The sequence below is a fragment of the Helicoverpa armigera genome, chromosome 4, assembly GCF_030705265.1.
Source record: "Helicoverpa armigera isolate CAAS_96S chromosome 4, ASM3070526v1, whole genome shotgun sequence".
Classification (NCBI taxonomy): Eukaryota; Metazoa; Arthropoda; class Insecta; order Lepidoptera; family Noctuidae; genus Helicoverpa; species Helicoverpa armigera.
Window position 1 is genome coordinate 12,226,116 of NC_087123.1, and position 101,641 is coordinate 12,327,756.

Genomic DNA, 101,641 nt, shown 5'->3' on the forward strand with positions numbered 1-101,641 from the left:
TACACATTCTAAACACTTTTGTTCATATTTTTTGTTCAAAATTGTGAAATGAGTATCAGCAAAACAAACACCATGTATACCCGGTGTTAGCAGACGCCAGCAGTAAGACGGATGGGTCGCGTAACAGCTATGAGTATGAGCTACATTTGAATACGCGGTGCCCTCAGAGCACTGACTTGCTCCTTATGACCTGAACTTCTGGAGTTTGGATAAGGATAGTTTGGTTTTAGAAGCTGGTCCTTCTGTACAGTTAAATTATCTGGTCAATGGTATAAAAGAGGAACGGTGTAGTATATTCCTTGATAACATTTAAAAAATCCTTAAAATGAAAGCAGCTGAAAACCCCGTAAAAGAAACTACATTATTCATGGAAAGTTCTGTTGTTTTAAGTTGTTTGTGTTACTAGTTTGGAGCAATAGATCAATGCGTTTGACCTGCCAACCTCTCGACCGTAGGTCAAATCCAGACAAATAAAACCCAAAACTACCAACAGATGGATATAAATGACTAGACAACTATAAGAACCGTTCAAAACATTAGACGGTCATGCATAATCAATGCAAAAGCAATATTTTCCACTCAAATAGCTACACAGAATACGAAAAATAATAAATATGTATTTTGCTGAACGCATTTACAAGATTACAATATTAGCGAGCACGTCCTCACGCTGCGAACGCGTCATTACAAATGATAAATAGTCGGCACACTTCGATAATCAAATTCTAATTTCGAATCTGTTCAACCCTCGGGAGTATTTTTTCGAAGCAAGGGAAAGGCGGCAGGCAGCCTGTTTTGTATTGTGAGAAGATTGTGACTTTATTAACCGTGAACGAATGGTCTCTTTAACCGATTCACCACGGAGGCCACGTGACCCGGAACCGATTATGGTTCCGTACCCGATTTGTATGTATTTGTATGTAAATTGGTGCGTGGGGTGAAGAGATAACCGGGCGTGCTTGATAGGGATCTGTATTATTGAATTAAGTGTTGGCGTTTAGTGATTGTTGGGATGATTGTGTCATTGAAGGATTTTTTGTTTTGTTTATTGTGTAAGGAAAACGAGCTGTTTTATGAAGGACATCGTTGTGTTTCCCATTTTAGTTCACACAGCATTGGGTATCGTGTAACTTAAATTAGATCTACATTGTCAGCCAGGTTTGACGTAAGTGGGTCTTTCACATCTAGATGCATAAAAGAAGAAAAGCATGCAGTGTTAGATTGGATGATGGATAGAGTTGGATTTCTAATTCGTTAAGAGAATTCAATACAATTCAATAGTTACAATTCAATTGTTTGAATATAAAAATGTTTGCCCTGAAGATAATATAATGAAAAATAGAATTTACCCAAAACTAAAACTTCTCCCTTCTATTATTTTCAACTTTCATGTTTCCTAACATTAGCAATTTAAAATACTATCAGATTATTCACAGCACAGTACCAGGCGATCATAACTAAGAGGAACAATGCAGAGAGCTTCCTACGCAGACATAGGGTGAGCAACAACGCAAGAACATACGGAAAACATTGGACACGCTCGCCGAACCCAAGATATGGCTCTGGTGTAATTGTTGGGGTCATATTGTAATGTAAGATGGTGGCTTTGATAAAGAGTTGATTTAGTAAGTGAAATTATAACAATAAGTTTGAAATCATAGCGATGGAAGCAAGCAACAAAAATGTAGGTACTATTGCTTTAGACCTCTAGTTGAACTTCCATAACCAAACTTACATATTAAGATGGCTCAAAATCCTCACCTGCCCTGCCTGTTTCCAAATTATGTTGGAGTCGGCTGACTACTAAATAGCTACTAAACTAACTACTATAAGCCAGTACTAAAATTTCATTTGCATCTGCTGTGGTAAAGTCAGCTGCAGCGGTTAGACTGGATGACTGGAAGCCCCAAGAGTTGGGATAAGGCTCAGCAGAAGATGATGATAATGGTGCCGAGTTACCAAACAATGAACTCCTTTTTACTATCACTATTTATGATATTCCACTTCCTTTACCCAAAGCACGTTTTATCACCAAGATCACCCTAACTACAGAATTTTTCGACCCAAAACATTCGAGGCCCACCTTAACTATCACCGTACCTTTACCACAAGACAAAGCCTTATCGTAAATAAGAGGAACTAACGCACTTCCTTATCCGCTGTGACAAACAAACTAACAATACATGTGAATATTTTTGGGACCTTCCGTTGTACTTCATTGTACACAACCCTTTATGTAAGGTTTTGTTTGAAAACTGTTTGGTTCGTGTTTTACTGTGTGTGTCTCGTGGAACAATAATTTTCTGATGTGGTGTAGTTTTTTGATCATAAAGGGAAGTATAATCAGATTTTTGTATCAGTATGTCCACTCCTTAATATGCTTATATTTAGGGTTTTGTAAGTAAGGCTGCTCTTTGTGTAATGACATCATACAGTATAATAATATTTTCTGACTTTTCATTATCAACTGCACTTTCGAGTTTACAATACAAATATACAAATTAAATTGTACCTATACAAATGTACATATCAAACAATGTTTAAGGTTATTCTAACCTAACAGACAGACATGTGTTGCTGGGGAGTTTGTTGCGCCACTTCTTCTTCCCAGCAAAAACACATAGGAAGTGGTGAAGGGTGGGCGTTTTGGGGGCTGTCTTTTGTAAATTTATTTTTTTGACGTTCGAAAAGTGCTGTTTTGCAGCCAAGTTTGAATAAATGACTTTTGATTTGATTTGAATGAAAAGACAACATAGGAAAATGTACCTACACAGTATTTGCAATATTAGCCTCAAATGTTTGTTTCACTTAATAACTACCTACTTTATGAACATAAAAGAAATAGAAAACTATTGCAATTACTACTTACCAAACTTACATAACACTGAAAGCTACTGTCTCTCCTTCAGCCAAAACAAATACCCTAGCTACTACAAAATTAAATTCCATTATTTAATATAACATAGTAGAAAATAAATTAGAATATAAAGCAGAGACTGTTTTCACTGAATTAGCAGATGGTTGCTCGAAGCGGATACTGTTCAAAATAAAGCTGATTTATAACGCCTTATTTACATTTTGTTGGGACTATGTCTTGGAATATGGAGGCAGGAATATCTTTAGATAGTTGTGGTATATTATGTTGTTTAAATTTAATATCTTTTACTTAATATTTTAGTATTTTGATGCGTTTTTCAAGTTCTAAATAAGAAAAGGTTGACTTTGTACGCAAAAATGTACAAAAATAAATCTGATTCCAAATAAATTCTTTCTACACTGGTAAATACCTAGTTGAAGTTTACAGTTTGGTTTGTTCTTCCAAATGCTAATATATGTACCTGAGTCAAAAGTACCTGAAAAGTACTTTCGGTGCTGCGGATATAAAAATACACAATAACCACCTGCAATTACAACAAAATGACTGAATAATTTTCATACATTTACAGGCAATTTATAAATAATCGTTCCTGTAACAGCAAAACAATAAAGTTGGTAGCGAAATAGCGAACGGTTGACAAAACACCGCATCTATTTAGCATATGAATTAAATACAGTGAAATATGGTTTAAATTAATATGGATATATGCCGTCGCGCAGAGCTGTTACTGGTTGCTTCGTTTCGTTTGGTACTTTAGTGTAAATGTTGTGTCGAACCACGCTTTTACTATTTGAAAAACTATAGTTGAAAAATCACTTACTGAAAATTGGGTTTAAGCTTAAAGTATTATCTCTTAGAAATATTTTATTTGATAAAACTCCCTTATCTGATACTCGGTCATTGCTTATGGGTGAAAACAAGTGAGAATTAATACGTCATCTTACTCGTATGTGCATAGATAGAAAATCGGAAAAATCGTCCAACCAGTAACAGGCGCGATGGCCAGAGTATCTACTGTAATAATTTCAGCCAGAGAGAAATCTAACCAATGAAGGTCTGTAAAAATGTACAGCAATTAATTCACGAATTAGTTGTATCTTTTTAGTCTCAATAGATTCTTCATTACCGTGAATTAGTTATCAATAATTGAGATGACGAGAAACCAACATACAAATGCGGCAAAATCTAGTTACAGTTGTTACGTAGCTCAAAAGAAAATGCTGCTCATGAACTTCTGTGTTAAAACGGATTATTATTTGAATTTTTAAACAAAATGTATATTTAACAGGTACAAATCACAAAGGTCTTGTATGGAACTAAACTGAAAGTAAGTCGAAAGTAATAAGCGGGCTCCCGCGACAATATTCACTGAATACATTATATTTTGTCTTGCTGTACTCTCGGTACTTAGGTAACTATAGTTATTTGTTTAATGATGAGACGTTATGTTGTCAGTTCTGAAAATTCAGAGTCAGAACATAGTCAGTCAGTTCGCGAAAACTCTTAAGGAAGTAATATCTGAATTGCTGAATAGTATGCAAATACTATTTCAGGATTTACAATGGTGCATGCTTACTTCAGATTTACACTCAACCTATTCACTATTTTTACACTCAAACAATGTGTACTAAGAATGTTTTTATTAATTATAATAGGTTGAAAACTATCACAGGTACTTATAACAGGTATCTGTGGAGATCTAAGGGGGCCTATGTTCAGCAGTGGACGTTCTATGGCTGAGATGATGATGATGATGAGGTTGAAAACGTGATTTGTGCATTACATTGTCAAGCCTATCATTGCTCATATCGTGATCTTATTATGAGTTGTAACACAATCTCATGAAAGTTTTCGCCAAACGTTAAAACCAATTTCAACCTGAAAGAAAACTACTTTGAAAATAAATTGTAAGTTAAAATCAAACAATCTTCCAAATAGTGCGGAGTGTGAATGAGCTACAAATTCGGCGGCTCCTATAAAATTGAATTTAGTGTGATCCATTAAGGTTCGATTCGGGATCGTAAATCGGTTATCACATTAGCTTGATGTATGGAGTGACGCGGTGGACTTATATGAGATCTTAAGGCGATGTTGGACTTCTTCTTGGTACATTTAAAGATTAATAAATTCCATACTCACAGAAACAGCTAACTTAGGGTAGACTGGGTACAGTTGTGCCAATTTTCGTTTGATCACCAATAATTTTGTTATTTGACTAATTAGCTCGCAAAAAAGGAACTTGTATCGCAATTTGTACATTCGTGTACGTAAAAACACTAATATAATGTTCCTTAATACAATGTATTACTCATAAGATCAATTAAAAAAAAAATGGGAAAGTGTCACAACCGGCCACATACCAAGGGCGGTTGTGACATGCATAAACATATATCAAAATGGTCTATAATATCTTTTATTGTAGAAATGTTTAACATAATAAGCTTACAAACATAGTTTTAACAATCAACAAAACAACATTTGCTCTTTTAAAACTTTTAGCCGTAGAAAGGCTTGTAGCCTGAGTTACACGTAAGAAATCCCATGTTTCACTTCTTCATCGGCATCTTTATATTTTCTGATATCACACTGCACTCTGTCGGCCTTCCACAAACGTATTCTGGACATCTAAAAGCAAAAAATAATAATTTGAGATTTATTATATGTATAGATATTCGTCACAACCGTACCCAAAAAAATTGTCACAACCGTACCCAACGCATCATTTTGAAAACAAAAAATCGCCATGATTTTGGCAAATACTTTACGTAAAAAGAAATCACTTGTAATTAAATATTAATGTTCAACTTTTAAATAAAAAAATAACAAGATAATCTATCTGTACAAAAATAGCAGTAATTAGGAAAAGAAATCGACCAAAATTACTTACTTTTGATTGTTGAAAAGCAATGTGGGCTCCTGCTCACGTCAACGTCGTGCGCCGGCTAACGCAATATTGGGGAACGTGTTTAGGTGTGTAAGCCGCGTCTTTCTCCCTTACACCCTCCCCCCGTATTACGTATAGTTTCGTTACAATTGCGACTGTCACTACCGTACCCTGGCACAACTGTACCCAGTTTACCCTACTTGCATTTTCTTTGTGTAAGTATAATTTTTTAAGTACATCTTCATGATAATACGCACTATCTCATGAAGCGAACTTGGTAAATAGTAGGATGTAGCTATGATAAAATTAACAAAAGAAAGAGTGTGATTTTTTGTTAGTCACCTATAGAATGACATTCTACTTTTATTGTTTCATGGTAGGTAGTAAGTTTTTTACACATAAAAAGAAAACACAATTTTCTCAAGACCGTCACTCTCACACTGGGCCTTAAACAAAAATATGATTACTAGTTGTCAAACGTTCGCGATGTCGTCTGATCAGTGATATATAGATTACGGAGAATGTGCTCAACTTGATTGTGTGTTTGATGGAGAACTCCGCACTGCTAATATATAGCTTTCGCTAAATAATTGCCTAGTTTTTTAAGACATTCTTCTTAGTGAAGAAGTTTTGTTAGGACAGAGCGTTTGGGGAATTATGTTGTTTGTGCTTTGCTTTTGTCTTTATTTATCAGCTTTTGGCAGTTTTATATGTATAGTAACTAACACTTTAAAGGGATCTACTATAATTATGACGGCAAAGCTTGCATTATACTTGCGATTGGTAACCAAGGTGTCAACTAAAAGAATCTTGTTATTAATTGGCCCCTATTCCAAACCTATACAAATATCTCTTTTAAAATGTTGAATATTTTATCAACATAAATAAACCTATCTCTTTTTATACATACTGCAAAATCCCATACATAAACTCATATACAAAAGCTAGTGTAAAAACAAATACATTCAAGTGTTGTGTGGCCATAAAACCAGCGGGCCGTCACGATAGCAACGTAAAATATTGACAACCGCCACGCAAATATTGCTAGCATGAAATAAAATGCCGATATGCCGGCGAGTACCTACGTCTTTGTTCACTCGGATTTTATGTGTTTTGTTTAACCATTGCTTTGGTTGGCAAAAATCTTTTGGTTTATTTAAGATGCGTAAAGGAAGATATGTATATAGTTTTTATGTAGTAACTGAAAATGTATTTACATAAATAGAATAAAGTTGAAACCCTTTTTATGCACTTAAATATTTGAAGTAAATAAAATGTCTCATTGAAGCCTTTTACGAAGTAGGTGGTACCTACTGTCGACGGATAGAAAAGAGTCCATATTAAAATGCTTTTCACATTGTAAGTAGCTAAAAAAAAACAAAAACCAATAAACTCTGTAAAATAAACAAAAGCCAACCATTAATCTTATACAAAAAGGTGCAATACATAACTGAAAGCTTTTTTCAGTTGTCACCGGACGGGCCGAGCGAACGGCGGAAACTGCCGAATCGCTGCGATGAGGTTACCAATTGACGACTGCTGTCCTTATCTAATTCGTAGTGTGTGAGAGGGATGGAAAGAGTTTTAAAGCAGAAATTGAGAGAGGCATCGTTGACGATGGGCCTCAGGAAACAATACTCGATTCGGTGAATTAATGACAAACAGGGGTGTGTAGGATGGTATAATTGGTGATTTTAATCTTTGTGCGGATATAGGTTTCGTGTAGGTAATTAATAAAAAGATTTTCATATGCTATATGATACACCAAATTTTCATGATGTGATGGGATAGATCATAGTTGAATAATTCATTATAAGTCTGACAATTGAACAGATCATCTAATATGTTTATTCATGTTTTTGTCGCGAAAACCTACAATGCTTCAAAATTACTTGAGATTAATTTTCCTGCTCGCCTCGGGCCACAGAAGTCTACAAAGTGTTTTATTCATAAACAACCTTTTGTAAAGTGAACTATAACATATATTTTCTTCATCTTCTCCCTAAGCTAAGTAAGCCTATTCCCGAGCATATTGACTTCGGCTTCCATTATAACTAGATGTAGTTATTGCCAGTACTTTTATTTTGCGGAAAATTGATTTTGAGTTTGTAAAAACCCATGTTAATAAAATGACCATTTCCAAATCCGTGTTGAGTACCCCTGCAGCGCAATATTTCAGTAAAACAATGGTTGTGTTGTACAAAGCGAACGATGCGTCGCTCGTTCGGATCAACCTGCGGATATTACCTGTAACGACTGTAATACTAGCTATAGTCTAGTGGTTTGATTTGAGGAATACATTATTTGTTTTAGAATGTAACGTAATTTTCAATACGTATTAGACTTATATGTGACAAAATATTTATCTACCTAAGTAAATGTTAGCTATGTTACAAGTAAAAGTATGTCCAACAATCTTCGTTCACAAACAAATCTCGCGAGTTTTGTAATGCCATATGTAATACATACCTCAAATGTAGGTACTGAAACTGAAAATACGTGTTATATATACTTTTTTTGCTATCTAAGAAGAAACGCAAAAGCCAAAAATCCAAACTCGTTTAAAACTGTTTTCTGCTATACTGGAAATATATATTGTTAGATATGAATCCTCCTTGCTACCAACCTGGCCTGACCGGGCTGGTATAGAAGAAGAAATTATGAAGGATGGAAGCATGACGGACGTTGAAGATGTCACATCGTGATCTTATAATTAATTATCAATATTGTATTTGCTATTCAAAGTTGGCTTCTGCTAAATCCTTTGTAAGAAATAAACCTTACCAGGTTAAATGTTTATAGACCTGTGTTATTCATTTTCAAGTACCACTTCTGATCTGACCTCTAAGATCAGAAGTGGGATCGCCACGCGTTCTTTACCCTTTGCCATCTGAATCCAATAATGATTTATTTTATTCATGAAATTTCACGTCAACTGTAAGTAAGTCTTATTTCTTACATTCGAGGGCATTCTCGTGAAAAACGACGAAACAGTTATAATCTCACGAATCGCGCCGCGACAATATGAATGCTCCTCATGCGCTGGGTGCAATATCCTACAACATACTAGTACTCAGAAGCCCAGGATATGCGGATGAATTGGTCACGCAATAAGTCTTGGATAAAAATTGCGAGAAGAAAAGTGACAGCCACTGTAGCTTGTTTGTAAAACAAAAAGCGATCGGATCCTGGAAACACTGAAGACTGTCCACCAGCTGGAACTCTATCAGAGCGATATTACGGAGATTCCTTACAATAGCAGATTAGTGCTTTAGTGTTAACCCCTTGGATTTCTTTTCAAACATTTCGATTTCTTACACAGAATATCGAATATCGAAGGAAGTGACCATGAACAGCCATGTTGAAGTTACAAGTTACACATTTATGACCATCTATCCGATGTTTAGATTATGAATGGTGCGGATAGTGCATCTACCTCTAAAACTCAGGAATAGATCTTGTTGTAGTATGAGGTATAAATAAGCCTAGCGTTAAGAAAGAAGTGTTGTACATCATAACGCTACTTTTCATCACGTCGGCAGACAACTATATAAAAGTGAAGCCTTATGTAGATTACCAACTCTTAAAACTATTTGAATGTTCAGTGTGATATATGATTTGTTACACTAAAAATAATTTTGAAGAGTAATTGCACAATGAAGATTTTGTGTTCAGTTAGCTGAGAGAATAGTATCGACGTGGAGTTCTTCATTCTTCGATAAATCATAAAGAAATAGTGGAAATTGACATACATTTTAAAATAACAAGTCTTGAGCGGTTGCTATGGTGACATGTCATGTTGTATTTACATGATTGCATTATAATTAATTGACTTATTATTCTGTTTCATGTGATAATTCGTTTTGTGGCGAGAATAATACTACATGCTGGGAACACGCATCCTGTTTTTCGAATAAAACAGCTCTTCAAGCTATCGCGAGGCCGCTCATATGCTTCGTGTGGAAGGAGCAGTAGGGCTGACCACGGTCCTAGCAAATATCCACCTCATTCTCTTCGTGTCCACGAGCACTGCCAGCCGATAGCTAGCACATAGTGTGACTCTTTGCGGTTATTATACGCGCAAAGGCTTAGCGCGACCAAACATGAGTCATGCATGATGTTTGTTTGCAGAGATATTACAAGAAGCATGGAGTGATAATGCCTGGTGAGATCAATCCAGTTCTTATGTATCTTATCTGTTATAAATAATTAAGAAATTCAGTCATACGCAACTATGGTAAATCCTCGTATTGGTTTGCAGTGCGCGACGACTCGGGTTCGATTCTCGAAATGCGCCTGAAATACTCGATTTTAATACAAAACCTACATATGTTTTGAAGTTTGCAAAAGTGTTTGCATAACAATGAAAACTGAAATAATGATGGCTAAATAGTAGAAGCAAAGAAATACATCTTCTACCTATCTGCTTTTGAAATGTTTTGGCTTATCACATTTAACTAAATGTTCTTACTTGCTTACAAGCTAGACTAGACAGAGCTCAATGAATTTGCTTCATATACTACCCCATTAATGACACTTTCTACTAAAAACAGAAATATCAGTTTGCTGCTACCATGGTATAACTACGTTGTTTAAGCCAATTGCTTACCAGTTTTGAGCAATAGCTTACCTATTAGATATGACGTACACTGACTTATAGCTCAGGCATGGAAGGCAGCGTTAATGTAAGATATGTTTAGTGGAAGGTATTAATTGAAATGAGTACTCCTAGTAATGGCAATGATTCTTAACAATCTGGAAGCCTGACTAACAATTAGGTACAGCTCGCTTTCTTATTAAAATGATTATGTTCACTTATATTCCTTGCTAATAATGCATGAAAGTTCGTCAAGTAAATGTTTAAACACTCAGATGCCTGAATCTAGCCCAAAGCCTACTTCCTTAACCTTCTAACTACAGATATCGGAGATAAACTGAAACCAGAAAACAACGAGATTTACTACGTGAGAAGCACATAATTTGACGACGTATGTGCTGAAGTTTCACACTTCTTGCGCTTGCTTTATTGCTGCATGCTGTGCGGAGTGCCGCCGGTCAGCACATCGCGCGACATTGCTCGAATGATGAGAGCGAGTGGACAGTATGCCTGGTATATCATGCATTCAGGCGATCAGGTGATCTGTTTTATTTTTCATGTGGTTCTCAAGTTGAGTGCGCATTCGCCTCATTGATCTGGCAGACGCATAGCACGACTGCTGTGCAGTTTCGGGTTCGATCCCCGGGTCGGCGAATTTGTTTTTTTTGTTAAAGATTAATTGGATATAATTTATTTAAGAACATCGATTTTTAAATTTATGGTCAGAAGTGACCGAACGAAAAGATGTTCCTTGGTATTATTTCTGTTACAGTGCATTTACACGAGGACGTGTAAAGCGCAGGATGGCCGTGTCGGCGCGGCCCACAGCGCGGCCCAATATTGCTGGCTAGTTCCTTGTTTGTGGTCATCATGGTGTCGTAAGATGGCAACGTCAATTGAATCACCATCGTGACCTTTGCCATTTATAAAAGATGATTAACACTGCATACGTGTCAATTTCAACCGTTGATGACTTATGTTTGCTTAAAAGTATTGTACTGTAAAAAAAAAAGAAGTAGCATGAGCTAAACGTAACCATAACGTAATGTCTGTTGTATTATGAGCTTTGTTGGCACGTGATTAGTAATGATGATATTTCGGAGATTGACTTTATCACTATTTTGATTTTGTGTGTCAAAGTTATAATTTAGTCATGGATTTATTTCTTTCAAAACTTAGATCCTTCAAATGAATGGTCAGCAGTGGCCGAGCGAAATGTATACTGTGCTTGAATGTTTGTTCACAGAATTGTACACGAAGACGTGTAATGAGCAGGAGAGAGGCACACGAGGCTGCGTTGCAGTGAGCAATGTTTTTGTGCCAATGCAGCTGCTGATAGCAGAGTACCAGTGCTGCTGATAGCAACGTACCAGTGCTGCTGATAACAACGTCCCAGTGCTGCTGGCTGTGCTGCGGCGTGCTAATGTTGCTGCCTGTATCGGAGCGTGCCAATGTTGCTGCCTGCGTTCATCATCAGCCTATTAGCAGTCCACTGCTGGACATAGGCCTCTCCAAGTGCACGCCACTGAGATCGATTTGCGGCTGCTCGCATCCAGCTCCTGCCAGCCGCCTTGCGCAAGTCATCACTCCACCGTGCCTGAGGACGTCCTACACTACGTTTGCCGAGGCGTGGTCTCCATTCTAGAACGCGTTTACCCCAACGGTTATCGGTTCTTTGGCTAATATGGCCAACCCAACTGAATTCTCTTATTCACCTCGTCCTCAAAGTTGTTTCTACCTAACTGCAATGTCTGCCCGAGGTATACATATTCCCGAACAACTTCGAGAACTGCTGCCTGCGTTGCAGTGTGCCAATGTTGCTGGCTGTTTGTGTCTTGGTGCCTCTTACAAAAGTTTATTAGAACGCCACTACGTCCGCTGTGGCGATGGAAGTGGACACCTCCTCAGCTTTCTTTGATAGCTGCGAGACAATTTGACAAAGATAAGGACTTTGAAGACGTTCGAATGTACATGAGTCTATGTGTGCGTGTCGTGAAAGGATGTATGAATATTGATGTGAAAAAGTGTTAATCTAATTGAAGGATGCATGAATATTGATGTGAAAAAGTGTTAATCTAATTGGCCTACTTTCAATGACTGATTTTGACCTTGACTGTTATTTTAACTTAAAAATGGACTTTTCTTTGATTTTGACCTTGAAATACCCTACTATACCGTACGAGATTACGGCTCTTTTGTTTTCTATACTGGTGGTGCTAGTTGTCTAGACCACTTTGAGAACGTATGAATGTACGGGTCTCTCTTTATACCGTGGCGGTGTTACTTTGGAGGCCGCTGAGAGAACATACGACGGTATGGGTCTCTGTTCCACGTCTTCATAGTATGCTACCTATAGCTTAAACGCGTGCCTATGCTATGAGCGTGTGTAATGACAAGCAAACTGGGAGCCTCTGTCATCGAGAACATGCGACGGCATGGGTCTCTGTTTCTGAGTGGGACTATTTTTTAGACCACTGGGAGAACATACGACGGTATGTGTCTCTGTTTCACGTTGTCATAGTAAGCAACCTAGAGCTTAAATGCGTGCCTATGCTATGAATGCGTAAAATGACATGCAAACTGGGAGCCTCTGTCACCTGGCGGTGTATGGCGAGTGATGGAAGTCCGGATTCTGTCATTCACGATGCACTTTTTTTTTATTCGTGTTTAGTCTGAAGCTGGTTACTACCATAACACTTTTCAATATGCCTTTGCCTGTGGGCGCTTGAGTGCACACTTGCGCCCATAGTATGATTTACATACAAGTAGAAGTAAATATGGAAACCTTTTTTTTGTTACCCTTCCTTTTCTCAACATATTACATGCTTCAGACTTATACACAAAAACGACTACTACGAGTAAATTACTTATACCTTGCTTAACATGTTTCAGATCATGAGCAATATCTCGCTGACTAGCTTATGGGGAGTTGACCTGATGCTGAAGAGGCGAATAATACTGCTGGCGAGGACGCCGCAGGGTCAGGAACGGCCGTGTTAGATATGAATCCTCCTTGCTACCAACCTGGCCTGACCGGGCTGGTATAGAAGAAGAAATTATGAAGGATGGAAGCATGACGGACGTTGAAGATGTCACATCGTGATCTTATAATTAATTATCAATATTGTATTTGCTATTCAAAGTTGGCTTCTGCTAAATCCTTTGTAAGAAATAAACCTTACCAGGTTAAATGTTTATAGACCTGTGTTATTCATTTTCAAGTACCACTTCTGATCTGACCTCTAAGAATATAATATCACGCAAAAAATCTTAGTAGATACTTACAATTTTGTATAGTCATCTATGTCCCAATTGGACATGTAAGGCATACCTGTACATATCGGACAAACCGCGGCTCAAAAGTGAAGCTACCTAATCCCCGGTGTGGTGATTATCGCGGGTCCGTTCCGACGCGTGTCCGGTGATCGGAATTAGAATGGGCCGCAGAACCGTTCCGATCATTACGCGTTCCGGACCGGCGGACGATGACGCCACTAATTGTGAATGGCTCCTTTTGTTTGCCGAACATTCCATTAGAATTATGTTTGGATATCAATTGCAAGGCTTTTGTGATTTTTATTGTTATGTTGTGATATAACTCATCTGGTGAATTTGCAAAAATCGGGAAACCAGGACAATTTAAATAGATAGGAAGCTAAATTACAAAAGTAGCCCCTGCAATTTTAATTAAACTCATGACATAGAAAAAGAAAAGCAGAGAAAGACTTCAGTAGAAATAATAATATCTATACTTCAGATCGCAATGTGTTCTTATTGCCTTTCAAAAGGTTTTCCTAATAACACTTTTTCAAACAAAAAAAGATCTTCAAATCTAACCTTTCTCAACCACTTACAATAACAAACATCTTTCCTCCACCATTTCCAAAAATGAACAGCCCAATGATAATTAAAAATCGTTGTAAATCCCAAAGTTAATCAACAGCGAGCAGAAAGTTCCCGAACGCTCTCATACCCCACAAATCACGAACAAAATTGTAACTAGATAAAAACATCATTGGTGAACAAAACTCTAACTTTGAGAGAGAACCACGCTAATAACTGCTGAGAGAGTTAATGACTTATGCCAGTGGAGTGTGAACGCACTTTAAATGTTTTTGGCTATTACTTCCCCTTAAATTTTCGGTTACGTTTGCAGTAGTTTTGGGGATGTAATTATTTTTGATCAGGTATGGATAATATTTTAGCGGCGTCATTAGTTTTACTACTCTACTACGTCTACGTGTTTTAGACGGTCGCCTCTACCTATATAGTCCATTATTTTTACTTGCGCCTAACTCAATCATCCTGAAAATTATGGAGCGAATAGCTGGTGAAGAAAATCGGATGCAAAATAACAATACTGTTGATATAACTGACATTGTCGGCACCTAATTCATAAACAACTTAACTAGGAATTTTATATCCTCGGAAGTGGCAGCCACAAAATAAAACCAACTTCCCCAATCAAAATAAGGATCAACAAAGCTACGAAGGAAACGACAGAACATTATGTACTTAAATCGGAACGAACTATCGCGGTAGGCGGCTCTGCAGCCATTATCTTATCGAACGCGCAACGAATCAGTGGGCACGCGAGTTACGACCATCGCCGAATGCCACCGAACTTTGGCGAGGGAAACGTTTCAAAATTCGAATCCTAAAAACTGTTGTTAAGGGGTATGATTTAAATGTTTGGGTCATTTTTATTTTATTTAAGAAACAAAAACTGGAATTAGGTGTTCCTTTGTAGAAATTCGTGACATTTAACTGCTGGACGCCATTTAAATGCTTCACTTTAGAAATCGTGTATTTTTTTCGCTTAACGTAGTTTCGCAGTTAATTTGCATTACAGTACTTTTAATAAGGCTATCGCGAACGCATCTGATAGCAAAGGATTCGTTGCGGGGAAAGCCTACTTTATTCTTTACATCCTGACATTCCTGTTGATACTCGGCGTAAGGATGACAACCTTTTGACTATTTGACTCACCAGCAGAGCTTATTGAGTCCCCTGGTTAAAGTTTTTACTAACACAATCATACCAATCACATACCTAACTACAGTATTCACTAAAGTCATAGTGGTCTATTGCTATTCCTACCTTTCCCTTAACCAGTTCACCTGGTAATCGTCACACAACAGCCTCCTGAACGAGTGTGTCGACGTGTTAAACCAGATATCGTAATGACTGCCACAAATGGCACGGAACGATTTCTTTTATTCTAATGTACGTCTGATTAGGACGAAGTCAGGTGAGAGGAAATGATATGTGGTGTTTAACGGGTGATGTTGGGAAAGGTGTAATTTTAAGGGGTAAAGTAACTGGAATTATTTTGTACATTACTTTTTGAATGATTTAAGGCTTATGATATAATAGGCCTTTGAACTTTAAGATTATAGCTATGTAATAGGTACTAGCTTCCACTAGCGGTTTCAATACACAACGTCCCGTAAGAACTTCTCCACAGACCCTCATTAAAGCCTGTTGCTCTCCTCGATAAATGAGCTAGCTATCTAACATTGAAAGAATTCTTCAAATTAATTAAGTAGTTTTTGAGTGTTTTGTGTTAAAACACATAAATTTTAAATTCAAAAGTTTAGTAAAGATTGGCCTATCCAAGAAAAAGTCCAAGGTCAATTGGCAGTATAAAAACCAGTGAAATGAAGCGTGTACCACGGCACCGCACTGAACGTGGTCTGTTTAATATTTATGAGTTTCGCAAAACGCATCATCGTGCGGTTTGTTTAATAGCGTTGTTTTTAAACGACTATTTGACGGGGAGAGAAACCCTTTAGGCTATAACTGGGGAGCAATAGGGCTGCTACAAAAGAGTTCCTCGTTTTTTGAGGTGATTTTGCTACAGTTAAAATTCGAGTGCGTTCTTAGACAACTAGTTGTTTTAACATGTGGGCATATTCGTAAATAAATAAAAGCACGTCTGTCGGTGCAGTAAATGACTTTAAAAAGAGAATTTGCAAAGACGTATGGACAGTTATTGTAATGTGAATTCGAACAAATTGCCAACGATGCCGATGAATCACAGATAAGATTTTTTTATTTCTATGCGACGAAAGTTTTATAAAAGAATGTTGTTTTTTATGCTGCTTTGAAATATATTAAAATTATGAACTTACCTCCTAATAAATGTGTTTCGTAGCAACCCTGTGAACAGTGTTTGCGGGCGCTAAACGGTAGCGTACCCGCTGAAACCGCGTTACACTGTCATCTTCCAACACAATCTTCTCTAACTGATTTATATAGCGATTGATATCCACACTTATTTTTAACACCTACCATCACCGATACAAGAAGTTCTAACAAAAATAGCGATCAAATAATTTAAAAGTAACGACCTAGAATATGATCGTGCACTGAATAGTTAAAGAGACTGTTCAAGCAATGAAACAATTTGTTACAAATCACAAATTAAAAAAGAAAACTTTGAATGTTTTTGCTAATCTGGTATAATTAACTTTAAGCGATTAAGAAGCGGTTAAAACACTAATAGAACCGCTGAAAAATGATAAGCAAAAGTTAAGTTTACCTGCCAGATTATTTTAGATAAGTATATAACATAGATACAAGTCCTTCGATTCTGAAACCACTATTTTACTATTATAAAATATACAAAAACCGAGTCTCCCAGTAGAGCACTTCCATTACACAGTATAACAGGTTAAATAACATCACAACAGTTGTCTAAGTTAAAACGGATCTGGTATTTGCATATTCCAATCTCGTAGAGCCTCGGGCTACGAGCCTCGTAGTCCCCGGCTACGCGCCTCGTAGCCGCCTACAAAAATGTGTAGCTCAAACTTACATAGCAATCAAATGGTTGGTTACGTTGTGACATATTTAGTCAGTTTTTTTGTGTAAAAATAGTGATAATTAAGTCTGTGAAAGGCATTTGTGTTAATTATAAATATATATGGAGAAGAGAATAGAACTTCAATGGGAATGTAAAATGAATCCCCAAAGGTTGGTAGGTTGGTGGGTTGTTCACGCGATTATCACAATTTTTTTTTATACGTTATGCAATGCAATGTACAAAGGCAGACTTAACGCCTTAGAGTGGTGGTGAAATAGAAGTGGTGCAACACTGTTTGAGATTTAGGGAAAGGAGAAAAAAAAACCATAAGACTATACACAAATAAACTATTTTTTTTTAATTTTTTTTTTTATGTATTACATTTAAAAGCATTATTCAGTATTATTTATTAGTCATGAATCTATCTGTTCTTATATCCATTTACACATAATGTCAATAACTGAAAGGTTCCTGAAAAGCCTGCCACATCCCACACAGCCTGCATACAATAAACCGCCTATGCCATCAACCCGCCCGCCGCTCGGGCGCCGCCCTAACTTTCCGTTTCAGACCATTAACGGAAGGGTTTGCCAATTAAACAGTTTTACATAGCTTTAGCTTGATTTTATTGTGGTTACATTTGCATGAAAATAAGCTCAAGTGGGTTACACTGTTCTGGATTTGTTTTCGCACGATTAGCGGGATAAGTGAGGTTTGTTTTAGATATTTTTTATCTGAAATAAAAAAAAATTGACAGGTTATCGTATAGCACAAATGATGTAGTTTCAATTGAGATTGTTTTGTATTGATCCATTGTCACATAAAGGCTTTTTAGAAATCCATTAAAATTACCTTACATTATGAGTCCATAATTTGGCCCGTTAAATCGGTATTTACGAACTTGCTTAAAAAATGGCAAAACATTATTGCATCTACTGAAAAAGAGTACCAAAATATGTAAACTTTAATGACAATGTTACTTAACATATTTCAGGAATTAATTCCACCACTACAGTACATGATTTTCCACAGGAGCATCAATCATAAACAATCAGATCCTGTACCGTAGTGTCAGTGGACTAAACGTCTTCTCCGGCTCAGGGGTGACTGTGAATCATATTTTGTTGCGTAATCAAATGCGGAGAACACCCTTCTTGTTGTACACACTATGCTGGATAAACGCGACGGCTAGGTTAGATATTTGAGGTAAAGTTCTTCTAGCATTTTAGGATATTTTTTTTGCGAACAGGTTAAAACTATTGAAATGCGAATCACCGCATGATTAAAAGGTATGTACAAATGCAGTTCGATTTAAATCTCGTGTTCTAGGACTGTGTGAAATCCTGAATCTAACTAGTTATTAGTAACTAGTATCAAAAAAATCAAAGAGTCTGTACTTTAGTCATCTGATGATTGATATCCCGATCTGAAGTGTATTTTGTGCTCATTAACTTACTGTTTATGTATGCAATAGATTCCCAAAATTCAACTAGCTTCTGACATTAGTCCTTACAAAAACCGCCTCGTTTTATACCCCAGTGCGTTCCCCCATTAGCGAATGACGATAGTAGCGCATCAATCATATCGCAGCCAATTCATTACCGCCACTTGGCGCAGATTGCCCGTAAGCATTGCTGTATGTACCACTGTCCGGTGTCATAGTCAACTTTTAGATATTTTTTGTACTGTAGAAATAACTATTAAATATTATATGGTAGCTAACAAGCAGAGAGTGTTGTGTCGTTTATTACCTGACCTGCAACAACTAAATCAAATGCGATACCAACTTAAAAGTACTTTTATATTAGCTTTACTAAAACTTCTCTTACTAGAAGAAAGGTTTCCCAAATTAATATAAAGTGAAGATGGCTGACCTCGAAGTCTGTTTATGTTGATTATGCACCAACATCACACAACGGAAATGTTTTTTAAGACATTTTCAACAGTGTGGTCAAAAACGATGGTCGAGTTCTTGGTACTTTATCTACAAAAAGCATAAGAAATCTCAGAAAAAATATCGTGACATGTCCAATATTTTGCTCCAAAAGCTGTCAGATCACAGCATGATGTATCATGTAGGTCCTGACGTACCACTGTGTTCATATTGTGACGACAACTTTGTCGGACGCATATGCGATGTCTCTGACGTCACAGCCCAATCTAGTAAAAGGTCGACATGGAGTTGTGAATGAAGAGATTTACTTAAAATCATTGTCTCCATCAAATCGTGAATGGTGAAATTGAGAAGCATCTATAGCAATGTCTAACTAGGACACCTTTTGATGCAGTCATGGCAGGAAAGAAAATTCAGCTCAACAAGCAAGATTCAAAGAGAACAACCTAATAAAAACTGAGCATTAGAAACTAAAATCAATCCTGTTTGCACAAAACACTGACGAAACGGAAAATAAATTCATAGATACTCCAAATGCCACATCCACGCTACATTCTTCGGTGGCCATCAAACCGTCTGACAGGTCCACTGCGTTCCGTTGTCCAATTTAATTATATTTGTCGGGTCGCCAGCCATTTTTAATATTTCCTCACATGTCCTGACGCATACGTACAGAGGAACGCTTGCCAAAAGTTGGTTGGACGACAGATTCCTCAAGAGTATTTTTGGTATTTTCTTTTGCCATATTGAATTGCTGATATAACCTTTTACTTTAAGTGAAAAAGAGGTAAAAAAACTGAACAAAGTTTGGCTATTACATACTTATTTTATCAATAGTGTCCATTGCATAGTACAATTTATTGCCAATCCTAAAAGTTTGGATTTAATTTAAACAAAGTTTTGTTAAATTCATGATCATAGGCCAGGCTTTGTGAAACCGGCTTTAAAAAATGCCATAATCTTTCTACATTCGAAGTTAGTTGGATTTCACTTTGTCAGAAAACTTTATCAGGTATAATTGTGTCTATGCTAGACGAGCAGACAAGAACTGTCTCTCACGTCGTCCAAGAAGCAAGTACCCCTTTTCTTCTGTCAGCAAGTAAATCACTAGTATACTAAACAATACGTTGACTACAATAGCTCCATTTAATCACGAAGTAGCTTATTGCAGTAACGTTATTACGGCGCCCTCTGCCCCACTGCCATGCAGTAAATTTCAATCAAAATGATAGTAACTGCCGGACCAACGGGCAGGACTATTATGGAATAGTAGTGCAATGACGGGACGATATCGTTTTAGTTTTTCAATTGCAACTTTGGGACTACTACTACCACTATGGAAAACAGTGTTACTTTTAGCAACTCTTCATCATCAATTTGACTGCGGCTTATATTGTAATAGGCCTATTTTTCTCTAAATAATACGTAAAAGCTACTAAAAATGTGTAAAATATGAATGGGTATGTAGAGTCGCTAAAATACTTTTGCCTAACAGAAGTAGAATTACAACCTAAAAGGAAGAAATGTGAAAGGTGTAAGGTGGTGTTGCAGAACAATTAATGCTACAATTCTATAAACTTAAGAGCGTGCTTATCAAGTTTTATTTATTACTATTTTACTAATCCGTCTAATTTACTTAGTTTAACTCCCAAAAATCTATTCTAAATACAACACGATTATAAGTAGCAGAATCGGCCGACGGACGGGCGGCGACGGGTAGATGAAATATGCGGCCCATGTCGAGCAGAGACTACACGACACGACACTTTAAAATATTAACACCGTATATAATATACGAATAAACGGATTATTTGTTTAGCTGTTTGAAAGATTGCTGCGAGCGGCGGTTTCCGTAGTCGAATGTTATCGGTTCAAAATAAGGCTTTCTGGTTAATATTAATATTTTAGATTTAGATTTTTAATCATTTTTTATGTTGATACTTGTTTTATGTTGATAGCTAGCAATTTAAAAACGGTCTATGGCTTAATTGTAGCTAACAAATAATTGGCCAAACTGAAAAAATGAAAGCATATATAGGGGAGGCATATAGGTAAAAATAAACCTTTCGAAAGCACGATGATATCTGCCAACATAGTTAACAAACATCTGAATGACAAACAAAATAACACAATAATACAGCAGTTTTGTCGCCCAGCTATAATGGCGAACAGTTTGTCGGTAGCGCTGTTGAAACATGGGCAATAACTTTAAGAGTTTTCGCTATAAAGTATGGTAGGCGACAATACGCCGTGTCGACGATGTAGGCAGCAGTTGACCTGACAACTTCGAGAGTAACCTTCGAAATAAGAAATTATTTCCTTGTATTCTATCACTATCACGGTGATTCCGTTGAAGTTTAAGATTGAAGTGTGTATGTGGATGACTTGGTGACAAGTTACATGAAAAATAGCTCACGTTTGCTGGCAACTTTACTGACAATTTTATTACTTTGAAATAATTTTGCATCGATTTATATGATCCTGCAAAGGCCTATTAAAAATACCGATGCCAAAAGGATCTTGATTATCCTCAAGTGTTATAGGGATTTAGTGCAAAATATCAATCTTACTCAAGTAAATGTAAAAGCAGAAATTTTTATTTTGCAAATATGGGAATATATAGGCGTTTAAATGGAGTACGATCTATTCGTTCATTTTTATTTTTTCGTTTCCTACATCGTTGTAGTTTTGGCAACAATATGCGAGAACAATCCGACGTGAAAGCCTGTCCGTATGCTCGAGTATGTACATAACGCGCATAAAACGCCCGTGTCCGAGGCATAACGCATTCCTTATAGCTAAGTAATTGAATGGCGCGATGGAAATAAACGACTTACTTATCCAAACAATAAGGGAGGAACTTCCTACTTTAGATTTGGAAAGATGAGTAAGTAAAAGGTGTTTTATAAACAGAAATACATAGATCAAGGCATTTATTATCATCGCGCTTAAGAAATTTTGCTTCATATACCTACACACATGCATTGGTTTACGATCTTAAATGGACCGGTTTATTCTAAGGTATACTTTGTTAGTGACTAGATAATTTTGTCAAAAAAAGAAATAAAATTAGTATCAAACCAGTCGTCAAGGGATTTAAGTGTTCTCTTACATTAAATAACTGTTTCATTCGACCTGCTCGAGAAAACGCAAATAAAACTCACTCCCAATACTTCTACAATGTAGGTAATACATACGCACAAAGTATATAAGGCACAAAATTCGCAATAAACAAGTGTACCTGTGCCACACATCCATAAAGCACGTGCCGATTCCACATCCGCTCCGCCCCCGCTTCCGGCAGGGGCCCGGGGCCCGCGCCCCGTATGTAAATGTTACGACTCGTAGATACCGACTTGTTTATGTGATTTAATACCGACTTCGTTTCAACGGCCACGACATGTTTATTGCCTTATAATAACTGTTGGTTTTAATTTTTATGTGGAAAGTTTTTGAGAAACAAACAAATAAGTGGTAAGGATTGTTATTGTAAGTTACGAATTTTATTTCTCACGCTTTAGAGGACCATTTATGGACGCTGTGTTCCCAAACTTTGCTTACTATGTATGATTACCTAGCTACCTCGTAGATCAGCAATCCTATAATACTAACCCTGAAAAAAACTATTCATCATCGTCAAGCAAACCCTTGTATGTCCCTGGAACTGACAAACTATTTTTCACCCCTACATTTTGTTATAGATAGTGTGACATGTGTGATAACTCTTGTAGTAATATTTTCACGATAGACCTATACAAATGACCACATTATCTAGAACCTACCTGTTTTCCTTGGCACAGGTTGTTCTTCCAGCAGGGCTCTGAAATATGTTATTATCATATTCAAGTCGCAAGGAATGAGATGTCCGTAGTATAGTTTTACGCCCCGACTCCGCCTTCCTATTACCTCGCCGCCCAAGGCTCTGTGGTAACTAGGACATATTACATGGATGTAGAAATGTAGGAATGGCTTATACAAGTGTCAGAAAATGTAGTATCTTTAGTGTGTAGAAAGCCAAACGATGCCAGATTAATCTTTAAGAGGAAACCACTCGAATGGTTCATATGCAGATTTTCAATTTCTCTCAGTTATCTTTTTCAACCAATAATCACTGCCATGATTGAGCTAGACACATATTGGACTCTAAAGTACCTACGGCATGAATGCAATAGTCTAACGCGCAAGAAATTCATGGTTCTTCAAGATGAAATAATAGATGACGAATGAATATAATGAATTATTTACTGCAAAACATTGACGTATCTAAACAAAGTTTCAAATAAAAAATATTGTTCCTCATCTAGTAACCCCAGTTCTTTGTAAGCCCGGTGTGCAAGATAAAAAATAGGAAGAGGTCCGGCGTAAAATATGTAACTTACATATTGGCAGCGAAGGAGCCGCCATATTGAGTGAGCGGTCCACTGATGGGCTAGCTACTCTATAACTTGATATACTTGGTCTTCTCTTGTGGAAAAGAAGACTTGTATAAAAATTGATATAAATATGAATTAATAGTATATCTATGTTTAGTAGACTTACTATTACGACGAGGAAAGGCATATCTATAGGAATGCTGAACTTGGCTTGAAAAAACATCTGTGAGAACGGAAGGCTAATGAATAATCTTAAAAGGATTTTCATTATTTGCCTTATTGTTGTATAACATATCACATCCTTCAAAACTGAATTCTACTAGCAGGAATTACACATCAAAAATAAAGGGTTAATTGTTGGAGGAGTTTCTTTGTAAATCTCGGCAGAATCTTAAAATTTGATTACAGACGAAATTCTTCTTAGAATATTACAACATTAAGGAAAAGAAAAAACTAAGTATAACCAAAAACATATTTCATACGAAGAAATATTCTTCACACTTTAAACAAAACACAATGAATATGAGACAGTAAATATAACAAAAGATTTTCCCAAAGGACTGGGGCAGCGGGCAGGGGTCACTACGGATCCAATTTATGCACAATCTTACCTTCCTTATGATATTGAATAGTTTTCTCTATACAAATAGGTTTGTTCAGATTTAGGGTTCAGTGTGATTTTGAAGCAAGAGGTGTAAGACAACTTCTACTCTTCATTTAGGTAGCGTATAGTTTGAGTATATGTTAGCTTATCATCAAACTGTAACCAGAATATTCGGCGAAAAACAGCGTGGTTACCTACACAGCTACCACCTACACAATTCCAGTCGTATTCACCCCAGATACCTATAAATTAAGGCAGCAAGGAATATGCATAATAATATATGTTATATGAGCTTCGTACGTACAAACAAACAGTTGTTCTAGCGAGTATAACGCAGGAAGTGTGGTACCGCACACAATGTCTTATGTTCACCCGAGTGGATGTGGCTGGATGTGCTAATATCGTAGGAATAGATGTGGTATATTGAGCACTTGAAGCCAAAGCATTAGCTACACGTAAACTGAAAGGTAGTATAGGTCTTTGTATTCTAGCTGTCCTACTACGGATCTGCTGGAACAGATTTCTATGGAAATAAGCAACACCACTGTCCTACTTTATTTTATTACTTCTTCTGTCATGTGAGTTTATTCTGTAAGTACATAAATGGGTTAACAATAGTTAAACAAATCTGAAATTGTCGTTAATCAAACACACACCTGGGGTTTTCTCCTCAGACGTGATGTAAGCGTAAGATAAGGTCGCGGGCCCTGAAATCGTTCAATTTGTCGAGTGCATTTAACAGCCCTATTCTCTAGGCGGTTTCTATCCTGATTCTTCTAAATGAAGAGATTCCCATCCTAATCTTTCGTATACCATATCTATTCTAATCAAATCCATGTGTGGCAGTAGTCCGCGCCCCACCGCCGCCACTCATACGAGAGTTATGCAGATTCGCTCGGTATTTATCGCAAAAGTTCAACAGATACGGGCCGACACCGCGAATCTGATTCCGTTTGTACTATCAGCCAGATTTATTGACTGTAATAATGTTATTGGACGTTTGTTTTCTGGCGTACTTTTTCGTGATAAACAATAGGTATTTGGCGTGTATCAGATTTTTGCTGAATTTAGATGTTGCTTATGTAAATTTGACAGATATCTGAGTAATGCGACATTTGGGTCTGTTTTTTTTGGGGGCTGGTGAAATGTTTTTGGTTAGGATAAAAATAGGACAGAAAACAAGTTACGAAACATTAAAATATTACCAGCAAACCCCATTAACGCTCTGAATTTTAAGTCTACGTTTCTCACTATGAAAACATCCCTCAAAAAAATTGCAGAGTTATCAGTGAGCGTGACATTCACATCGGGGAGCAAGTAGCTCAATCCTCTCTCGTATTCAGAAGGTGTTGCCAGTCATTACTCGCGGCAATATAGATGGTTAAGTGAGCATTTAATGTTTTATTAGCAAGATTCGCGGAGAACGCGCTGTTCCCTAGGGTTGGCTGCTGAGAAAATTGATTTTTCTGTGAGTTCAAATTGAAAATTTCGTTTGGCTCTAAATACCATGAAAGCATAAGAAATATTTGGCTTATTTTATCGTATCAGGAGAAAATTACTGAGTTTGAATAGATCAAAACTGCTGTAGCGATACATGGGCTACTAAAGTATATATCAAACCATCGTACAACGATGTTATCGCGAATGCAGATCACAGAAAGTAAATGTGATCCCATCTGTGTTAAATCTGCTAATTATTTCTGCTTAGAAAGACCTGACTTACTGACTAGTCTTCTAACAGTGTTCGTTTTCACAAAAGCCAGCCCTGTAACACAGAAGCGGTTTCCACTGTTATCTAGATCACGTAACGCGGATCGCGCTCGCGCCTTGCATATTCCTTGCCTTTAAACCTTATCGTTTTATATAAATTAATTGCGCGGAACAGAGATTTTGGTGGTTACAGCTCCTTGTACTGGCTGTGGAAGCTTTGAAAGCAGCGATTTTATGAGTGCAAGCTAAAAAAGTCAAACTCATAGATGTGTGATTTGACAGAAGCATAATGAGTAATCAGGAATTGAAAAACTCCTCTATCTAAGTACATAATTAGTAAACTACTAAGAAGAAAGTCTTCTCTATTTCTAAATAATATTTATAAATAACCTACCTGAAAATTGGTACATACCTACCTTTAACTACGATAATGGTATAATGCCAGCATCTGCCTATATTATTTGGACATGAATACAAGAGTCATGATCAATTCACTAAGAGTCATGGTTATGACTTCGTGGTATCGTTAGTCGCAATCGCTGGTTTCATAGCCACACACAATTTCTTAGTTATCTAGCTTGTTGGTTAATTGAAACCATTTTACGTTGATTTGGAGGCGCCATAAAATGTAATCTACTCTTTCGAATTCTAATATCGCGTTATAATGATTAAAGTTGGTAATGAATATTGTATAAATTATATTTTTTCTTGGAATAATCAAATTATACTTGTGCGAAACGCAAGATTTTTTGACCACATGTAGATATAATTTTATGATTGTAGCTAGGTAATTTTATATAGGTAGTCTTATTTCATGGCTCTCGCAGTCATTTCGGCGAATTGAATATCAATGTATTTTTGCTTCAATAAAAAGTAAATCTAGAAAATCAATCTAAAACTAAACTAAACAAGCCAACAAAACATAAATGGTGACGAAAAAATAATAAACAAAAAGCGATCAAAGTTAGTCACCCCATCCGAGGCAATATCGCGTTTATAGTTAGAGAACAGTCCCGCGGGGACATTATAACTAGCCAATGATTATTTTGTTTCGTTGTAAGGGGCCGATTCTGGTTACAGCATAGAAAAAAAATGTGTTCGTTTTTTAGGATGTGTGAAATTAAATAGTCTTCTAGTCTCTTTTCAGTGTATTTTAAAGTTTCTTTTTTATTTCAATGGGATTTGTAAAATTTTACAGAACAAAACATGAACTATTTTGATTAGTGTAGAACATTTAGATTTTAGATAATTGTTATGGTAGAAACGTACAGTAAGATGTTAAAAAAAAACTTGTGTAAACTTTTAAGACATTTTTTATTGACAACTAAGTTCAAAATTCGTTTAGAAACATCAATATATAGGTACAGAAAGTCACTCCATCGAAGCACAGAATAAGCGCCAATCTCGCCCTCCGCCCCTCTTAAGATGCTCATAAACATGTTTTTGTCGCAATAAAAATGATAAATCATCCGGTTTTTTATATGGTCAATCAGTAGATACAGTGTTTTCGCCATTGACAGATAAAATCTATGGACTCACAGTTTTTCTTTAATGGAGGAAAAACTCGACAGAGTAATAAGAAAAGTCCGATTATGATTGATAGTGTTATGATAAGGCGTAGATTTTTTATCGGTAAACAGCTTTTGTTGCACAAGAATTGGGAATATGAAAAATGAATTGCACGAAAAATAAATCGGGCTTAGGTACCAACTAACTTAATTAGACGTCAATGATTTTGAGCGTTGACTGAAAGAAGACCCAAATTAGTCCCAGAAAGTATTTTATATAGGTAATTGATCCATTTTCTAATTTTCAATGACAAAAGCACTGTACACAAAACAAGTTATGAAAATAAAATAAATTGAATATTTACCTTGTAACAAAATATCCCTCTATTTTCAATAAGCTCATGAAAAAGCTGTAACATTCTTTCAAGGTTAAAAAGATGTGTTTTTATAGCCTAGCCATCTCATTTGTAGTATGAATAGGGGCAATAATGTATTACATACGATGATTATAAATTATGTCGGGCCATTCTGCAAGCAAAGCTTACGTTATGCCTTATTGAGTATGCGACGAAAACAAACGATGAGTTATTGCAGAATACCACCGCAAATAAGCATTTTTTCTTTATTAATGTTACTTACAGTTAATGTATCCAAAGTGTGTTTTCGAAAGGTTTTCAGGGAAAGATTTTTGTATTTTTATTTAATAGGTACCATCATTGACACTTTTGGCCTTACTACAAAAACTTTAAACCCTTTCTTACGCTTGTCTAATAAAATTTTGGCTGCAAAATGAACCATATGTCAACGTCATAATTTGACATTTTTTTAGACAAGGCATAAACTGACGTTTAAAAGTTTTTGTGGTAAGACGGTTTTTGTCTTGAGGCTACATTATCCTTACTAATATTATAAATCGGAAAGTGAGTTTGTTTGTTTGTTTGTTTGTTCCGCTTTCACGCCGTAACTACTGAACCGATTGCTTTGAAATTTTGCAGACGTAAAGTTAGAAGTCCGGATTAAATAATAGGTTACTTTTTATCCCGAAAAAAATAGTTATTCCCGAGGGAAAACAAAAATATTGTTTGCTTGATGGATGGATTGTAGATGGCGCTGTGTGTCGTTTAAAACTTATAGTTGTGATTTATACCGCAATATAACCGAATTCCACGCGGGCGAAGCCGCGGGCGGAAAGCTAGTAAGGAAATAATTCTATATAAGTCGTATCGAAATTAACAGACATCTATTCTTTGGCGCAAATAAATATAAAATGTTTACAGCCTGTAAAACAAGCTAGTCTGTTTTTCGGCACCAAACAATAAAATATTATATTTTCGTCCCCCAACAAAAACTAGTTAAACAAAACGATACAATAAGTCTCCACAATAAACAGATAACAAAAATTAACTTTACAACTACTATACAGATATTCCGTTCCTTATTATTTATCCCCTGCAATGTTTTCCAGATTGAAACACAGTGCTGTGCTGTGTCACAACTTTAGTACAAAAATTTGAATAGAGACGAACTCTGTGTTTGAAAATCCATGGTGTGTGTTTGTGGGAACAGTTTACATTATGGTGTTGGAATCGGCGCCAAGTTTTGATGATCATGGTTTTATTAACCAATATTGGTTGACGGAATTTGGCGAGGCGAATTTGTACAGTGAAGGTTTTGTTAATCTTTCGTTTAGGAGAATTATTTAAACGGATGGTTTCCTGGCAATAACTTTGAGAGCCTCGTTAGCTGTCTAACCATTCCCTTAATATGCTCATGAAGCAAGTTGCAGGTGCCTACGTTTACCTATTTAACTATATCTTCTTATTTAATTTTGTAATAAAAACCGATTAGTTCTCAGCTAGCACACTGATGGAAATGTCCGAAAAAACAAATGCAAATGTAAATGAAGGAATCTGCGATTGAGAGCTAACGATATTCGGTGCAACCAGGCGTCATAAGGTTCCCCAGAGAGCGGCAGTTAGTCGCGGCGTCGCCTCTTGATTGGGATGCTCATAAACCGCTCCTCGCCAACTATGGCTAGGGAGATTGTTGAAACTTGTCGATGGAACAGAACTTTTAATTTTACTGTGGTGGACGTATGATTACAGTGAGACCAACGCACAAGAAGAAAATAATCCCGAAGTTTCCTGTAGCTTCTACCTATTTGTCAAAAAATATGAACATCTTAATGTAATTAGGCAGGAAAGTACCGTATGAAACCAAATATTTCTTGAATCTTCCCATCTAAGTGGAAAGATTTCCTCGCGCTGAAAAACGGATCTGTCAGATAAAAAGTACACAGTCTATTTCAAAAATATAACCCTTCTTGGCAGTCGGTTAAAAATACCAAATCCTGTTTGGAAGACTAGGTAGGTAGGTACCTATATTCTATGGTGGGTAAGTAAAAATTACGAAAAACTTACAGGCATCATCAGGGTACCTACTTAAAATGCGCGTAAGTAGGTAAGTAGGTGATGCCCGCAATCCCGTAGGTACTTCCTCTGAATCTACCTACTTATTAAGTACAAGAAGTTGCTTAACTTTATTAATGGAATCATCGACACGATTCGCTACACTATTCACAGCTTTGAAATCAACTGCGAGTCCAAAATTTTCTACATTTACACTTCACGACTTTTCACACTTAGATTCATACGCATTTTAATTTCGCATGTTTGCATGCATTTCTTTTGGGTTTCCCTTAAAATTCAAATTTTATTATTTAAGTAAGTAGGTATGTGTAGGTTCTAGTGACCTAGCGTAGGTAGGTACCTATTTTGTTGTTGGTATCTAAGTAAGTACCTACCTAGCATATTTCTAATAGAGTATTCACACTGAAAGAGCAGCGGCCGGCAGCGGCCGTAAGAGCACGGAAAATGTAAGAGCGCGGCGCGATGCGGCGCCGCGCGGCGCCGCGCGGCCCGCCGCGCTCACGCTCAATCCCTTGCAATTACGGCCGCTGCCGGCCGCTGCCGGCCGCTGCTCTTTCAGTGTGAATTGACCCTAAGGCCGCTGCCTCGAATTTTGCGGGCAGCGGGGCGGCAGCGGCGGCGGCGCGGGAGCGGCAGGATCTTACGCGTATAATCAAATGGACCGGCCCTCGAATACAGCGGCGCGGGAGCGGGCAACGAGCGGTGAGCTCCATTCAAAACGGTGACCGCCCGCGCCGCCGCCGCTGCCGCCCCGCTGCCCGCAAAATTCGAGGCAGCGGCCTAATAGAGATAGTAATAGTACTTAGATAGCTACCTATCTACATGCGTTTATCTATCATTGTATTAAAGCAATGGCAAACCTAGCTGCATCTAGTCAAGCTGGAAATAGGCCAAAAGATTATGATACTCGTACATATGATACCTAGAGGTACTCTCCAAAAGAGCTTTCAAGGCAAGAAAAAAATACAGGAATTTATTTGCCCAGGTAGGTAAGAGGAAATTAACACCAATTCAATTTTCTATTACCTACCTTTTAAGTGTTAAGTAATTGACGATAGAAAAATATTATTTAGGTAAATTCGTCCCGTGGCCGTGTCGTCCCCTGCGCTCTAAACACGGCAGAATCAAATTTCCAAACTGTGAATATTCGGAACAAACCTATGTGTTTTGTTTGACAACTTATTGGCGCAGAAACTGTTGTTATTCACATTATTTGTGACGCTTGTTTTTGTTCGCCTGTAAACGATTATGATCTTTTGTGTTGTTCGGCGGGAATAGGTAAACAAGTTCGCCTTGATTTAAAATGGGATGATAAAATATTTCAGCTTTGTTGATGGTGAATGTATAATGATTACCTAGGTATCAGAGGTATCTACCTATGTCACATCACGTGAATGAACTTTAGCAAATACGGAAGGGCTTCATAGAGACGGAATGTTTTAAACGCGGTTGCCTAGTTCTCAAAGAAATTATCTCTTCAAATACATACCTACAATTTCGCAGTTTCAATTCCAGATAGAACTAACACCTACGTACCATCTGGGAATATGGCATCTAGGGTTTTTTTCTTATTAAAGCTACCTATCTATCTTATTTTTCTTTCTAAGTCTATCTAAGTTGAACTAAGTTCTATCTTGGACTTGGGTGATTACCGCCCATATTCCCTCTCTACATGAGAAGAGGCCTGTGCTGTGCAATCGCACAATAGGAAGGAGAAAGGCTGAGATTCTTAACCTGTACTTCCGAAGAAACTAATGAGCATGAGTTGTTTATTAATGGACGTGGATAGGCAGATGGACCTGAAAGACAGGTACATATTAATAATAGGGGTTAAAGTATGAAATTGCCGATTTGTACTGAAAACCTAAATTGTATTTTTTTTAAATTTTTAACAAACTTATTTAATCAAAATAGTTGCCATTATTATCTATACATTGCGGTCATCTAATAAGAATGTCATTTATGCCTTTACGATAGAACTCTGAGGATCTAGACTGCACAAACAGTGTGAAAGAATTTTGTTCTGCCTCCTGGGAAGAAACTTCTTGTGACGTAGATAATTGTCCAAATCACAAAAAAAAATGGTCGTCCGTTAGAGCAAGGTCTGGCGAATATGGAGGAAGACGAATAGTTTCCAACTGCAGTTCCTGAAGAGTTAAAACGGTTTATTTTGCTGTATGAGGCCTCGCGTTGTCATGGAGCAATAGCGGTGAAGGTCGATTCATGAGTCGTGGCTGTTTTACTGCTAATTTTTTCAACATTATTCGGTGTTCGGCTGGGTATCTGGGTAGTTTGACTAGGATCGGCGTTCACCGTCTCTCTTAATTTCTCGTTAATCACCTGTCAGGCGGTCTTTCTCATGGCTCGTTCTTCAAGTCGAAGAAATCACCACGAAAGCGTTTAATCCAAAATCGCACGGCGCGTTCTTTAGCAGACACCTCTTCAAATGCAGCATTGATATTGCGGGCTGTTTCTGCCGTTCAATCCCGCGTCGGAACTCATATTCAAAAATTACTCAAATTTTCGCAGTATCCATCTTTCTTGTTTAAGTTGAATAACAAAAACAATGGAACATCGATAATCAAATGTTTCACATTTTTTAAAAGAAGAACATCACAGAAACCACGTGAAAAAAGTTCCATTCGAAAACCTCAAACCATGAAGACTCTATGGCAATTCAAAAACCTACTAGAATAAAACGGCAATTTCATACTTTAACCCCTAATATTTTGGACAATGTTGACGATCTGAAGGTTTGAATGCCCCTCAAATACTTAAAAAACAGGTCATTATAAAATTGCTGTTACAAACTGGCATAAAACAACTGTACAAAATATAATTATACTATCCAAATATACTCTGTGGTTCAAAGAATCATTTTTTTTATAACCACATTTAGTTTTAAAGTGTAATATTGTAAAATTATTTTGACGTCGTTTTCAGTTTCTACTAGCGCCATCTGTTCAGTGACATAAAACTTTTCATACTGGCGCCATCTGTGACTTGCCTAGTTTTAAATAATTCAACATTGGAACTTCTAAGGCGGCCGAAGTGAAATAAGTTGGACATAAATCCGTAGATGTCGCTGTAAGCAATTAATTCTGTAAAAGTAATGAAGAACTAAAAATTGCAAAATTCATTGCAACTTGAGCTTTTCACTACACATTGAAAAATATTTACAGGAGACATAACAAATAAAAGCAAGGATTATGTATCTAACATTTAATAAACTTTTCCAATATTCTAACATACTGACACATGAGTTCTACACAGTTATTTAAAATAACACACTTATTGACATTGCTTAGTTTATTTAAAGACTCTTTTATACTCAGCAGTTTATCTCTGACCATTGGCGCAACAATATCATTGAGGTTGTTATCATTGGAGCAAATGGCCGCAGAGTATATCAATCTACTCACATCTGTACTCTGATCGTAGTAGTACTTCACAACTAGTAGTAAACCATAAAAATTATAACTAAGTCCTTTGCTATCAATGTATAGATCTTTACTCAACCCGTGATTGTTTATAAAGGATAGCTGATCTTGGGATAACTTGATATTCTTTGTTTTTAAGAACAAAGTCACATCTTCAAAGGTAAAAGACACAAAATCCAAATCATTTGCTGGTAAGAAAAACCCATACTCTGTTATCAGTTTCAAATTATGGCTGTCCCCGTAACATATGAATACTTGTGTATAAGGATCAAAATCATTTTTGGTGTATATTGAAAATTGTACATCTGAAAATAAGTCTTCGCTTAAACTATTTATGTTAACATTCTCTATATTCTTGCTCACCAATAACTTGGTCTCATTTCTTGCATTTGGACTGTGGTTGATCATGTCTAGGTATGGACATAGTGATATTTTGGTGTTATCGTTTATAAGAGTTATAATAGAGTTCTCAATATTTTTCAAATCAATTACTTTAGTCAGATCCATAAACACACACCTTGTGTTTACTGTGAAGTAGGCCCATTCATAATCAGCCAACGAAAAGTTCTTCTTAAATTCTCTTATTGTATTATGTACACTCACATTACTCAATAAAACATTTTCAAAAATACTATAGGAGGAATCAATGATATCTTTTTGCTTGGAGATCACAGACAGAATGTCACTATCAATATTTAGCTTCACGTCATTTGGCAGAAAGTATGGAACAGAGTAATCTTTTGGCAAACTTTCGAGGTAAATATGCCACTTTGTATTGTCACTTTGGAATCGTAAAAACGCGAGGTAAAATGCCATAAGAGACTGGAAAGAAATAGATTGCTTATATTCTACTAAACATCTTTTGGAATTCTCGAAAAATATGTTACAAAATAGATTGTCCAACAAAATTGTAGTCACGTTGATAGTCAAGTTCAAAGGTAAATTCATAAGTTCCTCTCCACTTCGTATTTTATTTTTTGTGAGGACACCACGGCCTGTTTCTTGAAATACAGCCAGGTGTAGCTTGTCATTGTAACGCATGCCATGTTTAGAAAGCCAAGAGTTCAGTAAAATAATCTCTTCTTGATCATCACAAGCGCAAAAATCGCGCGCCTTCTTTTTGTTTCTTCTGCGCCGTGTACGGCCCATTGCTGACTTCAAGGTATAGCACACATTTTACACGGCTGCCACACTATTTACTAGTAACCAACCCAATGTTACTCAATTCATTTTCCATGTATAAATTAATCGAAACAAATACTGAATTTGTTTGTTGTCCCTCGAGGCCTCGACATCCACGTGACGTTTTGTTATTTATTGAATTAAAAGAACGTTCTGTTACTACATCGACTTTCTCTACAGTCTTTGTATGAAATAAAAAACCGAACTATATACATTACTTTGCAAAATTTAAACTGCTTTTACTATAGATAGGATATTTTTTTATTTTTGCATATAATTTATATTTCAAAAGAAACCTCATAGCAAATCGTTACTGCTCAATATTAATTAAATAACGAAACGTAGGATCAATAACAGTCTTGGAGACGTTTAGAAATATTATAAAAAAATAAATAGATAATCAAATTACCTAACAAATATAGGAGTTTTAGAAAAGATTCTGTGACCCATATGTAATTAAGCAATTAAAATATTATTAAATAATAATAAAAAACTTGCCTTTAAAACATTCAGCACACCAAATCTTTCGTTCAAGAACGCCACTATTTTTTAAAATTGTCAGTGTCGGTCGGTGATTCGAAATTAAACCGTCCAACGGTTTTTGTATTGTGGTATTTTGTTCGTAATCGAATCATTATAAAATATTTTTGTGCATATTAAAGTGAATCCTGCATACTCGACTTACCCGTAGTGCGTAGTGCAATTAAAGCTTACTAATCACCGTTAATTATTTAGTAAAAACACGATGTCTCAACAACAAACAAAAAATTGTATCACACTCCGAGGATCTGCTCAAATAATTTGTGAATATCTGAGTAAGTTCGAAAACAAATGCAATTTTCATTTTTACTTCTTAATTTTTGTTGAACTATTTACAGCCTGTTCGTCACATTAACAGTGTGTTCAACCTTTTCACAGAATTCGCCATAAATTCAGTTTTGTTCCAAAGAGGTTTATATCCTCCGGAGACGTTCAAAACCGAACAACAATATGGAATTACACTTTTACTTTCGGAAGACGCTCAAATTAAGAGCTTTTTAACCAATCTCTTGACTCAAAGTGAAGGTAAGCATTCTTATTTTTCAAAAGATTACTTTGCATCACACTGTCAAGCAAGTCTGAACTTGTTTGCTAAGTTAAATAGAGGCATAACTTAGTTACTTACGAAATAAGTGCTCCAGTTGTTATTGAGTGCAAATTGTTTATTATAGTTTGTGTTTGTGAACATTATGTAGGACTTTGTAAACTCTAATCTAAGTTTTTTTTATTTGTCTATTTGCAAACATAGAAAACAAAAGTTTGGTATAGCTAATTAGAGCGTTATTTAGGTCAGTGGGTTGTCTTAAGGGTGTTACGTCCTACGGCAGGTCTATTTATTTTTACTTACTACTTGTCTATAACTAATTTAATATTTATTTATTTTCAGAATGGATAATTAACAAGAAAGTAAGCAAGCTCTCCCTTGTAATCCTTAACGTCGCCAACAAGGAAATCTTAGAATGCTGGGATTTCAACGTGCAGTACGAAGATGGTGACGCAGCATTATCAAAAGAAAAAAACGAAACCATAGGTAACAAAGACTTGAAAAAGATTCAACAAGAAATTAGAGATGTTATGTTGCAAGTAGCTGCAACAATATCATATTTACCGTTCCTAGATTGTCGGTGTTCATTTGACGTTTTGGTTCATGCTAAAACTGATTGTGACGTGCCTGAGAAATGGGCTGAAGCAGAGCCTATATCCATAGCCAACGCACAAAATGTTCAATTAAAAACGTTTTCCACTAGCCTCCACAAAATGGAAACTGTAGTCAGTTATAAGCTAGCAGATTAGTGTAATATTAGTAGTAGGTAAGCTTACTTTGTTTTAGGATTTTGTGTAAAAGTTTTTATAGCATTTTTTTGCCTGAATAAAATTGCCTGCAGTGCTCACAGTATTAAATTTAATTTTTGGATTTAATTTACCAAAGTTTTTGAATAATACTTTGTTTTCTAGTTTGTATGATTTTTAACATTCCACCTGAATAACACAACATTAAAGCATAATAATAAAAAGGCATTTACTTTTGTTGATTTTTAGCAATAAAAATGTTTTAAATATAATAGACTAGTTTCCTAAAAAATAATAATTAGTCCGTCTTGTAGATTGTCCAAAATTAAGCGATACGTATTTTTTCTTTTTTAAATTGGATCAGAACTTAGATATAGCATATTAAAGTTGAGTGTGACGTCACAATGTGCTACAATTTTCAGGACTCTGTGACGTAAAAGGCCCCATCTCCTAATTTTTAAAGAGTTGTATCTTTGCCATTTTATGTTTAATTAAAAAAAGAAAAAATACGTATCCGATATTTTTTTAAAGCGGACAAAATATTATTTCATTATTTCGGCCCTGGATACTACCCTATTGTGATGATGTGTATTCAGGCTTAAGAGCAGCTCACTCATACTGTTTGTTGGTACAATGTGCATGTAGTAAAAACAAACACAAAATAGTCTTCTAATTATGTATACTTACATAAACTGTTAAATAATCATGCAGAGTACATGTTGTAATCATACAGTTCTCTCTCATTGTAATGTCCACTTACTACTAATTTCCGAGTACAGATACTGAGTGGTTTTCATTGTCCATCACGTACCATTCTGCCCCTTACTGACTGGAAATGGTTTCTACATGCTGTTCCAGGCCACTATTACATTTGGCATGAATATTTTTATGTCTTCTATGAAGATAAAATAAGTAAATATTTAGGGAAGCAAAAAAAAACTCCAGTCCTGAATATTACAATAACTTTCCAAATGTGTGTCTGTTATGCCACATATTGTGCACTAAAGCACGTAGGTGCTTTAAACCGAAAATGTAGTTTAAAATAGTAACTTAAGCTTCCTTAAAATAGATCTCTGTAAAGGGCTTATTACACTTGACTAAATTCAGTCGCCTCTAAATGATTCAGTCACTAAATTCACACAAATGTAATTGCATTTAGGAAGGTAGGTTTCACTGAATCATCTAGAAACCTAATTAGGCCACTGAATTTAGTCAAGTGTAATAAGGCCTTAAGTTTTATTTCTTCTCAATGAAATATTAATTTTGATAAATAGTTGGTTGATTTTATCCTGTAAATTGTGCATGTTGTTTTAAAACATATTTTAACCAGAATCAGAAGTTCTTATTTTAATTGCATTTGTCATAAAATCTAGTGCTATGTCTCAATGCAGTAGTCTAATTATAGGGCTTATTACACTTGACTAAATTCAGTCGACTAAATGATTCAGTCACTGAATTCAAACAAATGTTATCGCATTTAGGAAGGTAGGTTTCATTAAAGCTACTGAATTTAGTCAAGTGTAATAAGCCCTTTAGTCGAAAGTAGTTTTAAATAGTGATAAGTCAGTAAAGCTTCTGTATTATATTGCCCTATTGTCTTTAGTATCTTGTACTAAGTAGCTGTTTTTTTCTAATATAAGTATAGATTGAATTTTGCTTTTTGTTTTGATTTAAATACTCACCATAATACGAACCTAACATTTTCAAAATAGCTAAACTGAAAATGGTATCTACTGCCCAATTTTCAAACCAAGTACGTAGCCTTTTTGTTGATAAACCCAGTCTATAAAAAGAAAGAATTATTAATGAAGTATTTTTATAATTAGACAATAAAACAAAATCACACAATATTCACATTTCTTTTATTATTTAACAAAGCACTTAAAATAGCAGTTACAAGCTACAATAAATAACACCTATTCAGCAAATAATACTGTACATGACTGTTAATATAACTTAACATTTTTAATTAATATTGGCTTATTCGATATCGTTTCACAACTCAAACGGCGGAAATAAAGTTAAAAAAGTTTTTTTGTGTTGAGTAGATAAACTAAACTTTTCAAATAAAAAATGAGATTCTAATTCTTATTAGCTGCCTTGAGTGAAAAGTATGATTAAAAAATTGAGTAGGTAAAATACTAAAAAAAATATAATAACTAAAAAAATTACGTTGAGATTCTTAGTCCAAAAATCAGTAGGCAGGTATATACGAAAAATGAAGTCAGTAAGTGACACAGTGGTTTGAGCATAGGGACAAACTAGAAAAAAAAAAACTATCATCTGGACTGGTATTTATAAAATTTCACACAGTATCTAACTATTCTGTCAGTCTTCTGTTTTGTGTTTCCTATCACCTGTTGCGTTGATTACCTTCAATATTCCATAGATGGCGCTAACTGTATGTACTGTACCTACCTTATACATAATTGAGAAGTGTTTAGTAAAACTTAAGAAAATAATCCCTAATGGTGTGCGTATTTTTATGTGGAAGCAACAGGTGCTTAGAAATTGAAACGAAGATATTCTCTTAACTATCTACCTTACTGTAAGTATAGTTCGAATATTAGGAACATAGAATGGAATTAATTTTGTAAACTCACATTTTCTTAAGCACCACATTATACTTAAAGCTAAATATCGTACAAAATTAAGCTTATCTAAAGCAGTTATGTATTAACTGGGTGTATCTATGGGTTTTTCTCTGCAAGCCGATTCAGTAGGTAAATTTTTTATCAAGTTACGAGTCCCTGATCGGAAAAATCAGCATCGGCATAGACAAATACATAAAAAAATTAGGTACGTTATGTGATAGCTAACATAAACCAAAATTACTTTTTTTTTTAAATTACGAATACAATTTGTAGACATCGACTTGCATCGTTCCGGTATATTTTTGTATGTAGTCACGTAATTGAACTCGATATTATAGGCAGTGGGAAATCTGTCTAGTTACTATCCATCTTAATAGTCGTAGGCAAAATAATATTATAAAATCGCATAATACCTACATCCGATGATGTATAATGCAGGAATGCTTTTATCATTAATATTTTTATATAAAAATGCCAAAATACCATTTCGCTTCAGTCGTAACGTTTCGATTTGTTGCGTTCATCACCACAGTGGTTCGCCTTTACCTGTGTACAGAAAAAATGTTGTAGATATTTATTCCTACATTAAAGTTTTAGCATGCAATATTATACCTACAAGTTATTGTTATCTCACAACAAATAGTAAGTTTTAGAAGAGACATGCATTCTGCATGCTTTACCCTGTTTATTAGTAGGTACCCACGAACATAAAAAGCATTAGTAGGTATTGAGGATAGTGAAATGAAAAAATGTAACAAAAATAAAGAAATACTGAAATTAGAAAGGGTTACATTTTTTCATTCATCGAAAATGAGTGCGGAGTGTTAAACGAGTGCTCGACATAAAATAAATTTCGAATATACATACCATTTCAGATTTTTCTAATTTCCATGTTCATTCCGTCGCGGTTTTATAGGATTAAAGGAAAATGCAAATAAAAATAAAAACAGAACATTGTCGCCTTTCTGTTAATTCCAACACTCATTCTTTTATTGTCGTTTTGGTATATCCATTACATTGACTTAACATGGTGTTCGCGTCTTAATATTTGTTGTGAGAATACAAAACTCAAGTTCAAAATGTAATGACGTCATTCAAACAAAATACTGACATCCACGATACAAGTGCTCAGCCAAATGGTATTTATTCAATTGAAAAGCTTTTAAGTACTTGACTTTTATTATCTGGTGCCGTAAATATTTACTGAGGAGTTCCGAATTTTCCCGAACGACGCCATTTCATTTTAGACGTATAAATGCCCTAAAATCCTCAAAATTTTATTAAAAATAAATAGTCACTTTTCTACTTTAATTACATAATATAAATAGTGAACTTAAATTTGTAGAGAACTTTATACAAACTGAAAAAGAAAAAACGAAACAACAAGAATTATATAAAACTATTGTGCAAGTTTCGGTCCCATATAGCGAGTTAGAAAAATCAGAGAAATAAAAAAAATGTTATCGCTATATCCACAACCATACGTCCAATTAGACACACTCATAAAATTAAATAAAAATTAATTTATTTATTACTACCTAGCTATAGTTAAAACTGGTATCTGACTAGGTGATGTAACGGACCGGTAAAAATATGGGAATTGCCTTTTAATTTCTTTTTTACTGTACTTGCTATGCTTTACAAAGAACAGTAGTATCTTTAAAGATGCATTTTCATGTATTTGTATGGGTTAACTGCAAAAATGTTTGAAGTATTATTTTTTAAGTAGTTAAATTATGTTTCGTGTTATTTAGGAATGGCATTATTTCTAAATAAAGATTATGTAATGGAAAGTCAAATACATAGCAAGTAGGTAAGCAATACTGTTTTCAGAAATGATACTTTTGTAAAAAAAACCCTTACCCTAATAGATATGTACATAAGTTGCAAGTCTCTTTATCATAATATTACATACTACTAGTTATCAAACCTTACAGTTAATAATAAAAATAATAAATTGCAAATATTACAAATAATGTTTAAAATATTTACATCTTCAATAATAGAAGAAAATATAGATTTCAAATGTTATCGCTCATAGTAAAAGATAAAGAAATAGCACTATTTGCAATAATACATAAAGATAAGTCTTACAATAGACTTTGTTCGGTTATCACCAAAAAAATCGATAAAACCCGTGACATGTTTAGAGAAATCAGTTCAATTATAATTATAGTCGATATAATTGTTGGAACTGTAAAATGGAAATACTTAAAAGTTTATAATCTCACTGGGCTATTAGTAAAATAATTTAATAGTAATTTAAAGCTCAATGAAGTTCAAAAGTAACCGATCTCAAATGAAAAATACCTACGTAAAAGCGATAGATAATAACGAGTAAAAATTAATAAGTTAAATCGTCGAATCAATTTTCAGACTCGAGGTTCATGAAAAACGTGTTTTATTATTATTTACAAATGCCATAAGCACGTTTGGCTTCTAAAAAAACTAAGCATTCAGCATCATAAACTGTCGCAACAATTGTGACAGCTCGTATTAAATTCTCGTATTTTTTCCTACAAGCGCACGCAATGGAAACACTGGGCTTGGGCCATGAAAACTAAAAAGTTTGCATTATAAAATCTTAATAAATATTGCATTCCAAATTAAAGTACCTACCACGTGATACCGTTAGCATAAATTATAAAACGTATAAAAATGTATTAAACATTGATAATTTTCAAAAAAACTAATGTAAATCTACAAATAGATGCAAATATCTGTCTCGTAAAACGTAAAAGTTTTCACAGTCCAGCCGAGTGCGTCGGAAAGTCGCGAGCTAAAAATTTTAAATTTAAAATTGGAACGAGGTGGGTTATGCGCCTGCGCTTCGCTGGCTAACAGTAGTATGTGATCGAGAGGCCCAGTTTACATGTGTAGGAATGGGACATACTACTTCTGTTCGATATATCCTTATTCTCGCAACGCTGCCCGTTGAAGCCTTCCGGACATCTGAAAAGAGCAAAATAAATCTTACAAACTTAGAGCCTTTAAAGCTGAATTTAACTCATGAGAACCTAGTATTCTGCTTTCAGTAACCGATTAATAAAATTACTTATAGCTGATCAACTTTCCGGGACAACTTAAAAATAGAAGAGGTCAGAAGGTATCATACTCACTTGCAAGCTTGTTCTTGAACGATTTCGAAGAACAAACATGTGCCTCCATTGAGGCAGTATGACGACGGATCGGGCATCGGACATGGCGAGCCCAACGTCGCTGAAAATAACATGAAATAATATTAGAAAAACGTAATTTACATACATTTACGTAACGCAACAGTTGCCTGTGTAAAGTGTAAGAAAGTAAATGGTCATGCGTGACCTTAAACTTTAAAAAATACGATGTGTTACAAACACTTATACAAACTATTGATGGATCCAACAATAATCATCCGCTTGGCCCATAACAGAACACCGATACAAAAACGAATGATACAACAAACTCATTATACAATGTAACCGATCACCCTATTGGCCTGTATACAGACATTGTTTGAGCGACATTCGCGGAAGAAGCAGTAAGTTTCCCAAGTGTTCCCAGTACAACGGTACGAGCATCGGTAAACAATGTGACATGGTTTGTCGTGTTCCTTTGTTTACGTATCGGCACTGTTGAATCTGGGCAATATGCCTATTCAGATCACTTCCAAGTTCAATGCGAATTGTCATTATTTGTACAGCTTAGATGGATACCAATTGGCTCATATTTACCTTATGAGTGCTGAATATGTTATAAAAGAGTAATCGATATAGTTGGTCCCGGGATAGGACCTTTGGGGAACCTTATCCAACCATCCAGCAAAATTAAATCCAAATGGGATTGTCAATGCCTTTTGCCCAAACTCTTTTCAATATGAGAGAGAGGCAAACAATATGAGAGTAGATATAAAGGCAGATACTTACTCGAGTCATCAGGCGCGGCTGTGACTGGAGGTAGAACGCTGACGTTAGCGCTGGCGATGGCCGGTGGCCCCACCGCGCCCTGCGCCCTGCATTCGTACGCTGCGGAGTCTTCACTGCGCGCGTGCCTTATCACTAATACCGAGCGCCTCCTGAAATTTGACACAGAGGGTGATGATTAATGACTTTAGTTAAAGATCACACAAAGAATACGCCGTCTTAAGATAGCGAGTCTGACTTGTAGTAAAACTATCGGCAACAGTATGGGCCAGTTAATGACAAGTAACACTACAGTAAAAATTTTTTCCATGTCCCTAATATAAAACCATAAAAATAATCTGAGGCGACACATTAATTCCGCAAACAGTCCTCTTGTGCAAAATATCTAAATCATCATCAGAATGTCTAACGATCCATGAAATTGTTCGCGACGCTCAATCATAATAATTACTCTATACTTCCATTTTGAGCGTTGAATGTATTACAAAAACTTCTATAACTTAAAGTTAAGGTTTAGTTTTGCTTGACTCAGCAGCAATAGTATTTGGAGACGCACTTTCAGGTCGGTCAATGACAGCTGTCTGCAGTTGCGATTAGTGCAGTAATCGTTGCACTTAATGTTAGGACCATATGATTGCATGCCTCATTTGTTTGCAGACAACATTGTTACTATTTAACTGGAGTGGTACCTCTCTAGTACACAAACATGCTCTCATTTTGGATCAAGATCAACATTGCTTGAAGTCAACTGGGTCATTACGGTAGCTGTTTGGAAGATAGATACTTGGTGATTTAATATGTGTTTATTTATTATTAATGGCGATCATTAGGAATGTAATAAGGAGAATCTTAGCGTATTAATCTCAATGTCGCACTCCAATATACCCACAAGACTTTGAATACCACGAATAAAGATGTCTCGAATAGTTCTTTGATAATAAATTTTCAAGAGAGCTGATAGAGCTGGCTGATATCTCACCTGAAATTCTGCACCCGGAATCTTCTTAACGCGATATCGGCGACGGGTTTCCCGTCCTTATACCATGAGATGCGAGGGGGTGGCCGTGCGCTTGCCTTGCACTCCAGTCGCACCCGGTTGCCGCGTGTTGTCCGCACCGACTGCATTGGTTCCACGCGAGCTGGGCTACCTGGGGACAAGGATAGACTATCAGTAGGGAAGCTTTTCAAATATGTTAACTCGTTAATGTTCTGACAAGTAGTGCCATCAAACTGAAGAAATTCAATATCTAGGACTCTGAGAACGTATAACTAGGTGAATATATTTGAGGTTCGTTTTTAGTGTTATTCCTGAAAGCGTGTGACTAACTGAATTGAAATTGAAATGGCGAATCCAATTTTTATACGTCCGTCGCGTCATTAATCCAGTTCCCAGTAGTCCGGTACCCTACATTCAATCGCGAAGTGACGATTCGCGTCTGCAAATCGCAACAACATCAAAAGGAAATTGGAAAATCTCTATCTCGATACTTAAGCAAGTCGCCTTCAAAAGTCCCAAACTAAAAATAAGCTGCTGTCATTAGGCCAATGGCCTTATTATTTTGTGTGACGAGTAACATATGTAAGAACCGAAATAAACTCGTATTATCTAAACGGGACTCACTCGTTTGGACAGCATCCCATCCACGGACGATGGAAAAAAATTGGCTGCGTTTCAGTGAGTAAAGCGAAAAAACTAAAGCTTTAGTAGTAAATCATTAACTATTTCTTTAGGATGTGTCATCCTTAATGTCTGGTGGGCATAGATAGGATTGCGAAAGCTCGGGCACATTTTATGTTGGACATATATTTTTATGTGAGATCGACTTCCAGGCGCCCGATGAGATCTTTATAAGACATCATATTGTAACATTTGACCAAACGTTCACATTTGGCACTGCGCCGCGTTACGTAGAGTTTGGTAACAGCTGCATGCGTGTGTTCACACAAAACTTCAATTAAATTCAGTCTAGGCAGCGGCTTGTAATAAAAAAGATATAGATAGGTCTTCAATGACTTTGTGTTAAAGAAAAATCGTCTCAATTTTGATAAATAGGACCAGAGAAAAATTCAAGACAGCCCAAAGAAATATTGTTCTAGATACTTCAGAGCTAAGTAGCCACGTAATCAGGGCATATCTGTCGCCATAGTGCCACCTACGTACCAAATGGATGGGGCTCTTAATACCCCATAGTAATTCCTACCCTATGAGCTCATCATGGTCACGTCATCCATTCAATCTCACACCCACTTACTATTTCATTCATACTATGACAGTAGTTTTATAGAGCTCTTTGGTTACCATCAGAATCCTATGTTTGCGAATTGAGTTCATAGTAACCTAAAAAGATTTTGTTTTTCTGATAATTCTTAACAAATTGTTGTTGCCGAAATGTGATGCAATCGTTCTATTTTACTGTAAATATACCTAATGTTTCTTATTCACTTGTTACACATTTTCAAATATCCTTACATCAGTTTTGTAAAAACCACGTTTTGTACAAGACGATTGATGGCAATCTTGATTCATAGAATATCGAGCTTCAAGTGCCATAGACCTAGTTGCGGACCCAAGGAAAATTCTGATAAATCCACTTAAAAAAAGAGGTGTGTGTGGTTAACGGCCTATATATTCGGCGACTATATAACGGCCGGTATATTCAGTCCGGATTTCGCCAACCATGAATTGGCTTTACCTACGTAGTATTTCACTAATGTCCGTCACGAGTGAATGGAATGCCATAAAGTCATATGAATGGAGGATCATTGACATTCATGACAATCCTACCTCCCACGCCCTGCGACCCAACGTCACAGGTCTTTAACCAGTAGTTTTCGGCTTATGAATGGAGATTTCACGCCATTTCTATCAACGAAAGTGGCAATTACGTCAGACGAAGGCATTTTTACTCTGCCAAAGTAAATAGCACGTCTTTTGGAGAGGCATTACGTAAGCAATACCCCTCTTTCTTATTTGTTCAAGTAGTTATTAGTAGCGTGATTTGTGAGAAAAGTAATTGTGAAGATTTGACAAATAGATTTCGTTATTGAGTAGAAGGACTTTTATGACGAGTTAAGAAAAATCCCATGACCCATAGGAGCTGATTACATCATTCTCAACAAAACACTTACAAAAAAATGAGTCTACGAGCGTAGACCGTGGCTAATCAAATACATCGTCACCTAATATAAATAGTCTAGTAGCTAGGGACCACATCCTGAACGGAAACTGAATTGGAACATCACAGGTGAGGTGAACTGGCTGTCGGCCAAGTGACTCAGAACAGTGTTGTTGGAGACGACCGCATGACAAACAATTGTCCAATAATGCGAAGAGCCGAAGGTCGGAGATTCATTACCTGTTACGACTTTGGTACTGTTAATTGGTATTGCTAAGTTGAAAGGCATTTGGCAATATAAGAAGATGGATGGCTGATTAAGCCTCAAGACCACTGAGCTTTTCATGACTTCGTCGAATTGCGGACTTTTCAGTGGTCGTGGGATTGTTCCACTACATTAAATCAGCATTACTTACAAAGAGTCTTGGAAATAAAGAATTCTCAATAAGCTTTTCTTGCAGATTTTCACAATTTACAAGAATCTGTCTGTAATATCGATAAATTAAGCCTCATTATACCTACGCTCAAAATTTCCCAAAAGCACACGATTGAAAATAAAGAGGTATGAAATGAAGTTGCTGATTTAAAGGAATCGGAATCGATGCCACTCAAATCAGGCTTTAGCATTTTCTATCGCTGAAAAACAGATGGCGCTAGCGGTTCACACTGCCAGCATCAACCAAACATTAAAATCAGGTACCACAAAGTATAAAACCGAAAATTAATTACAGATTGATATGTTATCCGAATCAAAAGAAACTATAAAACAAATTGTTTACCCAGCAATGAAAATAAGGAGCGTTAGTGTGCTTGCCCGATATAAATATCCAGTGGTAATTAAAGACAGCGCAGACGGGCCGACAGTTTCAAAATAAACGGCTTTTTATTTTTAACTGCAGCCACAATAGATGCAGCTTAGTTTGAGTGTTTAGGTATTTCTTTGTTGATAGTAAGCGGTTATTTACTATAAATGTGCATTTTTACGACTTATATAATAAAAACTGAATTACAAGAACAACTCTATGTAGGTGTTTGGGTAAATATCATTGATAGGTAGGTACAGCTAGATTACCACAGATCAAATTGATCAAATATTAAACATTGGGTAGGTACTAACCTCGAGTGTTATCACCATAATTGTTACCATAAGTAATAAGATTATTAATTTTAAACATTGTGTCTACTTTACCGCGATCAACCACTGGGAACTTAACTTTTATTACAGTCTAAACACACCTAACTACACTTATTAAACATGTACATAACTTGGTTAAATAAAATATTATTTCTCTAAAACCCAAAACACAAACATGTCTCAAAACACAAACGTACCAACTTTATAATGCTACTTGCAGTTAATTTTTTCTTCCACATAAAATAATATCGACAGCAATTTATATTTTACTGATCCAAAGCAATCTCGAACTACCGTGGTGGCATCGTGTGTGTTCCTTCGAGAAATTGCGTTACAATCCCCATAAAAACATGTGTTTATATCTTCATCGGGATGATCGGGTGTGAGGGCTCACTTTATTGCTAATTCACAGTTTGTTGTACTTACTTTAAAGGTTGAATCGTTTTATTAAAACATCTAATAGGTGAGGACCTTAGCAAAGACTACCTATGTTCTATGTCTACAGTTGATTGCCAAATTGAGTGATAAAATAGGGGTATAATTACTTAAGTCTTCACCAAAACCTCAATACCAAATCATTTAATTAATCAACAATAATAATTAAACGAAAACTATGCGTTGCTTGCTAAATAAAGCCAATGCCCATATATTATCAAAAGTAGGTACCTACATAATGTAATTTCCATATTGCAATTGAAGGATTTGCCTTGCACCTATTTATTTGATTGAAGGTTACCTTTCGATAGATTCGAGTTACGTTCGTATTAAATGCGCCGGTGGTCGATCAGGAGACTCGTCGTAAAAATTTAAGTGCCTCAGTAATAATTCCATAATAAAAAACATCATTCAATCATGGAGCGGCTTGGTTTTCATTATACTTATATTTAGCTTTAAATGAAGGATGGGCATTAAAATTCAGGTGGTTATTAAGACTACTATTTTTATTACAGTTTTCACATGATATATGGCTTTCATTAATATTTTAAATCCATCTCAATTTAAAGTGTCTTGGTAGATTTATATGCCTACGTGCCTACTGACTTTCAAAACATCTAGCATCCTATTTTTGTCTTTATGAAAATAACAGATAAATATTCGTTAATGCGACATTATCTATTGCGGATAGGCTGGGCAACATTCATTGATTTCATTATAACATCTTTATTTATATTAAAGAAATTATGCTTCCAAGAGCTACATTCGAAGATTTCGCAACAAATCAACGAATTCTCTTCCGAGCACGTAATTACAGTGACCGATTGCTGACCAAGTGGCGTTCCAATTTTTTACATTTTAAAATAGTTCACGCACTATAGGCAGGTCCCAAATGACACGAGCTGCGTAAGTCGTATGCATAAATTTTAACGTAACGATCTCAACAATAAAATACGTTGTTCTGAGTCACAGGTTTTCCTTGAAACGCGAAGATGCACGCTGTAATTTTTCTCGTAGTGAATGAGCCAGATTTTTTGTCGCCTGCTCTTGTAATTCTACCTGGGTTTTCCTGGACTTAACACAACTTAGCATCTACTACCTATAAATAAAACCAAAAGGCGCTTAGCTTTTTATTTTTAGTTCAATTAAAAGGTAATGTTTTCTGCATTTGGTCATAGTTGTGCCAAATCTTCTTGGCTCCTTCTGAATTCTTAAAGAAAAATATCTTCTTTCGCTCTACCAAATTGTTTCGTTGTTGTATGGAGAAAAAGAAAATCAGACAATACAATGGGTACCAACTCAGGAACCCAAATTAGCCACGTATTTATCTCCGTAATTATAAGGATTTAGTTTTGTTTTTTCAAAATAAAAAGTATTAAAAGGTCAATACGCTTTCACACCCACGATAAAAAAATGTCAACAAGTTATAAAAAAAGTGTTTAAAAGTTGGCAAATTCGCAACCCTATTAATTTTGCGAGTGGCCAGTGGCTGCGATGGTCGTCGGCATATATTAGTGAAAGGGCAGAGATGAGCACGTAATTTTACGACACAGTCGAATCAGCCTTAAATATATGAGGTTGTTCTTGAGCTCTTACTTCACCAATGACTGGAATAGGTCAACAATTTAACTGTATGGAAAAAGCGAGGTGCACACCATGTTATTCATAGAATACACCATGCATTCAAAACACATAATTGAGAGGGTACATAAGTTATTCAAAAAGAAAATCGTCTTATTACTAATCCTAAACATTTTAATAAAAACCACAAACCGCACGACAAACGCAGTTGCGATCGGTTTGTTTACGCTGCGCCGGCGCGGGCGAAAAAAGCACGTAGTACGCATGCGCGACGCGCGGAGAGGGGAGGCATTCTACTACGCTACGGCGGCGGCGATGACTTCGTTTTTTACCACAATCGGGTTTCCTTTTGACTTGAGCGCCTGGTTTTTTCGTTAGCGCCCAGTTTGGCGTAGCAACTCCATATACAGTTACACCGGAGAGGCAACCCCGCAGAATTGTTTTTAAATGACGACTGCTTGCGCAGACGACGCGACGCGCGTTACTTTAGAGTGCGCCCTTTAAGGCATTTTAGATGCCGATATAATTTGTAGTCTGTAGAAAATATTGGGCACTCAACGCTTTGTTTAGTCAGGCTGTCAGGCTAAAGTTGATTATCTAGTTGCCCTACCTAAAGGTACCTTCCTGTTTGCAGATTTTTATATCTATCATAAGTATAACAGAGGTATTCATAAAATATTCCATCTAGGTACAGTTACATGCAGATAAATGCAGTCTTTGTGTAATCAAATGTTACCTTAGTAAATAGTATGTACTTACCTCATACAAAATAAGATCTACATGTATGTACCTACCCATATTCGCAAAATAAATAAATTTGAATTTGAAACAATTCCACACGGTGGTAAATAAAAAGAATACGGATGTCAATTTAAATACAGTCTTCAAACAGGCGAGTTTCAGTGCAATAAAATTCTACCTTTACTTAACTTACAGATTTCAGTATTAACGGTTAAACCCAAACGTCGCACTAGAATCGCTCGCGCAGCCTACAGTCGGCAAATAAATACAATCTTTTGTTCATCCCCACATGGTCCGGAGTTACGATAAGCGAGTCCGTATCCCATCCCGGCCGAGGACAGTAAAAGTATCCATTTATTGTTGTTTTTTGTACATTTCATTTTACTTGCGTTTTTCCTTATTTTTGTTGCATCTCTCTTATGTTTAGATATTTAGAGATAAATATAAATAAAGTGCTCAGTTTTGTCATATAAGTACGGAAATAAAAAAGAAAAAAAAATATGTAAGAATTTATAGAGCTAGCTCAGGGAGTCAAAATTAACCAAAATCTAAGCATAAAGGTACCTACATGATATTGACATAGCATCCCTACCTATTTTAATAAGTCTAGTCCAACTCAAGCTATGATTAAGGTACCAAAATTTTTTAACACAAACCACAAAATTGTCTCACGAACACCTTAATCAAAAAATTCCAGACTAATACCGAGATATATCGTTTTTTCTTATTAAAATTAATTCTTACTCAAAACATTTACTTGAAAGTAAAACGAAAGACGACATTAAACAAATTATCATCATTATAACCGTATAAAATTTCGTACGAAATCATCAGGCTATCAGAATGGTTTAAATTCAAGAACAATACCAGCTTTAGGCGGTTTACAATTTAAATATTTATAGGGCACGCGTGGTAGCGAATTTTCGAATATTTTTTGAGGATTCCTGCAATTTTATTGTGAATAGATTGAGATTGCGTGTTATTCGGCTGCAGTATGTAGGGTCCCCATACGTTTAGGATTAAGCAGGACTTTTAAATAATTCGAATAAAGAAAATCTAGTGATCTACTCGATACTTTGTTTCATTATAAGACCTCACTTGAAATCTTTCTAAAATAGAATGTAGAAATACAGGATTTAAAACGTAATTATCGTCTCTGTGTCACAATTACCTATAATAATTAGGCGAACCAAATTCATTCGTAAAAGACAATAGTCCCTGTCTTTCTAAATTATCTCCTATTCTAAACATATCTTCAGCTCAACGAGCTTTTGCGCTGAAGAAACCTGCAAAGCAAAAATGCTATCTGACTCCCGAATCCTAAGATTCCATATTCATCCCAAATTATGGTATCCCTAATGCAGAGTCCATTCGCACCCTAGTAATTGGCTACCCATCGGGACGTTAACCGTTTTAGGAAATATTTTAAGGTTCGATGACTCTGCTTAGAGGTCACGGTAGGTTGCTATGCAGAGGACAGGATGGGGCCAATCATGGTGATAGCATGAGACACCTGCCTTTCCCCGGCTAATGACCGATTGATTTCGAAGTAGTAGTCTGCAATCATTTGAGACGACATGAATTGCTGATTCGTCTGATACAGTAATAGGTATATTAATTAATTCAGGCTGAACTTTACCTAAGCCTTCGTGTTTAGACCATAGGAATTACTGTAACTATTTAAGGTAGAAGGTATTTAAGGTGATTTGATTCTTCTTCTTCGAAGTACATTCAGTATGACGTAAATGTGTATGTACAACAAAAGAATAAGGATCCAAGTGCATCATGATGAGAACCTAAAATCCTTTTGAATCAATCGATTGAATTAAACAAATACTGCCAGTAAACACCTATTGAAATTTTGGAAGCTTCGCCTGGGTTATAAATAACATGTTTTAGTTTTACAACGTGTCCTAATTTACGCGAATTAGATGCGCCGCAGATATACACCGATACATGAACTGTGTAAAGCGATTCTCACTCGAGTAATGTGGTTATTTGTGCGACCACCGATTCGAGATTCGAGATTTGATTACTCACTGATTTGTTATTGTCAGATTATAGATCGAATAATGTCAATTGTTTAGTAAATTAAGAATGAAATGGTGGATTAAATATGGAAATAACTCCATGATACTACCTATTTAGCCGATCGATTCCCCACTAAATATGCACATGTATTTAATGACGTACTTATTAATACAGATGTCATCGCATTCAAGGAATTCAGAGCAACCAATTGAACAAATAAACAATATGCTTGTAAAGAAACCCAAATATGCATACCGGCAAACATAATAAGTAGTCGGTGTTAATCAAAAAACCGAAACATTCCCAATACAAACATCCCACAATTATTTCAGACATGGTGATGTTTAAACAGAATTTGATCACAATACTGAAACGAATGTATTTGTTTTCCACATGGATTGGGCATATTATAAAGAAGGGGATGGTGATATAGAATAACTGAATAAAGAAAAAGGAGAGCAGATAGAAACACTTGAGACCACAGCGGTTTGTGATGAAAGGACGGACAGAATACAAATGAGAGCTGGTGACAATGCATTGGAATCCAGAGACGGCAACAAGTAGGTTAAAAGGTGAACATGGCAGCTATTACTGTAATTAGAGGTGTGTTGGCATAGTGATGCAAATGACGAGGCTATGTGGAGCTAGCTTCAAGCTTGCGTGTCATATTGGAAAGTTAGACTAATTTATTAAACAATTTAATGCCTTTAATTTAATCAGAAAAAGATACATATTTATTTACATCGAAATGTTCCTCTTTGACGTCTTGGTCATTTAATTTGATGTTACTATAGTAACCATATTAGAAGTAAACTCTAAAGAGTATCAACCCTAGATAGGTACTTCGGCGCCACTTAATGATCGATAGTAACGTGGATGGCTTACAAAACACTGTACAGGTATACCTTGTCAGTCATATGCAAGTCTTAGTGAAGTGATTATTGCGGAAGATAATTGCGTTTCTTTCTTCTTGAAAGTACATAGGATTAACAAGTACAGTAAATGTTATTGTCATATAATTATCATCAAGTTATCTAAGGGAGGTATGGACATCGACTGAATGCTAATGACTATTGAGCTGCTATGCTAATTTAAACTAAAAAGGCAATCAACAATGCATCAAGGTAATAAAAACATACATACTACAACATGCAAACCGTCCTCTTTAACTTTCAAGAAAAGCAGTCGCAATCCTTAATCCTAACAAAGGTTTTTATTCGAATGCATTTGAGGACATTGGAGAGGTCTAATTAAACAGTTTCGTGAACTTTTTACTGGGGAAGCCATAATCGGCCTTAATCGGCCGGTAATTAAGGCGATTGCTATCGATTCGGCCGTGGGAGATGCCGGCACGACGAAACAGCCTGTGAGGCCGATTTTTTGAACTTTCCATCAGTATGGTGAATTAGCAAATAATTGCTAAACTAAAGGATAATGGCATTTTACTTTTTTCTTGACGAACGGTAAATGGACGGTTCTGAAGTTTTGGTAAGAAATGTATTTAAAGCTAAATGGTTTTCACTTTTACTTGATTTTTGTTTTTGTGTTAAATAAGCTCCTGTTGCGTCCGTGAATTCTTGATTCTGGTATGGGATTTTCTTCTTATTACAACTCTATGTATTCCTTATTTTTATTTAGTCATCAAAGAAATGGTTTTCGTCACCTCATCTCATCGTCAGTCAATCGAAGGTGTCTCATTAGTCACTAAATGTAGGTATTTTAGTATTTCAGTGCAGCAATTGGTTTTTCTCAAACCAGAAAAAGACTTGGCAGTGAATACTGTCGGATGTCATTCGGGAAGCAGACGAAATCAAATAAAATTGTCTATTTTCGTCAATCGCAGACAGACAATTCAAAGCCTTGACGTTATGGCAAAAAATTGGCAAGTCCGTAGGTCTCATCAAAATTCAAATAATAAAAACCGATAAAGTAACGCTTTAACTATAAACATTCAACCAGAAAGCAATGAAAGTGAATTCAACGATTCTTATGAAAACCTTCGATAAACATAATAAAGCTCGCTATTGTGAAACAGCGGAAAGTGGTGAAAACATGACACGTTTTATTTAAATATCTCATTCAAAATAGTGTGGCGTGACCTCAATACTGGATGGTGACGAGATGACGATACCAGTGGGTGGAAACCTTGACACTATACCATTGTTGATCCTAAGTTCCTGATGGCACAAAAAATGCAGGCAGTTTTTACGCTCCAGTGAGTCTAGGTTCGTTATGTCTGCTTTGTATTTCTTTTCCAGTTTTAATTAATTGGATTTTAGTCAATTAATTTTGGGATATTCTACTTCTTTTCTTAATCGTCAATAATGTCCAATTATTTACTTTCCATTATTGTCTTACTTCTCGTAATCGAGTAGGACATAAACGCCGAAAAAATAAATAAGGTAACACACTCTTAAACAAATAGTTGACAAAATATAAATCAAATCTTTATCTTTATAGAGACACCGACTTCACATCCAATTATTGACACTAAATGCGTCGAAAAAATAATAAAAAGCGAACACAATAAAATCGTTTATCTTTATCGCGAAATCCCTAAATCAAAGCCAGGGATCGGACTTCAGACAAAATAAAACGGCTAAAAAGCAATGGATAAAATTGAGATACTGTTAGTTGGGCAAAAAGCATTCCGTTAGTCCTTGCCGGAGGCGCCTGAGCACAAACTCGCCAAACTAAAACATGACAGTGACTTTTTAGTGCATAAGGGCTAGCGTTTTATTATAAGGTGCTGTTTAAAATTTTTTACAATATGATAAATTGGTCAAATTATGAGCTTAATACAAAAATGTCCTTTGAAATTGAGATTAAAGAATGTCTAATAATATTCCCAAAAAAGAAATCTTTCGGGATTCTTAACTATACGTTGTTTTAGATGTTATAGGTTGTGATATGCTAAATGCCACCCCCACGTTTTACTTATTGGTACTTAAGCTTCTGCTTTCTGTTAGTGTGCTTTAGTACATAATTGCACTCAAAGGCGAAGAAGTGCGTTCACTTAATCAAGTACATAAGGTGACAACACAGTCCAAGTGCGAAATCGTCACAACCCGAAAAAGCAAACTTTCCCCTCCCACGGTTTTTTGCCAAGTCACATTGTTTTTGGCCGATGGTTGCTGGCATTTTCGGAATTCAGCCATTTACATAAATACCGAGGAGTCTTTGTTGAGCCGCTAAGGCGCCGCAGAGGGAACGGGTTGCGTCGTAGTTGCGTACGCGCGGTTGTTCTTAAATGGCGAACACTGTTGTTTGTTTTCTGTTTTTGCCAGTTTCAAAAGTTGCGACATTTGTTTGTTAATATATAGCTTTGTTTCTTGCTGCAAGTTCGGAAAACTAACCTGACAATCATGTTCTTTATACTCGGTACCTACTAGTGTCGTCAGCAGTTTCATTTAACTGAGATAATACATAATTGAATGTATCTGATTTCGTTTAATTTTAGACATGTTTAAAGAATAAGCAGTCAAATACTAACCGCAACAAAAATATCCTTTAACAACTCCACCGAGCAACGTCGCGTTCTCAGCAATAAAGTTGAGACGTAACAATCGAAATTATAATTAGTTTTCAATATATTCAACCCAGGAGTCGAACCGAAACAGGTCATCAATCTTAAAGAGCCGTGGCGCCGTCTTTTCACTGACCCCAACACCCCATTTTGGTAAAAAAAGGACCGAAGCTACTATAAAGAATGGGCAGCAAAAACCATAATATTCTTCACAAAATCTATCATCGAAATTAAATAAAAATGAGCTTTATTTTCTTAAGAATAAGGTCACTGTGGAAGCAAAATGAAATCGTAAGTTTGGTAATTAGATTCTGACAGTTTGAAATCGGCAAAGAGGCCGACTGTCAAAAAGTCGGCGCCAGAACCAGCGTGTTGTAAATAAAACATTGCAATTCGGAAATTTACGATTCTTAGGTTTGGCACGTTCTGTTTTAAGATGAGGCGAATTAGGCGCATCAAAAAAATTATGTTCATACAGTAGGAAACAGTAGTAGGTCAATTTCAAAACCTAAACTACGCACTAATATACACTTGTCCATTTATTAAAATAAACGTTTCCACTAAAATCAAATCACCCGATTTTCTTACGATTCAAAGCAAAGCTCGTGTATTTTCATAACAATTTTCTATAGACGCTGCCAATGATTTTCGTAGGTAACAATATTTTCTATTTCTTATTTCTATTATTATGAGAATTGATTCATACAGGCGGTGTTGCCCAGTCTTTATAGCCCTCGTAAATATATTACTCACTCTGCCTCTCTTGCCTATATAATATACGGTCTGTTATGTTTTCGAATTGACTCGAAACTCTAATTTACGATTTTGTAAATCGTTTTGGGGTAGCGGTGTCGCCACTAAATAGTAATGGATTTTTATACGCAAGTAGGTAAGTATTAAATAAATGGGCCGAATTAATGGGCTGGTGACAGCTCTATAGTTCTTAGTGCAAGGTCAGTAGGTAGAGATTATGTAAAAGACGGACACCTAGGTAAATGATTTGAAAATAACAAAATCATTTTGTGTAAAAATGTGAGGTACTTTGCCTTTGACTCATATTTTCGATGCGTGTTTATTACATAAAAATATAGAACACTGTCATAAAAAGGATTTTCTTTAAGAAGAACTATCTTACTTTTAAATCCCTCTTGATCATTTAGCGACCGTCAAAACCGATTCAATATAAGTTAGTGCGAGCATAAAAGTGTTGGCATCGAAACTGATACAAATGGACCATTACCAAGCCTTCTAATGCTAGATGTGTATAAAAATATGGAAGTGCAGTATATTGCTCACATAAATCACGATAGAAATTCGTATAAAGTTTTCTGAAAGTGAATTACTGTTTGCGAAATTGATAAATATTGTGACCGAAGTAATAGATAGTGGTTGCTGTTACTCGATTATTTGTAAGACAAAAATTCGGTTTTTTTTTAATCCGATATCAATGACGATTGGATATGTAAACACTAAAATTCAAATAAATTCAAGGGCTGAATTTCACCTATGGTATTTTGTTGTCAGCCAAATTTTCATGATTTATTTCAATAGACATCTTTAGTTACTGTGTCATTAGATCGTTTCCAATATAATCAACTTAAAAGTTGCTAATCAATATGCAAATAGAGACAACACTAATAAACAAAATACCACAGAACATGTAACAAGGGTACACTAAAAAGTACAAAGCAATAACAACAAAGAACATTGCACAATACTCGCAGACATCTGTACTATAAAAACTAACAATAAAATAAAACACGATTAAATTATGAGGGCACTATCAAGAAATTTATCGGTACTGCTAATGAATAAGATACAATTGCACCTGCCTTTGCCTATGGTGAATATAATACCGTTATACTTGTCATTTACCATAACATGTTTGGACTAACAGGTGATAATACATCAAACTCCTTCATGCCTGAAGGAATGGACAAGATATCAGAAGTAATTACTACGAATGTTAATCATTGTTGCTTAGATAGTAATGGAGATGAGGTGAATCGAAAATATAGTTTTAACAAGATTATTGGAACATATTTTCGTAAACAAAGACAAGAAACTGATGTAATATTTATTCCTTTGACCGAGGTCTTTTAAACGATCAGTGCAACTGAAGAATTGCTGTTTGGTTATGACTTAGCTTCTGTTAGATGTTTTATCTCTCCATCAGTAAAACAGGTGGTCATTATTAAGATTTACTAAAACATTTATGACTTAAAGCATTTTCGATATGAAATATGCACGAGCAACAAGAAAATGTGTCGTGTTTACTTGTGACTCACGCACAGCGAGCTTACGCAAAAATTGTAGTAGTAAAAAATAGTTGTACACGAGTTTGAAAATAAAACAAAATGCAAAGCTAAGTTGCCATGAGGACAGACTAGGAATAGTACCTAATCATTCTAATTTCCTCTTGTTTTGATACAAATCGATTAGCAATATCAGATTGAGAAAGATAGTTCAAGTAGGCACCTAAGAGAAGACAAGTTTGATGATACAAACAGTTTTCGTAGGTAGTAGGATAAATCGGTAAAAAGGTCGCAAGGTAGTGATAAATTACAGGTTTCAAAAAAAAAACTATAGAATTGGAACCGCCAGCTTTCAATATCATTGACAATGAACTAACATTCAATAGAACAGATGAAATGAATAGAGCATTTCATGAATGAGTAATAAAGAATTTGTAGAAGACATGAAAACGTAGGTGACTCAACGATGTAGCAGCTATATCTAGAAGTAGGTACTAGAAACGAAAGTCAAATATTATTCGAGATTGAAAATGACTAAGGTAAAGTAGATGACAATAAATCAAATTAAACCTTAAAATAGACAGAAACTAACCAGTCTGTATTTGTCTGTGAGTAATGACCGGTGACCATCCTGTTCCGTGGAACACTGAGTCAGAATTTTAATCTTTACTACGGAAAGGATCATCAGGTAAATATTAAATCGTGGTTATTGTAAATCAGATTAAGGTTTTCATCAGCCATTGTGACTTTTATCACGTGCTTTACCTACATTGTCCTCAACAGGTATTTTGAACTAATCTACAACAACACTTACTTCTGTTCCAAATAGCTCTTTGAAAATAAATAGTAGCTTTTAGTGCATACATGTACGTATCTAATGCATCATTACCTATGCAATTATATTAAAATACTAAATTCTACAAATAGTTGAAATAAAACTTTCTTAAAATATCACTCATCGTCATAACTTCCACATGGTACACTCTGAGAAAACTCTTACATAAGAACGATTTTTCATTCATAAACTATTCAGCTGCAGTTCATATTCCGTTAAACGCCGGCTCTCTCGTCCAGACGTATTATATTTAGACCAAGTGACTTTTTTCGTCGCGTCAAGTATTTTGGTTGCAAAATACCGTTTCGACTCAAAGTGAGAATGCCAGCGTTATAATTTATAGTGTCATTCCGTGCTTCTAAATTAATGTGTAATAGAAAAAATACTATAGGAACAAATAATATTCTGAAAATATTTTCTCTCAGTTTTGTATCAATTCATATTTCGATGTAGATAATGATCTTATTTTCAGCTATTTTATTATTCAACATAATAGATTCTAGATCTTTAGTCGTATAGATATTCTCGCAATTTGTTTCAGGGTAATGTATTATTTTGTTCCGGAAAACGACATCAATAACTTATCATCTTCTTACAAAAACATTAATATCCAAAAAATGTGTTGACAGGTGGTAAAGCGCTTATGTCAGTCCATGCAATCGTCGAGTGCGACAGTTCGAACGTGGATAAAATTATTTCCCCGCTGTAGGTACAATGTGACCCGGATTTTTCAATTTATTCAGAGATTTCGGATTTTCTGGAAACTCGATGACGTATCACTGAGTTATTAAGTTGCCAAATATTCGTAAATACATAATTAAGAAACCTAAATGATTTCATATTCAGATGAAATATTCCTTCTTACATTTGTAAATTGATGATGTAAGCTCACTAACAACCCATTCGAGCAATCAAAAGAAGATATTTATGTTTGTTTGTTGTTTTCACACTTTATTATTGTATATTGATGTTATCTTGGAATAAATGAACATTTTTAAGATTATTGCTGTCATTAAATTCATTCTTGCTCTTAATAATAGGAAAACCGTAGATTTTTTAATCGTCTAAAGTAGGGCCACGCATGCTGTGTTATTTTTGATCATCATCTTTTTTCGTAACAACTATGACACCCCATTCCTCCATATCTCTAAATCCATACTTCCCAAGTGCTAGTTCAAAGAACTTACCAGCTAAATGACGCGTCTAAGTGGCGTACACGCAATCACACTCAAGTACAAATGTTATGATTTCAGTGATACGTAATGGAGGGTACTTGTGAAAACTCCGTGTAAGGGGACACCCGCTAGCCGAACGTTTGTTGGAAGCACGTAATGTCTCAATTTGAATGTGCACTATGGGGAAAAGAAAGAACTTTGTACGGCTAGCAGAAGAAATTAAAATATGGAGTATAATAATTTAATTGTGTTCAATTTTAATAAAATATGTCGCTTTTTAAAAATATATTAAGATATAGTTCTTCTTAAATCTTGAAGACTGTAATAAAGTGGTTTCTTTTAATAAAATGAAGCATTAATTAAAGAAGAAACCAACTAGGTACGTACTCCATATTTTTTTTGATGAGCCCCATTGCTAATTTCCTTTAATGACAATGTTACAAGAATACTTTATTTCAGACTCAAAAAAGAAAAGTAGGTAAATACAATTTCAGAACCTCTGTATTCACGAAATTTCAACAAAAACCATATAAGGAAAAATAATAAACTTAAACAAAACATTTCCTAAAGTTTCCTCAGTTTTCCTTGCGGACGGTATTGGTCCGACGCGCCGTCTCGCCCGCGCTATTTCGGTCCACGCCCGCCCAGCCAAGTTTATTGACACGACTTAACGCTATACTATGCCGAGATTTAACTGCTAATACCTCACAGTGAAGTGCTTGCTAGTGCCGTGCTAATATGTGGTCCGCTGTTTCGGTTTCATGTCCTTTAAAGACAGACTTTAGCTTGATAGGCTTGAAGGCGTTCAGTGATCCCGTAGAGCACTGAAAGACTGGTGAGGCAGCTAGCGAAACGTTACACGTCTTGTATGGCGATTGAGTTCGGACACAATAGTTTAAATCGATAAAAGGTTCCGTCTGTACTGTGCATTTGACGAAATAGGTTGGTTGTACAATAACTTAAACACGATACAATGTAATATTAGATGAGGTATTACGACAGACTTTCGCTTCGTACGACATGTCGTATGCCTTTCTGTTATTTCCTTTTCTTCAATCAAAAACAGACTTTTTGACATACGGTAATCTTACGCCTTAATAGCATACCTCTTGGACGTAGAAGAGCCCACTTATCTAAGAAAAGTAGGTATAGGTATGTTTGCAGCATCTCATACACAGATACGGTCGCGAACATTTTAATGTTTTTCTGTATGTTGCCTACGTCAAACATTCTTTTAATAAAATGATGTAGAGTTGTTTATTTTATGAATGTTTGATGTATATTCTTACTAACGCAAACTAAATTAGCTACTAGGTGTATAAAAAGAAACGGAATAAGTTTAATTACACACGTGGTTTGCTACGCGTAGACAAGAATATGATTTTGTAAGCTTCATTTATTAAAAATACATATAGGCCTTTCTCTGAATTGAATAATACCTAATTATGTATTTGCAAAACATTACTAATACAATACGTTTTCTACTCACATTACTAATATCCTTCAGTATTAAGTAAGTCATGGTACTTAAGGTATAAAGTATTTTTGCCTCATTCATCATTCAGTATTCAAAAAGAAGACGCAAAGCACTGAGGCCGCCCTTAAAAATTGGGCTAGAGCAGGAAGATTGAAATTATATTGACTTTTCTATCATTAGGGTTACCGATTGTATTACTTACATTTTTCAATTGATATCTAGAACTCAAACTAGATAAAAGTACTAAACCCAATCAACATGAACTTCCCTACGTCCAGTGCAAATGGTCGCGTGACACGGCAGATGTGCAGGCAGCTGCGCCTGCGACTCGCGAATTGTAACGAGATCGCGTCAACGATGTGACGTCATTATTATGTAGTTATGAACGTTGGCTGTTGGTGTTAGTTAAGGCTTCATTGTTTTAGGGAAGGGTTATGATTTTGGTTCAATGTCCAAATGTGGTCTTAATTTCAGTACTACCTACCTACTTAGTATTCTTTTTTAATCTATTTCGTCTTTATCTCTAGGATTGATTTCTATTTTAGAAAAAAAAAATACAAGTGCCTTTATCGGCTTGTAAGCTAATTCCTGGTTATTTATTTTATCACATGCACACAAAAATAATAAGAATATTTAGCAGATTAGCTCCGATTTCCCAGTTGCCCGTTTACTGCTTTTACCCACTTATACCTATTTAACGCATTTCGTGTTTTTTTTTTTCAAAAACAGCCGTATTAAGACGCAAGCGTGCCATCGCAACTAGCACGCTATACTACACAATTAGGATAGCTCGCCAGGTGGCGCAGGTGTGGCCACGCCCCCCGGCGCCAGCGCATATCTGCCGTAAACAATTCATTGCTACGTTAATCATAGTGGGTTGTATCGAATCAACCAGCTTTTAGGATCTGTTATAATTTTTAAATGTGTCTGATTAACGTAGTTTTATATTTTGAACGTAAATTAATTGAACAGGATTTAACAAACTCCCAAATAATGTAACGTTCTCGTACAAACTTTTCCTTTTAAAGTAGGTTTCAAGAAGAAAATTGATGCGGAATCTGCCCTAGTTTTGCATAATAATTATTTTTCGTCGGCTTTATAATAATTTTTCCTGTCCTATTCACCGTTGTTAGCAGTAAACACATAATTATAATGAGTCACTGGACCCATACTAGTTTGCCTACCATTTCTCATTTAGCATCTCCCAATGAATGTAATGTTTAATTTAATCCGATTAAATCGCCTTTTTCAGTACTCTCACTATAACTTAAATTATGGCACCAAAATCTTTTTTCAGGAAGGTGCAAATCGTTGGCCTTTTACTTTCAAGGTAACTTAACATGCTGAGTTTTGTTCCAAAATCCCTCAAACAGCTCTAGAAACATTTTCGTAGTATTAAAACGCATTCAAATCCAACATCAACGTGTAAATCGACCTCATCGTACGGAGTTAATGAGCGCTAACCAGTGCAAAGCAGTTTTTGCCGCCATTGTATCAACAGCTACATATTCCCACGACCCGCACATATACATACATACAAAATTATTAATTTTTTTATAGTTCTTTTATCTTTCTAAATAATTATTCTAGAAAGATTTTTGTTTAATTACAAGATCTCACATGACCTGAGATGGTTCTATTGAACTTTGATTCTCGTGTGATCGGTGTTCTCTATTTTGTTTTTAAATTGTTTTGGGAATTGTGTCTTTTGCGTCAATACGTAATAAATATGTTAATTTCTTAAAAGTTGACTAAAAAGTTAACTTCTATAATGTTTTAATAATAATGAGCATAAAACATCTAGACTTCACATAACATGTTTTGTATGGCTATATCCCCTGCAAGTTTTTCACCCTTAAACCTATGGGTAAAGAGGTTGTAGCATACCTTCTACTTCCTTTCATATCATCTAAGCCAGTGGTTCTTAACCTTTTTGACATGAGGGACCACTTTACTAAAGTTTGTCTTGCCGGGGACCACCTCATCGGTTTACCTAAATTAGCACTCATTTCTTTATTATGTATCAAAAAAAATATCTGAATTTTTGGGTCAGTTCTACTCAAAGCTAAACGCATGTCGGCAGTTGTGTGCAAATGCAATTAAAGAAAAACTTGCCCATGTAGTTTCCAATGCGCGAGCGAAGCGAGCGCGAAATTTTTATTGGACTTAAACCAAATATTACGTAAAATGTAGCCCAAACGTACTTAACTTTTTGTTTGTTGACAAATGCAAAAATAAGGGCATATAGTTTCTGAATACGCGAGCGAAGCGAGCGCGAAAATTTATCGGACTTAAACCAAATATTACGTAAAATGTAGCCCAAACGTACTTAACTTTTTGTTTGTTGACAAATGCAAAAATAAGGGCATATAGTTTCTGAATACGCGAGCGAAGCGAGCGCGAAAATTTATCGGACTTAAACCAAATATTACGTAAAATTTAGCCCAAACGTACTTAACTTTTTGTTTGTTGACAAATGCCAAAATATGTATATAGTTTCTGAACACGCGAGCGAAGCGAGCGCGAAATTTTTATCGGCCTTCAACCAAATATTACGTAAAATTTAGCCCAAACGTACTTAACTTTTTGTTTGTTGACAAATGCAAAGGTAAGGGCATACGGTTTCTGAATACGCGAGCGAAGCGAGCGTGAAATTTTAATTATTTTTTAAGACTCAAAACCAAAATTACGTAAAATGTAGCCCAAACATACATTTTCATGAATGGGGGGACTAGGTACGACACACCCGATATATGTACGTCCATGCGAAAACCCCCGCTCGCAATTACAAGTCGATAAAAATTAAGTTAGATAACGTATAGCAACGTCGTCAAAGCTAAGCTTCGCGGACCACTTGGAATGCCTCCAGGGACCACCAGTGGTCCGCGGACCACCGGTTAAGAACCACTGATCTAAGCCATTAACCCATTGTCTAGCATTGTTCTATTTTAAAAAGTCCTTTCATACATCCATTAACGATTTAGACTTTTCGAGCCCACGCAAATGCACGAACATTCTCATCACCTGTAACGTTTCAAGCGAACTCTTCAATAACCTATTTGTCTTTTTCTTTTCATAGGTGTTAGAGTGAGACGGGGATACAAGTAACGCGTAACACGATACAGAGCACAACAAATCGCTTCCACGTATTCCATTGAACGTTAAATTGTGTATTTGAGTAACATTGCCAATAGTAATTAGTCGTTAGATAGGTCAAGGTTGTATTGTATCGTTTTGCCAACAAACTTGTTTGTTTCGACTACTTTTCTTTGAAGAACTATTTTCTTAAACCCATTCTACCAGCTGTCAACTTTAGTAAACTTTAATATTTCGTACACAACTTTAAAATATTTGAGTGTTAGATACCTAGTCCTTTTATCGATGACGGTTATTAAGTTAGGTACTTTTTATTCGGGTGCGTTGATTCTCCCAGTATGCCGTTAAAACCTCTGGCGGAAGCTTGTGTTAAAAACAATATTGTATGCTAAACCGCTGAAAAATCCTTGAATCATTAAAAGGGATATATTAGCCTGGTAAGTTTCGTACAGCTAATGATGTTATTTAATTTCACGGATAATTACCGCCACACAATACGCGTGTATTATGTCATGTTTGTCTGTCTGTGTGTTTAATGTCTAGACTACCGTCAGACAGGAAATCACGGTGTCATTCAAACCATTTATCTTGTTAATATGATACCTCGTCACAGTGTAGCGTTTACAGTAAGGTAATGAGGTTGGGCTTGCCAAAATTAGATTATTTGCGCGGAGCATAGGGATCAAACTTTTGCAGTTTCAAATCAGATAATTAGATATTAAGTATTTTATTTAAAACTAGACAGATTAAGCAGTGCATACCTATATTTCTTTGACGCCATTGAAAACAGTATTACGATGACAGTATGATCAATGGAATTAGGTTGTTTTAATCTTAATTTTATTTAATAGCTTTTTTGCGCTGTTAACATAAACAATCTATTTAAAAAAAAGTACGATGTTTAATTGTCTTATCCAAATGGTCTTACTGCAGTTATCTGCGCTGTGTTCCCATCAATGGACACTCGATATGCATTCTTCGTTTTTGTTTACAGTCTTTATCGTGTTCCGGAAATTCTGCTAATGTATGCACTTATTACAATGCAACGTTTCACACCTACCGTAATACAGAAGGTGTTAGCCAAGGCTCTTTGAACGATACTTAATGAGATAAAGTACATGTTTGTATCTGATTTTCCTTCACGTCCGATTGCCGCTGTATCGGCACCTCAGTTTATTAAACAATAAGCTCGTTTCATAAGCGAATACAAGATTGTCTCTATTATTTTGTAGTGTTGATGGAAGCTTAGAGGCTTTCCTATCCTATCCTTGCCATCTTAGTATTTTGTAATTTGGTTATTGTTTTGAAGTACCTACCTACTGACACGCTGGAGTTTAAGGCTACTGTAATTTGCATAGATACAATGCGATTGATGTTCAGTCTATCTGTTCATAGAAACTGGCATGTCGAAAATAAATAGAGTTGGCAATAAATAAACATAATATTTCATTAATAAAATGTGTATCTTTCAATAGTAAACCGACAAATATTGACATCATTCACCAATACTGAAGCCGCTAATATAAATAGCGGCAAACATACATGTAGGTATTCCTTATAATATTAGTTTAGAATTCATAAATATGTTTATTGTTTATAATAACTGACGTTTACAGTTATAACTCTGAAGTGATAGCCGAAACAGACATATTTATTTAATAGTTATAGTGTAACTGAAAAACTGTATTTACGAGCATTCGCGTAACATCTGAAATGAAATACTCACAACTTTCTGTGAATATGAGAGCAAAGAAAAACAATTGTTTGGCTTGTATTAAATTATTGTGGTGTGAGAATTTTGTATTGTCTTTTGTACCTACTCGTAAAATAAATTACCTACATGTTTGATGTAGTAGCGAAAGGGATAGAGTAGGTATGCTTATGAAATATTTAAAAACTATTAAACGATTAAGATGTACGATATCTAGCTTGAGAGAGAATCACAAACTGTGAAATCTGTGAAAAGGCTATATTTCCAACCACTTTAAATATTAAAAAATATTAATTCGAAACAATGACTCGCAAAACCAGCAGACTGTTTTTCATACCAAAAACTAAACACAAAAAAATGCAATTTCATTCAAAAAATATGAGGAACATAATATCTAAATAAAATTATGTGATATCTAGGGTCATTTCGCCTGTTCGCGACCATCGCCCAGTTCGCGTCCATTTTGCCGATCTCCTTTAAAAAAACTTCGAAAACAAGATAATTAACACACCAATCAAACGAAAGATCATTACCGCTAATACGTTAATGTATAAGAGGCACGCACAGATAGACAAAAGTTCTGTGCGTCCAACCAATCCTTTTAGAAAAAATAATTAGTCTAGGCTCTTCAACAAGAAAGCGCAAACACGTTGAATTTTAGATAAAAATTAGTGTGCAGCGGCGTGTTTGATGGTAAGTTTTATATTGTTTTATGTGAATTTTAGGATAGATAGCTATTTCTACAGTTTAATGATGAATAAAGGTGTAATGTTTTTTATGAATTTGGTAATGTTTTTTATATTTAACGAATAAAATAAGGTGGACTCGAATTACTACATCGAATTTTACAAAACTTCCACTTTGCGTCCACAATGGACGCGAACTAAAACTATCCTCTATACTAATAAACCAAATTGCGTCCACTGTTTTCGTTAAATACTTGCTTATAAAAAATAATTAAAACATGGGTACTTTTTAATATATTAAGATTAAACAGTAATTTTTTTAATTTTTTTTGTTATTTTAAATTAAAAATCAACATTATCATCATTTAAAATTCACTTTAAAAAAATAAAAATAATTTTTCTCAACATTGGTTTGAGTAACTTAAAATTAGGCAATTAATTTTGCAACTTGAAAAATAAACAGTAATCAGTTCTGTTAATTTTACCCTAAAATCACAGGGAAAGACCCGCGTTGATTATAGTAAGTTTTTGGCCATATTAAATTAACAAAACAATATAACAATTTTGTCTAAACATACAACTAAAAGAATTGTTGAGTCAATAAATTATCAGACAAGGCATATTCTTTGAATATTTTTTTTATCGATTTATTCTTCTCTCGAATATCATTTAATGCTTTCTTTAAGTCTTCTTCTGTGTATGTTCTCTTTTCCTTCTTTTTTCCAGTATCCGAAGAACTTGTCTTAAATGAAATTACTTAATATATTAAGATTAAACAGTACATTTTTTTTATTAAGATATATACGTGGTTATAATTAAATTATAATTAAATATTTAAATTATAATTATAATTTAATTATAACCACGTATATATCTTAATAAAAAAAAAATACTGTTTAATCTTATTTTAAGTTACTTAAACCAATGTTGAGAAGAATTATTTTTATTTTTTAAAGTGAATTTTAAATGATGATAATGTTGACTTTTAATAATTAAGTTTATTGTTAAATAAAGAAATTGATCTAATACAATCTTTCTTTATTAATTCTTAAAAAAATCACCCCTATATTCCTTTTCTAAGCTACTGGACGCGAACTGGACCATGGGTGGACGCGAATTGGATTTTGTGGACGCAAACTGGGTAAAACGCCTAATTTTGAGGTTTATCGATTTAAATAGAAAACGTAAGATATTTCTAATACAACTGAAAGTTAATCTTAAAATAGAGTATATAAGGAATACATTACACAAATTTGACATGGAAATGAGTGCTGGAGCATTTTTATTATCGCCGTCAAACTTGCCAACTGCACTAAATGGTCGCCAACAGGCGAAATGACCCTAGTTAGTTTTCCCACAAAGTTCAGCGACCCCGCGACTTTAATGCCTAACATAAACCGGCCTCACTGATGATAAACGTGTTTACTTCTATCGGGGAAGTATTTTTGTTTGTTGTTAGCAATTGTGTAAATCTTTACTCTTTGGTAACGACTAGACGTAATGGCAATGTCCTTTGATGTGTCGTGTGTTTGAGGAACATTAATTCATTGATGGTTTCTTTGTAGACTAGTTTAAGGGTGTATTGGGGTGTGATGTCAATAAAGTGTGGTGGTAGTTTATTTTATAATCTTGTTTTCCTCCTTTACTGCAGAATGTTGTAGTTTATAGAACTGATAAGCGTTTGCTTGTGAATAAATAATGAAAATATGTAATACGTCGGAAAATCCCAGTTGCCACTTTCATTTCTGAAATATTCTTCTGAATATTCATTTCTAAAAAGTCACAGATATAGGCATCATATTTCATGTATAGCATAAGGACCTGCCTATCAAACTTTCCATCTCACTTTATGGGTTTTAAAGGATTTCCTTATACAATCCAATACATCATAATCAAGCCCTAAACATTTGATCACTCACATAAAGGAGGTTATTACATTATTTATGATCACCCTTACAATATTTAGATTCAGATACGTTTAACTAGTACTTGGGATGTTTGATAGCTCGTAATAATTTTATGTCGTGATCAATCATATTATATTTGATAAAGTGTTTATAGGTAGTAAGCGATTAACGTATCTTCTGATGGCTGGTCTGTGGCCCGCCTATAGAGCTACTCGAATGGTGGTGCGAGTGTCTGACTTTTCGCGGTTTAATGATATTATGATTAGGTCTAATAAGCCGTGCTGGTCAAAACATTTCTTACTTATTCTCATTCAAAATATATCGTTTAATAAAGTCGTAAAATCTAATACATGTCTACTATCTTGTATTTTGTTTCCCACATGTAAAATACTCCGAATAATGGAACAATGTGTTTCAGTTCCGGATTCGTTCAGGGATTTTTCGATTGGGAGTTTTTTTTAATCATATGGAACACATGATTGTTGTTAATTCGCAAATATTCGCAAATTAGTTACACAATACAGGCAGTCGCATCAGTCAGCATAGTACGAAATTAGCATCTAGTAGTGTTCAAACATAGCTTTCACATTTTTCCGAAAGAAAAGTTGACCTTTCGTTCTCAGTTCTATAACCTCATAAATCTATAACATTTTTAAATTCCAATATTTACCTAAACTATCGGCCAGTTAATACAATTCTATTCTAGGGATATCCCTACATACAAAGCTCATCCACTTCTGAGCTTCATGATTCATTTCTCAAGTACGTTACGCCTCGACTACTCATCTGTAGCGGTTTAGTGAGGCGCGCTATCGACAAATGATTGTCGATAATAATAATATTAATATGTAGTGCGCCGACTTCGAGTGCTGTGTTGAAAACGCCTATCGAGATTTAAGTAGTGATGTGGTTGGTTTGAAGTGATAATTTGTTGTTGCAGATGAAAGTGAATGGATATGGATATTGTGCCTACTTATTTGGTTTATTTTGTACATGTTAGATGAATAATATGTATTGTAAAATTTTATAGTTCTGTTAAAATCGATCAAGGCTATAGTACAATTTTTTCACCACTTACTAATTTTTCCGTTACTTCAGTTAAGAGACAAAGTTAGCTTTTACGGAGTAATACAATTTTGAACAATTTCTGAAGATAGCATCATAAACTATCCAACCAAAGATATGCTCTATCTCTCTGTGTTGGCAAAGAAAACTATGACTAAGATTTGATAGTTTTCAGCGTTCTAATAATTTCTCTGTTTATCAATGTCGAGCGTTTACCCCTTTCAAATATGCGCCACATTCATAGCTGACAGGAAACTAACTGATTAATCAACAAATCAAAGCAATTAACATTTTTCAGAAATTCCACAATTTATACATACTAACAGACATTCAAAAACTTCGTTATTGTAAAAAAGAGAATTAATTAGCATGAACCATTAGTAGTTTTTATAAACAGTGATTTGCCAGCCATTAATATTAGTTATCAAACAGACTGACACTGTTTGTGTTGCTAGCAGCAAAAAATCGTCAAAAAAGTGTAAACAAGCTCTTAGGTTTGGAATTTTCTTTGTAATTTTGAGTTTTTGTTTTCTAGTGCCGTTGAAAAATACCATTTCCTAGCAGGGAAGAATGCTACCGTTCGTAAGATACATACGCTAAATTCATGACTACCTAAGGTAAAAACGAAAAAAAAAGCAGTACCGCTCACTTAATGAGCTACAATACTAAAGTCATTAAAACAAAAATCACTGCATTCAACTTAAATAATTCACGACTACTGGTTACTCAATTAAAATCATAATCATTAACGTAGCGCCACCACTGGGCGGCGCGGGAGCAGTCATTAGTGCCGACCGACTAGCTCGCCACTCGGCTAGTCACGGTCGCTTCCGTCGAAAAAACACGTCACAACAATGTTATATCACTAGACTGACTGTTGTTACATTTGACGAGGTTTAGTACGTGGGAGCGCAGACGCACCTAATTGCTAAGTGACGGATTGGGCGGCAGCTCCGGATGTTAGGATCGTCGCACCGATAGATTTGCTTCACGCAAATTGGCAAATTACTTCCTGTAAAGTTTACGAACTTCTCTTATTCCAGACAGACTCAGTGCTACTGTTGTGCAATACTCCCTTTCGCTCCCTGAATTGTTTTGTGCTATAGTTCGACTTTGAATTTTGTATGTGCTTGTGGAATATATAGAGGTACACCGGTTTACATAAATACCAAAAAGATTTCATCTAGAAATAAAGTCTGAAACAGAACAGAAATTAATGTCATGCAATTTGCATGTTTAAGGATGCAGAGGTGCCGACACTGCACGAAACATACATAAATCTTCTTGATGCATCTAAAAGTTTTTCTAGAAACTTTTAGACTGAAATAAATAAACCTAAATTATTAGCAACGATTATTCTTTTCCTAAAACAAATACGAGATACAAATGGTCTATTGTTTCTGTACAATCTATCAGGTTTTTTTGTAGGAACATAATTAGCGTCATCGGTGTGAACGAAATCGATAGTCGATGCAGCGGAGCGTGGCAACACTTTTTTGCTGTTTGCCCGTGCAAGTTAGGGGCGAATGCGATAGTAGATGGTAAGCGTTAAGCTATAGAAATATGTATTCATATACTAAAATTCCAGCTACATCTAATTATTATACCTACAGCCATATGGATAACTACAATATTATAATATTAGGTTTGTAATTTTTGGACATTTCTAGTATAGACGTATTTAGTATTATGGCAAACCATATTTTTACTTAATATTAGCTTAGTCTCTTGAAACACATGTAACAAGTTTTCAAATACAATATCTTAAAATTATTTCGGACGGAGTATTAAAATGTTTTGAAATGTCTGTCAAGTTAACAAAGTCTAATTATAAATCCATGTTAAGTGCATAGTTACTAGTTTTTGTTTTAATAAAACAATCAACATAGATACGGTAATGGAAAAACTCCTGAGAAACACTAAACTAAAATAGCTAACCATAGAGAGCTTACGTAATTATTTTTTGTGAGTCAGGTTATTTCTGTGTGATAAAGGATAATTAGGTAAGTTAATTCAATCTGTTTTAATCTTGTTAGCAAATTATAAACCTATTTGTCAGAAACTGTTTAGCACTTCTAGTTGAATATTAACGAGAAAGGTTACAATAAAGTAACAAATAAGTGCCTACCCAACCTAATGAAAACTGCTGATAGTGACAATTCTAAAGATAGGTGTATGAAATATGATGGTTAAAATATTGCCTTGAACGGTGATCGTATTTCTGTTACACATAACAATACCACACATTAACTACAATATGATAAAGTACCTAATCATAACTCCTACCTTCAAACTTTTCTACTTCATCTATATAAAAGCACGTGGTTTTCATGAGGTTAGGAATGTTCAGTTACGCGCCTTACGCACTTCGCTTCGGCTCTTTGATCCGTCAGCAGCATATAACTCAGGCAAGTGGGCGGGCGTTAGCATTCGCTTCCAAAATGTTCTAGCCTTACCTATATGTACCTATCTGAGGTTTGAGACTTGTTAACGTACCTATACGTTCTTCATTTTTCCTTGACATGGCAGAATCTTTCGTTAACGTAGAATCTCTGATTACATTAAGATTTTGTGCCACCGCAAGCAAAATCAGAAAAGAGGTACCTACGTACTTTTAGTAGCAGATATTTCTAGACCACTTTATGGTCAAACTAAACCTATTATACCATTTTGATTTTCAGTCTCGTCTCCTTGTTTTAAAAAAAACAGTAAGTGCTCACACAAATTATGCAACAAAGCGCTCTTTTCTTTACTCTTACTGTTGATCAATAGCAAATAGTGAAGCGCATACACATCTACCTGGCTACAAATTGATGTTTGGCAGCTTTTGACTAGATGAACTTTGACGTTAATGTGATAAGTCTGATGGGAACGTGTGATTGATTTTATGGAAGAGCAAGTTTCTAACCTGTGTGAAACATAAGATCTGAAGAAAAGTAGAATGGAGTTTATTTTAGAACACTTGCAAAAGAAAATTGTTTAGACGTTATAGTAGCTGAACTGAATGCAAGGGAGATTAATCTTCTACACCAATGTCATTAAGAACTTGGAGATTATATCGACAGTAGCTGCAGCTTCACGTGGAAGACATCTGTACAAACAGTCGAACATCTGCTGAGCGGTGCGATCGATACTCTTGACGTAACATTAGCACTGAAAGATCACGTGCGTATCGACAGGTGGTTCAATTATATACATCCGAATTACATTATCAAAGGTGTCATTCAGATGTAAAGAGTTTAAATTGATGCCGATTAAATTGTAGTTTAAATAAAGCTGGGCTGAAGGTTCTTGGGAATTGAACTCAGTGATTGGAAATCACACCGAGTAAGCCGGAGCATTGTCTTTGAAACTGTTTATTTCGTGAGAGGTAAGGTGTTATTCAATCGTGCACATCTTATAACTTATTAGATAACGAGAAGTCGATGCACTCCTATAAAATGAGCATCAGGTCTACGTAGAAAAATTTCCAGGAAATTCTTATACAAGAGATATTGTGAGAACCTGAGTAGGTGTCAGACTAAATAAAACGCCGGCACGCATGTTTCTGCATGAAAAACAATATTAGGCCTTTGATTGGGTGTTCGGAACTAGTAAATTCGCAGCATCTCCGGTATATGTTTAGATTCACATTTTTCTGTTGGCACCACATGTAATTAATTTTAACGCTGGTCTGTGTTAGTTCCCATTTCACCTCTTTCTTTATAAGATGATAACGAGGTTAATATTGATGTAACTGAGTCATGACACACAAGCGTATCTTATTAAACGTATTATATTTGAAGTCATAGTTTAAGTTCTCCCAATCTGAAGAGCCTATTTATTTAATATGGCAGTGATTCTTCTATATTTATAAAGCCTCTTGCATGAAATAAGTCAATCAGTTTCAAATCTTACTTGGACTGAAACAGGAACTTCAAAAACTAGCATCATGCTTTGTTATGCTTTACGAATCAATGGCTATTGTTTCCAACTTCAGCTGTATTACCACATGGGCCACTACCGAGTCCGTCGTGTTAAGCGCTATAGCGAACGTCTAAACCAGCATTCTTAGCTAAAAATACACGAACGCATCTAAAGCTACTACTGACTGGATCTAATAATAAGTCTAACAAGTCATTCGCGAGGCTGAGTAACTCATCTATTGTTGAATTTGCACTTGCCAATGTTTTAGTTTTTCATTTGCTTTGGCAGCGGCGTGACTAATGTCATTGATCAGTGTTCTTTATGGCGGCTGCTACTTCTAGATCTCTTAGTGAAGGATGCGCTCAAAGCGAATATATAGTCATACCAATTTACTCAATACTAGATCACTTTTACGATTCTACTTAATTGCAAGTCTCTGCATATCGTAGTCATGTCATAACCACCTTTTTCTGAGCCCACGCGGAAATAAAAATGTCTAAGTTTAGAAAACCAAATAGACTTTCAAAATAAACCTTTTATACTAATCGATGTCTATGACGTAGATAGAAGAAAAGCCTATTCTTCAATGTATCTAGATTGTTTTGGATTATTAATGTTGAGCTTTCGTAAACAATAACAGTGCAAATAACATGTGCTACATTATAAGGAAAATCCCGAACCACAACCAAACTATGATCCATTTTCGTACTTTTTGTAGGATCAAAAAACTTTCTCTTCTAAAGATCGAGTCCATCAGATACTTTTATAGCAGAAGAAAAATTTACAAACGTTACAATTTATTGCACAAGTGGACATTTCATATGCATCTCCAAGTTATAATGCATTACATCTTCATTTTTAATGGTAAACGGTTCTGGCGTGTTTCCAGTACTAAATAAAAAATTGTCTGGAGTCACTTTCAGCTGGCAACATGAACAATTATGTTTTTTTGCAGTCTAAATGATCCACGATTTCGTTCAAGGAATTTTCCGCTTTTCCAAGAATTTACTACAAGAGCACTAAGCACTAATGCATTTTCCTTCTTTTGTATATAAAATAACATGTGTATTGTTACACAGCATTTTTTTATAGTGGGAGAGTTCGTTTTAGAGCAGTTTAAGTTTCCTACTTTATTTTTGTATCTTATGCTGTCAACTCTTCCGTTATTAAATTGGGTATATCTTTTGAGCAATTTCTTTTTCACAAATTTCTTTAAGTGGTCATGATCTCTCAAGCTTGAATATTACTCATAAGTGAGTGATCTTGGATATTGAGCCTTTAACCTTTTGTGTGCGTAACCTTCGCCTACTTCACGAGCCGTGTAATACATCACACATCAAAATTACCCCGTATTATCTTGTTAACGTGATTTTAGATCATTTATCTCTTTGATTTGAATATGATCGTTATCAAGGAAAAATTATAAATTGTTGTTTTGTCCCTATTTGTTAGCTTTATCTGTGTCATCAGGATCATTTTTTATTATTGAATCATTAACTTTGGGGTGGTGTTTTGAAATTCCTTTTCTGCTCTATCTCATGCTCTTTGCTCGTGCACCAGGGCGGCGTTATCTTTTTTCGATAAATCTTGTAGCCCTGGCTGGCTTCAGCCCTTCAGGGTTCCCCACAAAGTTTGATTAGATGAAGAGCACATGGATCCCAACACGCCTGATCGCTGCCTTCGATGTCAGGTACTTAGTTTCTTTTCTTGCTATTTTCATCGTGAAACTTGAAGTAGAAAAATAGCCATATCTGAAATTACTGCTATTGTCCCCTCGACACCTACTTTATTCAAGCGAACGAAGATCGATTAGTTTCCACCTGACACCTGTCTGCAAGTCTGTCACCTCTTCAAATATTACGTCAGCCATGTAAATGTCTTGCAAACGTCTTTATAATACACATAAATAGACAATCAGCCGAATGATTTATTTCCTTTGTTTCACGCTTCTATGAAAAATAATGACCTTATAAACGTTTGTTATAAGAAGGTATTATTGTGTACGTAATAGTACGTTGTCTATATAGAGATAAATGGACATAAATATGCGGCTGGCTTGAGATTGTTGCAATTTGTTCTATCACATTTTTCTTCTAGGTTTGGTTTGGTTCCCACGATGTGTTGTTTAGATTCAAGCAGAAATATGAATTGAAATCATTCAAATTGTTTTATGAACATGAGTCAAAAATTACAGATAGGTAAATACGATTTGCAAAGCAACTAAACTTTTAATGACAAAGTTACCGTTTCGTTACCAACTCTTTGTTTAAAAATGTAAATGGATAAAAACAGTTGTTTTACTATTTTATTTTTAGCTGCAAATAACAATAAACAAACCACAAATTGCGGTTTCCTGATTAATGCCACTTTACTACTATTATGCATCTACTAACACTACAGAAGTTTGCTTTAAAAGCGAAATTGATATGAAAAAGGAAAATGTTTACATCTTCAGATTACAAAGTTTAAAATTCCAATCCATTTCCTCTGCTGTATCCAGGAGCATTTACAAAATTCGCTTCAGTAGCTATTGGACTTCTGTCAATCAAATAATCTCATTGTTTACTTTGGAAATATTTTCAAAATTAGTCAGTGGCACATATTGGCTGTTAACATCAAAGTTTTGAAAGACATTTTCGAATAGTTCGATGACACTGCGATAGATATAAATTTTATTTCCGTTAAATTCATGTTGTTGATCAATGAATGATGTATCTCTAAGACAAAAGCTTAGCTTTTAAAGTCGCTGCATCGAAGTTTTTATCTCACTATAAATGATGTATTCTAATTTCTCCTGCGTGTTTAATTACCAGTATATAATCTACCATGGACATGGTTTTTATTTATTGTCCCTAACCTACCTCTGGCTGCCATTGGTAACCTACTAACTGTTTTTACTAATATTAAACAACTGCCAACATAAGAGGTCAAACCTCACTAGTAGTTACACCTACTAACATCAAAGCGTTAACACATAGTAACCAGCCTACCCCACAAAACCTCATGACATTATTACGCAAATTCAGTTCACCTAAATATAAAGTCTAGACAAGTAAAACTCCAGTATCTACGAAGTTCTATAAAAATGGGTCTGATCTAATGTAAACAGTCGGGTCAACGTATTGTGGCGTGGTGGATTCCGCGAATACTAAATTACCCGGCCGATATGTTTCTATTCAGCCACGATCAAGGTAACGAATCATTGGAATATACTTCTGTCAAGTGACGTCACTCAGGATACGAGGAGCATCTTTGTAAAGAGTTTACAAGATAATTTTTACGCGCTGATCGATGCATCGCATGCAAAATTTTCAAATCGCTCCCTACATACATACGTGTTTTTCACGGCCACACCTCTCAAAAACACGTGGGGATCGATTTGAAAATTTCATGTTTGCTGCTGCTGATGAAAAAAGCTCACACTTCATAACGTAATATGAAACATTGCAAAATGAATTTGTCAAGGCGCGTGCATGAGCTAGGTACTTGTGGATTCCGTGTTCCGATAGACATACAATTGAAAATACCAAAGAAAATAATAGTATGTTTGTATCACTTTGAAACTTTTACTTTTCAGAGATATATACTGTATTTTTACGTTCTATACAACAATAACTAAATAAGAACTGCCAGTCTGAATCAATAAATCTGAAAAACGGGAGTTATAAATCTGTTCAGAATAGGTACACTATTATCTTCAAAATGAAGTAGCTCCAAAAATAATGGCGAACAATTTCTTTCTTCTAAAACACTTTGTGTAAAACTATCGAGCCCACCTTTAATCTGCGCCGCAACTTCAGTTCATTGATTGTTTATTTGACTAGTCAGAATGTTGGCGCCCATGAGCCGAGCTTCCCAGAACATCACGGACGGTATCAATTATTATAAGTTTAGTTCAGAAAGTAAACACGTGAACACCGCTTTGTTTTGGTCAGTCACTCTGCATTGAAAATTTATGAGATATCCGTGTGTGTCGAATGATTTTGGATACCACATGTGCTTCGTTTGGGAGATGCTAATCAGGTTAGTTGGGTTAGGCAATGTCTTAATTTCCTACTGCAGTCAGAAGATTAAAATATACCCCAACCCAGCACTGCGCAATGAACTAGGTATTATGTAGCTATTGTTCGTAAATTATTATTATCCCAGAAAGCGATTTAGGCGTACGTAGAACGCTAAATTATGAGCATCATTAAGTATCGGTTATTAAATGTTGCTAAGTATACAGAATTCCCTTTAAATGTTTACACGAGCCCAGACAGAGCAGGGCCGACTGTTTAGTCTAGAGTTTTGTGAAGTCTAGATGTCAGAAAGTCGAGAGGAAATGATTATAGAAATTTCTGGAATATTCAGTTTTGTTGTGTGATACAAATAGTTGCAAGAAGATGATCTTTTAAGCTTTAAGAGCTATGAGGATAGAAATTAATTATTTTACGTTCCACATTGTTTAGGTTTAATTTTACTCATCTTTATGTATTCTGGTAGATATCGAGAAATGCTGTTTAACGAGACTGTAGGCAATGCAGAAAGGATTATGACCGCCTGAATCATTCTATATCTAGTTCCGATAAGTGTGATTGATGGGATCCAGTAAGCTTATATTCTGCTACCCCTTACGAGCCAAGAAGACCTACTTCCCCACTTTCTTAAACACACTCTAAACCCAAGTTTCTTAGAATTATATATTCCTACATAAATATAGGAGTAAATGACTCATGTAGTATGATATACAGGGAATAGATGCCAAAATATTAGCGCCACCCACAGTACCGAGAAGTGTTTTGTAATAATTTATAGATTTCTCATCTGCACCGGCCCTTGGAAACTGTCCCAGAGCGGCTCTTAGTATTTGTTTTGACAATCGAAAACAGTCAACAGTCTGAAATGATATTGGTTTTGTAGAAATAAATGTATTAGTATGACATGAAAGCAACGGTATATAAACCCAAAATTATCTACCTACTGGTTAATGTGGTCTACTGGCAAATGGTGTTAATGAGGATAAGAAAAAGGCCTATATCTTTTCGATTGTATACTTTTATGTTTTCAGGATAAGCGTGACTAGACTCTACACTAAGATATATAAGGAATTAGATGATGAAAATTGCAAGCTCAATGCTGAATTAGCCTTTTAATTCAAAAGCTAAATTTTAATAATGTGTGAAGAAACACCATCAAATGAACCAAATACGACAGATCAAGCGAGGTGCAAATTCTCACACAATTCGCATACCAAAACCCAAACAGTAGATATTAATAAACAATATCTCTGTTTTGGTTTCCGAAACGAGGAATGCTAACTATGCCCTGTCTGCTTATTGTATGTCTCTGCGAAAATGGGTTACGAAGGATGTACTACGCCAATAAATCCTATCTAATATTATTGTAGTGTTATGCATTGCGTTGAAACTTCACCGATCCGTCCGGAGTACGGAACCGACATAAATATTGAAAACAAAACAATGCTAACTGCTTGCTGACACGTATATTGGAGGGAACTGAGACTTGTGTATCTATAACTTTAGGAGTAACCGAGTAACCACATGTTAGTTAGAACTGCTGCAAATTGGATTGAACTGGAATACAGATGAGTTGAGATGAAGGATTGAAGTCAGGTTTATAAAATCCAATAGTTCTTCAGAACTATAATGAATTTCCTGCTGACATTTTCATGAAATTGTTCCATTACGATATAAGCATGGAGAACGAAATGCTAAGGATATGAGACTAAAATAAACTCAAAATAGACATGATAGGATAGCTCAACAACAATGAGTCAGATAAGTTATAGATGTGGACGTTCGTTACATGAATTACTTTTCTCCGATACATTTATATTCTATCTACCCACACATTTGTATACGAACCTATCCCAATAGCTCGATAAGCTGTCAATCAGCGCAAACTAAATAAACCGTCAGTTTGCCGGTAAGATCAGTCAGCAATGACAAATAAACGGTACTTATTTATATAAAAGATTAATGTGTTAATGTCAGCTTGTAACTCTATAAACGTTAGATTGATTAGGACGGGTGGCCGTGGTCTAAGGTAAAAGCGACAGCGAGTTTTGGAGCTTTGCAGCTTTTAAATGAACGTAAAAGAAGCTCTATAAAAAATGTTTAGGTAATAATTAAAATATTCTTCAAAGACTATTTGAATTTTCCAGACAAAAAGGGAAGGAACGCAGAAAATAAATCTTATATAAAACTTCGTAAAAAACTCCCTTCTTGACGCAGTCCGACTCGAGACTACTACTTAGTATTTGCATAAAAGCAGAACGTTTTCACTGATACATACTATTATGTAAAGTTAATGGCTTACATATGTATATTTGTTTGAATCCGGATGTTTGTGTATGTGTCCTGCATTTTTAATATCTAGTGTTCCTAACCGGATCGTTCACTCTTATAAATCCAAAAGATGTAAGTAACTGCATAAATATCTTGGTACAACCTAATATTTCGTAACTGTAGGTAGATGCACTTATTTTCAATTATTAAAATATTTAGTTACTAAGTAAATGACTGACTCGTTAGTAGACTGAATCATCACAGTCATGTATATTTTTAACTACCATTATTCAAATTTCTATTGTACCTAAGCGATGCAATGCACTTAAGCCAGTTTGTGTTATATAAGTGAGTATGCATAAATTTTCAAAGTAAAAGAAAATAAACAATAAGCTTATAACTTAAGCCCGCATTAAGTACGACCGAGGTCGGCCATACATATTAGGCGGTGGTCAGACTATGTGACGCGCGTTAGCAATGAGCACTTACCTTACTACTAGGTACTACTGAACCTACTAGCTACCGTGTACACTACTTCCAACCAATACTATTCGAATTAACTCAGCCCTATTGATTTAAAGAGTTTAGTTGAAAGAGTGACATAAGTTAACATTTCTATGTTTGGCTATTATGACATAAATATCGAAAAATACATTTCAATGGCTTATAAATTGTGTGATAGAGTTACAAATATATCGACTGGAGACCACGGCGACTCACAAAGTATAGGAATCAATAAATACTAATAGAAACTTATTCACGCGTAGGCTCGTGGCGGTGATGATAAAAATCACTCACTGAAACCGAAACAAAAGAAACAATATCCAGTACCTTTGTCTATAAGCTGTGATAGCATAGAATAGTATTCGCAAATAGATACTTATAACTAGACGGCATTCGTGTAACAAACCATTACACTTAGCGTTCGTCATATCGAGTTGACGTCGTAGAGATTGTAGAATTCGCCATTTAGGTGACATAATATTTAATTGGAGTTCAATTTAAACGTCTATTACTAACCACTATTTATACCGCAAACTATTCGAGTTATGTGTTTAAAGGTCCGCCTGATATCAAATAGCCTAGTTGCATGAGATGGATTGATAACAGCACATTTTAATGGAGTAATTAAATATGTATCATATTAAAGTGTGTAATCAGAAACCGGTCAGTTGCGATTACGATTAAGATGGATGGCGTGAGCGAATTTTATTCGTTCGTTAATACAAATACCGAAGGAGTGTGGAGTAGTGTGGTTTACAGCCTAATCTGGGTGGATTAAAAATCTTGTCTAACAAGTAAGGGCATAGAGAAAGAAGTTGTGTTGCACATAGATTAACGATCTACAGCAGAATACTATAAAGATGACGAATTTCTTAATAAAACATTTGTATGACTCGTCGATTTTACTAAGTTTCTTCAATAAAAATAAGTTTTATTATTTCACAAATATTGACTGAGTACCTTTAATTAATGATAAACAGATAGGTATCTCAACAGGTGTCATGTCTATTTTCGCCGTTGGTAACCCCTAATTACAAAGAGATTGCACTTTCGTCGACATTTTATTATTTCGGTCGACATTTTCACCCGTTCGGCGCGCCCTGCAATTAATTCTAAATGTCATATGAATCGCCCACTTTAATTTTAATTTAAGTTATTTACTGACCGCGGTTATCGTGGGAACTGGTCAAGTAATGGTCACGAAGTTTACTGATGGGCTAAGGAATATTTGTAAAAGGAAGTTTGCTCATTTTGAGTTTGGTTTTTCGTTAATTTCTTATAAGTATAAAATAAAATTTGATCAACAGAAAATGATATTTCAACATTGCCTACATTGCATAAGTCATGATTAAATGCTTTGTGCCCAAATAAACACTATTACAATCTCTTCGGAATAGCCTGGATTGAAATCTAATAATCTAATGAAAAATAATATATCTAAAAGCATACAAAAAAAATTAAAGCGCTGTGCAAATAAAGTAAGTTTTTTTTATCAAGCGAAAGAAATGCCTACGCACGCCTACCACATCATCATCATCATCATCAGCCTATAGCAGTCCACTGCTGGACATAGGCCTCTCCAAATACCACATGCGCTAACCTAATCACAAAACCCCTAAACATTTCTTCTACCAACAAAACCTAAAGAAGATGCCACATTTTCCCCTAAACCCGCTATCCGCTCCGTCCTTGCACCACACGAACTCGCCCTCGACATTTGCGCGTGGTAAATTTTACCGAAACGAGCCGCAACCCGGTCAGCACTTACGTAATATGTCGAGCATAAGATCGTTCGAGTTCATTATGCAGGGAAAAGTGCACCTGATTTGTTGGACGGTTCATTTCCTATGGTTTATTGGGCGATCCTTATCGGCTGATGCTCGTTGATTTACGAATGAATTATACAAGTGTAAACGTATTTTATTTAAAGATGTGAGATGAATTCTAAGGACCGATGTTGTAAGAATTTGGGCTTTGGTTCTTCATTACGGAGTAAGATGGAACTGAACTGATGCATATTTTGAAAGAGACAACTTGGTCCTTCTTAGACCTGTCTCATCAAATCTAATAGATATAGATATCAATAATTAGTAATATTTATGAATATAATATTCAATGTAAATCAAAAAGCTTCAAATCTGAACCAGTAAAAATTTTACCCAGCTCCCATTTTACCCAGCTTCCTAAAAACCGCGCGCCGATACATCGCCATAATAAATGACATAATAACTAAACACGAGGGCACCCGATGTTTACCGAAGTCGATTACGCATGCATACAGGTGCGCGGGCGCTCATTATAGTACGCGGGTGGCCACTAATGTCCCCTGTATTACCGTACCCCTTTGAATTAAACTGGATAGAATATATTATAGAAGTAATATCCTTATATCTTCCTATAGTATTTGCGGTAATGGCCCTAGACTTCCGAGGCCGTGGCTGTCCCACAACTTTTGAGACGGGGAAGGAAAACGTCGTATGCGCTGTGTTTTGCATAGGATTGAAGACATGTAGGTACTTTTAGCACCGACATACTGACAAACTTTTTATCAAGACTGTCTGATTAATTTAAATAGTTGCTAATCAATTAGTTATAGATACAGAGCTTGAATTTTTAAATTATTGGAAGGGCTGTCGAGGTAAACTCCAACAATGCCATTCTAAATAAATCCGTCATCCCAAGACAAAAAAAAAAACACCACAAGCAAATAAATTCTTTCATTCCCAATTCAGCATTGTAAACGCAATTAGTTTCCGCAAATATCCATATTCAATAATATATAAACAAGCAACTCACGTCCAACTGATCGTAAGATCAGGCGCCACTCCATAAAGGGATCAGGGTTTTTCTAACGATTCGAAAATTAATGTCTTCACCTTAGAAGTAAGTAAAGGGAATACACGTCTTAGGCCGTATATAGACACAATTTGTTTTATGTATTGGTCATTTTTGATCGGTGTTGATGTTTTGAGGCTGAAAACATGTGGTGTGAAGCTGATGAAGAAATTAGGCAGGTTAACTCAATTAAGGCAGATTGGTGACTCTGATTTACTAAACACAAACCTCAAAGTTGTGCAATAGCTACCAAATTGAAGAAGCCATACAGATCTTTCTGATATGGACTTTAATCGATCAGTATTTGCCTATTTATAAGTTTAACCCGAATGGAAAACTTTAAAAAAGCTGTTCAATCATATTGAAAATCAATGTCCCAGAAATGCACAGAATTCTAATTATTTCTATAAGTGGATGCATAAAACAAAACCCCGATGCATGATTATTTATATTCCACCTTGGATCAAACGGTCGATTCGCGTTAACTTTGCCTTAAAACTTCGTCCTAGCTTTAATTATAACGTGAGTTGCGTAACATGTGAGTGGTCCGAAGTGAATATTATTTTAGGAGTTCAGAGTCCGTGTTCTCGCTTTCCTGTCTGTTGTAATACCGACCTTGTCTACTCAATCATAAAGTTTATTTTGTACTGCGAAGTTTTCTAGTATTTATGTCCTTTAGGTTTCAATGTACCGTCACATGTCGCATATCACTCAACGACTCGCTTCCTTTTCGACAACAATAAAGAAAAAAGTTTCGACGCGACGGATTAAAGCTGTTTCAATGAATTAAAGGTGATAGATTGTTAATAGATACATTTTTGAAGAAACGTTCTTTGTCATGATGACGGAAATCAGGGATCAGGTAGTGTGAATCAAACCCTCAAATTACTATGCAAATCTTGCGTCATTCCAATAGACTAGCTCATCAATGCATTTTGCGAGATTCCTTTGACCTAATTTGACAGAATAACGAGTGTTGCAAACTCTTCCGAAGTCTGGTCTCTGTCCTAACCGTTAATGTTGATTGATACAAACCTCTAAAAGAAAAGAGTATCGGCGTACTTTTATCTGTTTTGGTAAATTAAAGGTGAATCCGATTCACACTTCAGTAGCTTCGTACAATCCTATTGACCTCGTTAATCGCGTCTTATTTATTTAAGGAAGATCTATTTTAGATTGTTGTAGTAAAGAGCTTCTCGTCTAGAAAACTTCGGCTTTTACATCTGATAGACGTTTATTGTGATTTTGATATTAGTAATGCTCTTTGCGATAATAGGGTCAAGTCTTTGCAATACATTAAAATGTATTATATTTCAGGTAATCGGGTTTGAATGATATTTTAAATTAGATACCTACACAAAAAAAGAAATTACGAAAATAGATCAATATAAAATTTTGCTCAGATCACAATAACATAACGCGATTAGTCATTAGTTAATTCAAGACTTTGCGAGCTATTTTCAGTGATTGATATTCCACACAAAAAAGTTGATAGGAAAGCTTTTAAAACACGAATTTTTCAGATTCTTCAATTGTATGAAACATCGTGAAAGAATTTCAGATAAAAAATTCCGCACTCATTAGAATTTAACAATATTTAATGCAAAACGTCCATCATTGAAATGAATTTGCAATCACATTTTTGATTCGACATTTGCTTACACGAGTGTGATAGTAAATTCTTCAGTACATTTTGAGTACTCATAAAATTTTCATGCGTATCAATAATATTGTGACTCGCTTCAAAAAGCGCGATATTTTTTTATTATTTCGCTGTACCTTCAAGTTTTTTATAAGGTTTTTTCAAAAGTGAGTTTATCGATATTATTTGCTATAGAAGGCGTTTAGTGCTTCGCAGGACAATGAGTGTGCTAGGCTGTCGACCGCATCCGTCATGGTTATGGTGCATGAAACTCACCAGGAAACGTGGAACCATGTCTCACTTGCTACGATTGAAGAATGAAATTTGCTAGTAAGACTTATGTCATCTAACAGTAGATATTTGTAACTTTTTAGGAAAATGACGACCTATAATTTTTTGAATGAATATGAACTTGAATAACTGTAGCATGCTCAAAATCAACATCTTTCAGGAATAAGTAATTCACTGATTTTGCATTTCCCAAAAGGAGAGCCTCAGATATTGGATTTACCCAATCTTTTGAAATTATTTTTTCGTATTGACCTACCTTCACCCAAGTGAATCCGGGGTAAAAAGCCTATAGTAATAAAATGGCGAACAGTAACGGGCCTCGACCGCGCCAGTATGTGTGGCAGACGCGTTCAGCAAAAAGCTGGCCTGGCAATGTTGCCATATTCGATGATAACGATTATTATGCGGCCAGCAAGCGTTATCAAATGATCGCTGCGACGACTGTTTTGATTTAAATGAAGACTTTTTAGATACGTTTGAAAGGAAAATCCAGTAGCAGCTGCTAGATAAAGTGCATGAGGAAAATGATGGTTTGGTCCTTCGAGCCGCATGCCTAACATTAACCATTAATGTATTAAAAGAAAATGAAGTGGTTTCTGAATATATTACCAATATATCAAGAAACATGCATAGACACTTTTACATTAATAAGAATACAAATTAACATCGACCTATGATTAAAAAATAGATAGCATTATTTGCAATAAGGCTACACATCAGTTTCTCATAGGAACATAAGTTAGTTAAATTAAAGTGTTAAAAAGAAAGAAAGAAGATGTTACTCATTCCTTAAATTAGGTACGCAAGAACAAACTTAGATCGTTATCATACATAGTTTTCGTAGACAGAATAGAGACATAGTTAATAAATAGCACTGTTGAACCTGTCAATTGGAGTTAATGGGTAAATTGGACGAAAAAACATCTCCCAGGACAATTGTCGAATGTGCCGTCGGTTTTACGAAATATTCGGAACGTTTGGACGGAAACTAGTGACCTACTAAAGAGTTTTGGTGCATTTGTTTTAAAACAAGGAGCTTTATGCAATTTGATGATGATGATGATGATGTCCTCCTAGCCGATTATCGGCTACGGCGGCTGTTCTCATGTAAGGAGATTAGCCAACTACGCAGGACATATTATAGTGCACGAGCATTTGCGCAGACACAGGTGCACTCACTATTCCTTAACTCTCATAGCCCGATGGGACGGTAATCCGACACGACCGGAGAGAGATCAGGCGCAGGACCGACATTTACGTGCTCTCCGATGCACGGGTGTATCAATCACCAGCTTCCAGGCTCCGGGCTGCTCTGTGAAAGTCTTCTAAAACCCACAAAGCGATTTCGGCCCGACTCGGGAATCGAACCCGAGACCTCGTGCTCAGCAGCCGCACTTGCGACAGCTAGACCAACGAGGCACCAATTTAAAGAGTATTAGAGAAAACTTATAATATTTCCAAAAAACTTCTCCCTTTCAGTAGTTTTATAACAGGCACTTGATACTGTCACATGATTTAAAGCAGTGTGAGAGTCTACCAATATTTAAACAGCAGATGACAATAATTAGCTACCTTACAATAAAATTCAATTTGTAACAAAGATTAGACTGAGACAAGAGAACATTAGACTTACTTAGATCTCACGAAAAAACAACAAACCAACAACAACACAGTTAGAGCATTGCTCCTCCCAAAGCTATGACGTAAAAAATACAGAAAATATATAAAAAAACAAACGTAAGCGTTGGAACCGCACAGACGTCGCGCCGTCTAATTGGACCGACGAAATGCCTAGACGACGTTATGTGACATATAAAAATTCCACAATTTGGATATATTGGTCTGGTCGCTACGGTTTGATAGTAAGACGAATGAAATGTTCAGTTCTTTCATCTCGTGCGGGATATAAAACGTGATTGCATTATAAAAATAACGATTTGTATGCGGTTGTAAGGACTATTTTTCGGAGTAGTCGTGGTGATGATGAAATTAGAACTATGGATGTAAAGATACGTTTTGTAGACGTTGAAGCATCATAACTTGCAGATCATAAAATTAATTTGATAAAATTAGAAGCTGCTCAAAGCCCTAGGACCATAGTCCAAAAGTTTAGAAACTCCGCTGAACACCAAATTCAGCGGCGCCTATTAGGCAAAATGCCTTCAAAAACACCACTTAAAGTAAAACATCCTTCTAACACACATAAAAGTGAAGACACACACTTAGTACATACATTACCTGCTCGAAAAAGTCGTAACAGTCGACTGAAACAAATTGATTATGACTATACTAAATCCTAGGTCCGTCAACCCCAGTATTCGCTATGGACGCTAAAACCGACTAGTTATTACCAACATGCGTTTGAAAAGGCGCCTTAAACTCTTTAATATCCTTTCAACACTAGTTCGGCTAGTTAGAACCATTGAGAATACACAGGATGTGTGTATTTACAAGCAATTTTTGGAAGTTTCAGTTCCTTAGGGAGTTTAGTCACTCTTTTCTTCAGCCGAAGTTATGGCAACATTTGTATAAATGGAGATGGGTGTAACTTTGGTGGTCCTTGCAGGCCAAATAACGATAGACTTATTATCTTATCTATTATTTGATTAACTTTAATTTGTAATGAATTTTCTTTACCTTTTCTGTATTTTTAAATAGTTACCTATCTAAATCCACTGGACTAGGACATCCAATGTCCTTGATAATTGAAAAAAGTTCTATAACTAATTTATATTTATCCAATTGACCTTTCAGAAAGCACTTTACGATGACACGTCATTACGATTACATTATATTTAGAAGAGGACTCCTCGACCTTATCGTGTCTGATGCATTTTCATTACGGCTGTTCATTACGTAGGTTTAGCTACCAATGACACACAATTAATGTAACCGGACAGTAGGGTCACCCGCTTTTGGTAATTTTGTGGGATAAGTCCCGAAGGTACTGCAATTTATTTATTCGCCTTGTATTTTCAAGAAAAAAAATAGTTCTAAAAGTAAATGAAAGTAATTTGAAATATATGTACGTGGAATAGTGGGCAAAAGTCACCCTCACAATTATTTTACTAGCCCCCCAGCTACAAAAAAACTAACATACTAAAATAAAAAATACTGTTAGATAATGTCATCTACGTAGTTTTACGTACGAGTACTTACGACTTTACAATAAAAAAACTTAGGTTCGTAACTTCAAATTCATGGCAACCATACCCAGGAGGGCGGGTGCGGATATACGCGTTAATTGCGAGGCCACCGTGCCCATAGATCGATCGACACCATTGTCGAACTCCGACCATCGTGTCGCGGGCCCCATGGATCGCGACGCATTATAGCTAACCATTGTTGATATCATATATGATTGCAGATTATTTTTTTATGACTATGAGTTCATTTTCATTATTTTTGTTCCAGGCTGTGCAAAAGCTGGTCTCCGAAAGAAAAAGTAATTCAACTACAGAAATCTGAATTTGAACCTTAATAGGTATAATGAAAACCAAATTAAACAGGCAACAGTGCTAATTTTTAAACCTATGATATAGACATCAGTTTATGCACTAAAAACAGAATATTTACGTAGTACTTGTAATTTTCTGGATGTTAAAACCCAAAGTTTTGCATGCCTACTTTCATGGCCAATTTCATTTTATTTTTCATGCACAAAGTTAGGAGTTCATGAATGTATCCTAGATTGTAACATGTTTGTGGTGCGCCTACTCTTTGCTATAGGTAACATATTTAGCTCAGTTGTAGGGGTTAACAGGTGCAGCACCCCTTTGAAATGGCATCAAATACTTGGTAATTGTTGTATCATTATTATTTGTATATTCATAGTCGACTGAGTGAACACAGTGGTTAAGTACCAAGCACTCAAAAGGAAATAAATCTTACCTCCTTGAACTGTATGTAGCGTTTAGTAATGTAAATTAAAATCATAAAACTACACCCCAACGCAATAACTTCATCAAGAAGCAGTAAAAAGATTGCAAACTAAAATGAATTGCTCCGAAAACATATTTTTTTACTTAAACAGCTGTAATTAACTGCTCAACGATACTGTGAAGCATTTTGCGCTGTTAACCTAGGATTTTATAGTATTTGCCAAAGGCTTGTTTATGACTACAAATTAAAGGCCTAAAATACTAAGGTACACTGGTTTTACGAGAATTTTGATTAGGCACATGTCGTTTAATTTCTGTATGTACCGATTTGAATGTCTAGACTAAACACACGTTGGAATTCAAAACTTAAATTCCTTTATAGGGTATAATAAAATGTACATTATAAACAGAGATCCAAAATTAAGCCGTTGCGAAGACACCAAAAATTTTTCGTCTGGACACCTGTTGAAATTTCACAAAAGTGAAACGATAAAAGCTGTGTCCAAAGAAATAGCTAATAATTCTAGATATTAACTAAAAGCCCCGTAGGTTTTTGTACAAATTGAGATGTTACTATGCGTAAATGCGCCGAACAGGGTATCCAAATTTAGATTATTGCGCTGCGCCCTACAAGTAATTTGCCTGAACTGATTTTGGCAAACCATTGATGTCATTAATTAACTCTTAATGCCTGTATGTCCCTGATGATTCGACAATGTGACACGAATAAAGGAAAGAAGAATAAATAAGAGTTAATCAACTTGGGCTAAATTCAACAATCACAATTTCATTGACAAGAACCAAGACCACAGGTACTGTGAAAATTAAAATAAACGGTACTGAAGATGGTTTCTTTTCCTGTAGTACAAGATAGCGAGTAATGATGTGTATGAATAATGATGAAGTATGGAACATAGGTATAGTGTAGATAAAAAGCTTTACGCTGGACTCCATGGTGGTACAGATTATTAAATGGTAAGTACACGAAGAAACATACTATCTACATGAACAAATGCACAATAACCCCATAATGGTACTAACGAGTAGTCTTATAAAGATAGCGGGCGTCATAAAATATAATAATTTTACGTATGTTAATATATAATAGGACAGTAAAGCCAGCGGAGTGAGACGCGGTAATGGAGGTGTGGCAGGGCGGAACGGCGCGTTAACAGCCGTACGACTTACAGATACTAGTTTTGCGTTTGATTGTCGTGGAAATTTGGATAATGTTTGATTGTTTTATCATTTTGATGAGACTACAAACACCAGATTTTGTAATTCTGCATTGAATTTCAAAAGTACTGTGCGAAATGGACCTTTTAAAACAGAAGTAAAAGATTTTTTGCACAGCTATAATGATTCTCGGATATAAGGACCAGAAGATGAATGTGATATTTATGACTTGTTGAAGTTTAGAATATCTTTATATAATTAATTTATTTTTAATGATAAATAAACGCAATTAAAATGTAATAATTAAGTAAAGTTTTTAACTCTAAATTAACTCGACCTGCGTCATTTAAGAGCGGTAGGTAACATTTGAATTAACTCAAAAATTTTCAGTTGGACTTAAATCACCTCTGTTCTATCCTTATACGTAGATTCTTCGTTCTATTAACTAAACGATTCCCGCAAACCAGATGCCATATTGACGAGTAGACACACAACACTTGCCGAGAAGATTTACAATCGCACCCGAGTCCCGGACATTAACAAAGGAAAAAACGAAGGATCTCGTAAGGTAAACATTTTGGCTAAACATCGTGCCGATGAAGTAAACAGAAGCCACGTTTTACGTTTGAGAGTGGAGGTGAAGATTTTAATGATCATCTAAATTGCGTACTTCCATATAAAATTTGAGTGATATTTACTCGAAATTAGTACAATTAAGCTGTATTAGAAATCTATGGAGTGATATTGATGGAGCTTTTGGAGGTCGGGGCATGAGGACCAAAAGTTTTCGTTTACCAAAGTGACTTTCTTGATAAGAGGGACAAAAAGCTGCAATTTTGAACATCTGAAAGCAAATTCAGAAGACCATGATGATGGTAAAAAATAATTATTCCCTCGAGTTGATGTAGGTAGTGGTTTGTGAAGAAAATGTTATTGTAATTATGTCATGAGTATGACGAAGACCTAAAGATAAAAATCAAAATAGCAGTATTTCATTTATGACATGTCAGGTGCAAATTCTCAAGCTATTACGTTAAAGTTTATTATGAAGGCGTGGGTAAAATTATATTGAATTATGATTAATCGCGTGAGATGATACATGGTTTAGAAGAATTTTAGCGCATCTGACGGATCTAGCGAGGTCGAAGGATCATTGAATTTTCGAAAACAATAACAATTGACTTCCGCAGAATCACAGTGATTCACCAAAATCAAGTGCTAGTGAATAACACAGTTTGCTCTAGCTTATGTTACCTACGTTAGATCAATGGAATTGGTTTTGAGAGATGACAAAAAACTTCGACTTTGCACGCGATATTCTTTGGCTCCCATAGCCAACGGAAACAGATTCCTCCAAGAAGTGGTAGAGATAAAGAAACTTACAATATGGGTAGTAGGAATTCTCGCTAGCTTTCGTAGTATGGATCAGTTTGATAATTCCGCTTCCAATTTTTTTTTATTATCAGATGCGACAGATGCAAATCAATAGTTTTTGACAATAAAGTAGCCAAAAGTTCACGTAAGAGATCGCAACTGGCACCGACAAGTCCGAACTAGAGCGTGCAATGACGTCATCCATTGAGTCGCAAGCGCAACGGATCATCAGTTTATCATTATTGGATTTATATCTTCACGCTACTCTTAATTTTGCGTGGGCAGTTGCATTATCAAAATGCAATAGGTGCAGTTGCGAATATATGGCAAATATTTTTTAATTCTATATTGACGATATTATGAAGTTGTATTATAATTATGGGAGCTTCATAATTTTATGAGATATTGGTTCTAAAATAATATGCCATTGAATTGTTATCAGTTGACGTGTTGGTGTATCGTCCATACCTAGGTATGTAACTCCAAAAGTAACTACATATTTTATTTTTATTACATAAAATTTTTCCTTCTTGCACTTTTTCCGCAATTTGAAGTTATTTTTAAATAAAACTACAGAATAATTACCTAAATGTCCATTCCTATTTCTTACTCATGTGTTTTGTTTTCGTCAAGTTGATCACATCTGCAACTTATAAAAAAGTTCAATATTTTTTTAATAATTGCAATTCTGTAAAATATGTAGTGACGCCTGGGAAAAATAGAATAAAGGAATGTTTTTGCAAATGACAAATATGTTATCTTGTGCGAATATCCACGTGGTTTCGGCAAGGTATTCGCCAGATTTAAAACGTACATATTTGTGATTTCCTTCAGTTAGAGCTTCGCCTTAACCATTATTGTCAGAAGACATATTTATCGTAACAGTAATATATTTGTCGTAACACATTAACTTATCGGAATCGATGTTCGTGCAGTCACATCTGGAAAAACTTACAGGTATGATACTTGTGAAAAGCTATGATAAAATGCTGGTTGTCTGCCGTAGTCACGGCGTGCAAAAAGGTTGGTCCTTAGAGAAGAATAATTCGGCCGACATGCGTATTTTCTTGTAGTTTGCGATAATACTTTCCGTTCGTGCAAATGATTTTGCTATTATTTTTATCGGCCTATCTACCTACGTTGTTTCTTTGTTTTAGTGTTCTACTTTTAAAAATTAATTGCAAACCCATTTCGTAATTTTTTTGAAACTCATCTTTTTCATGTTTCGTTTCATAAACAAAATGTGTCAAGGATTTGTCAAGAAAAACAATTTTATGGAACTGGAAGAGCTTTAGTTTCATAATATTTCTTGTTGTTTCATTAAAAGTGTTGTAAGTAACGTTTAATTTTAGCTTGTGTTATCTGTTTCCTATCCACCTGACCGTTTATGAAGGGTGCATAAATGAGGTCCGGCTTTGTACGAGTAAGTGGCATGCGCTTAGTATGTTTTGCAGCCGACCACGTTTGCCGACCACTATTCACTGCTCAGCCTAAAATGGACTCATAATGGCTACTTGTTCCTACGATACACCTGCTGTCATCGCATATTTGCTGCCAGTATTATTCGCATAAAGGTCTATGCGCGGCTAATGATATATTCGATGCGAATCGATACGACTTATTGCATGCATGATCACATGGAATTTGACAGAACGTTCGATCAGAAATTGACTTAGAAATTGATATTTTTGATACCTTACGTGTCTTCAAGTTCCATGCGACCGCGCGGCTCGCATCACACCACGTCGTAATAAAACACTGTTCACTCACTGTAACCCGGCTTGTAGACAGCACGAATCCTCTTAACCAACTTGCTAGTCCTCTTGATGGGCGGGCCGAGCGCGACGGCGGAGTGGCCGCGCCGCTCGGCGAACACGATATAGTTCCGGCGGTTCTTGAGCGGCACCTCGAAGCGGCCGGAGCAGTCGAGGTGGTCGGGCGGCAGCTTGAGGCGCAGCACGGCGTCCTCGTGCGGCCAGTGGCCCTGGTGGCGGAAGACGCGCTTGACCTGCACGGTGGCGGCGTCGCGGGCCAGCGACTGGACGCGCGCCTCGAAGGCGGCCGGCGCGCGGTAGGCCCGCCAGGCGACGTCGGCGCGGTCGCAGTAGAGGCGGCGCGGCGCGGCGAGGGCGGCACAGCACAGGCACAGCAGGGCCCACAACGCCGCGCGCCTGTCTGTCTTCATCGCGCCATCGCAAAGCGCTCGTGACTCCCTGCACGTCCGCGGAGCGCCTATGTTCCCCCGAGAGCGGTCGGCGCGCGACTGGCCCCGACTGAATCATTCCCCGCCCACACCGAAATAGTCGCGGTACGGAGCGAGCACGCGTCGCTAATTTATCTCGTCTGATGATTAATTTGCGCTTGTTATATGTAATTAGTGGGTACCATGTCGATTGTTTGATTGGGGTGCAATTGATTCAAGTTCAGTGAAAGTTTTTACTTTGTTTGAAACTTTTCAAAGTTCTAGAAAACTTTTTTTGCATGTTTTTTAGAATTTTTTACTCTATTTTTTATTTCACCCCTTCATAAAATTAGAAGGTTGTTGGCCCCATTGCCGTTTCTTGTGGTGGGAAAACTGCTGGAAGCGTATAGTACGTGTTGTCTAGTAACGCGAGTTACCTACTGTAGCAGAGATTTTCAACTAAGGACTTTCGCTTCGTAGCAGCGTCTACGGAGAAGTTGTAGCGCGTAGACGTACCGTAGCTTTGACCTCAAGCGTAGACCCGCGACCTTGTGGTACTCATACTAAATTATTATTATTTTAATAATCCTTTCAGCTCCTTAAAGACTGTAAAACTTTTTTTCATTTCAAAGAAAATTACTTTCATATTTTTCTCAAGTATGATTATGACAAATATTGTTACAATGAACTGAATCAAAATGAACTGCTTGGGGTGGGTATGACAATTGAATATCCATTTATTACGTAACTGCCATCCCGAATGGCTATTTTGTATAACCGTGACCTATGTTTTTCCCACAATATTTTTCCAAATTGAGTTATATTAAAGATCACTAAGATGTTGAGGCTGTATATAATAGTATATACTACAGAAAACTCTAGGACCACCTATAATAAAATTGATCCAAATCAAAATTCACTTAACATTTATTCCTCTGAAACGCAAGCACACAAAGCTCCCTGCACAAAGCTACAAGCTTAAAAATGCATCCCTTCAAGATCATCACTTCTCAATATACCTCATCATCCTTTCCCTGCCTCTATCCCAATCAGTTATTTGCAGTCGGCGCAGGCCAGCTTAGCACCTCTTTTTCTTCCATACCTTCCTGTCTGACATCATCTCACAAGTAACACTCTCTCTAGTGAATGTACTAACCCAAATATCATAATTTACACTACCCAACAAATATCCTGACTCACATTCATATTTCATCTCACTAGCAATGATATCCTCAATACCTGGAATCCCGGTGGCCGTTTCCCACAGAACTGAATGAATGAATGAATGATTGAGACCTAACGGTGTCCCAATTGCCTCACATCCGGCAAGACGAAGGTACAAAAAAGGTAAATATTGTGAGCACTATGTTTCGGCAATCGTACTCTCAGGTAGATCGTCTCATTCATAATGGTTATGAATGACCGATCCTTTTGGAGATCCTTTAGAGAGACGTCCAGTCTGATATACATCTTTTATCGATTATATTTAACTTAAAATAAATAAGTATATTATATATATATATCGTAAATCTTCTTTTAGTGCGGTTGGGTAGTTATAAATAATAGTAACTTCGTTAAAATTAAAAAAAAACAATTTTGTTATTCTATGTAGTTAGATGTACCCACAGACATTAACTATTAAAATCTTATTAAAAAATCGTTATCAATAGGATTTTATGTATTTTTTTATATCGCAATGTATGTATTGTTTACTGTAATATTGGTTACCTTTAGCTCCAGCTCTACTTTTTTATATACCTGCAGAACCCAACCCCCTCATTGGACTCGGGAGATTTTTTACACCGAACACAAAAACGTTCGGCCGTGGTGTCCGGAACTAACCTTTTGTGCCATTGAAGCGAGCACGTGCGTTACGGTGTGAAGGCGGCCTTCGTTTGTGGCATTACTATTAGCTGATAATATTTGGCTAATAGCTTCCAAAACGATAAGAGATTGTAAGTATAAAAAATGTCTAGAAGCTTCTTCTTCGATCGAGGACTTTAATTAGCAGCGCCGTCTTCTTCTAGCTTACATATGTTTGAAGCTAAGCTTTGGTGCTCAGTTTTATTACCTTAGCATGTACTACCTCTACCCCGCGGTTTACCTACGTACTGCGAGTAATACTTCCCGCAACTGTACAAAAAGTAGTTGTTTCAGGCTCGAGACTATCGATCAGGTTTACAATCTAAAGAAAGTGAAAGCCAGGAAGAGGTACATAGGTAGCACCATAGCACCCATCTCTTTACAAAAGATTAACAAACAAAAAACAGTCTAATCCGAAACATATGTTGCACTTTCAAATCATTACCTTAAGCCGTGCTAATTACAAACAGGTGCGTTCGCCTTTCAGATGAACCTTCCAAAATTATTACAAAAGAAATGTTTTATAAAAACAATGAAATAAAGCTGTAAAGGTGTTATAAAAGAGTATTGTTTGACACCACGTGTTTGTAACTACGGTTGTGGGAATGTGAAAAACAATTGTTTGGATTTTGGATAAACCGTTTTGTTTTGTTTTGTGTTTTAGTGAACGTTATCGGTGTATTGCAGTTTGTGTTTTATCTTATCGGGAGGTAACACTTTTATTGAAGACACCTGGTAAGTTGTAGCTGGGCTAAATGTTTAGCTAATATCTTCAGGCAACGGCGCTTTCCGACCTTTACAAATATGTAAGTACTTAAAAGCTACAAAAATACATAGTTAAGTGAAAATCCGCAAACTATACAGAAGAATTGTTTCCATACCATAACCACAAGTATTAAGTTTAAAGACCTTTCATTTATTAATAAGGAAAAAAGGAAAATAAACTTGATGCTCACATAAATTCCCCATCTTACTAAAGGAACTCACAAAAAGTTGCAAGTTTGCGTAAAATGGCCCAGATGGTCGAATTTCATGATGTCTTCATTACGGTCCGGCCGCGGTAGTAAGTCATCTTAATGCAAAAATGACAAAATAAATTATAATGTTGGTGCCCGCGCGAAACGCTAACATTTGGTCGCCGAATACGAGCTATATGTTGCTCTGCTTAACTCAAATAAGATATGTGACCACTTCAAAAGTAGGGTACTTTTTTCGCCATCATAGTGTATGATTTTGCGGCATGAAAAATTATTAATATTAATGAATTAACTGTTTTTAATTTGATTGTTATTCACCTGAACACTATCTACAGTTAAAACTCCAAATATTTAAAGTAAGTATTTGACCTAGACCAAAGGCATCTGTAATTAAAATAACAAAACAATAACTGTGCAATTTAACTTAATTAAGAAATAACATATTTGCATTGTTGTGCAAATGTGCATATGATATTATTCAGCATTCTTAGATATTCATGAAAAGGTTTGCTCAATTTTATCCTAAAAGTGAACAGAAAATACCTTATTAATTAAATACATTATTGTACGCATATTAGGATACTAGATGAAACTAAAATTAAAGTACCCTAGCTTACTCATGGATACTAATCCCTCACTTAAATTACGTGGATTGTTTGACATTTTCAGAATATAAACAGCAAGTAGAGCCACCTCCGATGCCACGCATCTCGGCAGGCCACCCTCAGTGACGTTGGTTTCTCGTTAACCGTATAATTGTTTAAATTGTCATAATTTCGCCCGCATAATGTTGCCACATAAATATTTATTTATCGGCCCACTACTGATAACCAAATTGCTGATGACCGCAGCTCCACACTTGATTTAAGGCCTCCGAAACTGTTGCTTTTCTGTTTTTTGTGGTGCGCGTAATTTGGACTTGAATTAAATTCCTGAGAGTTACAATGTAGCTTGAGATGGCTAGGTGGAATACCTACAGTACAATAAAAAGAGTTTGATTTATGGATGTTGCAACTGGAGAAAAAAGTATGCATACAAATCAGCTAGTAGGTACTTACAATTTATTCACACATGAAATTGAAATTGAAATTTTCACGCAGTTATCCGCAAACCAAAACACCCTGAGATCAAACATAAGCCACGTGGTCGGACCTAATCTCTTGCAGATGTTTATTATCGAAGAATATATTCTATTACAAGTAACACAAGGTGCAAATTACCTTCTAGGATAAGTGTACAAAATCATGATAGTCCTAGATAATCCAGCATAGAAACAAAATCATAGTATCGCCGGTAGCCGTAAGCGGCACACGAGCTCCGAAGCATCCATTCGGTAGGTCGCGAGTGGTTTATTTCTCTCGCGCCCCGGAGTAAATATAACTCGCATGTAACGGCTGTTAGGATTACCACGTGTTCGGGTTAAGTCGAACATAAGTCGTGTGGATTTGAAATGTTGGAACCTACATAAAGTGGGATCAATTTGAGGAAACAGTTTGGAAATCAGTTTTGAAGCTAAATGGAGTTCTATCTATGCACTACGATGTTCGAAATGTTCCTGTGAAAGCGAGAGCATACGCTTGTTAAAAGCATTCTTTCCACACTAAGACAGGATTATATTTTCATCAGAAGCTTGCGACCAGTTCTAGGTGGCACACCTCAAGTTAATGCAACGATGGCTCTATATAGGGTTGCTAAAACGAAAAAAAACAACCATATACTTATTGTCAAAATAAGAATGTTCCTAAACTCACCAGTTTTGGTTTTGCAACTCCTGTTCTGTGTATGCAATCGATAGTAGCACAAATAGTAAGGGTAGTGCTCTCACCTTAACCACGTGACGTCGTGACGTCTATTTTCACTACATTTGTTAGCCATATCAGGGTATTACAGTAGCTACTAGTAGAGCTGATAACTATGACTGCGTAGTAATTGTAGTATCTACTTCTACTTCTTCTGATAATTAGAAACCTTAAGATGAGTGCAACTGACTATAAATAAGAAGAGTTGTTATTGCTGTGTTTGACTAAAACGGTATTTTTTTCGATTCAATACAATAACTTTTTGGGCCAGACAGAATTTGTTGCACCTGTGCAAAGTCTAGCCAGCCTGAAAAACCACAACGCAGGTGATTCAAAACGAATAAAATCCAAATTGGTTGGACACCTCGAAAGAGTGATTTTGCGACTCTGAATAGCTATTATTAGGCTTCTAGGGAAGATTGACATGTAAAATGATTAAGAACAATTTATATTTCGGCTACAATCATACTACGTTTATTGTAACTAAAAGTTAAGCTATAGATGCGTCTATGGTAATCTTGTATTTAGTCTGTTAATAATTTACGAAAGAGTCTAATTAATCTAGCTCCGTGTCCAAATGCCCACGAATCTTTTCAATGCCAATAGCCAGCACATCATCCAATAGCACATCCATCTTTGAAAAACTACTGAAAGCATTAAACATCGAGCATAATAAACTTAATACCACTTACAACCCCATTCCAATGTCTTAAAAAATCGTCTGTCGTTTCAGACTGGCGTTTAATTAAAAAATAAACACCGTAAGGGCGTGCGGCGGTGCGCCGACGCATCTGCGGCGGTCGCGTGTCGCACTCGCTCGACTTAATTAGATACCAGTGGGGGAAAGCCGTGGAGAGGTGTTGGGTGTAAAAATTTTGTTTTAGTCTTTGTTGTTTTTTTCTGACGGTTGGTTAGTGGTTGGCTCGTAGACGGTTAAATGATAAGGGTATGTGTACATTACGACATGGTGTTTTTTTAAAACTACATATCTACATGGTAACGAATAAGAGATCGGTAACATGTATGGCTTTTTCAGGAAAATGTAGATAATAATAATTATTAAAATTTAGGTACGAGGTGTATTTTATTGCATTTTTTTTATACTTTTAGGAAATATGAAAACGGGTGGTCAGGTAGTGAGCAGAATAGCCTTGAAAAAATATTTAAAAGAATTGAGCAAAAAACACATACCAAATTTTAGACTCCATACCGTCTCCACGGTCACCTCTGTTCTGTAACAATCGCCGCACACCTGTACATAAAATAAAGGTCTCAGTTAATATGATCGTACCAACGCTAAAGGCGAAATATGCTTTGGCATTTGTAAGCTTTTTATGCAAAATAAAAACTATATCATCCAAATTCCACAGTGTTTATTCGACTGTGCAATATTGCAAATCAATATTTTTATGTTAGTTCCGCGGTTTCACCCGTTTTCCAAGGGAACATTAGAAGAAAATAAACCTGTCTCCATACCTAACTTTATCACAATCTATTAACCCGTCTCCCAGCAAAATAAACTATTGCCATTTAAAAAAGCTTTAATTATAACATAGGTAAGACTTTTTTTGTCGTGCATCCCTCTCCATGTATTCCTCTATTACAAACGGTCCCAATTCACCTGTTCAATGACGCGTTTAGTCGCGGAATGTACTTCTGTAGTAAAAAACCCTGTTTTCGTGGTGTCACTTGTAAATCTATCGCAAAGGTTACAACATGTAAAGTTCAACAGTTTTCAACACATGCTACTGATTTGTAAAGGTCGTGTCCGTTTGTTTCTGACATAAGTTGCAGTTAATTTTGTAAAAACTATTTTTTTAATATATTTTTGGCTTTTTTTGACAAGCTTCCGCCGGCTTTGTGGGAACTACTCCAGATAAGAATTAGTCTTAGTTTTCACATATGAAAGCTCTGTGTATTAAATACACCTGTAGATACTTTGAATAATGAGTGCTGGAATGTTCTCGTACTTATATTAACAGACACCATTTTCATAAATTCAGCCAGTGGTACTACTGCTGCCGCCGGCTATAACTCTTGGGAATGAGCATAGTACACGCTTATTATCGCGACGTGAAGCTAGTAAAGCGATATTTTTTGCTTTGGTAGAGAATACAGAAAAGGAATAAATAACTTTACAATTGATGATAGAAAATATCAACACTAACCTCATCCTCCGAGCCTTTTCCCAATCACGTTGGGGTCGGCTTCCAGTCTAACCGGATTTAGCTGAGTACCAGTGCTTTACAAGAAGCGACTGCCTATCTGACCTCCTCAACCCAGTAACCCGGGCAACCCGATACCCCTTGGTTAGACTGGTGTCAGACTTTCTGGCTTCTGACTACCCGTAACGACTGCCAAGGATGTTCACTGACAGCCGGGACCTACAGTTTAACGTGCCATCCGAAACACAGTCAATGGTGTCTAAGATATACTTAGAAAGTACATACAAACTTAGAAAAGTTGCATTGGTACTTGCCTGACCTGGGATCGACCCCGCGCCCTCATACTTGAGGTTGGTCCTTTACCCACTAGGCCACCACGACTTCACTTCTTCGATATCAACACTAACCTAAAGAAATAAAATACCAGGTCGCAACAAAAACAATTTAGTAATTCTGAGTATTTTATATTTGTTGCTTCTTTAAAGGTAGGTTTTCCTGTGCACCAGCTTTAAATTTTGGAAGGTCATCATTACTTTAGATTAAAATCGCGCGGCGATTCGAATCGACATTTAAAATTGTTAAAATCGATATCGTGTAAACTTATCGATATTCGAATTTCGTATCGATTTAATGTGCGATGTTGAGTTTCAGCCCAAATAACCTGATATGATGTTATTAAGTGTTTAAAATAAGCGGTTACTCTTTTAAATCAAAGGTGTGGGCTCAATTTAATTAAAGTATACCGATGTCCCTCTGGACATACTTTCAGACATCTTTGTCAGCAGTGGCCAACGTTGTTCGATTTTCATTCAGCATTTAATAATTTTGTTTGGGTTTTTATTTCTTATAAAGTGTCTTCCTAGTAAGATCTTATTGCTTTTTATTGATATTTATAAGCAAAGAGGCCACTTAAAACATTGAAAAAGCATGCGAATCATCAACAATACAAAATGAATCACCAAGCTACAAAAAAACAATAGGTTACGATAAAAACAAATAAAAACTAAAGTTTGTTAGTTAAACCCATATCATCCTGACACTAGGCACTAATTAAAATACTTCTTTGTAAACGAGCTAATGAGGAATGCCAAAAAATATAGAAGTTCGCGTCTTAGGTGGCAATAGGTTTTTTGCTTTTAACAAATTAAGAATTTAAATGCTTAGTCTGCCCACTGTGTGGGTTTCTTTGCTTGGTTTTTAGTTTAGAGGTGATGGGACTATACTTAGTTACATGTTATTTAGATTTTGGTTCACTTTAAGTGGTATAAGTAAATACGTAGTGATTTAATTGCTTTTGGAGAAGGTCAGTTCAATATTGAAGTCCGAGGGATAATATCGTAGAGAGCTGTTT

At 35.8% G+C, this 101,641-nt stretch overlaps 3 protein-coding genes across 4 annotated transcripts; 1 reads left to right on the forward strand and 2 right to left on the reverse strand.

Moving 5' to 3' along the window:
- Positions 1-32,892: 32,892 nt before the first annotated feature.
- LOC135116853 (SET domain-containing protein 4) lies at positions 32,893-34,453 on the reverse strand. The gene has a single exon (XM_064034448.1). The coding sequence runs from the start codon at positions 34,272-34,274 to the stop codon at positions 32,901-32,903; it is 1,374 nt and encodes a 457-aa protein (XP_063890518.1). The 5' UTR covers positions 34,275-34,453; the 3' UTR covers positions 32,893-32,900.
- A 418-nt stretch (positions 34,454-34,871) lies between these two features.
- On the forward strand, positions 34,872-37,788 carry LOC135116749 (mitotic spindle assembly checkpoint protein MAD2A). Its single transcript, XM_064034281.1, has 3 exons — positions 34,872-35,122; positions 35,226-35,372; positions 35,734-37,788. Exons 1-3 carry the CDS (start codon positions 35,053-35,055, stop codon positions 36,138-36,140), a joined length of 624 nt encoding a protein of 207 aa, XP_063890351.1. The 5' UTR covers positions 34,872-35,052; the 3' UTR covers positions 36,141-37,788.
- Positions 37,789-37,966: 178 nt separating this feature from the next.
- Positions 37,967-93,589, reverse strand: LOC135116748 (protein vein). Of its 2 annotated transcripts, XM_064034280.1 has the most exons (6): positions 93,075-93,589; positions 43,613-43,781; positions 42,637-42,785; positions 41,851-41,950; positions 41,625-41,683; positions 37,967-39,277 (listed from the first exon to the last, which is right to left on the reverse strand). In XM_064034280.1, exons 1-6 carry the CDS (start codon positions 93,487-93,489, stop codon positions 39,255-39,257), a joined length of 915 nt encoding a protein of 304 aa, XP_063890350.1. In that variant the 5' UTR covers positions 93,490-93,589; the 3' UTR covers positions 37,967-39,254. The 2 variants fall into 2 exon arrangements, with proteins under 2 accessions (XP_063890350.1, XP_063890349.1); XM_064034279.1 differs by lacking the exon at positions 37,967-39,277 and having other exon boundaries at positions 39,686-41,683; positions 93,075-93,587.
- Positions 93,590-101,641: the final 8,052 nt, after the last annotated feature.

Excerpts from the sequence above, each read along its gene's own strand:
- LOC135116853 (XM_064034448.1), bottom strand. The coding sequence starts at position 34,274 with ATGGGCCGTACACGGCGCAGAAGAAACAAAAAGAAGGCGCGCGATTTT.
- LOC135116749 (XM_064034281.1), top strand. The coding sequence starts at position 35,053 with ATGTCTCAACAACAAACAAAAAATTGTATCACACTCCGAGGATCTGCT. Across the intron at positions 35,123-35,225 it reads AATAATTTGTGAATATCTGA|AATTCGCCATAAATTCAGTT; the intron begins GTAAGTTCGAAA and ends ACCTTTTCACAG. Across the intron at positions 35,373-35,733 it reads TCTCTTGACTCAAAGTGAAG|AATGGATAATTAACAAGAAA; the intron begins GTAAGCATTCTT and ends ATTTATTTTCAG.
- LOC135116748 (XM_064034279.1), bottom strand. The coding sequence starts at position 93,489 with ATGAAGACAGACAGGCGCGCGGCGTTGTGGGCCCTGCTGTGCCTGTGC. Across the intron at positions 42,786-43,612 it reads TTCCGGGTGCAGAATTTCAG|GAGGCGCTCGGTATTAGTGA; the intron begins GTGAGATATCAG and ends GTCAAATTTCAG. Across the intron at positions 41,684-41,850 it reads GTTCAAGAACAAGCTTGCAA|ATGTCCGGAAGGCTTCAACG; the intron begins GTGAGTATGATA and ends TGCTCTTTTCAG.